Below are 144179 nucleotides of genomic sequence, written 5' to 3' on the forward strand. Positions count from 1 at the left end.
TCAATACATTAATACTAGAACACTGGGTTCCACCTTGACATCTCTGATCTGTTTACCTCAATACATTAATACTAGAACACTGGGTTCCACCTTGACATCTCTGATCTGTTTACCTCAATACATTAACACTAGAACACTGGGTTCCACCTTGACATCTCTGATCTGTTTACCTCAATACATTAATACTAGAACACTGGGTTCCACCTTGACATCTCTGATCTGTTTACCTCAATACATTAATGCTAGAACACTGGGTTCCACCTTGACATCTCTGACCTGTTTACCTCAATACATTAATACTAGAACACTGGGTTCCACCTTGACATCTCTGACCTGTTTACCTCAATACATTAATACCAGAACACTGGTATCCAGGATGAACTATTTGTATCTAGTCTCTTAATAACTGCATAATGTTGCTAGTTAGACACATGTTGGTTCTTGTCATCCTGAGAGGTGCTGTACGGTCTTGACTACATTCTTCTCAGGAACACGGCTTGCTACATTTAATCCCTTAATATTGGAATCCAGATTGATGAATGTAGTTTAATAATATATCATTTCTACAACAGTTCTTGAACACCTGTCGAACACAAACAGACGAGTGACACCCAAGACTCTGAACTCAATTATACATTGGCTTTATTGGGATTCTCAGACCAAAGAGAATGACTGAGAAATATCAGCCGAAAAGCTGAGACCCGATCCACACTGGGTGTCACGCCCTGACCTTAGAGATCCTTTTAATTCTCTATTTTGGTTAGGTCAGGGTGTGACTAGGGTGGGGAAATATATGTTTTCTGTTTCTTTGTTGGCCTGGTATGGTTCCCAGTCAGAGGCAGCTGTCTATCGTTGTCTCTGATTGGGGATCATATTTAGGCAGCCTTTTTTTCCACCTGTTGTTTGTGGGATCTTGTTTTTTTTGTGTAGCTGCCTGTGAGCAGCCCAGAACGTCACGGTTTCTTCTGTATTGTTTTTGGTGAGTTTCATATTTATGCCCCTAACATTAAAGACATTTAAATGAGGCCAAGACATTTAATGAGGCCAAGCCCAAAAAAGACCAAACGATTGTGCCATTATCCAATACATAGGCCTTATATGATATAGTCTACTGCACATTACGCACGACAGAAAAACATTGAAGCCCATAGATGTAGCTAGATATATGCTCTCTTGTGTAAGTCAATGAAACTAGCTCCAGTAGGCTAATCTGTTTGAGTGTGAACTGTATTACTCTGCTGTAGTCTATTATACTGTATTACACGGACTGGAATTACACACATCGTTTAAACCACGATAATTCCGGTGCGCAAATGTGGCCTACAAAGTTACAAATTGTCACGTTCTGACCATAGTTCTTGTGTGTTTTCTTTGTTTTAGTGTTGCTCAGGACGTGAGCTGAGTGGGCATTCTATGTTGTGTGTCTAGTTTTCCCGTTTCTGTGTTTGGCCTGATATGGTTCTCAATCAGAGGCAGGTGTTAGTCTTTGTCTCTGATTGGGAACCATATTTAGGTAGCCTGTTTTCTGTTGGGGTTTGTGGGTGGTTGTCTTCAGTCTTTGTGTGTCTGCACCAGACAGAACTGTTTCGTTTCGTTTCGTTTTATTCTCGTTTATCGTTATTTTGTTTGTTTGTTTAACATATTCTATTAAAATGGATACTTTTCACGCTGCGCCTTGGTCCTTCTCTCTTCCTCCATACGACGAACGTTACACAAATATACGCTAGTGAATTTGATTTACATTTTGTAATATAATAGGGCCTATTTGTATAATTAGTAGGCTGACACATATACATATATAAATATATATAGTATATAAACACCTTTCATAATATTTCCCCTGATGTTGTTAGCCTCATTCTCTCTCTCTAGTGTTTCTTCATTCCTTCCTTTCAACAGTTAAATTATGTACGTTCATCAATCAATCAAATGTATTTATAAAGCCCTTTTTACATCAGCAGATTGTCCTTATCTTCCTCATTCTAATGACATTCTTGAATAACTAGAAGTAGATGCAAAAGGCTTTCACTTCTCTTCACCAAGACCGAATGGTTATGGGTCTAACTGCTATAGTCTACCACCATCTGAATGGTTATGGGTCTAACTGCTATAGTCTACCACCATCTGAATGGGTCTGGGTCTAACTGTTATAGTCTACCACCATCTGAATGGTTATGGGTCTAACTGCTATAGTCTACCACCATCTGAATGGTTATGGGTCTAACTGCTATAGTCTACCACCATCTGAATGGTTATGGGTCTAACTGCTATAGTCTACCACCATCTGAATGGTTATGGGTCTAACTGCTATAGTCTACCACCATCTGAATGGTTATGGGTCTAACTGCTATAGTCTACCACCATCTGAATGGTTATGGGTCTAACTGCTATAGTCTACCACCATCTGTATGGTTATGGGTCTAACTGCTATAGTCTACCACCATCTGAATGGTTATGGGTCTAACTGCTATAGTCTACCACCATCTGAATGGTTATGGGTCTAACTGCTATAGTCTACCACCATCTGAATGGTTATGGGTCTAACTGCTATAGTCTACCACCATCTGAATGGTTATGGGTCTAACTGCTATAGTCTACCACCATCTGAATGGTTATGGGTCTAACTGCTATAGTCTACCACCATCTGAATGGTTATGGGTCTAACTGCTATAGTCTACCACCATCTGAATGGTTATGGGTCTAACTGCTATAGTCTACCACCATCTGAATGGTTATGGGTCTAACTGCTATAGTCTACCACCATCTGAATGGTTATGGGTCTAACTGCTATAGTCTACCACCATCTGAATGGTTATGGGTCTAACTGCTATAGTCTACCACCATCTGAATGGTTATGGGTCTAACTGCTATAGTCTACCACCATCTGAATGGTTATGGGTCTAACTGCTATAGTCTACCACCATCTGAATGGTTATGGGTCTAACTGCTATAGTCTACCACCATCTGAATGGTTATGGGTCTAACTGCTATAGTCTACCACCATCTGAATGGTTATGGGTCTAACTGCTATAGTCTACCACCATCTGAATGGTTATGGGTCTAACTGCTATAGTCTACCACCATCTGAATGGTTATGGGTCTAACTGCTATAGTCTACCACCATCTGAATGGTTATGGGTCTAACTGCTATAGTCTACCACCATCTGAATGGTTATGGGTCTAACTGCTATAGTCTACCACCATCTGAATGGTTATGGGTCTAACTGCTATAGTCTACCACCATCTGTATGGTTATGGGTCTGAATTAATAACTGCTATAGTCTACCACCATCTGTATGGTTATGGGTCTGAATTAATAACTGCTATAGTCTACCACCATCTGAATGGTTATGGGTCTGAATTAATAACTGTTATAGTCTACCACCATCTGAATGGTTATGGGTCTGAATTAATAACTGCTATAGTCTACCACCATCTGAATGGTTATGGGTCTGAATTAATAACTGCTATAGTCTACCACCATCTGAATGGTTATGGGTCTGAATTAATAACTGTTATAGTCTACCACCATCTGAATGGTTATGGGTCTGAATTAATAACTGCTATAGTCTACCACCATCTGAATGGTTATGGGTCTAACTGCTATAGTCTACCACCATCTGTATGGTTATGGGTCTGAATTAATAACTGCTATAGTCTACCACCATCTGTATGGTTATGGGTCTGAATTAATAACTGCTATAGTCTACCACCATCTGAATGGTTATGGGTCTGAATTAATAACTGTTATAGTCTACCACCATCTGAATGGTTATGGGTCTGAATTAATAACTGCTATAGTCTACCACCATCTGAATGGTTATGGGTCTGAATTAATAACTGCTATAGTCTACCACCATCTGAATGGGTCTGAATTAATAACTGCTATAGTCTACCACCATCTGAATGGTTATGGGTCTGAATTAATAACTGCTATAGTCTACCACCATCTGAATGGGTCTGAATTAATAACTGCTATAGTCTACCACCATCTGAATGGTTATGGGTCTGAATTAATAACTGCTATAGTCTACCACCATCTGAATGGTTATGGGTCTGAATTAATAACTGCTATAGTCTACCACCATCTGAATGGGTCTGAATTAATAACTGCTATAGTCTACCACCATCTGAATGGTTATGGGTCTAACTGCTATAGTCTACCACCATCTGAATGGGTCTGAATTAATAACTGCTATAGTCTACCACCATCTGAATGGTTATGGGTCTAACTGCTATAGTCTACCACCATCTGAATGGGTCTGAATTAATAACTGCTATAGTCTACCACCATCTGAATGGTTATGGGTCTAACTGCTATAGTCTACCACCATCTGAATGGGTCTGAATTAATAACTGCTATAGTCTACCACCATCTGAATGGGTCTGAATTAATAACTGTTATAGTCTACCACCATCTGAATGGGTCTGAATAAATAACTGCTATAGTCTACCACCATCTGAATGGGTCTGAATTAATAACTGCTATAGTCTACCACCATCTGAATGGTTATGGGTCTGAATTAATAACTGCTATAGTCTACCACCATCTGAATGGGTCTGAATTAATAACTGCTATAGTCTACCACCATCTGAATGGGTCTGACTTAATAACTGTTATAGTCTACCACCATCTGAATGGTTATGGGTCTGAATTAATAACTGCTATAGTCTACCACCATCTGAATGGTTATGGGTCTGAATTAATAACTGCTATAGTCTACCACCATCTGAATGGGTCTGAATTAATAACTGCTATAGTCTACCACCATCTGAATGGGTCTGACTTAATAACTGCTATAGCCTACCACCATCTGAATGGTTATGGGTCTGAATTAATAACTGCTATAGTCTACCACCATCTGAATGGTTATGGGTCTGAATTAATAACTGCTATAGTCTACCACCATCTGAATGGGTCTGAATTAATAACTGCTATAGTCTACCACCATCTGAATGGGTCTGACTTAATAACTGCTATAGCCTACCACCATCTGAATGGTTATGGGTCTGAATTAATAACTGCTATAGTCTACCACCATCTGAATGGTTATGGGTCTGATTTAATAACTGCTATAGTCTACCACCATCTGAATGGGTCTGAATTAATAACTGTTATAGTCTACCACCATCTGAATGGTTATGGGTCTGAATTAATAACTGCTATAGTCTACCACCATCTGAATGGTTATGGGTCTGAATTAATAACTGCTATAGTCTACCACCATCTGAATGGTTATGGGTCTGAATTAATAACTGCTATAGTCTACCACCATCTGAATGGTTATGGGTCTAACTGCTATAGTCTACCACCATCTGTATGGTTATGGGTCTAACTGCTATAGTCTACCACCATCTGTATGGTTATGGGTCTGAATTAATAACTGCTATAGTCTACCACCATCTGAATGGTTATGGGTCTGAATTAATAACTGCTATAGTCTACCACCATCTGAATAGGTCTGAATTAATAACTGCTATAGTCTACCACCATCTGAATGGTTATGGGTCTGAATTAATAACTGCTATAGTCTACCACCATCTGAATGGTTATGGGTCTGAATTAATAACTGCTATAGTCTACCACCATCTGAATGGTTATGGGTCTGAATTAATAACTGCTATAGTCTACCACCATCTGAATGGTTATGGGTCTGAATTAATAACTGCTATAGTCTACCACCATCTGAATGGGTCTGAATTAATAACTGCTATAGTCTACCACCATCTGAATGGTTATGGGTCTAACTGCTATAGTCTACCACCATCTGAATGGTTATGGGTCTAACTGCTATAGTCTACCACCATCTGAATGGTTATGGGTCTAACTGCTATAGTCTACCACCATCTGAATGGTTATGGGTCTAACTGCTATAGTCTACCACCATCTGAATGGTTATGGGTCTAACTGCTATAGTCTACCACCATCTGTATGGTTATGGGTCTAACTGCTATAGTCTACCACCATCTGAATGGTTATGGGTCTAACTGCTATAGTCTACCACCATCTGAATGGTTATGGGTCTAACTGCTATAGTCTACCACCATCTGAATGGTTATGGGTCTAACTGCTATAGTCTACCACCATCTGAATGGTTATGGGTCTAACTGCTATAGTCTACCACCATCTGTATGGTTATGGGTCTAACTGCTATAGTCTACCACCATCTGAATGGTTATGGGTCTAACTGCTATAGTCTACCACCATCTGAATGGTTATGGGTCTGAATTAATAACTGCTATAGTCTACCACCATCTGAATGGTTATGGGTCTGAATTAATAACTGCTATAGTCTACCACCATCTGAATGGTTATGGGTCTAACTGCTATAGTCTACCACCATCTGAATGGTTATGGGTCTAACTGCTATAGTCTACCACCATCTGAATGGTTATGGGTCTAACTGCTATAGTCTACCACCATCTGAATGGTTATGGGTCTAACTGCTATAGTCTACCACCATCTGAATGGTTATGGGTCTAACTGCTATAGTCTACCACCATCTGTATGGTTATGGGTCTAACTGCTATAGTCTACCACCATCTGAATGGTTATGGGTCTAACTGCTATAGTCTACCACCATCTGAATGGTTATGGGTCTAACTGCTATAGTCTACCACCATCTGAATGGTTATGGGTCTAACTGCTATAGTCTACCACCATCTGAATGGTTATGGGTCTAACTGCTATAGTCTACCACCATCTGAATGGTTATGGGTCTAACTGCTATAGTCTACCTCCATCTGAATGGTTATGGGTCTAACTGCTATAGTCTACCACCATCTGAATGGTTATGGGTCTAACTGCTATAGTCTACCACCATCTGAATGGTTATGGGTCTAACTGCTATAGTCTACCACCATCTGAATGGTTATGGGTCTAACTGCTATAGTCTACCACCATCTGAATGGTTATGGGTCTAACTGCTATAGTCTACCACCATCTGAATGGTTATGGGTCTAACTGCTATAGTCTACCACCATCTGAATGGTTATGGGTCTAACTGCTATAGTCTACCACCATCTGAATGGTTATGGGTCTAACTGCTATAGTCTACCACCATCTGAATGGTTATGGGTCTAACTGCTATAGTCTACCACCATCTGAATGGTTATGGGTCTAACTGCTATAGTCTACCACCATCTGTATGGTTATTGGTCTAACTGCTATAGTCTACCACCATCTGAATGGTTATGGGTCTAACTGCTATAGTCTACCACCATCTGTATGGTTATGGGTCTAACTGCTATAGTCTACCACCATCTGAATGGTTATGGGTCTAACTGCTATAGTCTACCACCATCTGAATGGTTATGGGTCTAACTGCTATAGTCTACCACCATCTGAATGGTTATGGGTCTAACTGCTATAGTCTACCACCATCTGAATGGTTATGGGTCTAACTGTTATAGTCTACCACCATCTGAATGGTTATGGGTCTAACTGCTATAGTCTACCACCATCTGAATGGTTATGGGTCTAACTGCTATAGTCTACCACCATCTGAATGGTTATGGGTCTAACTGCTATAGTCTACCACCATCTGAATGGTTATGGGTCTAACTGCTATAGTCTACCACCATCTGAATGGTTATGGGTCTAACTGCTATAGTCTACCACCATCTGAATGGTTATGGGTCTAACTGCTATAGTCTACCACCATCTGAATGGTTATGGGTCTAACTGCTATAGTCTACCACCATCTGAATGGTTATGGGTCTAACTGCTATAGTCTACCACCATCTGAATGGTTATGGGTCTAACTGCTATAGTCTACCACCATCTGAATGGTTATGGGTCTAACTGCTATAGTATACCACCATCTGAATGGTTATGGGTCTAACTGCTATAGTCTACCACCATCTGAATGGTTATGGGTCTGAATTAATAACTGCTATAGTCTACCACCATCTGTATGGTTATGGGTCTGAATTAATAACTGCTATAGTCTACCACCATCTGAATGGTTATGGGTCTAACTGCTATAGTCTACCACCATCTGAATGGTTATGGGTCTAACTGCTATAGTCTACCACCATCTGAATGGTTATGGGTCTAACTGCTATAGTCTACCACCATCTGAATGGTTATGGGTCTAACTGCTATAGTCTACCACCATCTGAATGGTTATGGGTCTAACTGCTATAGTCTACCACCATCTGAATGGTTATGGGTCTAACTGCTATAGTCTACCACCATCTGAATGGTTATGGGTCTGAATTAATAACTGCTATAGTCTACCACCATCTGTATGGTTATGGGTCTGAATTAATAACTGCTATAGTCTACCACCATCTGTATGGTTATGGGTCTGAATTAATAACTGCTATAGTCTACCACCATCTGAATGGTTATGGGTCTGAATTAATAACTGTTATAGTCTACCACCATCTGAATGGTTATGGGTCTGAATTAATAACTGCTATAGTCTACCACCATCTGAATGGGTCTGAATTAATAACTGCTATAGTCTACCACCATCTGAATGGTTATGGGTCTGAATTAATAACTGCTATAGTCTACCACCATCTGAATGGTTATGGGTCTGAATTAATAACTGCTATAGTCTACCACCATCTGAATGGGTCTGAATTAATAACTGCTATAGTCTACCACCATCTGAATGGTTATGGGTCTAACTGCTATAGTCTACCACCATCTGAATGGGTCTGAATTAATAACTGCTATAGTCTACCACCATCTGAATGGTTATGGGTCTAACTGCTATAGTCTACCACCATCTGAATGGGTCTGAATTAATAACTGCTATAGTCTACCACCATCTGTATGGTTATGGGTCTGAATTAATAACTGCTATAGTCTACCACCATCTGAATGGTTATGGGTCTAACTGCTATAGTCTACCACCATCTGAATGGTTATGGGTCTAACTGCTATAGTCTACCACCATCTGAATGGTTATGGGTCTAACTGCTATAGTCTACCACCATCTGAATGGTTATGGGTCTAACTGCTATAGTCTACCACCATCTGAATGGTTATGGGTCTAACTGCTATAGTCTACCACCATCTGAATGGTTATGGGTCTAACTGCTATAGTCTACCACCATCTGAATGGTTATGGGTCTGAATTAATAACTGCTATAGTCTACCACCATCTGTATGGTTATGGGTCTGAATTAATAACTGCTATAGTCTACCACCATCTGAATGGTTATGGGTCTAACTGCTATAGTCTACCACCATCTGAATGGTTATGGGTCTAACTGCTATAGTCTACCACCATCTGAATGGTTATGGGTCTAACTGCTATAGTCTACCACCATCTGAATGGTTATGGGTCTAACTGCTATAGTCTACCACCATCTGAATGGTTATGGGTCTAACTGCTATAGTCTACCACCATCTGAATGGTTATGGGTCTAACTGCTATAGTCTACCACCATCTGAATGGTTATGGGTCTGAATTAATAACTGCTATAGTCTACCACCATCTGTATGGTTATGGGTCTGAATTAATAACTGCTATAGTCTACCACCATCTGTATGGTTATGGGTCTGAATTAATAACTGCTATAGTCTACCACCATCTGAATGGTTATGGGTCTGAATTAATAACTGTTATAGTCTACCACCATCTGAATGGTTATGGGTCTGAATTAATAACTGCTATAGTCTACCACCATCTGAATGGGTCTGAATTAATAACTGCTATAGTCTACCACCATCTGAATGGTTATGGGTCTGAATTAATAACTGCTATAGTCTACCACCATCTGAATGGTTATGGGTCTGAATTAATAACTGCTATAGTCTACCACCATCTGAATGGGTCTGAATTAATAACTGCTATAGTCTACCACCATCTGAATGGTTATGGGTCTAACTGCTATAGTCTACCACCATCTGAATGGGTCTGAATTAATAACTGCTATAGTCTACCACCATCTGAATGGTTATGGGTCTAACTGCTATAGTCTACCACCATCTGAATGGGTCTGAATTAATAACTGCTATAGTCTACCACCATCTGAATGGTTATGGGTCTAACTGCTATAGTCTACCACCATCTGAATGGGTCTGAATTAATAACTGCTATAGTCTACCACCATCTGAATGGGTCTGAATAAATAACTGCTATAGTCTACCACCATCTGAATGGGTCTGAATTAATAACTGCTATAGTCTACCACCATCTGAATGGTTATGGGTCTGAATTAATAACTGCTATAGTCTACCACCATCTGAATGGGTCTGAATTAATAACTGCTATAGTCTACCACCATCTGAATGGGTCTGACTTAATAACTGTTATAGTCTACCACCATCTGAATGGTTATGGGTCTAACTGCTATAGTCTACCACCATCTGAATGGGTCTGAATTAATAACTGCTATAGTCTACCACCATCTGAATGGTTATGGGTCTGAATTAATAACTGCTATAGTCTACCACCATCTGAATGGGTCTGAATTAATAACTGCTATAGTCTACCACCATCTGAATGGTTATGGGTCTGAATTAATAACTGCTATAGTCTACCACCATCTGAATGGTTATGGGTCTGAATTAATAACTGCTATAGTCTACCACCATCTGAATGGTTATGGGTCTGAATTAATAACTGCTATAGTCTACCACCATCTGAATGGTTATGGGTCTGAATTAATAACTGCTATAGCCTACCACCATCTGAATAGGTCTGAATTAATAACTGCTATAGTCTACCACCATCTGAATGGTTATGGGTCTAACTGCTATAGTCTACCACCATCTGAATGGTTATGGGTCTAACTGCTATAGTCTACCACCATCTGAATGGTTATGGGTCTAACTGCTATAGTCTACCACCATCTGAATGGTTATGGGTCTAACTGCTATAGTCTACCACCATCTGAATGGGTCTGGGTCTAACTGCTATAGTCTACCACCATCTGAATGGTTATGGGTCTAACTGCTATAGTCTACCACCATCTGAATGGTTATGGGTCTAACTGCTATAGTCTACCACCATCTGAATGGTTATGGGTCTAACTGCTATAGTCTACCACCATCTGAATGGTTATGGGTCTAACTGCTATAGTCTACCACCATCTGAATGGTTATGGGTCTAACTGCTATAGTCTACCACCATCTGAATGGTTATGGGTCTAACTGCTATAGTCTACCACCATCTGAATGGTTATGGGTCTAACTGCTATAGTCTACCACCATCTGAATGGTTATGGGTCTAACTGCTATAGTCTACCACCATCTGAATGGTTATGGGTCTAACTGCTATAGTCTACCACCATCTGTATGGTTATGGGTCTAACTGCTATAGTCTACCACCATCTGAATGGTTATGGGTCTAACTGCTATAGTCTACCACCATCTGAATGGTTATGGGTCTAACTGCTATAGTCTACCACCATCTGTATGGTTATGGGTCTAACTGCTAAAGTCTACCACCATCTGAATGGTTATGGGTCTAACTGCTATAGTCTACCACCATCTGAATGGTTATGGGTCTAACTGCTATAGTCTACCACCATCTGAATGGTTATGGGTCTAACTGCTATAGTCTACCGCCATCTGAATGGTTATGGGTCTAACTGCTATAGTCTACCACCATCTGAATGGTTATGGGTCTAACTGCTATAGTCTACCACCATCTGAATGGTTATGGGTCTAACTGCTATAGTCTACCACCATCTGAATGGTTATGGGTCTAACTGCTATAGTCTACCACCATCTGAATGGTTATGGGTCTAACTGCTATAGTCTACCACCATCTGAATGGTTATGGGTCTAACTGCTATAGTCTACCACCATCTGAATGGTTATGGGTCTAACTGCTATAGTCTACCACCATCTGAATGGTTATGGGTCTAACTGCTATAGTCTACCACCATCTGAATGGTTATGGGTCTAACTGCTATAGTCTACCACCATCTGAATGGTTATGGGTCTAACTGCTATAGTCTACCACCATCTGAATGGTTATGGGTCTAACTGCTATAGTCTACCACCATCTGAATGGTTATGGGTCTAACTGCTATAGTCTACCACCATCTGAATGGTTATGGGTCTGAATTAATAACTGCTATAGTCTACCACCATCTGAATGGTTATGGGTCTGAATTAATAACTGCTATAGTCTACCACCATCTGAATGGTTATGGGTCTAACTGCTATAGTCTACCACCATCTGAATGGTTATGGGTCTAACTGCTATAGTCTACCACCATCTGAATGGTTATGGGTCTAACTGCTATAGTCTACCACCATCTGAATGGTTATGGGTCTAACTGCTATAGTCTACCACCATCTGAATGGTTATGGGTCTAACTGCTATAGTCTACCACCATCTGAATGGTTATGGGTCTAACTGCTATAGTCTACCACCATCTGAATGGTTATGGGTCTAACTGCTATAGTCTACCACCATCTGAATGGTTATGGGTCTAACTGCTATAGTCTACCACCATCTGAATGGTTATGGGTCTAACTGCTATAGTCTACCACCATCTGAATGGTTATGGGTCTAACTGCTATAGTCTACCACCATCTGAATGGTTATGGGTCTAACTGCTATAGTCTACCACCATCTGAATGGTTATGGGTCTGAATTAATAACTGCTATAGTCTACCACCATCTGTATGGTTATGGGTCTGAATTAAAAGCTGCTATAGTCTACCACCATCTGAATGGTTATGGGTCTGAATTAATAACTGTTATAGTCTACCACCATCTGAATGGTTATGGGTCTGAATAAATAACTGCTATAGTCTACCACCATCTGAATGGTTATGGGTCTGAATTAATAACTGCTATAGTCTACCACCATCTGAATGGTTATGGGTCTGAATTAATAACTGCTATAGTCTACCACCATCTGAATGGTTATGGGTCTGAATTAATAACTGCTATAGTCTACCACCATCTGAATGGTTATGGGTCTGAATTAATAACTGCTATAGTCTACCACCATCTGAATGGTTATGGGTCTAACTGCTATAGTCTACCACCATCTGAATGGTTATGGGTCTGAATTAATAACTGCTATAGTCTACCACCATCTGAATGGGTCTGAATTAATAACTGCTATAGTCTACCACCATCTGAATGGTTATGGGTCTGAATTAATAACTGCTATAGTCTACCACCATCTGAATGGTTATGGGTCTGAATTAATAACTGCTATAGTCTACCACCATCTGAATGGTTATGGGTCTGAATTAATAACTGCTATAGTCTACCACCATCTGAATGGTTATGGGTCTGAATTAATAACTGCTATAGTCTACCACCATCTGAATGGGTCTGAATTAATAACTGCTATAGTCTACCACCATCTGAATGGTTATGGGTCTAACTGCTATAGTCTACCACCATCTGAATGGGTCTGAATTAATAACTGCTATAGTCTACCACCATCTGAATGGTTATGGGTCTAACTGCTATAGTCTACCACCATCTGAATGGGTCTGAATTAATAACTGCTATAGTCTACCACCATCTGAATGGTTATGGGTCTAACTGCTATAGTCTACCACCATCTGAATGGGTCTGAATTAATAACTGCTAACTCCTCCTCTCCACCCTCTCCGAGCTGGGCATCTCCGGCGCGGCCCACGCTTGGATTGCGTCCTACCTGACAGGTCGCTCCTACCAGGTGGCGTGGCGAGAATCTGTCTCCGCACCACGTGCTCTCACCACTGGTGTCCCCCAGGGCTCTGTTCTAGGCCCTCTCCTATTCTCGCTATACACCAAGTCACTTGGCTCTGTCATATCCTCACATGGTCTCTCCTATCATTGCTATGCAGACGACACACAATTAATCTTCTCCTTTCCCCCCTCTGATAACCAGGTGGTGAATCGCATCTCTGCATGTCTGGCAGACATATCAGTGTGGATGACGGATCACCACCTCAAGCTGAACCTCGGCAAGACGGAGCTGCTCTTCCTCCCGGGGAAGGACTGCCCGTTCCATGATCTCGCCATCACGGTTGACAACTCCATTGTGTCCTCCTCCCAGAGTGCTAAGAACCTTGGCGTGATCCTGGACAACACCCTGTCGTTCTCAACTAACATCAAGGCGGTGACCCGTTCCTGTAGGTTCATGCTCTACAACATTCGCAGAGTACGACCCTGCCTCACGCAGGAAGCGGCGCAGGTCCTAATCCAGGCACTTGTCATCTCCCGTCTGGATTACTGCAACTCGCTGTTGGCTGGGCTCCCTGCCTGTGCCATTAAACCCCTACAACTCATCCAGAACGCCGCAGCCCGTCTGGTGTTCAACTTTCCCAAGTTCTCTCACGTCACCCCGCTCCTCCGCTCTCTCCACTGGCTTCCAGTTGAAGCTCGCATCCGCTACAAGACCATGGTGCTTGCCTACGGAGCTGTGAGGGGAACGGCACCTCCGTACCTTCAGGCTCTGATCAGGCCCTACACCCAAACAAGGGCACTGCGTTCATCCACCTCTGGCCTGCTCGCCTCCCTACCTCTGAGGAAGTACAGTTCCCGCTCAGCCCAGTCAAAACTGTTCGCTGCTCTGGCACCCCAATGGTGGAACAAACTCCCTCACGACGCCAGGTCAGCGGAGTCAATCACCACCTTCCGGAGACACCTGAAACCCCACCTCTTTAAGGAATACCTAGGATAGGATAAAGTAATCCTTCTAACCCCCCCCCTTAAAAGAGTTAGATGCACTATTGTAAAGTGGTTGTTCCACTGGATATCATAAGGTGAATGCACCAATTTGTAAGTCGCTCTGGATAAGAGCGTCTGCTAAATGACTTAAATGTAAATGTAAATGTCTACCACCATCTGAATGGGTCTGAATTAATAACTGTTATAGTCTACCACCATCTGAATGGGTCTGAATAAATAACTGTTATAGTCTACCACCATCTGAATGGGTCTGAATAAATAACTGCTATAGTCTACCACCATCTGAATGGGTCTGAATTAATAACTGCTATAGTCTACCATCATCTGAATGGTTATGGGTCTGAATTAATAACTGCTATAGTCTACCACCATCTGAATGGGTCTGAATTAATAACTGCTATAGTCTACCACCATCTGAATGGGTCTGACTTAATAACTGTTATAGTCTACCACCATCTGAATGGTTATGGGTCTGAATTAATAACTGCTATAGTCTACCACCATCTGAATGGTTATGGGTCTAACTGCTATAGTCTACCACCATCTGAATGGGTCTGAATTAATAACTGCTATAGTCTACCACCATCTGAATGGTTATGGGTCTAACTGCTATAGTCTACCACCATCTGAATGGGTCTGAATTAATAACTGCTATAGTCTACCACCATCTGAATGGTTATGGGTCTAACTGCTATAGTCTACCACCATCTGAATGGGTCTGAATTAATAACTGCTATAGTCTACCACCATCTGAATGGGTCTGAATAAATAACTGCTATAGTCTACCACCATCTGAATGGGTCTGAATTAATAACTGCTATAGTCTACCACCATCTGAATGGTTATGGGTCTGAATTAATAACTGCTATAGTCTACCACCATCTGAATGGGTCTGAATTAATAACTGCTATAGTCTACCACCATCTGAATGGGTCTGACTTAATAACTGTTATAGTCTACCACCATCTGAATGGTTATGGGTCTAACTGCTATAGTCTACCACCATCTGAATGGGTCTGAATTAATAACTGCTAACTCCTCCTCTCCACCCTCTCCGAGCTGGGCATCTCCGGCGCGGCCCACGCTTGGATTGCGTCCTACCTGACAGGTCGCTCCTACCAGGTGGCGTGGCGAGAATCTGTCTCCGCACCACGTGCTCTCACCACTGGTGTCCCCCAGGGCTCTGTTCTAGGCCCTCTCCTATTCTCGCTATACACCAAGTCACTTGGCTCTGTCATATCCTCACATGGTCTCTCCTATCATTGCTATGCAGACGACACACAATTAATCTTCTCCTTTCCCCCCTCTGATAACCAGGTGGTGAATCGCATCTCTGCATGTCTGGCAGACATATCAGTGTGGATGACGGATCACCACCTCAAGCTGAACCTCGGCAAGACGGAGCTGCTCTTCCTCCCGGGGAAGGACTGCCCGTTCCATGATCTCGCCATCACGGTTGACAACTCCATTGTGTCCTCCTCCCAGAGTGCTAAGAACCTTGGCGTGATCCTGGACAACACCCTGTCGTTCTCAACTAACATCAAGGCGGTGACCCGTTCCTGTAGGTTCATGCTCTACAACATTCGCAGAGTACGACCCTGCCTCACGCAGGAAGCGGCGCAGGTCCTAATCCAGGCACTTGTCATCTCCCGTCTGGATTACTGCAACTCGCTGTTGGCTGGGCTCCCTGCCTGTGCCATTAAACCCCTACAACTCATCCAGAACGCCGCAGCCCGTCTGGTGTTCAACTTTCCCAAGTTCTCTCACGTCACCCCGCTCCTCCGCTCTCTCCACTGGCTTCCAGTTGAAGCTCGCATCCGCTACAAGACCATGGTGCTTGCCTACGGAGCTGTGAGGGGAACGGCACCTCCGTACCTTCAGGCTCTGATCAGGCCCTACACCCAAACAAGGGCACTGCGTTCATCCACCTCTGGCCTGCTCGCCTCCCTACCTCTGAGGAAGTACAGTTCCCGCTCAGCCCAGTCAAAACTGTTCGCTGCTCTGGCACCCCAATGGTGGAACAAACTCCCTCACGACGCCAGGTCAGCGGAGTCAATCACCACCTTCCGGAGACACCTGAAACCCCACCTCTTTAAGGAATACCTAGGATAGGATAAAGTAATCCTTCTAACCCCCCCCCTTAAAAGAGTTAGATGCACTATTGTAAAGTGGTTGTTCCACTGGATATCATAAGGTGAATGCACCAATTTGTAAGTCGCTCTGGATAAGAGCGTCTGCTAAATGACTTAAATGTAAATGTAAATGTCTACCACCATCTGAATGGGTCTGAATTAATAACTGTTATAGTCTACCACCATCTGAATGGGTCTGAATAAATAACTGTTATAGTCTACCACCATCTGAATGGGTCTGAATAAATAACTGCTATAGTCTACCACCATCTGAATGGGTCTGAATTAATAACTGCTATAGTCTACCATCATCTGAATGGTTATGGGTCTGAATTAATAACTGCTATAGTCTACCACCATCTGAATGGGTCTGAATTAATAACTGCTATAGTCTACCACCATCTGAATGGGTCTGACTTAATAACTGTTATAGTCTACCACCATCTGAATGGTTATGGGTCTGAATTAATAACTGCTATAGTCTACCACCATCTGAATGGTTATGGGTCTAACTGCTATAGTCTACCACCATCTGAATGGGTCTGAATTAATAACTGCTATAGTCTACCACCATCTGAATGGTTATGGGTCTAACTGCTATAGTCTACCACCATCTGAATGGGTCTGAATTAATAACTGCTATAGTCTACCACCATCTGAATGGTTATGGGTCTAACTGCTATAGTCTACCACCATCTGAATGGGTCTGAATTAATAACTGCTATAGTCTACCACCATCTGAATGGGTCTGAATAAATAACTGCTATAGTCTACCACCATCTGAATGGGTCTGAATTAATAACTGCTATAGTCTACCACCATCTGAATGGTTATGGGTCTGAATTAATAACTGCTATAGTCTACCACCATCTGAATGGGTCTGAATTAATAACTGCTATAGTCTACCACCATCTGAATGGGTCTGACTTAATAACTGTTATAGTCTACCACCATCTGAATGGTTATGGGTCTAACTGCTATAGTCTACCACCATCTGAATGGGTCTGAATTAATAACTGCTATAGTCTACCACCATCTGAATGGTTATGGGTCTGAATTAATAACTGCTATAGTCTACCACCATCTGAATGGGTCTGAATTAATAACTGCTATAGTCTACCACCATCTGAATGGTTATGGGTCTGAATTAATAACTGCTATAGTCTACCACCATCTGAATGGTTATGGGTCTGAATTAATAACTGCTATAGTCTACCACCATCTGAATGGTTATGGGTCTGAATTAATAACTGCTATAGTCTACCACCATCTGAATGGTTATGGGTCTGAATTAATAACTGCTATAGCCTACCACCATCTGAATAGGTCTGAATTAATAACTGCTATAGTCTACCACCATCTGAATGGTTATGGGTCTAACTGCTATAGTCTACCACCATCTGAATGGTTATGGGTCTAACTGCTATAGTCTACCACCATCTGAATGGTTATGGGTCTAACTGCTATAGTCTACCACCATCTGTATGGTTATGGGTCTAACTGCTAAAGTCTACCACCATCTGAATGGTTATGGGTCTAACTGCTATAGTCTACCACCATCTGAATGGTTATGGGTCTAACTGCTATAGTCTACCACCATCTGAATGGTTATGGGTCTAACTGCTATAGTCTACCACCATCTGAATGGTTATGGGTCTAACTGCTATAGTCTACCACCATCTGAATGGTTATGGGTCTAACTGCTATAGTCTACCACCATCTGAATGGTTATGGGTCTAACTGCTATAGTCTACCACCATCTGAATGGTTATGGGTCTAACTGCTATAGTCTACCACCATCTGTATGGTTATGGGTCTAACTGCTATAGTCTACCACCATCTGAATGGTTATGGGTCTAACTGCTATAGTCTACCACCATCTGAATGGTTATGGGTCTAACTGCTATAGTCTACCACCATCTGAATGGTTATGGGTCTAACTGCTATAGTCTACCACCATCTGAATGGTTATGGGTCTAACTGCTATAGTCTACCACCATCTGAATGGTTATGGGTCTAACTGCTATAGTCTACCACCATCTGAATGGTTATGGGTCTAACTGCTATAGTCTACCACCATCTGTATGGTTATGGGTCTAACTGCTATAGTCTACCACCATCTGAATGGTTATGGGTCTAACTGCTATAGTCTACCACCATCTGTATGGTTATGGGTCTAACTGCTATAGTCTACCACCATCTGAATGGTTATGGGTCTAACTGCTATAGTCTACCACCATCTGAATGGTTATGGGTCTAACTGCTATAGTCTACCACCATCTGAATGGTTATGGGTCTAACTGCTATAGTCTACCACCATCTGAATGGTTATGGGTCTAACTGCTATAGTCTACCACCATCTGAATGGTTATGGGTCTAACTGCTATAGTCTACCGCCATCTGAATGGTTATGGGTCTAACTGCTATAGTCTACCACCATCTGAATGGTTATGGGTCTAACTGCTATAGTCTACCACCATCTGAATGGTTATGGGTCTGAATTAATAACTGCTATAGTCTACCACCATCTGAATGGTTATGGGTCTGAATTAATAACTGCTATAGTCTACCACCATCTGAATGGTTATGGGTCTAACTGCTATAGTCTACCACCATCTGAATGGTTATGGGTCTAACTGCTATAGTCTACCACCATCTGAATGGTTATGGGTCTAACTGCTATAGTCTACCACCATCTGAATGGTTATGGGTCTAACTGCTATAGTCTACCACCATCTGAATGGTTATGGGTCTAACTGCTATAGTCTACCACCATCTGAATGGTTATGGGTCTAACTGCTATAGTCTACCACCATCTGAATGGTTATGGGTCTAACTGCTATAGTCTACCACCATCTGAATGGTTATGGGTCTAACTGCTATAGTCTACCACCATCTGAATGGTTATGGGTCTAACTGCTATAGTCTACCACCATCTGAATGGTTATGGGTCTAACTGCTATAGTCTACCACCATCTGAATGGTTATGGGTCTAACTGCTATAGTCTACCACCATCTGAATGGTTATGGGTCTAACTGCTATAGTCTACCACCATCTGAATGGTTATGGGTCTAACTGCTATAGTCTACCACCATCTGAATGGTTATGGGTCTGAATTAATAACTGCTATAGTCTACCACCATCTGTATGGTTATGGGTCTGAATTAATAACTGCTATAGTCTACCACCATCTGAATGGTTATGGGTCTGAATTAATAACTGTTATAGTCTACCACCATCTGAATGGTTATGGGTCTGAATAAATAACTGCTATAGTCTACCACCATCTGAATGGTTATGGGTCTGAATTAATAACTGCTATAGTCTACCACCATCTGAATGGTTATGGGTCTGAATTAATAACTGCTATAGTCTACCACCATCTGAATGGTTATGGGTCTGAATTAATTACTGCTATAGTCTACCACCATCTGAATGGTTATGGGTCTGAATTAATAACTGCTATAGTCTACCACCATCTGAATGGTTATGGGTCTAACTGCTATAGTCTACCACCATCTGAATGGTTATGGGTCTGAATTAATAACTGCTATAGTCTACCACCATCTGAATGGGTCTGAATTAATAACTGCTATAGTCTACCACCATCTGAATGGTTATGGGTCTGAATTAATAACTGCTATAGTCTACCACCATCTGAATGGTTATGGGTCTGAATTAATAACTGCTATAGTCTACCACCATCTGAATGGTTATGGGTCTGAATTAATAACTGCTATAGTCTACCACCATCTGAATGGTTATGGGTCTGAATTAATAACTGCTATAGTCTACCACCATCTGAATGGTTATGGGTCTGAATTAATAACTGCTATAGTCTACCACCATCTGAATGGGTCTGAATTAATAACTGCTATAGTCTACCACCATCTGAATGGTTATGGGTCTAACTGCTATAGTCTACCACCATCTGAATGGGTCTGAATTAATAACTGCTATAGTCTACCACCATCTGAATGGTTATGGGTCTAACTGCTATAGTCTACCACCATCTGAATGGGTCTGAATTAATAACTGCTATAGTCTACCACCATCTGAATGGTTATGGGTCTAACTGCTATAGTCTACCACCATCTGAATGGGTCTGAATTAATAACTGCTAACTCCTCCTCTCCACCCTCTCCGAGCTGGGCATCTCCGGCGCGGCCCACGCTTGGATTGCGTCCTACCTGACAGGTCGCTCCTACCAGGTGGCGTGGCGAGAATCTGTCTCCGCACCACGTGCTCTCACCACTGGTGTCCCCCAGGGCTCTGTTCTAGGCCCTCTCCTATTCTCGCTATACACCAAGTCACTTGGCTCTGTCATATCCTCACATGGTCTCTCCTATCATTGCTATGCAGACGACACACAATTAATCTTCTCCTTTCCCCCCTCTGATAACCAGGTGGTGAATCGCATCTCTGCATGTCTGGCAGACATATCAGTGTGGATGACGGATCACCACCTCAAGCTGAACCTCGGCAAGACGGAGCTGCTCTTCCTCCCGGGGAAGGACTGCCCGTTCCATGATCTCGCCATCACGGTTGACAACTCCATTGTGTCCTCCTCCCAGAGTGCTAAGAACCTTGGCGTGATCCTGGACAACACCCTGTCGTTCTCAACTAACATCAAGGCGGTGACCCGTTCCTGTAGGTTCATGCTCTACAACATTCGCAGAGTACGACCCTGCCTCACGCAGGAAGCGGCGCAGGTCCTAATCCAGGCACTTGTCATCTCCCGTCTGGATTACTGCAACTCGCTGTTGGCTGGGCTCCCTGCCTGTGCCATTAAACCCCTACAACTCATCCAGAACGCCGCAGCCCGTCTGGTGTTCAACTTTCCCAAGTTCTCTCACGTCACCCCGCTCCTCCGCTCTCTCCACTGGCTTCCAGTTGAAGCTCGCATCCGCTACAAGACCATGGTGCTTGCCTACGGAGCTGTGAGGGGAACGGCACCTCCGTACCTTCAGGCTCTGATCAGGCCCTACACCCAAACAAGGGCACTGCGTTCATCCACCTCTGGCCTGCTCGCCTCCCTACCTCTGAGGAAGTACAGTTCCCGCTCAGCCCAGTCAAAACTGTTCGCTGCTCTGGCACCCCAATGGTGGAACAAACTCCCTCACGACGCCAGGTCAGCGGAGTCAATCACCACCTTCCGGAGACACCTGAAACCCCACCTCTTTAAGGAATACCTAGGATAGGATAAAGTAATCCTTCTAACCCCCCCCCTTAAAAGAGTTAGATGCACTATTGTAAAGTGGTTGTTCCACTGGATATCATAAGGTGAATGCACCAATTTGTAAGTCGCTCTGGATAAGAGCGTCTGCTAAATGACTTAAATGTAAATGTAAATGTCTACCACCATCTGAATGGGTCTGAATTAATAACTGTTATAGTCTACCACCATCTGAATGGGTCTGAATAAATAACTGTTATAGTCTACCACCATCTGAATGGGTCTGAATAAATAACTGCTATAGTCTACCACCATCTGAATGGGTCTGAATTAATAACTGCTATAGTCTACCATCATCTGAATGGTTATGGGTCTGAATTAATAACTGCTATAGTCTACCACCATCTGAATGGGTCTGAATTAATAACTGCTATAGTCTACCACCATCTGAATGGGTCTGACTTAATAACTGTTATAGTCTACCACCATCTGAATGGTTATGGGTCTGAATTAATAACTGCTATAGTCTACCACCATCTGAATGGTTATGGGTCTAACTGCTATAGTCTACCACCATCTGAATGGGTCTGAATTAATAACTGCTATAGTCTACCACCATCTGAATGGTTATGGGTCTAACTGCTATAGTCTACCACCATCTGAATGGGTCTGAATTAATAACTGCTATAGTCTACCACCATCTGAATGGTTATGGGTCTAACTGCTATAGTCTACCACCATCTGAATGGGTCTGAATTAATAACTGCTATAGTCTACCACCATCTGAATGGGTCTGAATAAATAACTGCTATAGTCTACCACCATCTGAATGGGTCTGAATTAATAACTGCTATAGTCTACCACCATCTGAATGGTTATGGGTCTGAATTAATAACTGCTATAGTCTACCACCATCTGAATGGGTCTGAATTAATAACTGCTATAGTCTACCACCATCTGAATGGGTCTGACTTAATAACTGTTATAGTCTACCACCATCTGAATGGTTATGGGTCTAACTGCTATAGTCTACCACCATCTGAATGGGTCTGAATTAATAACTGCTATAGTCTACCACCATCTGAATGGTTATGGGTCTGAATTAATAACTGCTATAGTCTACCACCATCTGAATGGGTCTGAATTAATAACTGCTATAGTCTACCACCATCTGAATGGTTATGGGTCTGAATTAATAACTGCTATAGTCTACCACCATCTGAATGGTTATGGGTCTGAATTAATAACTGCTATAGTCTACCACCATCTGAATGGTTATGGGTCTGAATTAATAACTGCTATAGTCTACCACCATCTGAATGGTTATGGGTCTGAATTAATAACTGCTATAGCCTACCACCATCTGAATAGGTCTGAATTAATAACTGCTATAGTCTACCACCATCTGAATGGTTATGGGTCTAACTGCTATAGTCTACCACCATCTGAATGGTTATGGGTCTAACTGCTATAGTCTACCACCATCTGAATGGTTATGGGTCTAACTGCTATAGTCTACCACCATCTGTATGGTTATGGGTCTAACTGCTAAAGTCTACCACCATCTGAATGGTTATGGGTCTAACTGCTATAGTCTACCACCATCTGAATGGTTATGGGTCTAACTGCTATAGTCTACCACCATCTGAATGGTTATGGGTCTAACTGCTATAGTCTACCACCATCTGAATGGTTATGGGTCTAACTGCTATAGTCTACCACCATCTGAATGGTTATGGGTCTAACTGCTATAGTCTACCACCATCTGAATGGTTATGGGTCTAACTGCTATAGTCTACCACCATCTGAATGGTTATGGGTCTAACTGCTATAGTCTACCACCATCTGTATGGTTATGGGTCTAACTGCTATAGTCTACCACCATCTGAATGGTTATGGGTCTAACTGCTATAGTCTACCACCATCTGAATGGTTATGGGTCTAACTGCTATAGTCTACCACCATCTGAATGGTTATGGGTCTAACTGCTATAGTCTACCACCATCTGAATGGTTATGGGTCTAACTGCTATAGTCTACCACCATCTGAATGGTTATGGGTCTAACTGCTATAGTCTACCACCATCTGAATGGTTATGGGTCTAACTGCTATAGTCTACCACCATCTGTATGGTTATGGGTCTAACTGCTATAGTCTACCACCATCTGAATGGTTATGGGTCTAACTGCTATAGTCTACCACCATCTGTATGGTTATGGGTCTAACTGCTATAGTCTACCACCATCTGAATGGTTATGGGTCTAACTGCTATAGTCTACCACCATCTGAATGGTTATGGGTCTAACTGCTATAGTCTACCACCATCTGAATGGTTATGGGTCTAACTGCTATAGTCTACCACCATCTGAATGGTTATGGGTCTAACTGCTATAGTCTACCACCATCTGAATGGTTATGGGTCTAACTGCTATAGTCTACCGCCATCTGAATGGTTATGGGTCTAACTGCTATAGTCTACCACCATCTGAATGGTTATGGGTCTAACTGCTATAGTCTACCACCATCTGAATGGTTATGGGTCTGAATTAATAACTGCTATAGTCTACCACCATCTGAATGGTTATGGGTCTGAATTAATAACTGCTATAGTCTACCACCATCTGAATGGTTATGGGTCTAACTGCTATAGTCTACCACCATCTGAATGGTTATGGGTCTAACTGCTATAGTCTACCACCATCTGAATGGTTATGGGTCTAACTGCTATAGTCTACCACCATCTGAATGGTTATGGGTCTAACTGCTATAGTCTACCACCATCTGAATGGTTATGGGTCTAACTGCTATAGTCTACCACCATCTGAATGGTTATGGGTCTAACTGCTATAGTCTACCACCATCTGAATGGTTATGGGTCTAACTGCTATAGTCTACCACCATCTGAATGGTTATGGGTCTAACTGCTATAGTCTACCACCATCTGAATGGTTATGGGTCTAACTGCTATAGTCTACCACCATCTGAATGGTTATGGGTCTAACTGCTATAGTCTACCACCATCTGAATGGTTATGGGTCTAACTGCTATAGTCTACCACCATCTGAATGGTTATGGGTCTAACTGCTATAGTCTACCACCATCTGAATGGTTATGGGTCTAACTGCTATAGTCTACCACCATCTGAATGGTTATGGGTCTGAATTAATAACTGCTATAGTCTACCACCATCTGTATGGTTATGGGTCTGAATTAATAACTGCTATAGTCTACCACCATCTGAATGGTTATGGGTCTGAATTAATAACTGTTATAGTCTACCACCATCTGAATGGTTATGGGTCTGAATAAATAACTGCTATAGTCTACCACCATCTGAATGGTTATGGGTCTGAATTAATAACTGCTATAGTCTACCACCATCTGAATGGTTATGGGTCTGAATTAATAACTGCTATAGTCTACCACCATCTGAATGGTTATGGGTCTGAATTAATTACTGCTATAGTCTACCACCATCTGAATGGTTATGGGTCTGAATTAATAACTGCTATAGTCTACCACCATCTGAATGGTTATGGGTCTAACTGCTATAGTCTACCACCATCTGAATGGTTATGGGTCTGAATTAATAACTGCTATAGTCTACCACCATCTGAATGGGTCTGAATTAATAACTGCTATAGTCTACCACCATCTGAATGGTTATGGGTCTGAATTAATAACTGCTATAGTCTACCACCATCTGAATGGTTATGGGTCTGAATTAATAACTGCTATAGTCTACCACCATCTGAATGGTTATGGGTCTGAATTAATAACTGCTATAGTCTACCACCATCTGAATGGTTATGGGTCTGAATTAATAACTGCTATAGTCTACCACCATCTGAATGGTTATGGGTCTGAATTAATAACTGCTATAGTCTACCACCATCTGAATGGGTCTGAATTAATAACTGCTATAGTCTACCACCATCTGAATGGTTATGGGTCTAACTGCTATAGTCTACCACCATCTGAATGGGTCTGAATTAATAACTGCTATAGTCTACCACCATCTGAATGGTTATGGGTCTAACTGCTATAGTCTACCACCATCTGAATGGGTCTGAATTAATAACTGCTATAGTCTACCACCATCTGAATGGTTATGGGTCTAACTGCTATAGTCTACCACCATCTGAATGGGTCTGAATTAATAACTGCTAACTCCTCCTCTCCACCCTCTCCGAGCTGGGCATCTCCGGCGCGGCCCACGCTTGGATTGCGTCCTACCTGACAGGTCGCTCCTACCAGGTGGCGTGGCGAGAATCTGTCTCCGCACCACGTGCTCTCACCACTGGTGTCCCCCAGGGCTCTGTTCTAGGCCCTCTCCTATTCTCGCTATACACCAAGTCACTTGGCTCTGTCATATCCTCACATGGTCTCTCCTATCATTGCTATGCAGACGACACACAATTAATCTTCTCCTTTCCCCCCTCTGATAACCAGGTGGTGAATCGCATCTCTGCATGTCTGGCAGACATATCAGTGTGGATGACGGATCACCACCTCAAGCTGAACCTCGGCAAGACGGAGCTGCTCTTCCTCCCGGGGAAGGACTGCCCGTTCCATGATCTCGCCATCACGGTTGACAACTCCATTGTGTCCTCCTCCCAGAGTGCTAAGAACCTTGGCGTGATCCTGGACAACACCCTGTCGTTCTCAACTAACATCAAGGCGGTGACCCGTTCCTGTAGGTTCATGCTCTACAACATTCGCAGAGTACGACCCTGCCTCACGCAGGAAGCGGCGCAGGTCCTAATCCAGGCACTTGTCATCTCCCGTCTGGATTACTGCAACTCGCTGTTGGCTGGGCTCCCTGCCTGTGCCATTAAACCCCTACAACTCATCCAGAACGCCGCAGCCCGTCTGGTGTTCAACTTTCCCAAGTTCTCTCACGTCACCCCGCTCCTCCGCTCTCTCCACTGGCTTCCAGTTGAAGCTCGCATCCGCTACAAGACCATGGTGCTTGCCTACGGAGCTGTGAGGGGAACGGCACCTCCGTACCTTCAGGCTCTGATCAGGCCCTACACCCAAACAAGGGCACTGCGTTCATCCACCTCTGGCCTGCTCGCCTCCCTACCTCTGAGGAAGTACAGTTCCCGCTCAGCCCAGTCAAAACTGTTCGCTGCTCTGGCACCCCAATGGTGGAACAAACTCCCTCACGACGCCAGGTCAGCGGAGTCAATCACCACCTTCCGGAGACACCTGAAACCCCACCTCTTTAAGGAATACCTAGGATAGGATAAAGTAATCCTTCTAACCCCCCCCCCTTAAAAGAGTTAGATGCACTATTGTAAAGTGGTTGTTCCACTGGATATCATAAGGTGAATGCACCAATTTGTAAGTCGCTCTGGATAAGAGCGTCTGCTAAATGACTTAAATGTAAATGTAAATGTCTACCACCATCTGAATGGGTCTGAATTAATAACTGTTATAGTCTACCACCATCTGAATGGGTCTGAATAAATAATTGCTATAGTCTACCACCATCTGAATGGGTCTGAATTAATAACTGCTATAGTCTACCATCATCTGAATGGTTATGGGTCTGAATTAATAACTGCTATAGTCTACCACCATCTGAATGGGTCTGAATTAATAACTGCTATAGTCTACCACCATCTGAATGGGTCTGACTTAATAACTGTTATAGTCTACCACCATCTGAATGGTTATGGGTCTAACTGCTATAGTCTACCACCATCTGAATGGTTATGGGTCTAACTGCTATAGTCTACCACCATCTGAATGGTTATGGGTCTAACTGCTATAGTCTACCACCATCTGAATGGTTATGGGTCTAACTGCTATAGTCTACCACCATCTGAATGGTTATGGGTCTAACTGCTATAGTCTACCACCATCTGAATGGTTATGGGTCTAACTGCTATAGTCTACCACCATCTGAATGGTTATGGGTCTAACTGCTATAGTCTACCACCATCTGAATGGTTATGGGTCTAACTGCTATAGTCTACCACCATCTGAATGGTTATGGGTCTAACTGCTATAGTCTACCACCATCTGAATGGTTATGGGTCTAACTGCTATAGTCTACCACCATCTGAATGGTTATGGGTCTAACTGCTATAGTCTACCACCATCTGAATGGTTATGGGTCTAACTGCTATAGTCTACCACCATCTGAATGGTTATGGGTCTAACTGCTATAGTCTACCACCATCTGAATGGTTATGGGTCTAACTGCTATAGTCTACCACCATCTGAATGGTTATGGGTCTAACTGCTATAGTCTACCACCATCTGAATGGGTCTGAATTAATAACTGCTATAGCCTACCACCATCTGAATGGTTATGGGTCTAACTGCTATAGTCTACCGCCATCTGAATGGTTATGGGTCTAACTGCTATAGTCTACCACCATCTGAATGGGTCTGAATTAATAACTGCTAACTCCTCCTCTCCACCCTCTCCGAGCTGGGCATCTCCGGCGCGGCCCACGCTTGGATTGCGTCCTACCTGACAGGTCGCTCCTACCAGGTGGCGTGGCGAGAATCTGTCTCCGCACCACGTGCTCTCACCACTGGTGTCCCCCAGGGCTCTGTTCTAGGCCCTCTCCTATTCTCGCTATACACCAAGTCACTTGGCTCTGTCATATCCTCACATGGTCTCTCCTATCATTGCTATGCAGACGACACACAATTAATCTTCTCCTTTCCCCCCTCTGATAACCAGGTGGTGAATCGCATCTCTGCATGTCTGGCAGACATATCAGTGTGGATGACGGATCACCACCTCAAGCTGAACCTCGGCAAGACGGAGCTGCTCTTCCTCCCGGGGAAGGACTGCCCGTTCCATGATCTCGCCATCACGGTTGACAACTCCATTGTGTCCTCCTCCCAGAGTGCTAAGAACCTTGGCGTGATCCTGAACAACACCCTGTCGTTCTCAACTAACATCAAGGCGGTGACCCGTTCCTGTAGGTTCATGCTCTACAACATTCGCAGAGTACGACCCTGCCTCACGCAGGAAGCGGCGCAGGTCCTAATACAGGCACTTGTCATCTCCCGTCTGGATTACTGCAACTCGCTGTTGGCTGGGCTCCCTGCCTGTGCCATTAAACCCCTACAACTCATCCAGAACGCCGCAGCCCGTCTGGTGTTCAACTTTCCCAAGTTCTCTCACGTCACCCCGCTCCTCCGCTCTCTCCACTGGCTTCCAGTTGAAGCTCGCATCCGCTACAAGACCATGGTGCTTGCCTACGGAGCTGTGAGGGGAACGGCACCTCCGTACCTTCAGGCTCTGATCAGGCCCTACACCCAAACAAGGGCACTGCGTTCATCCACCTCTGGCCTGCTCGCCTCCCTACCTCTGAGGAAGTACAGTTCCCGCTCAGCCCAGTCAAAACTGTTCGCTGCTCTGGCACCCCAATGGTGGAACAAACTCCCTCACGACGCCAGGTCAGCGGAGTCAATCACCACCTTCCGGAGACACCTGAAACCCCACCTCTTTAAGGAATACCTAGGATAGGATAAAGTAATCCTTCTAACCCCCCCCCCTTAAAAGAGTTAGATGCACTATTGTAAAGTGGTTGTTCCACTGGATATCATAAGGTGAATGCACCAATTTGTAAGTCGCTCTGGATAAGAGCGTCTGCTAAATGACTTAAATGTAAATGTAAATGTCTACCACCATCTGAATGGGTCTGAATTAATAACTGTTATAGTCTACCACCATCTGAATGGGTCTGAATAAATAACTGCTATAGTCTACCACCATCTGAATGGGTCTGAATTAATAACTGCTATAGTCTACCATCATCTGAATGGTTATGGGTCTGAATTAATAACTGCTATAGTCTACCACCATCTGAATGGGTCTGAATTAATAACTGCTATAGTCTACCACCATCTGAATGGGTCTGAATTAATAACTGCTATAGTCTACCATCATCTGAATGGTTATGGGTCTGAATTAATAACTGCTATAGTCTACCACCATCTGAATGGGTCTGAATTAATAACTGCTATAGTCTACCACCATCTGAATGGTTATGGGTCTGAATTAATAACTGCTATAGTCTACCACCATCTGAATGGTTATGGGTCTGAATTAATAACTGCTATAGTCTACCACCATCTGAATGGGTCTGAATTAATAACTGTTATAGTCTACCACCATCTGAATGGTTATGGGTCTAACTGCTATAGTCTACCACCATCTGAATGGGTCTGAATTAATAACTGCTATAGTCTACCACCATCTGAATGGGTCTGACTTAATAACTGCTATAGCCTACCACCATCTGAATGGTTATGGGTCTGAATTAATAACTGCTATAGTCTACCACCATCTGAATGGGTCTGAATTAATAACTGCTATAGTCTACCACCATCTGAATGGTTATGGGTCTGAATTAATAACTGCTATAGTCTACCACCATCTGAATGGTTATGGGTCTGAATTAATAACTGCTATAGTCTACCACCATCTGAATGGTTATGGGTCTGAACTAATAACTGCTATAGTCTACCACCATCTGAATGGTTATGGGTCTGAATTAATAACTGCTATAGTCTACCACCATCTGAATGGGTCTGAATTAATAACTGCTATAGTCTACCACCATCTGAATGGTTATGGGTCTGAATTAATAACTGCTATAGTCTACCACCATCTGAATGGGTCTGAATTAATAACTGCTATAGTCTACCACCATCTGAATGGGTCTGACTTAATAACTGCTATAGTCTACCACCATCTGAATGGGTCTGAATTAATAACTGTTATAGTCTACCACCATCTGAATGGGTCTGAATTAATAACTGTTATAGTCTACCACCATCTGAATGGGTCTGAATTAATAACTGTTATAGTCTACCACCATCTGAATGGGTCTGAATTAATAACTGTTATAGTCTACCACCATCTGAATGGGTCTGAATTAATAACTGCTATAGTCTACCACCATCTGAATGGGTCTGAATTAATAACTGCTATAGTCTACCACCATCTGAATGGGTCTGACTTAATAACTGCTATAGTCTACCACCATCTGAATGGGTCTGAATTAATAACTGTTATAGTCTACCACCATCTGAATGGTTATGGGTCTAACTGCTATAGTCTACCACCATCTGAATGGTTATGGGTCTGAATTAATAACTGTTATAGTCTACCACCATCTGAATGGTTATGGGTCTAACTGCTATAGTCTACCACCATCTGAATGGTTATGGGTCTAACTGCTATAGTCTACCACCATCTGAATGGTTATGGGTCTAACTGCTATAGTCTACCACCATCTGAATGGTTATGGGTCTAACTGCTATAGTCTACCACCATCTGAATGGTTATGGGTCTAACTGCTATAGTCTACCACCATCTGAATGGTTATGGGTCTAACTGTTATAGTCTACCACCATCTGAATGGTTATGGGTCTAACTGCTATAGTCTACCACCATCTGAATGGTTATGGGTCTAACTGCTATAGTCTACCACCATCTGAATGGTTATGGGTCTAACTGCTATAGTCTACCACCATCTGAATGGGTCTGAATTAATAACTGCTATAGCCTACCACCATCTGAATGGTTATGGGTCTGAATTAATAACTGCTATAGTCTACCACCATCTGAATGGGTCTGAATTAATAACTGCTATAGTCTACCACCATCTGAATGGTTATGGGTCTGAATTAATAACTGCTATAGTCTACCACCATCTGAATGGTTATGGGTCTGAATTAATAACTGCTATAGTCTACCACCATCTGAATGGTTATGGGTCTGAACTAATAACTGCTATAGTCTACCACCATCTGAATGGTTATGGGTCTGAATTAATAACTGCTATAGTCTACCACCATCTGAATGGGTCTGAATTAATAACTGCTATAGTCTACCACCATCTGAATGGTTATGGGTCTGAATTAATAACTGCTATAGTCTACCACCATCTGAATGGGTCTGAATTAATAACTGCTATAGTCTACCACCATCTGAATGGGTCTGACTTAATAACTGCTATAGTCTACCACCATCTGAATGGGTCTGAATTAATAACTGTTATAGTCTACCACCATCTGAATGGGTCTGAATTAATAACTGTTATAGTCTACCACCATCTGAATGGGTCTGAATTAATAACTGTTATAGTCTACCACCATCTGAATGGGTCTGAATTAATAACTGTTATAGTCTACCACCATCTGAATGGGTCTGAATTAATAACTGCTATAGTCTACCACCATCTGAATGGGTCTGAATTAATAACTGCTATAGTCTACCACCATCTGAATGGGTCTGACTTAATAACTGCTATAGTCTACCACCATCTGAATGGGTCTGAATTAATAACTGTTATAGTCTACCACCATCTGAATGGTTATGGGTCTAACTGCTATAGTCTACCACCATCTGAATGGTTATGGGTCTGAATTAATAACTGTTATAGTCTACCACCATCTGAATGGTTATGGGTCTAACTGCTATAGTCTACCACCATCTGAATGGTTATGGGTCTAACTGCTATAGTCTACCACCATCTGAATGGTTATGGGTCTAACTGCTATAGTCTACCACCATCTGAATGGTTATGGGTCTAACTGCTATAGTCTACCACCATCTGAATGGTTATGGGTCTAACTGCTATAGTCTACCACCATCTGAATGGTTATGGGTCTAACTGTTATAGTCTACCACCATCTGAATGGTTATGGGTCTAACTGCTATAGTCTACCACCATCTGAATGGTTATGGGTCTAACTGCTATAGTCTACCACCATCTGAATGGTTATGGGTCTAACTGCTATAGTCTACCACCATCTGAATGGGTCTGAATTAATAACTGCTATAGCCTACCACCATCTGAATGGTTATGGGTCTAACTGCTATAGTCTACCACCATCTGAATGGGTCTGAATTAATAACTGCTATAGTCTACCACCATCTGAATGGTTATGGGTCTAACTGCTATAGTCTACCACCATCTGAATGGTTATGGGTCTAACTGCTATAGTCTACCACCATCTGAATGGTTATGGGTCTAACTGCTATAGTCTACCACCATCTGAATGGTTATGGGTCTAACTGCTATAGTCTACCACCATCTGAATGGTTATGGGTCTAACTGCTATAGTCTACCACCATCTGAATGGTTATGGGTCTAACTGCTATAGTCTACCGCCATCTGAATGGTTATGGGTCTAACTGCTATAGTCTACCACCATCTGAATGGTTATGGGTCTAACTGCTATAGTCTACCACCATCTGAATGGGTCTGAATTAATGACTGCTATAGTCTACCACCATCTGTATGGGTCTGAATTAATAACTGCTATAGTCTACCACCATCTGAATGGTTATGGGTCTGAATTAATAACTGCTATAGTCTACCACCATCTGAATGGGTCTGAATTAATAACTGCTATAGTCTACCACCATTGGTCTGTTATGACTGTCTGTCTTTGACTGGGTGGGACCTAAGGTACTATAACTGACCCTATTGGTCTGTTATGACTGTCTGTCTTTGACAGGGTGGGACCTAAGGTACTATACCTGACCCTATTGGTCTGTTATGACTGTCTGTCTTTGACTGGGTGGGACCTAAGGTACTATAACTGACCCTATTGGTCTGTTATGACTGTCTGTCTATGACAGGGTGGGACCTAAGATACTATAACTGACCCTATTGGTCTGTAATGACTGTCTGTCTTTGACAGGGTGGTACCTAAGGTACTATACTATCTATCTATCATATCACTATAACAATTAAAATTCTGTTCTGAATGTACCATGTTGTATCATAATAATAATTTCATAATTCAACTATTTACAGGCCCTTTAATCAATATATTGTACAGTACGAGTAAGTTATTATACCACAGTATTGTTGAATTCAACTATTTACAGGCACTTTAATCAATATATTGTACAGTACGGTATTATTTCATCCCTGGGTGTTTTGATCATTGTCTATTAGTTTCATTGGACAGTTCAGATGTTTCTGTTATGTGTTTTTATTGGCTAACAGCGAGAAAGGGGCGTGGTCACCACGCCTGTCTGTACACTGATTGGTTTATAGGTTTCGCGGACTTTGCCTTCTCTAGTAAACTCAATTTGCATGTTTGTCTTTCACCAAACGTCAGATTTCCGACGGTGACAGCTGCACAGCCTAGCGACCGGGTGGGTACCCAGTTAAATAACTCTTTAGTTGTTATATTTATGCTTTTTGCACACTATTCACAAATAAAATTGCTTGATTAGCGTGTGGTTTTCGGGGTGAAGTTTGCCACTTTTGCTAGCTAGAAACTCATAGCTAAGTTTCCTAATAGATACAACGTGAACTTGTAACTTTTTCTTGAATATGTGAAAGTCCATTTTTTAAAATGTATTATGCATTAATTCAACATGTTCTATTTAGTCAAATCAGCTCGTAATATCGTCAATGTAGTGAAACAGCAGGACCGCGTGTCACAAGACAGCAGAACCTGCTAGCGGACTTTAGGGTCAGTGCTACGCGGGATCCTTGGGACGGTCGTACCGCTAACTGACCCGTATCTTACCTACAGATAGACACGATGACGTTTAGTTATACAAATCTTTTCCGGTAGGAACGTCCCAGTGACCCTGGATAACACGGACCCCAACCCTTTACAGTCCAGCCTTTCTTAAAGGATGGGTCGCGGACCTGTAAATGGTGTGTCGTAGTAACGTGTTATAATTATTTCATTATTTACTGGAATTGATTTGGTCAAGTACATCTGCGGTCTCTGATTTTAAGCAGCGGTCTCTGTTCAGTTTGGCAGCTGCTCAAGTGGGAGTTGCCGGTGAACTTCACGGTTTTACCGGATCATTTTCCTGCAGTTTTGTTGAAGCTCATTCCGCAACACACGACGCAGCGCTGTCCGGTACCGACTTGTTATTCTCACTCGCCATCACTCACCGCTGTCATCAAATGGACTCGTGTTAACCACAAGTTCTGATCAAATGGACTCGTGTTAACCGCAAGTTCTGATCAAATGGACTCGTGTTAACCACAAGTTCTCATCAAATGGACTCGTGTTAACCACAAGTTCTGATCAAATGGACTCGTGTTAACCACAAGTTCTGATCAAATGGACTCGCGTTAACCACAAGTTCTCATCAAATGGACTCGTGTTAACCACAAGTTCTGATCAAATGGACTCGCGTTAACCACAAGTTCTGATCAAATGGACTCGTGTTAACCACAAGTTCTCATCAAATGGACTCGTGTTAACCACAAGTTCTCATCAAATGGACTCGTGTTAACCACAAGTTCTGATCAAATGGACTCGTGTTAACCACAAGTTCTGATCAAATGGACTCGTGTTAACCACAAGTTCTCATCAAATGGACTCGTGTTAACCACAAGTTCTCATCAAATGGACTCGTGTTAACCACAAGTTCTGATCAAATGGACTCGTGTTAACCACAAGTTCTGATCAAATGGACTCGTGTTAACCACAAGTTCTGATCAAATGGACTCGTGTTAACCACCCTTAGTAATGAGTCTCTCATAACGAACACATTTAATACAACGACACGTCCTGACCAAACATCCACAGCATGATGGGAAACCCAGAGAGTTATTTCAGAACAGGATGCTTCAGGAAACTGGGCTTCGACTGAGGACCAGTCAGTCAACTAGCAAAGACGTTGTTGTCATTTTATAACAGGTGATGATCAGAGAGTAACTAACTAACTCTCTCAGTAGCAGATGTGAGTTCCTCTTTCTAACAATCCCCTGGTCTTGGACGCAAATAATAGTTAACATTCACCAAAGCCAGCTGGCTACTGATAGTTCAGCCCTTAGTAACAGTACAGATGAAAACTGATCAGGTTTACTGTACATCTTACTGTAGAAATTACTGTTGAAAACGTGTCTAGGTTGGACCTGTTGCTGTTAAAATACAATAATACGTTTTATTCTGAACTGGAATCAACTAATATGTAAGAGTGTTTTTAATGGGGGAAAATAAACATGAATATATATTTTAATGTCATTGTTATTTGTTTTAGGCATAAGGGCAATGAAATGTACCGATATTTATGTATAGTTGCATATTTTCCTAAGCTTGGGTCCCAAGAAAACACAGAATTTCTAATTTGGTTCCCAGGCTGAGAAAGTCCCAGAACCCCTTGCTTTACACGCTACAACACAGAATGGGTGACTCTATCCTCACCTGGTTAGTTAGCTGACGGTGGCTGGCCTCTGTGAGTTGGACAAACAAGATAACAGAAGTCATGAGTCCAGCTGATGTTGCATCAGACACAGAGTGGCAGTGACAGGGGTTGCACCCTATTCCCTACATAGTGCACTACTTCTACCAGGGCCATAGCAACTGGGCACCCTATTCCCTACATAGTGCACTACTTCTACCAGGGCTATAGCAACTGGGCACCCTATTCCCTACATAGTGCACTACTTCCACCAGGGCTATAGCAACTGGCACCCTATTCCCTACATAGTGCACTACCTCTACCAATGTCTAGACAGCCGTTCAACCAATCGGCCGTCTAGATAGATAACCGTCTAGACAGCAGTTCAACCAATCGGCCACCTAGATAGATAACTGTCTAGTTAATGAATAATTGCTGTCCTGAATCCTGGGTAGTTATGTTGTTGTAACTGCATCGTTTTAGTCTAACAGTGTGTTGGGTAGTTTCCTGAGCTCTTGACCCTGTGGTCAAACGTTAACCACTGGACCGGACCGGAGCTCTATATTGACCAGAGCCTGGACAGGACCAGAGCTCTATATTGACCAGAGCCTGGACAGGACCAGAGCTCTATATTGACCAGAGCCTGGACAGGACCGGACCAGAGCTCTATATTGACCAGAGCTCTATATTGACCAGAGCTCTATATTGACCAGAGCTCTATATTGACCAGAGCTCTATATTGACCAGAGCTCTATATTGACCAGAGCCTGGACAGGACCAGAGCTCTATATTGACCAGAGCTCTATATTGACCAGAGCTCTATATTGACCAGAGCTCTATATTGACCAGAGCTCTATATTGACCAGAGCTCTATATTGACCAGAGCTCTATATTGACCAGAGCCTGGACAGGACCAGACCAGAGCTCTATATTGACCAGAGCTCTATATTGACCAGAGCCTGGACAGGACCAGACCAGAGCTCTATATTGACCAGAGCTCTATATTGACCAGAGCTCTATATTGACCAGAGCTCTATATTGACCAGAGCCTGGACAGGACCAGACCAGAGCTCTATATTGACCAGAGCTCTATATTGACCAGAGCCTGGACAGGACCAGACCAGAGCTCTATATTGACCAGAGCTCTATATTGACCAGAGCTCTATATTGACCAGAGCTCTATATTGACCAGAGCTCTATATTGACCAGAGCTCTATATTGACCAGAGCTCTATATTGACCAGAGCTCTATATTGACCAGAGCTCTATATTGACCAGAGCTCTATATTGACCAGAGCTCTATATTGACCAGAGCTCTATATTGACCAGAGCCTGGACAGGACCAGAGCTCTATATTGACCAGAGCTCTATATTGACCAGAGCTCTATATTGACCAGAGCTCTATATTGACCAGAGCTCTATATTGACCAGAGCTCTATATTGACCAGAGCTCTATATTGACCAGAGCCTGGACAGGACCAGACCAGAGCTCTATATTGACCAGAGCTCTATATTGACCAGAGCCTGGACAGGACCAGACCAGAGCTCTATATTGACCAGAGCTCTATATTGACCAGAGCTCTATATTGACCAGAGCTCTATATTGACAAGAGCTCTATATTGACCAGAGCTCTATATTGACCAGAGCCTGGACAGGACCAGACCAGAGCTCTATATTGACCAGAGCTCTATATTGACCAGAGCTCTATATTGACCAGAGCTCTATATTGACCAGAGCTCTATATTGACCAGAGCTCTATATTGACCAGAGCTCTATATTGACCAGAGCTCTATATTGACCAGAGCCTGGACAGGACCAGAGCTCTATATTGACCAGAGCCTGGACAGGACCAGAGCTCGATATTGACCAGAGCTCTATATTGACCAGAGCTCTATATTGACCAGAGCTCTATATTGACCAGAGCCTGGACAGGACCAGACCAGAGCTCTTTATTGACCAGAGCCTGGACAGGACCAGACCAGAGCTCTATATTGACCAGAGCTCTATATTGACCAGAGCTCTATATTGACCAGAGCTCTATATTGACCAGAGCCTGGACAGGACCAGACCAGAGCTCTATATTGACCAGAGCTCTATATTGACCAGAGCCTGGACAGGACCAGACCAGAGCTCTATATTGACCAGAGCTCTATATTGACCAGAGCTCTATATTGACCAGAGCTCTATATTGACCAGAGCTCTATATTGACCAGAGCTCTATATTGACCAGAGCCTGGACAGGACCAGACCAGAGCTCTATATTGACCAGAGCTCTATATTGACCAGAGCCTGGACAGGACCAGACCAGAGCTCTATATTGACCAGAGCTCTATATTGACCAGAGCTCTATATTGACCAGAGCTCTATATTGACCAGAGCCTGAACAGGACCGGACCAGAGCTCTATATTGACCAGAGCTCTATATTGACCAGAGCTCTATATTGACTAGAGCTCTATATTGACTAGAGCTCTATATTGACCAGAGCTCTATATTGACCAGAGCTCTATATTGACCAGAGCTCTATATTGACCAGAGCTCTATATTGACCAGAGCCTGGACAGGACCAGAGCTCTATATTGACCAGAGTTCTATATTGACCAGAGCTCTATATTGACCAGAGCTCTATATTGACCAGAGCCTGGACAGGACCAGAGCTCTATATTGACCAGAGCTCTATATTGACCAGAGCTCTATATTGACCAGAGCTCTATATTGACCAGAGCTCTATATTGACCAGAGCTCTATATTGACCAGAGCCTGGACAGGACCAGAGCTCTATATTGACCAGAGCTCTATATTGACCAGAGCTCTATATTGACCAGAGCTCTATATTGACCAGAGCCTGGACAGGACCAGAGCTCTATATTGACCAGAGCTCTATATTGACCAGAGCTCTATATTGACCAGAGTTCTATATTGACCAGAGCTCTATATTGACCAGAGCTCTATATTGACCAGAGCCTGGACAGGACCAGAGCTCTATATTGACCAGAGCTCTATATTGACCAGAGCTCTATATTGACCAGAGCTCTATATTGACTAGAGCTCTATATTGACTAGAGCTCTATATTGACCAGAGCTCTATATTGACCAGAGCTCTATATTGACCAGAGCTCTATATTGACCAGAGCTCTATATTGACCAGAGCTCTATATTGACCCATATTCAGTAGATACTGGAAACACCTACCCATGGCTGGTCTACATAATGAGATTATTACCTACCTAAATATAGTCCCGTTGGTTTAAACATGGCTGTTCCAGTGATAACCTGACTAAATATAGTCCCGTTGGTTTAAACATGGCTGTTCCAGTGATAACCTGACTAAATATAGTCCCGTTGGTTTAAACATGGCTGTTCCAGTGATAACCTGACTAAATATAGTCCCGTTGGTTTAAACATGGCTGTTCCAGTGATAACCTGACTAAATATAGTCCCGTTGGTTTAAACATGGCTGTTCCAGTGATAACCTGACTAAATATAGTCCCGTTGGTTTAAACATGGCTGTTCCGGTGATAACCTGACTAAATATAGTCCTGTTGGTTTAAACATGGCTGTTCCAGGGATAACCTGACTAAATATAGTCCCGTTGGTTTAAACATGGCTGTTCCAGTGATAACCTGACTAAATATAGTCCCGTTGGTTTAAACATGGCTGTTCCGGTGATAACCTGACTAAATATAGTCCCGTTGGTTTAAACATGGCTGTTCCGGTGATAACCTGACTAAATATAGTCCCGTTGGTTTAAACATGGCTGTTCCTGTGATAACCTGACTAAATATAGTCCCGTTGGTTTAAACATGGCTGTTCCGGTGATAACCTGACTAAATATAGTCCCGTTGGTTTAAACATGGCTGTTCCGGTGATAACCTGACTAAATATAGTCCCGTTGGTTTAAACATGGCTGTTCCGGTGATAACCTGACTAAATATAGTCCCGTTGGTTTAAACATGGCTGTTCCGGTGATAACCTGACTAAATATAGTCCCGTTGGTTTAAACATGGCTGTTCCGGTGATAACCTGACTAAATATAGTCCCGTTGGTTTAAACATGGCTGTTCCGGTGATAACCTGACTAAATATAGTCCCGTTGGTTTAAACATGGCTGTTCCGGTGATAACCTGACTAAATATAGTCCCGTTGGTTTAAACATGGCTGTTCCGGTGATAACCTGACTAAATATAGTCCCGTTGGTTTAAACATGGCTGTTCCGGTGATAACCTGACTAAATATAGTCCCGTTGGTTTAAACATGGCTGTTCCAGGGATAACGTGACTAAATATAGTCCCGTTGGTTTAAACATGGCTGTTCCAGGGATAACCTGACTAAATATAGTCCCGTTGGTTTAAACATGGCTGTTCCAGGGATAACCTGACTAAATATAGTCCCGTTGGTTTAAACATGGCTGTTCCGGTGATAACCTGACTAAATATAGTCCCGTTGGTTTAAACATGGCTGTTCCGGTGATAACCTGACTAAATATAGTCCCGTTGGTTTAAACATGGCTGTTCCGGTGATAACCTGACTAAATATAGTCCCGTTGGTTTAAACATGGCTGTTCCGGTGATAACCTGACTAAATATAGTCCCGTTGGTTTAAACATGGCTGTTCCGGTGATAACCTGACTAAATATAGTCCCGTTGGTTTAAACATGGCTGTTCCGGTGATAACCTGATTAAATATAGTCCCGTTGGTTTAAACATGGCTGTTCCGGTGATAACCTGACTAAATATAGTCCCGTTGCTTTAAACATGGCTGTTCCGGTGATAACCTGACTAAATATAGTCCCGTTGGTTTAAACATGGCTGTTCCGGTGATAACCTGACTAAATATAGTCCCGTTGGTTTAAACATGGCTGTTCCGGTGATAACCTGACTAAATATAGTCCCGTTGGTTTAAACATGGCTGTTCCGGTGATAACCTGACTAAATATAGTCCCGTTGGTTTAAACATGGCTGTTCCGGTGATAACCTGACTAAATATAGTCCCGTTGGTTTAAACATGGCTGTTCCGGTGATAACCTGATTAAATATAGTCCCGTTGGTTTAAACATGGCTGTTCCGGTGATAACCTGACTAAATATAGTCCCGTTGCTTTAAACATGGCTGTTCCGGTGATAACCTGACTAAATATAGTCCCGTTGGTTTAAACATGGCTGTTCCGGTGATAACCTGACTAAATATAGTCCCGTTGGTTTAAACATGGCTGTTCCGGTGATAACCTGACTAAATATAGTCCCGTTGGTTTAAACATGGCTGTTCCGGTGATAACCTGACTAAATATAGTCCCGTTGGTTTAAACATGGCTGTTCCGGTGATAACCTGACTAAATATAGTCCCGTTGGTTTAAACATGGCTGTTCCGGTGATAACCTGACTAAATATAGTCCCGTTGGTTTAAACATGGCTGTTCCGGTGATAACCTGACTAAATATAGTCCCGTTGGTTTAAACATGGCTGTTCCGGTGATAACCTGACTAAATATAGTCCCGTTGGTTTAAACATGGCTGTTCCGGTGATAACCTGACTAAATATAGTCCCGTTGGTTTAAACATGGCTGTTCCGGTGATAACCTGACTAAATATAGTCCCGTTGGTTTAAACATGGCTGTTCCGGTGATAACCTGACTAAATATAGTCCCGTTGGTTTAAACATGGCTGTTCCGGTGATAACCTGACTAAATATAGTCCCGTTGGTTTAAACATGGCTGTTCCGGTGATAACCTGACTAAATATAGTCCCGTTGGTTTAAACATGGCTGTTCCAGGGATAACCTGACTAAATATAGTCCCGTTGGTTTAAACATGGCTGTTCCGGTGATAACCTGACTAAATATAGTCCCGTTGGTTTAAACATGGCTGTTCCGGTGATAACCTGACTAAATATAGTCCCGTTGGTTTAAACATGGCTGTTCCGGTGATAACCTGACTAAATATAGTCCCGTTGGTTTAAACATGGCTGTTCCGGTGATAACCTGACTAAATATAGTCCCGTTGGTTTAAACATGGCTGTTCCGGTGATAACCTGATTAAATATAGTCCCGTTGGTTTAAACATGGCTGTTCCGGTGATAACCTGACTAAATATAGTCCCGTTGGTTTAAACATGGCTGTTCCGGTGATAACCTGACTAAATATAGTCCCGTTGGTTTAAACATGGCTGTTCCGGTGATAACCTGACTAAATATAGTCCCGTTGGTTTAAACATGGCTGTTCCGGTGATAACCTGACTAAATATAGTCCCGTTGGTTTAAACATGGCTGTTCCGGTGATAACCTGACTAAATATAGTCCCGTTGGTTTAAACATGGCTGTTCCGGTGATAACCTGACTAAATATAGTCCCGTTGGTTTAAACATGGCTGTTCCGGTGATAACCTGACTAAATATAGTCCCGTTGGTTTAAACATGGCTGTTCCGGTGATAACCTGACTAAATATAGTCCCGTTGGTTTAAACATGGCTGTTCCGGTGATAACCTGACTAAATATAGTCCCGTTGGTTTAAACATGGCTGTTCCGGTGATAACCTGACTAAATATAGTCCCGTTGGTTTAAACATGGCTGTTCCGGTGATAACCTGACTAAATATAGTCCCGTTGGTTTAAACATGGCTGTTCCGGTGATAACCTGACTAAATATAGTCCCGTTGGTTTAAACATGGCTGTTCCGGTGATAACCTGACTAAATATAGTCCCGTTGGTTTAAACATGGCTGTTCCAGGAATAACCTGACTAAATATAGTCCCGTTGGTTTAAACATGGCTGTTCCAGTGATAACCTGACTAAATATAGTCCCGTTGGTTTAAACATGGCTGTTCCAGTGATAACCTGACTAAATATAGTCCCGTTGGTTTAAACATGGCTGTTCCAGTGATGTGGTATGAATACCAGATAACCTGACTAAATATAGAATCTTATTTGTCATAGTCTGACTGGCTGGCATAGTCTGACTGGCTGGCATAGTCTGACTGGCTGGCATAGTCTGACTGGCTGGCATAGTCTGACTGGCTGGCATAGTCTGACTGGCTGGCATAGTCTGACTGGCTGGCATCGTCTGACTGTCTAACTGTCTGTCTAACTGTCTGTCTGGCATCGTCTGACTGTCTGGCATCGTCTAACTGACTGTCTGTGTGTCTGTGTGTAGATCAGTAGCAGTCATCATGTCTCATAGCAACGGTACCAGTCACCATGTCAGTAAGGACGTGTGGGCGTCTCACAACAAGATGATGCAGGAACCACTCAGCTCCAACGACTCTGAGGTATGTCACACGGGGGGGGGGGGGGGGTGGGGGGGGGGGGGGTGGGGGGGGGGGGGGGGTGTGAGAGGCCGGGACTGAAACCGATCGCCCTTTGCCGACAATGTGTTTACCCGGGTTAAGACCAGGTACTACAGGCTGGGTTAAGACCAGGTACTACAGGCTGGGTTAAGACCAGGTACTACAGGCTGGGTTAAGACCAGGTACTACAGGCTGGGTTAAGACCAGGTACCACAGGCTGGGTTAAGACCAGGTACTACAGGCTGGGTTAAGACCAGGTACTACAGGCTGGGTTAAGACCAGGTACTACAGGCTGGGTTAAGACCAGGTACTACAGGCTGGGTTAAGACCAGGTACCACAGGCTGTAGTGTTAGGTGTGTATTATAATGGAACAGTGTATTGTAATGGAACGGTGTATTGTGTTAGGTGTGTTATAATGAAACGGTGTATTGTGTTAGGTGTGTTATAATGAAACGGTGTATTGTGTTAGGTGTGTATTATAATGAAACGGTGTGTTATAATGAAACGGTGTATTATAATGAAACAGTGTATTGTGTTAGGTGTATTATAATGGAACGGTGTATTGTGTTAGGTGTGTATTATAATGGAACGGTGTATTGCGTTAGGTGTGTATTATAATGGAACGGTGTATTGCGTTAGGTGTGTATTATAATGGAACGGTGTATTGCGTTAGGTGTGTATTGTAATGGAACGGTGTATTGTGTTAGGTGTGTATTGTAATGAAACGGTGTATTGTGTTAGGTGTATTATAATGAAACGGTGTATTGTGTTAGGTGTGTTATAATGAAACGGTGTATTGTGTTAGGTGTATTATAATGAAACGGTGTATTGTGTTAGGTGTGTTATAATGAAACGGTGTATTGTAATGGAACGGTGTATTGTGTTAGGTGTATTATAATGAAACGGTGTATTGTGTTAGGTGTGTATTGTAATGAAACGGTGTATTGTGTTAGGTGTGTATTGTAATGAAACGGTGTATTGTGTTAGGTGTATTATAATGAAACGGTGTATTGTGTTGGGTGTATTATAATGAAACGGTGTATTGTGTTAGGTGTATTATAATGGAACAGTGTATTGTGTTAGGTGTATTGTAATGAAACGGTGTATTGGGTTAGGTGTATTATAATGAAACGGTGTATTATAATGAAACGGTGTATTGTGTTAGGTGTATTATAATGAAACGGTGTATTGTGTTAGGTGTGTATTATAATGAAACGGTGTATTGTGTTAGGTGTATTATAATGGAACGGTGTATTGTGTTAGGTGTATTATAATGAAACGGTGTATTATAATGAAACAGTGTATTGTGTTAGGTGTATTATAATGAAACGGTGTATTGTGGTGTATTATAATGAAACGGTGTATTGTGTTAGGTGTGTTATAATGAAACGGTGTATTGTGTTAGGTGTATTATAATGAAACGGTGTATTGTGTTAGGTGTGTTATAATGAAACGGTGTATTGTGTTAGGTGTATTATAATGAAACGGTGTATTATAATGAAACGGTGTATTGTGTTAGGTGTATTATAATGAAACGGTGTATTGTGTTAGGTGTGTATTATAATGAAACGGTGTATTGTGTTAGGTGTATTATAATGAAACGGTGTATTGTGTTAGGTGTATTGTAATGAAACGGTGTATTGGGTTAGGTGTGTATTATAATGAAACGGTGTATTATAATGAAACGGTGTATTGTGTTAGGTGTATTATAATGAAACGGTGTATTGTGTTAGGTGTGTTATAATGAAACGGTGTATTGTGTTAGGTGTATTATAATGAAACGGTGTATTATAATGAAACGGTGTATTGTGTTAGGTGTATTATAATGAAACGGTGTATTGTGTTAGGTGTGTATTATAATGAAACTGTGTATTGTGTTAGGTGTATTATAATGGAACGGTGTATTGTGTTAGGTGTATTATAATGGAACGGTGTATTGTGTTAGGTGTATTATAATAAAACAGTGTATTGTGTTAGGTGTATTATAATGAAACGGTGTATTGTGTTAGGTGTATTATAATGAAACGGTGTATTGTGTTAGGTGTATTATAATGGAACTGTGTTATAATGAAACGGTGTATTGTGTTAGGTGTATTATAATGAAACGGTGTATTGTGTTAGGTGTATTATAATGAAACGGTGTATTGTGTTAGGTGTATTGTAATGAAACGGTGTATTGTGTTAGGTGTATTGTAATGAAACGGTGTATTGTGTTGGGTGTATTATAATGAAACGGTGTGTTATAATGAAACGGTGTATTGTGTTAGGTGTGTATTATAATGGAACGGTGTATTATGTTAGGTGTATTATAATGAAACGGTGTATTGGGTTAGGTGTGTATTATAATGAAACGGTGTATTGTGTTAGGTGTATTGTAATGAAACGGTGTATTGTGTTAGGTGTATTATAATGAAACGGGGTATTGTGTTAGGTGTATTGTAATGAAACGGTGTATTGTGTTAGGTGTATTGTAATGAAACGGTGTATTGTGTTAGGTGTATTATAATGGAACGGTGTATTGTGTTAGGTGTATTATAATGACACGGTGTATTGTGGTGTATTATAATGAAACGGTGTATTGTGTTAGGTGTATTGTAATGAAACGGTGTATTGTGTTAGGTGTATTATAATGAAACGGTGTATTGTGTTAGGTGTATTATAATGAAACGGTGTATTGTGTTAGGTGTGTATTATAATGGAACGGTGTATTGTGTTAGGTGTGTATTATAATGGAACGGTGTGTTATAATGAAACGGTGTATTGTGTTAGGTGTATTATAATGAAACAGTGTATTATAATGAAACGGTGTATTGTGTTAGGTGTATTATAATGAAACGGTGTATTGTGTTAGGTGTATTGTAATGAAACGGTGTATTGTGTTAGGTGTATTATAATGAAACAGTGTATTGTGTTAGGTGTATTATAATGAAACGGTGTATTGTGTTAGGTGTATTATAATGGAACGGTGTATTGTGTTAGGTGTGTTATAATGAAACGGTGTATTGTGTTGGGTGTATTGTAATGGAACGGTGTATTGTGTTAGGTGTATTATAATGAAACGGTGTATTGTAATGAAACGGTGTATTATAATGAAACGGTGTATTGTAATGAAACGGTGTATTATAATGAAACGGTGTATTGTGTTAGGTGTATTATAATGAAACGGTGTATTGTGGTGTATTATAATGAAACGGTGTATTGTGTTGGGTGTATTATAATGGAACGGTGTATTGTGTTGGGTGTATTATAATGGAATGGTGTATTGTGTTAGGTGTATTATAATGAAACGGTGTATTGTGTTAGGTGTATTATAATGAAACGGTGTATTGTGTTAGGTGTATTATAATGAAACGGTGTATTGTGTTAGGTGTATTATAATGGAACGGTGTATTGTGTTAGGTGTGTATTATAATGAAACGGTGTATTGTGGTGTATTATAATGGAACGGTGTATTGTGTTAGGTGTATTATAATGGAACGGTGTATTGTGTTAGGTGTGTATTATAATGAAACGGTGTATTGTGGTGTATTATAATGGAACGGTGTATTGTGTTAGGTGTGTATTATAATGGAACGGTGTATTGTGTTAGGTGTGTATTATAATGAAACGGTGTGTTATAATGAAACGGTGTATTGTTAGGTGTGTATTATAATGAAACGGTGTATTGTGTTAGGTGTATTATAATGGAACGGTGTATTGTGTTGGTGTATTATAATGAAACGGTGTATTGTGTTAGGTGTATTATAATGAAACGGTGTATTGTGTTAGGTGTATTATAATGAAATGGTGTATTGTGTTAGGTGTATTATAATGAAACGGTGTATTGTGTTAGGTGTGTATTATAATGGAACGGTGTATTGTGTTAGGTGTGTATTATAATGAAACGGTGTGTTATAATGAAACGGTGTATTGTTAGGTGTGTATTATAATGAAACGGTGTATTGTGTTAGGTGTATTATAATGGAACGGTGTATTGTGTTAGGTGTATTATAATGAAACGGTGTATTGTGTTAGGTGTATTATAATGAAACGGTGTATTGTGTTAGGTGTATTATAATGAAACGGTGTATTGTGTTAGGTGTATTATAATGGAACGGTTTATTGTGTTAGGTGTGTATTATAATGAAACGGTGTGTTATAATGAAACGGTGTATTGTTAGGTGTGTATTATAATGAAACGGTGTATTGTGTTAGGTGTATTATAATGAAACGGTGTATTGTGTTAGGTGTTCTCCATCATCAAGCGAGAGAAACACCGCCAGACCTTTGGCCTGGAGCTGATCGCATCAGAGAACTTCACCTCCAGAGCTGTTCTAGAGGCCCTGGGGTCCTGTATGAACAACAAGTACTCAGAGGGGTATCCTGGACAGAGGTAGGCACTATGAACCTTTATGAACCTTTATGAACCTTTATTTAACCAGGGAGTCACTCAGAGGGGTGTCCTGGACAGAGGTAGGTGCTATGAACCTTTATGAACCTTTATTTAACCAGGGAGTCACTCAGAGGGGTATCCTGGACAGAGGTAGGCGCTATGAACCTTTATGAACCTTTATGAACCTTCATTTAAACAGGGAGTCACTCAGAGGGGTATCCTGGACAGAGGTAGGCACTATGAACCTTTATGAACCTTTATGAACCTTCATTTAAACAGGGAGTCACTCAGAGGGGTATCCTGGACAGAGGTAGGCGCTATGAACCTTTATGAACCTTTATTTAACCAGGGAGTCACTCAGAGGGGTATCCTGGACAGAGGTAGGCGCTATGAACCTTTATGAACCTTTATGAACCTTTATTTAACCAGGGAGTCACTCAGAAGGGTATCCTGGACAGAGGTAGGCACTATAAACCTTTATGAACCTTAATTTAAACAGGGAGTCACTCAGAGGGGTATCCTGGACAGAGGTAGGCGCTATGAACCTTTATGAAGCTTTTATTTAAACAGGGAGTCACTCAGAGTGGTATCCTGGACAGAGGAAAGAAAAGCAATCGCATTCTGTAACAAAAGTCTTCAATTAATAATTAAAAAATACCCGGAAAGCACCAGAATATCTAACTGGAAGGAATTCTGAATAATGTTTTACACATAAGGGACAAAAAATACTAAACGCAGATTTTCCCCAATTTATGTGGAGACCAGAGAGATCTCTGGGGTTTATCTATCTCTGAGAGAATGGGTTTGGTTGTAGAGACCAGAGAGATCTCTGGGGGTTATCTATCGCTGAGAGAATGGGTTTGGTTGTAGAGACCAGAGAGATCTCTGGGGGTTATCTATCGCTGAGAGAATGGGTTTGGTTGTGGAGACCAGAGAGATCTCTGGGGTTATCTATCGCTGAGAGAATGGGATTGGTTGTGGAGACCAGAGAGATCTCTGGGGGTTATCTATCGCTGAGAGAATGGGTTTGGTTGTGGAGACCAGAGAGATCTCTGGGGGTTATCTCTGAGAGAATGGGTTTGGTTGTGGAGACCAGAGAGATCTCTGGGGGTTATCTATTCCTGAGAGAATGGGTTTGGTTGTGGAGACCAGAGAGATCTCTGGGGTTATCTCTGAGAGAATGGGTTTGGTTGTGGAGACCAGAGAGATCTCTGGGGTTATCACTGAGAGAATGGGTTTGGTTGTGGAGACCAGAGAGATCTCTGGGGGTTATCTATCTCTGAGAGAATGGGTTTGGTTGTGGAGACCAGAGAGATCTCTGGGGTTATCTATCGCTGAGAGAATGGGTTTGGTTGTGGAGACCAGAGAGATCTCTGGGGTTATCTCTGAGAGAATGGGTTTGGTTGTGGAGACCAGAGAGATCTCTGGGGTTATCACTGAGAGAATGGGTTTGGTTGTGGAGACCAGAGAGATCTCTGGGGGTTATCTATCGCTGAGAGAATGGGTTTGCTTGTGGAGACCAGAGAGATCTCTGGGGGTTATCTATTCCTGAGAGAATGGGTTTGGTTGTGGAGACCAGAGAGATCTCTGGGGTTATCTCTGAGAGAATGGGTTTGGTTGTGGAGACCAGAGAGATCTCTGGGGTTATCTCTGAGAGAATGGGTTTGGTTGTGGAGACCAGAGAGATCTCTGGGGGTTATCTATCACTGAGAGAATGGGTTTGCTTGTGGAGACCAGAGAGATCTCTGGGGTTATCTCTGAGAGAATGGGTTTGGTTGTGGAGACCAGAGAGATCTCTGGGGGTTATCTATCACTGAGAGAATGGGTTTGGTTGTAGAGACCAGAGAGATCTCTGGGGGTTATCTATCGCTGAGAGAATGGGTTTGGTAATTTGTACGTCTAAAATAAATCAATGATGAACAGAGGAAGTTTCTGACTGCTTTGTTAATATAATAGAGGAGAGACCATCTCTCTTCTTACAGAGCCGTCCAGGAGACTACCAACCTGTCGTCAAGGATACTTTTGAAGAATATCCAATATTAAATATATTCTGATTTGTTTAACACTGTTTTTTGGTTACTACATGATTCCATATGTGTTATTTCATAGTTTTGACTTCTTCACTATTATTCTACAATGTAGAAAATAAAGAAAAACCCTGGAATGAGTAGGTGTGTCCAAACTTTTGACCGGTACTGTGTATATACACACACACACACACACACACACACCCCAGACAGAGACACAACATGCAGACACACACACCGAGACACATCACACAGAGAAACACACACCACCCAAACAGCTGAGGGAGATATCCACCTCCTGTGTGTGTGTGTGTGTGTGTGTGTGTGTGTGTGTGTGTGTGTGTGTGTGTGTGTGTGTGTGTGTGTGTGTGTGTGTGTGTGTGTGTGTGTGTGTGTGTGTGTGTGTGTGTGTGTGTGTGTGTGTGTGTGTGTGTGTGTGTGTGTGTGTGTGTGTGTGTGTTTAGGTACTACGGTGGTACAGAACATGTCGATGAGTTGGAGCGTCTCTGTCAGAGGAGAGCTCTGGAGGCCTACGGACTGGACGCTGACAAGTGGGGGGTGAACGTACAGCCGTACTCAGGTAGTACCCCCCCACACCACACACACACACACACACACACACACACACACACACACACACACACACACACTACGCAGAGACACACACACACACACACACACACACACACAACGCAGAGACACACACACACACACACACAGAGACACACACACACACACACGACGCAGAGACACACATACACTAACCTGGTGGAGGTGGAACCAGACCATCTCAGTACAGCTCTGTAGGGTCTAACTTGGTGGAGGTGGAACCAGGCCATCTCAGTACAGCTGTGTAGGGTCTAACTTGGTGGAACCAGACCATCTCAGTACAGCTCTGTAGGGTCTAACTTGGTGGAGGTGGAACCAGGCCATCTCAGTACAGCTCTGTAGGGTCTAACTTGGTGGAGGTGGAACCAGGCCATCTCAGTACAGCTCTGTAGGGTCTAACTTGGTGGAACCAGACCATCTCAGTACAGCTCTGTAGGGTCTAACTTGGTGGAGGTGGAACCAGGCCATCTCAGTACAGCTCTGTAGGGTCTAACTTGGTGGAGGTGGAACCAGACCATCTCAGTACAGCTCTGTAGGGTCTAACTTGGTGGAACCAGGCCATCTCAGTACAGCTCTGTAGGGTCTAACTTGGTGGAGGTGGAACCAGACCATCTCAGTACAGCTCTGTAGGGTCTAACTTGGTGGAGGTGGAACCAGGCCATCTCAGTACAGCTCTGTAGGGTCTAACTTGGTGGAGGTGGAACCAGGCCATCTCAGTACAGCTCTGTAGGGTCTAACTTGGTGGAACCAGACCATCTCAGTACAGCTCTGTAGGGTCTAACTTGGTGGAACCAGGCCATCTCAGTACAGCTCTGTAGGGTCTAACTTGGTGGAGGTGGAACCAGGCCATCTCAGTACAGCTCTGTAGGGTCTAACTTGGTGGAACCAGACCATCTCAGTACAGCTCTGTAGGGTCTAACTTGGTGGAGGTGGAACCAGGCCATCTCAGTACAGCTCTGTAGGGTCTAACTTGGTGGAACCAGGCCATCTCAGTACAGCTCTGTAGGGTCTAACTTGGTGGAGGTGGAACCAGACCATCTCAGTACAGCTCTGTAGGGTCTAACTTGGTGGAACCAGACCATCTCAGTACAGCTCTGTAGGGTCTAACTTGGTGGAGGTGGAACCAGGCCATCTCAGTACAGCTCTGTAGGGTCTAACTTGGTGGAACCAGACCATCTCAGTACAGCTCTGTAGGGTCTAACTTGGTGGAGGTGGAACCAGGCCATCTCAGTACAGCTCTGTAGGGTCTAACTTGGTGGAGGTGGAACCAGGCCATCTCAGTACAGCTCTGTAGGGTCTAACTTGGTGGAACCAGGCCATCTCAGTACAGCTCTGTAGGGTCTAACTTGGTGGAGGTGGAACCAGACCATCTCAGTACAGCTCTGTAGGGTCTAACTTGGTGGAGGTGGAACCAGACCATCTCCATACAGCTCTGTAGGGTCTAACTTGGTGGAGGTGGAACCACACCATCTCAGTACAGCTCTGTAGGGTCTAACTTGGTGGAGGTGGAACCAGGCCATCTCAGTACAGCTCTGTAGGGTCTAACTTGGTGGAACCAGGCCATCTCAGTACAGCTCTGTAGGGTCTAACTTGGTGGAGGTGGAACCAGGCCATCTCAGTACAGCTCTGTAGGGTCTAACTTGGTGGAGGTGGAACCAGGCCATCTCAATACAGCTCTGTAGGGTCTAACTTGGTGGAACCAGACCATCTCAGTACAGCTCTGTAGGGTCTAACTTGGTGGAACCAGGCCATCTCAGTACAGCTCTGTAGGGTCTAACTTGGTGGAGGTGGAACCAGGCCATCTCAGTACTGCTCTGTAGGGTCTAACTTGGTGGAACCAGACCATCTCAGTACAGCTCTGTAGGGTCTAACTTGGTGGAGGTGGAACCAGGCCATCTCAGTACAGCTCTGTAGGGTCTAACTTGGTGGAACCAGGCCATCTCAGTACAGCTCTGTAGGGTCTAACTTGGTGGAGGTGGAACCAGACCATCTCAGTACAGCTCTGTAGGGTCTAACTTGGTGGAGGTGGAACCAGGCCATCTCAGTACAGCTCTGTAGGGTCTAACTTGGTGGAGGTGGAACCAGGCCATCTCAGTACAGCTCTGTAGGGTCTAACTTGGTGGAACCAGACCATCTCAGTACAGCTCTGTAGGGTCTAACTTGGTGGAACCAGGCCATCTCAGTACAGCTCTGTAGGGTCTAACTTGGTGGAGGTGGAACCAGACCATCTCAGTACAGCTCTGTAGGGTCTAACTTGGTGGAACCAGGCCATCTCAGTACAGCTCTGTAGGGTCTAACTTGGTGGAACCAGACCATCTCAGTACAGCTCTGTAGGGTCTAACTTGGTGGAACCAGGCCATCTCAGTACAGCTCTGTAGGGTCTAACTTGGTGGAGGTGGAACCAGGCCATCTCAGTACAGCTCTGTAGGGTCTAACTTGGTGGAACCAGACCATCTCAGTACAGCTCTGTAGGGTCTAACTTGGTGGAGGTGGAACCAGGCCATCTCAGTACAGCTCTGTAGGGTCTAACTTGGTGGAACCAGGCCATCTCAGTACAGCTCTGTAGGGTCTAACTTGGTGGAGGTGGAACCAGACCATCTCAGTACAGCTGTGTAGGGTCTAACTTGGTGGAACCAGACCATCTCAGTACAGCTCTGTAGGGTCTAACTTGGTGGAGGTGGAACCAGACCATCTCAGTACAGCTCTGTAGGGTCTAACTTGGTGGAGGTGGAACCAGGCCATCTCAGTACAGCTCTGTAGGGTCTAACTTGGTGGAGGTGGAACCAGGCCATCTCAGTACAGCTCTGTAGGGTCTAACTTGGTGGAACCAGACCATCTCAGTACAGCTCTGTAGGGTCTAACTTGGTGGAGGTGGAACCAGGCCATCTCAGTACAGCTCTGTAGGGTCTAACTTGGTGGAACCAGGCCATCTCAGTACAGCTTTGTAGGGTCTAACTTGGTGGAGGTGGAACCAGGCCATCTCAGTACAGCTCTGTAGGGTCTAACTTGGTGGAACCAGACCATCTCAGTACAGCTCTGTAGGGTCTAACTTGGTGGAACCAGGCCATCTCAGTACAGCTCTGTAGGGTCTAACTTGGTGGAGGTGGAACCAGGCCATCTCAGTACAGCTCTGTAGGGTCTAACTTGGTGGAACCAGACCATCTCAGTACAGCTCTGTAGGGTCTAACTTGGTGGAGGTGGAACCAGGCCATCTCAGTACAGCTCTGTAGGGTCTAACTTGGTGGAACCAGACCATCTCAGTACAGCTCTGTAGGGTCTAACTTGGTGGAGGTGGAACCAGGCCATCTCAGTACAGCTCTGTAGGGTCTAACTTGGTGGAGGTGGAACCAGGCCATCTCAGTACAGCTCTGTAGGGTCTAACTTGGTGGAACCAGGCCATCTCAGTACAGCTCTGTAGGGTCTAACTTGGTGGAGGTGGAACCAGACCATCTCAGTACAGCTCTGTAGGGTCTAACTTGGTGGAGGTGGAACCAGACCATCTCCATACAGCTCTGTAGGGTCTAACTTGGTGGAGGTGGAACCACACCATCTCAGTACAGCTCTGTAGGGTCTAACTTGGTGGAGGTGGAACCAGGCCATCTCAGTACAGCTCTGTAGGGTCTAACTTGGTGGAGGTGGAACCACACCATCTCAGTACAGCTCTGTAGGGTCTAACTTGGTGGAGGTGGAACCAGGCCATCTCAGTACAGCTCTCGAGGGTCTAACTTGGTGGAACCAGGCCATCTCAGTACAGCTCTGTAGGGTCTAACTTGGTGGAGGTGGAACCAGGCCATCTCAGTACAGCTCTGTAGGGTCTAACTTGGTGGAGGTGGAACCAGGCCATCTCAGTACAGCTCTGTAGGGTCTAACTTGGTGGAACCAGACCATCTCAGTACAGCTCTGTAGGGTCTAACTTGGTGGAACCAGGCCATCTCAGTACAGCTCTGTAGGGTCTAACTTGGTGGAGGTGGAACCAGGCCATCTCAGTACAGCTCTGTAGGGTCTAACTTGGTGGAACCAGACCATCTCAGTACAGCTCTGTAGGGTCTAACTTGGTGGAGGTGGAACCAGGCCATCTCAGTACAGCTCTGTAGGGTCTAACTTGGTGGAACCAGGCCATCTCAGTACAGCTCTGTAGGGTCTAACTTGGTGGAGGTGGAACCAGGCCATCTCAGTACAGCTCTGTAGGGTCTAACTTGGTGGAACCAGACCATCCCAGTACAACTCTGTAGGGTCTAACTTGGTGGAGGTGGAACCAGGCCATCTCAGTACAGCTCTGTAGGGTCTAACTTGGTGGAACCAGGCCATCTCAGTACAGCTCTGTAGGGTCTAACTTGGTGGAGGTGGAACCAGACCATCTCAGTACAGCTCTGTAGGGTCTAACTTGGTGGAGGTGGAACCAGACCATCTCAGTACAGCTCTGTAGGGTCTACCTTGGTGGAACCAGACCATGTCAGTACAGCTCTGTAGGGTCTAACTTGGTGGAGGTGGAACCAGGCCACCTCAGTACAGTTTTGTAGGGTCTAACTTGGTGGAGGTGGAACCAGGCCATCTCAGTACAGCTCTGTAGGGTCTAACTTGGTGGAGGTGGAACCAGGCCATCTCAGTACAGCTCTGTAGGGTCTAACTTGGTGGAACCAGGCCATCTCAGTACAGCTCTGTAGGGTCTAACTTGGTGGAGGTGGAACCAGACCATCTCAGTACAGCTCTGTAGGGTCTAACTTGGTGGAGGTGGAACCAGACCATCTCCATACAGCTCTGTAGGGTCTAACTTGGTGGAGGTGGAACCACACCATCTCAGTACAGCTCTGTAGGGTCTAACTTGGTGGAGGTGGAACCAGGCCATCTCAGTACAGCTCTGTAGGGTCTAACTTGGTGGAACCAGGCCATCTCAGTACAGCTCTGTAGGGTCTAACTTGGTGGAGGTGGAACCAGGCCATCTCAGTACAGCTCTGTAGGGTCTAACTTGGTGGAGGTGGAACCAGGCCATCTCAATACAGCTCTGTAGGGTCTAACTTGGTGGAACCAGACCATCTCAGGACAGCTCTGTAGGGTCTAACTTGGTGGAACCAGGCCATCTCAGTACAGCTCTGTAGGGTCTAACTTGGTGGAGGTGGAACCAGGCCATCTCAGTACTGCTCTGTAGGGTCTAACTTGGTGGAACCAGACCATCTCAGTACAGCTCTGTAGGGTCTAACTTGGTGGAGGTGGAACCAGGCCATCTCAGTACAGCTCTGTAGGGTCTAACTTGGTGGAACCAGGCCATCTCAGTACAGCTCTGTAGGGTCTAACTTGGTGGAGGTGGAACCAGACCATCTCAGTACAGCTCTGTAGGGTCTAACTTGGTGGAGGTGGAACCAGGCCATCTCAGTACAGCTCTGTAGGGTCTAACTTGGTGGAGGTGGAACCAGGCCATCTCAGTACAGCTCTGTAGGGTCTAACTTGGTGGAACCAGACCATCTCAGTACAGCTCTGTAGGGTCTAACTTGGTGGAACCAGGCCATCTCAGTACAGCTCTGTAGGGTCTAACTTGGTGGAGGTGGAACCAGACCATCTCAGTACAGCTCTGTAGGGTCTAACTTGGTGGAACCAGGCCATCTCAGTACAGCTCTGTAGGGTCTAACTTGGTGGAACCAGACCATCTCAGTACAGCTCTGTAGGGTCTAACTTGGTGGAACCAGGCCATCTCAGTACAGCTCTGTAGGGTCTAACTTGGTGGAGGTGGAACCAGGCCATCTCAGTACAGCTCTGTAGGGTCTAACTTGGTGGAACCAGACCATCTCAGTACAGCTCTGTAGGGTCTAACTTGGTGGAGGTGGAACCAGGCCATCTCAGTACAGCTCTGTAGGGTCTAACTTGGTGGAACCAGGCCATCTCAGTACAGCTCTGTAGGGTCTAACTTGGTGGAGGTGGAACCAGACCATCTCAGTACAGCTGTGTAGGGTCTAACTTGGTGGAACCAGACCATCTCAGTACAGCTCTGTAGGGTCTAACTTGGTGGAGGTGGAACCAGACCATCTCAGTACAGCTCTGTAGGGTCTAACTTGGTGGAGGTGGAACCAGGCCATCTCAGTACAGCTCTGTAGGGTCTAACTTGGTGGAGGTGGAACCAGGCCATCTCAGTACAGCTCTGTAGGGTCTAACTTGGTGGAACCAGACCATCTCAGTACAGCTCTGTAGGGTCTAACTTGGTGGAGGTGGAACCAGGCCATCTCAGTACAGCTCTGTAGGGTCTAACTTGGTGGAACCAGGCCATCTCAGTACAGCTTTGTAGGGTCTAACTTGGTGGAGGTGGAACCAGGCCATCTCAGTACAGCTCTGTAGGGTCTAACTTGGTGGAACCAGACCATCTCAGTACAGCTCTGTAGGGTCTAACTTGGTGGAACCAGGCCATCTCAGTACAGCTCTGTAGGGTCTAACTTGGTGGAGGTGGAACCAGGCCATCTCAGTACAGCTCTGTAGGGTCTAACTTGGTGGAACCAGACCATCTCAGTACAGCTCTGTAGGGTCTAACTTGGTGGAGGTGGAACCAGGCCATCTCAGTACAGCTCTGTAGGGTCTAACTTGGTGGAACCAGACCATCTCAGTACAGCTCTGTAGGGTCTAACTTGGTGGAGGTGGAACCAGGCCATCTCAGTACAGCTCTGTAGGGTCTAACTTGGTGGAACCAGGCCATCTCAGTACAGCTCTGTAGGGTCTAACTTGGTGGAGGTGGAACCAGACCATCTCAGTACAGCTCTGTAGGGTCTAACTTGGTGGAGGTGGAACCAGACCATCTCCATACAGCTCTGTAGGGTCTAACTTGGTGGAGGTGGAACCACACCATCTCAGTACAGCTCTGTAGGGTCTAACTTGGTGGAGGTGGAACCAGGCCATCTCAGTACAGCTCTGTAGGGTCTAACTTGGTGGAACCAGGCCATCTCAGTACAGCTCTGTAGGGTCTAACTTGGTGGAGGTGGAACCAGGCCATCTCAGTACAGCTCTGTAGGGTCTAACTTGGTGGAGGTGGAACCAGGCCATCTCAGTACAGCTCTGTAGGGTCTAACTTGGTGGAACCAGACCATCTCAGTACAGCTCTGTAGGGTCTAACTTGGTGGAACCAGGCCATCTCAGTACAGCTCTGTAGGGTCTAACTTGGTGGAGGTGGAACCAGGCCATCTCAGTACAGCTCTGTAGGGTCTAACTTGGTGGAACCAGACCATCTCAGTACAGCTCTGTAGGGTCTAACTTGGTGGAGGTGGAACCAGGCCATCTCAGTACAGCTCTGTAGGGTCTAACTTGGTGGAACCAGGCCATCTCAGTACAGCTCTGTAGGGTCTAACTTGGTGGAGGTGGAACCAGGCCATCTCAGTACAGCTCTGTAGGGTCTAACTTGGTGGAACCAGACCATCCCAGTACAACTCTGTAGGGTCTAACTTGGTGGAGGTGGAACCAGGCCATCTCAGTACAGCTCTGTAGGGTCTAACTTGGTGGAACCAGGCCATCTCAGTACAGCTCTGTAGGGTCTAACTTGGTGGAGGTGGAACCAGACCATCTCAGTACAGCTCTGTAGGGTCTAACTTGGTGGAGGTGGAACCAGACCATCTCAGTACAGCTCTGTAGGGTCTACCTTGGTGGAACCAGACCATGTCAGTACAGCTCTGTAGGGTCTAACTTGGTGGAGGTGGAACCAGGCCACCTCAGTACAGTTCTGTAGGGTCTAACTTGGTGGAGGTGGAACCAGGCCATCTCAGTACAGCTCTGTAGGGTCTAACTTGGTGGAACCAGGCCAACTCAGTACAGTTCTGTAGGGTCTAACTTGGTGGAGGTGGAACCAGACCATCTCAGTACAGCTCTGTAGGGTCTAACTTGGTGGAGGTGGAACCAGACCATCTCCATACAGCTCTGTAGGGTCTAACTTGGTGGAACCAGGCCATCTCAGTACAGCTGTGTAGGGTCTAACTTGGTGGAGGTGGAACCAGACCATCTCAGTACAGCTCTGTAGGGTTTAACTTGGTGGAACCAGACCATCTCAGTACAGCTCTGTAGGGTCTAACTTGGTGGAGGTGGAACCAGGCCATCTCAGTACAGCTCTGTAGGGTCTAACTTGGTGGAACCAGGCCATCTCAGTATAGCTCTGTAGGGTCTAACTTGGTGGAGGTGGAACCAGACCATCTCAGTACAGCTCTGTAGGGTCTAACTTGGTGGAGGTGGAACCAGACCATCTCAGTACAGCTGTGTAGGGTCTAACTTGGTGGAACCAGACCATTTCAGTACAGCTCTGTAGGGTCTAACTTGGTGGAGGTGGAACCAGACCATCTCAGTACAGCTCTGTAGGGTCTAACTTGGTGGAGGTGGAACCAGGTCATCTCAGTACAGCTCTGTAGGGTCTAACTTGGTGGAGGTGGAACCAGGCCATCTCAGTACAGCTCTGTAGGGTCTAACTTGGTGGAACCAGACCATCTCAGTACAGCTCTGTAGGGTCTAACTTGGTGGAGGTGGAACCAGGCCATCTCAGTACAGCTCTGTAGGGTCTAACTTGGTGGAACCAGGCCATCTCAGTACAGCTCTTTCGGGTCTAAGTTGGTGGAGGTGGAACCAGGCCATCTCAGTACAGCTCTGTAGGGTCTAACTTGGTGGAACCAGACCATCTCAGTACAGCTCTGTAGGGTCTAACTTGGTGGAACCAGGCCATCTCAGTACAGCTCTGTAGGGTCTAACTTGGTGGAGGTGGAACCAGGCCATCTCAGTACAGCTCTGTAGGGTCTAACTTGGTGGAACCAGACCATCTCAGTACAGCTCTGTAGGGTCTAACTTGGTGGAACCAGGCCATCTCAGTACAGCTCTGTAGGGTCTAACTTGGTGGAGGTGGAACCAGGCCATCTCAGTACAGCTCTGTAGGGTCTAACTTGGTGGAACCAGGCCATCTCAGTACAGCTCTGTAGGGTCTAACTTGGTGGAGGTGGAACCAGACCATCTCAGTACAGCTCTGTAGGGTCTAACTTGGTGGAACCAGACCATCTCAGTACAGCTCTGTAGGGTCTAACTTGGTGGAGGTGGAACCAGGCCATCTCAGTACAGCTCTGTAGGGTCTAACTTGGTGGAGGTGGAACCAGGCCATCTCAGTACAGCTCTGTAGGGTCTAACTTGGTGGAACCAGGCCATCTCAGTACAGCTCTGTAGGGTCTAACTTGGTGGAGGTGGAACCAGACCATCTCAGTACAGCTCTGTAGGGTCTAACTTGGTGGAGGTGGTACCAGACCATCTCCATACAGCTCTGTAGGGTCTAACTTGGTGGAGGTGGAACCACACCATCTCAGTACAGCTCTGTAGGGTCTAACTTGGTGGAGGTGGAACCAGGCCATCTCAGTACAGCTCTGTAGGGTCTAACTTGGTGGAACCAGGCCATCTCAGTACAGCTCTGTAGGGTCTAACTTGGTGGAGGTGGAACCAGGCCATCTCAGTACAGCTCTGTAGGGTCTAACTTGGTGGAGGTGGAACCAGGCCATCTCAGTACAGCTCTGTAGGGTCTAACTTGGTGGAACCAGACCATCTCAGTACAGCTCTGTAGGGTCTAACTTGGTGGAACCAGGCCATCTCAGTACAGCTCTGTAGGGTCTAACTTGGTGGAGGTGGAACCAGGCCATCTCAGTACAGCTCTGTAGGGTCTAACTTGGTGGAACCAGACCATCTCAGTACAGCTCTGTAGGGTCTAACTTGGTGGAACCAGGCCATCTCAGTACAGCTCTGTAGGGTCTAACTTGGTGGAACCAGGCCATCTCAGTACAGCTCTGTAGGGTCTAACTTGGTGGAGGTGGAACCAGGCCATCTCAGTACAGCTCTGTAGGGTCTAACTTGGTGGAACCAGACCATCCCAGTACAACTCTTTAGGGTCTAACTTGGTGGAGGTGGAACCAGGCCATCTCAGTACAGCTCTGTAGGGTCTAACTTGGTGGAACCAGGCCATCTCAGTACAGCTCTGTAGGGTCTAACTTGGTGGAGGTGGAACCAGACCATCTCAGTACAGCTCTGTAGGGTCTAACTTGGTGGAGGTGGAACCAGACCATCTCAGTACAGCTCTGTAGGGTCTAACTTGGTGGAACCAGACCATGTCAGTACAGCTCTGTAGGGTCTAACTTGGTGGAGGTGGAACCAGGCCACCTCAGTACAGTTCTGTAGGGTCTAACTTGGTGGAGGTGGAACCAGGCCATCTCAGTACAGCTCTGTAGGGTCTAACTTGGTGGAACCAGGCCAACTCAGTACAGTCCTGTAGGGTCTAACTTGGTGGAGGTGGAACCAGACCATCTCAGTACAGCTCTGTAGGGTCTAACTTGGTGGAGGTGGAACCAGACCATATCCATACAGCTCTTTAGGGTCTAACTTGGTGGAACCAGACCATCTCAGTACAGCTCTGTAGGGTCTAACTTGGTGGAGGTGGAATCAGGCCATCTCAGTACAGCTCTGTAGGGTCTAACTTGGTGGAGGTGGAACCAGGCCATCTCAGTACAGCTCTGTAGGGTCTAACTTGGTGGAATCAGGCCATCTCAGTACAGCTCTGTAGGGTCTAACTTGGTGGAACCAGGCCATCTCAGTACAGCTCTGTAGGGTCTAACTTGGTGGAGGTGGAACCAGACCATCTCAGTACAGCTCTGTAGGGTCTAACTTGGTGGAACCAGGCCATCTCAGTACAGCTCTGTAGGGTCTAACTTGGTGGAACCAGACCATCTCAGTACAGCTCTGTAGGGTCTAACTTGGTGGAACCAGACCATCTCAGTACAGCTCTGTAGGGTCTAACTTGGTGGAACCAGGCCATCTCAGTACAGCTCTGTAGGGTCTAACTTGGTGGAGGTGGAACCAGGCCATCTCAGTACAGCTCTGTAGGGTCTAACTTGGTGGAACCAGACCATCTCAGTACAGCTCTGTAGGGTCTAACTTGGTGGAGGTGGAACCAGACCATCTCAGTACAGCTCTGTAGGGTCTACCTTGGTGGAACCAGGCCATCTCAGTACAGCTCTGTAGGGCCTAACTTGGTGGAGGTGGAACCAGACCATCTCAGTACAGCTCTGTAGGGTCTAACTTGGTGGAACCAGACCATCTCAGTACAGCTCTGTAGGGTCTAACTTGGTGGAACCAGACCATCTCAGTACAGCTCTGTAGGGTCTAACTTGGTGGAACCAGGCCATCTCAGTACAGCTCTCTAAGGTCTAACTTGGTGGAACCAGGCCATCTCAGTACAGCTCTGTAGGGTCTAACTTGGTGGAGGTGGAACCAGACCATCTCAGTACAGCTCTGTAGGGTCTAACTTGGTGGAACCAGGCCATCTCAGTACAGCTCTGTAGGGTCTAACTTGGTGGAACCAGGCCATCTCAGTACAGCTCTGTAGGGTCTAACTTGGTGGAACCAGGCCATCTCAGTACAGCTCTGTAGGGTCTAACTTGGTGGAGGTGGAACCAGGCCATCTCAGTACAGCTCTGTAGGGTCTAACTTGGTGGAGGTGGAACCAGACCATCTCAGTACAGCTCTGTAGGGTCTAACTTGGTGGAGGTGGAACCAGACCATCTCAGTACAGCTCTGTAGGGTCTAACTTGGTGGAAGGAGGCCATCTCAGTACAGCTTTGTAGGGTCTAACTTGGTGGAGGTGGAACCAGGCCATCTCAGTACAGCTCTGTAGGGTCTAACTTGGTGGAACCAGGCCATCTCAGTACAGCTCTGTAGGGTCTAACTTGGCGGAACCAGACCATCTCAGTACAGCTCTGTAAGTTCTAACTTGGTGGAACCAGACCATCTCAGTACAGCTCTGTAGGGTCTAACTTGGTGGAGGTGGAACCAGCCCATCTCAGTACAGCTCTGTAGGGTCTAACTTGGTGGAGGTGGAACCAGACCATCTCAGTACAGCTCTGTAAGGTCTAACTTGGTGGAGGTGGAACCAGACCATCTCAGTACAGCTCTGTAGGGTCTAACTTGGTGGAGGTGGAACCAGACCATCTCAGTACAGCTCTGTAGGGTCTAACTTGGTGGAACCAGGCCATCTCAGTACAGCTCTGTAGGGTCTAACTTGGTGGAGGTGGAACCAGACCATCTCAGTACAGCTCTGTAGGGTCTAAGTTGGTGAAACCAGGCCATCTCAGTACAGCTCTGTAGGGTCTAACTTGGTGGAGGTGGAACCAGACCATCTCAGTACAGCTCTGTAGGGTCTAACTTGGTGGAACCAGGCCATCTCAGTACAGCTCTGTAGGGTCTAACTTGGTGGAGGTGGAACCAGACCATCTCAGTACAGCTCTGTAGGGTCTAACTTGGTGGAACCAGGCCATCTCAGTACAGCTCTGTAGGGTCTAACTTGGTGGAACCAGACCATCTCAGTACAGCTCTGTAGGGTCTAACTTGGTGGAACCAGACCATCTCAGTACAGCTCTGTAGGGTCTAACTTGGTGGAACCAGACCATCTCAGTACAGCTCTGTAGGGTCTAACTTGGTGGAGGTGGAACCAGGCCATCTCAGTACAGCTCTGTAGGGTCTAACTTGGTGGAGGTGGAACCAGGCCATCTCAGTACAGCTCTGTAGGGTCTAACTTGGTGGAGGTGGAACCAGACCATCTCAGTACAGCTCTGTAGGGTCTAACTTGGTGGAGGTGGAACCAGACCATCTCAGTACAGCTCTGTAGGGTCTAACTTGGTGGAGGTGGAACCAGACCATCTCAGTACAGCTCTGTAGGGTCTAACTTGGTGGAAGGAGGCCATCTCAGTACAGCTTTGTAGGGTCTAACTTGGTGGAGGTGGAACCAGGCCATCTCAGTACAGCTCTGTAGGGTCTAACTTGGTGGAACCAGGCCATCTCAGTACAGCTCTGTAGGGTCTAACTTGGCGGAACCAGACCATCTCAGTACAGCTCTGTAGGGTCTAACTTGGTGGAGGTGGAACCAGACCATCTCAGTACAGCTCTGTAAGTTCTAACTTGGTGGAACCAGACCATCTCAGTACAGCTCTGTAGGGTCTAACTTGGTGGAGGTGGAACCAGCCCATCTCAGTACAGCTCTGTAGGGTCTAACTTGGTGGAGGTGGAACCAGACCATCTCAGTACAGCTCTGTAAGGTCTAACTTGGTGGAGGTGGAACCAGACCATCTCAGTACAGCTCTGTAGGGTCTAACTTGGTGGAGGTGGAACCAGACCATCTCAGTACAGCTCTGTAGGGTCTAACTTGGTGGAACCAGGCCATCTCAGTACAGCTCTGTAGGGTCTAACTTGGTGGAGGTGGAACCAGACCATCTCAGTACAGCTCTGTAGGGTCTAAGTTGGTGAAACCAGGCCATCTCAGTACAGCTCTGTAGGGTCTAACTTGGTGGAGGTGGAACCAGACCATCTCAGTACAGCTCTGTAGGGTCTAACTTGGTGGAACCAGGCCATCTCAGTACAGCTCTGTAGGGTCTAACTTGGTGGAGGTGGAACCAGACCATCTCAGTACAGCTCTGTAGGGTCTAACTTGGTGGAACCAGGCCATCTCAGTACAGCTCTGTAGGGTCTAACTTGGTGGAACCAGACCATCTCAGTACAGCTCTGTAGGGTCTAACTTGGTGGAACCAGACCATCTCAGTACAGCTCTGTAGGGTCTAACTTGGTGGAACCAGACCATCTCAGTACAGCTCTGTAGGGTCTAACTTGGTGGAGGTGGAACCAGGCCATCTCAGTACAGCTCTGTAGGGTCTAACTTGGTGGAGGTGGAACCAGGCCATCTCAGTACAGCTCTGTAGGGTCTAACTTGGTGGAGGTGGAACCAGACCATCTCAGTACAGCTCTGTAGGGTCTAACTTAGTGGAACCAGGCCATCTCAGTACAGCTCTGTAGGGCCTAACTTGGTGGAGGTGGAACCAGACCATCTCAGTACAGCTCTGTAGGGTCTAACTTGGTGGAACCAGACCATCTCAGTACAGCTCTGTAGGGTCTAACTTGGTGGAACCAGACCATCTCAGTACAGCTCTTTAGGGTCTAACTTGGTGGAACCAGGCCATCTCAGTACAGCTCTCTAAGGTCTAACTTGGTGGAACCAGGCCATCTCAGTACAGCTCTGTAGGGTCTAACTTGGTGGAGGTGGAACCAGACCATCTCAGTACAGCTCTGTAGGGTCTAACTTGGTGGAACCAGGCCATCTCAGTACAGCTCTGTAGGGTCTAACTTGGTGGAGGTGGAACCAGACCATCTCAGTACAGCTCTGTAGGGTCTAACTTGGTGGAACCAGGCCATCTCAGTACAGCTCTGTAGGGTCTAACTTGGTGGAACCAGACCATCTCAGTACAGCTCTGTAGGGTCTAACTTGGTGGAACCAGACCATCTCAGTACAGCTCTGTAGGGTCTAACTTGGTGGAACCAGACCATCTCAGTACAGCTCTGTAGGGTCTAACTTGGTGGAGGTGGAACCAGGCCATCTCAGTACAGCTCTGTAGGGTCTAACTTGGTGGAGGTGGAACCAGGCCATCTCAGTACAGCTCTGTAGGGTCTAACTTGGTGGAGGTGGAACCAGACCATCTCAGTACAGCTCTGTAGGGTCTAACTTAGTGGAACCAGGCCATCTCAGTACAGCTCTGTAGGGCCTAACTTGGTGGAGGTGGAACCAGACCATCTCAGTACAGCTCTGTAGGGTCTAACTTGGTGGAACCAGACCATCTCAGTACAGCTCTGTAGGGTCTAACTTGGTGGAACCAGACCATCTCAGTACAGCTCTTTAGGGTCTAACTTGGTGGAACCAGGCCATCTCAGTACAGCTCTCTAAGGTCTAACTTGGTGGAACCAGGCCATCTCAGTACAGCTCTGTAGGGTCTAACTTGGTGGAGGTGGAACCAGACCATCTCAGTACAGCTCTGTAGGGTCTAACTTGGTGGAACCAGGCCATCTCAGTACAGCTCTGTAGGGTCTAACTTGGTGGAACCAGGCCATCTCAGTACAGCTCTGTAGGGTCTAACTTGGTGGAACCAGGCCATCTCAGTACAGCTCTGTAGGGTCTAACTTGGTGGAGGTGGAACCAGGCCATCTCAGTACAGCTCTGTAGGGTCTAACTTGGTGGAGGTGGAACCAGACCATCTCAGTACAGCTCTGTAGGGTCTAACTTGGTGGAGGTGGAACCAGACCATCTCAGTACAGCTCTGTAGGGTCTAACTTGGTGGAAGGAGGCCATCTCAGTACAGCTTTGTAGGGTCTAACTTGATGGAGGTGGAACCAGGCCATCTCAGTACAGCTCTGTAGGGTCTAACTTGGTGGAACCAGGCCATCTCAGTACAGCTCTGTAGGGTCTAACTTGGCGGAACCAGACCATCTCAGTACAGCTCTGTAGGGTCTAACTTGGTGGAGATGGAACCAGACCATCTCAGTACAGCTCTGTAGGGTCTAACTTGGTGGAGGTGGAACCAGGCCATCTCAGTACAGCTCTGTAGGGTCTAACTTGGTGGAACCAGACCATCTCAGTACAGCTCTGTAGGGTCTAACTTGGTGGAGGTGGAACCAGACCATCTCAGTACAGCTCTGTAGGGTCTACCTTGGTGGAACCAGGCCATCTCAGTACAGCTCTGTAGGGCCTAACTTGGTGGAGGTGGAACCAGACCATCTCAGTACAGCTCTGTAGGGTCTAACTTGGTGGAACCAGACCATCTCAGTACAGCTCTGTAGGGTCTAACTTGGTGGAACCAGACCATCTCAGTACAGCTCTGTAGGGTCTAACTTGGTGGAACCAGGCCATCTCAGTACAGCTCTCTAAGGTCTAACTTGGTGGAACCAGGCCATCTCAGTACAGCTCTGTAGGGTCTAACTTGGTGGAGGTGGAACCAGACCATCTCAGTACAGCTCTGTAGGGTCTAACTTGGTGGAACCAGGCCATCTCAGTACAGCTCTGTAGGGTCTAACTTGGTGGAACCAGGCCATCTCAGTACAGCTCTGTAGGGTCTAACTTGGTGGAACCAGGCCATCTCAGTACAGCTCTGTAGGGTCTAACTTGGTGGAGGTGGAACCAGGCCATCTCAGTACAGCTCTGTAGGGTCTAACTTGGTGGAGGTGGAACCAGACCATCTCAGTACAGCTCTGTAGGGTCTAACTTGGTGGAGGTGGAACCAGACCATCTCAGTACAGCTCTGTAGGGTCTAACTTGGTGGAAGGAGGCCATCTCAGTACAGCTTTGTAGGGTCTAACTTGGTGGAGGTGGAACCAGGCCATCTCAGTACAGCTCTGTAGGGTCTAACTTGGTGGAACCAGGCCATCTCAGTACAGCTCTGTAGGGTCTAACTTGGCGGAACCAGACCATCTCAGTACAGCTCTGTAGGGTCTAACTTGGTGGAGGTGGAACCAGACCATCTCAGTACAGCTCTGTAAGTTCTAACTTGGTGGAACCAGACCATCTCAGTACAGCTCTGTAGGGTCTAACTTGGTGGAGGTGGAACCTGCCCATCTCAGTACAGCTCTGTAGGGTCTAACTTGGTGGAGGTGGAACCAGACCATCTCAGTACAGCTCTGTAGGGTCTAACTTGGTGGAACCAGGCCATCTCAGTACAGCTCTGTAGGGTCTAACTTGGTGGAGGTGGAACCAGACCATCTCAGTACAGCTCTGTAGGGTCTAACTTGGTGGAACCAGGCCATCTCAGTACAGCTCTGTAGGGTCTAACTTGGTGGAGGTGGAACCAGACCATCTCAGTACAGCTCTGTAGGGTCTAACTTGGTGGAACCAGGCCATCTCAGTACAGCTCTGTAGGGTCTAACTTGGTGGAACCAGACCATCTCAGTACAGCTCTGTAGGGTCTAACTTGGTGGAACCAGACCATCTCAGTACAGCTCTGTAGGGTCTAACTTGGTGGAACCAGACCATCTCAGTACAGCTCTGTAGGGTCTAACTTGGTGGAGGTGGAACCAGGCCATCTCAGTACAGCTCTGTAGGGTCTAACTTGGTGGAGGTGGAACCAGGCCATCTCAGTACAGCTCTGTAGGGTCTAACTTGGTGGAGGTGGAACCAGACCATCTCAGTACAGCTCTGTAGGGTCTAACTTGGTGGAACCAGGCCATCTCAGTACAGCTCTGTAGGGCCTAACTTGGTGGAGGTGGAACCAGACCATCTCAGTACAGCTCTGTAGGGTCTAACTTGGTGGAACCAGACCATCTCAGTACAGCTCTGTAGGGTCTAACTTGGTGGAACCAGACCATCTCAGTACAGCTCTTTAGGGTCTAACTTGGTGGAACCAGGCCATCTCAGTACAGCTCTCTAAGGTCTAACTTGGTGGAACCAGGCCATCTCAGTACAGCTCTGTAGGGTCTAACTTGGTGGAGGTGGAACCAGACCATCTCAGTACAGCTCTGTAGGGTCTAACTTGGTGGAACCAGGCCATCTCAGTACAGCTCTGTAGGGTCTAACTTGGTGGAACCAGGCCATCTCAGTACAGCTCTGTAGGGTCTAACTTGGTGGAACCAGGCCATCTCAGTACAGCTCTGTAGGGTCTAACTTGGTGGAGGTGGAACCAGACCATCTCAGTACAGCTCTGTAGGGTCTAACTTGGTGAAACCAGGCCATCTCAGTACAGCTCTGTAGGGTCTAACTTGGTGGAGGTGGAACCAGACCATCTCAGTACAGCTCTGTAGGGTCTAACTTGGTGGAACCAGGCCATCTCAGTACAGCTCTGTAGGGTCTAACTTGGTGGAGGTGGAACCAGACCATCTCAGTACAGCTCTGTAGGGTCTAACTTGGTGGAGGTGGAACCAGACCATCTCAGTACAGCTCTGTAGGGTCTAACTTGGTGGAGGTGGAACCAGGCCATCTCAGTACAGCTCTGTAGGGTCTAACTTGGTGGAACCAGACCATCTCAGTACAGCTCTGTAGGGTCTAACTTGGTGGAACCAGGCCATCTCAGTACAGCTCTGTAGGGTCTAACTTGGTGGAGGTGGAACCAGGCCATCTCAGTACAGCTCTGTAGGGTCTAACTTGGTGGAACCAGGCCATCTCAGTACAGCTCTGTAGGGTCTAACTTGGTGGAGGTGGAACCAGACCATCTCAGTACAGCTCTGTAGGGTCTAACTTGGTGGAACCAGACCATCCCAGTACAGCTCTGTAGGGTCTAACTTGGTGGAGGTGGAACCAGGCCATCTCAGTACAGCTCTGTAGGGTCTAACTTGGTGGAACCAGGCCATCTCAGTACAGCTCTGTAGGGTCTAACTTGGTGGAGGTGGAACCAGACCATCTCAGTACAGCTCTGTAGGGTCTAACTTGGTGGAGGTGGAACCAGACCATCTCAGTACAGCTCTGTAGGGTCTAACTTGGTGGAGGTGGAACCAGACCATCTCAGTACAGCTCTGTAGGGTCTAACTTGGTGGAACCAGACCATGTCAGTACAGCTCTGTAGGGTCTAACTTGGTGGAGGTGGAACCAGGCCACCTCAGTACAGTTCTGTAGGGTCTAACTTGGTGGAGGTGGAACCAGGCCATCTCAGTACAGCTCTGTAGGGTCTAACTTGGTGGAATCAGGCCATCTCAGTACAGCTCTGTAGGGTCTAACTTGGTGGAGGTGGAACCAGGCCATCTCAGTACAGCTCTGTAGGGTCTAACTTGGTGGAACCAGGCCATCTCAGTATAGCTCTGTAGGGTCTAACTTGGTGGAGGTGGAACCAGACCATCTCAGTACAGCTCTGTAGGGTCTAACTTGGTGGAGGTGGAACCAGACCATCTCCATACAGCTCTGTAGGGTCTAACTTGGTGGAGGTGGAACCACACCATCTCAGTACAGCTCTGTAGGGTCTAACTTGGTGGAGGTGGAACCAGGCCATCTCAGTACAGCTCTGTAGGGTCTAACTTGGTGGAGGTGGAACCAGGCCATCTCAGTACAGCTCTGTAGGGTCTAACTTGGTGGAACCAGGCCATCTCAGTACAGCTCTGTAGGGTCTAACTTGGTGGAGGTGGAACCAGACCATCTCAGTACAGCTCTGTAGGGTCTAACTTGGTGGAGGTGGAACCAGACCATCTCAGTACAGCTCTGTTGGGTCTAACTTGGTGGAACCAGACCATCCCAGTACAGCTCTGTAGGGTCTAACTTGGTGGAGGTGGAACCAGGCCATCTCAGTACAGCTCTGTAGGGTCTAACTTGGTGGAACCAGGCCATCTCAGTACAGCACTGTAGGGTCTAACTTGGTGGAGGTGGAACCAGACCATCTCAGTACAGCTCTGTAGGGTCTAACTTGGTGGAGGTGGAACCAGACCATCTCAGTACAGCTCTGTAGGGTCTAACTTGGTGGAAGTGGAACCAGACCATCTCAGTACAGCTCTGTAGGGTCTAACTTGGTGGAACCAGACCATGTCAGTACAGCTCTGTAGGGTCTAACTTGGTGGAGGTGGAACCAGGCCACCTCAGTACAGTTCTGTAGGGTCTAACTTGGTGGAGGTGGAACCAGGCCATCTCAGTACAGCTCTGTAGGGTCTAACTTGGTGGAACCAGGCCAACTCAGTACAGTTCTGTAGGGTCTAACTTGGTGGAGGTGGAACCAGACCATCTCAGTACAGCTCTGTAGGGTCTAACTTGGTGGAGGTGGAACCAGACCATCTCCATACAGCTCTGTAGGGTCTAACTTGGTGGAACCAGGCCATCTCAGTACAGCTGTGTAGGGTCTAACTTGGTGGAGGTGGAACCAGACCATCTCAGTACAGCTCTGTAGGGTCTAACTTGGTGGAACCAGACCATCTCAGTACAGCTCTGTAGGGTCTAACTTGGTGGAGATGGAACCAGACCATCTCCATACAGCTCTGTAGGGTCTAACTTGGTGGAGGTGGAACCAGGCCATCTCAGTACAGCTCTGTAGGGTCTAACTTGGTGGAACCAGGCCATCTCAGTACAGCTCTGTAGGGTCTAACTTGGTGGAGGTGGAACCAGACCATCTCCATACAGCTCTGTAGGGTCTAACTTGGTGGAACCAGGCCATCTCAGTACAGCTCTGTAGGGTCTAACTTGGTGGAACCAGACCATCTCAGTACAGCTCTGTAGGGTCTAACTTGGTGGAGGTGGAACCAGGCCATCTCAGTACAGCTCTGTAGGGTCTAACTTGGTGGAGGTGGAACCAGGCCATCTCAGTACAGCTCTGTAGGGTCTAACTTGGTGGAACCAGACCATCTCAGTACAGCTCTGTAGGGTCTAACTTGGTGGAACCAGGCCATCTCAGTACAGCTCTGTAGGGTCTAACTTGGTGGAGGTAAAACCACACCATCTCAGTACAGCTCTGTAGGGTCTAACTTGGTGGAGGTGGAACCAGGCCATCTCAGTACAGCTCTGTAGGGTCTAACTTGGTGGAACCAGGCCATCTCAGTACAGCTCTGTAGGGTCTAACTTGGTGGAGGTGGAACCAGGCCATCTCAGTACAGCTCTGTAGGGTCTAACTTGGTGGAGGTGGAACCAGGCCATCTCAGTACAGCTCTGTAGGGTCTAACTTGGTGGAACCAGACCATCTCAGTACAGCTCTGTAGGGTCTAACTTGGTGGAACCAGGCCATCTCAGTACAGCTCTGTAGGGTCTAACTTGGTGGAGGTGGAACCAGGCCATCTCAGTACACCTCTGTAGGGTCTAACTTGGTGGAACCAGGCCATCTCAGTACAGCTCTGTAGGGTCTAACTTGGTGGAGGTGGAACCAGGCCATCTCATTACAGCTCTGTAGGGTCTAACTTGGTGGAACCAGACCATCTCAGTACAGCTCTGTAGGGTCTAACTTGGTGGAGGTGGAACCAGGCCATCTCAGTACAGCTCTGTAGGGTCTAACTTGGTGGAACCAGGCCATCTCAGTACAGCTCTGTAGGGTCTAACTTGGTGGAGGTGGAACCAGACCATCTCAGTACAGCTCTGTAGGGTCTAACTTGGTGGAGGTGGAACCAGACCATCTCAGTACAGCTCTGTAGGGTCTAACTTGGTGGAACCAGACCATGTCAGTACAGCTCTGTAGGGTCTAACTTGGTGGAGGTGGAACCAGGCCATCTCAGTACAGTTCTGTAGGGTCTAACTTGGTGGAGGTGGAACCAGGCCATCTCAGTACAGCTCTTTAGGGTCTAACTTGGTGGGACCAGGCCATCTCAGTACAGCTCTGTAGGGTCTAACTTGGTGGAGGTGGAACCAGACCATCTCAGTACAGCTCTGTAGGGTCTAACTTGGTGGAGGTGGAACCAGACCATCTCCATACAGCTCTGTAGGGTCTAACTTGGTGGAACCAGGCCATCTCAGTACAGCTATGTAGGGTCTAACTTGGTGGAGGTGGAACCAGACCATCTCAGTACAGCTCTGTAGGGTCTAACTTGGTGGAGGTGGAACCAGGCCATCTCAGTACAGCTCTGTAGGGTCTAACTTGGTGGAACCAGGCCATCTCAGTACAGCTCTGTAGGGTCTAACTTGGTGGAGGTGGAACCAGGCCATCTCAGTACAGCTCTGTAGGGTCTAACTTGGTGGAGGTGGAACCAGGCCATCTCAGTACAGCTCTGTAGGGTCTAACTTGGTGGAACCAGACCATCTCAGTACAGCTCTGTAGGGTCTAACTTGGTGGAACCAGGCCATCTCAGTACAGCTCTGTAGGGTCTAACTTGGTGGAGGTGGAACCAGGCCATCTCAGTACAGCTCTGTAGGGTCTAACTTGGTGGAACCAGACCATCTCAGTACAGCTCTGTAGGGTCTAACTTGGTGGAGGTGGAACCAGGCCATCTCAGTACAGCTCTGTAGGGTCTAACTTGGTGGAACCAGGCCATCTCAGTACAGCTCTGTAGGGTCTAACTTGGTGGAGGTGGAACCAGGCCATCTCATTACAGCTCTGTAGGGTCTAACTTGGTGGAACCAGACCATCTCAGTACAGCTCTGTAGGGTCTAACTTGGTGGAGGTGGAACCAGGCCATCTCAGTACAGCTCTGTAGGGTCTAACTTGGTGGAACCAGGCCATCTCAGTACAGCTCTGTAGGGTCTAACTTGGTGGAGGTGGAACCAGACCATCTCAGTACAGCTCTGTAGGGTCTAACTTGGTGGAACCAGGCCATCTCAGTACAGCTCTGTAGGGTCTAACTTGGTGGAGGTGGAACCAGACCATCTCAGTACAGCTCTGTAGGGTCTAACTTGGTGGAGGTGGAACCAGACCATCTCAGTACAGCTCTGTAGGGTCTAACTTGGTGGAACCAGACCATGTCAGTACAGCTCTGTAGGGTCTAACTTGGTGGAGGTGGAACCAGGCCATCTCAGTACAGCTCTGTAGGGTCTAACTTGGTGGAACCAGACCATCTCAGTACAGCTCTGTAGGGTCTAACTTGGTGGAGGTGGAACCAGGCCATCTCAGTACAGCTCTGTAGGGTCTAACTTGGTGGAACCAGGCCATCTCAGTACAGCTCTGTAGGGTCTAACTTGGTGGAGGTGGAACCAGGCCATCTCATTACAGCTCTGTAGGGTCTAACTTGGTGGAACCAGACCATCTCAGTACAGCTCTGTAGGGTCTAACTTGGTGGAGGTGGAACCAGGCCATCTCAGTACAGCTCTGTAGGGTCTAACTTGGTGGAACCAGGCCATCTCAGTACAGCTCTGTAGGGTCTAACTTGGTGGAGGTGGAACCAGACCATCTCAGTACAGCTCTGTAGGGTCTAACTTGGTGGAGGTGGAACCAGACCATCTCAGTACAGCTCTGTAGGGTCTAACTTGGTGGAACCAGACCATGTCAGTACAGCTCTGTAGGGTCTAACTTGGTGGAGGTGGAACCAGGCCATCTCAGTACAGTTCTGTAGGGTCTAACTTGGTGGAGGTGGAACCAGGCCATCTCAGTACAGCTCTTTAGGGTCTAACTTGGTGGGACCAGGCCATCTCAGTACAGCTCTGTAGGGTCTAACTTGGTGGAGGTGGAACCAGACCATCTCAGTACAGCTCTGTAGGGTCTAACTTGGTGGAGGTGGAACCAGACCATCTCCATACAGCTCTGTAGGGTCTAACTTGGTGGAACCAGGCCATCTCAGTACAGCTATGTAGGGTCTAACTTGGTGGAGGTGGAACCAGACCATCTCAGTACAGCTCTGTAGGGTCTAACTTGGTGGAGGTGGAACCAGGCCATCTCAGTACAGCTCTGTAGGGTCTAACTTGGTGGAGGTGGAACCAGACCATCTCAGTACAGCTCTGTAGGGTCTAACTTGGTGGAGGTGGAACCAGACCATCTCCATACAGCTCTGTAGGGTCTAACTTGGTGGAGGTGGAACCACACCATCTCAGTACAGCTCTGTAGGGTCTAACTTGATGGAGGTGGAACCAGGCCATCTCAGTACAGCTCTGTAGGGTCTAACATGGTGGAACCAGGCCATCTCAGTACAGCTCTGTAGGGTCTAACTTGGTGGAGGTGGAACCAGGCCATCTCAGTACAGCTCTGTAGGGTCTAACTTGGTGTAACCAGGCCATCTCAGTACAGCTCTATAGGGTCTAACTTGGTGGAACCAGACCATCTCAGTACAGCTCTGTAGGGTCTAACTTGGTGGAGGTGGAATCAGGCCATCTCAGTACAGCTCTGTAGGGTCTAACTTGGTGGAGGTGGAACCAGGCCATCTCAGTACAGCTCTGTAGGGTCTAACTTGGTGGAATCAGGCCATCTCAGTACAGCTCTGTAGGGTCTAACTTGGTGGAACCAGGCCATCTCAGTACAGCTCTGTAGGGTCTAACTTGGTGGAGGTGGAACCAGACCATCTCAGTAAAGCTCTGTAGGGTCTAACTTGGTGGAACCAGGCCATCTCAGTACAGCTCTGTAGGGTCTAACTTGGTGGAACCAGACCATCTCAGTACAGCTCTGTAGGGTCTAACTTGGTGGAACCAGACCATCTCAGTACAGCTCTGTAGGGTCTAACTTGGTGGAACCAGGCCATCTCAGTACAGCTCTGTAGGGTCTAACTTGGTGGAGGTGGAACCAGGCCATCTCAGTACAGCTCTGTAGGGTCTAACTTGGTGGAACCAGACCATCTCAGTACAGCTCTGTAGGGTCTAACTTGGTGGAGGTGGAACCAGACCATCTCAGTACAGCTCTGTAGGGTCTACCTTGGTGGAACCAGGCCATCTCAGTACAGCTCTGTAGGGCCTAACTTGGTGGAGGTGGAACCAGACCATCTCAGTACAGCTCTGTAGGGTCTAACTTGGTGGAACCAGACCATCTCAGTACAGCTCTGTAGGGTCTAACTTGGTGGAACCAGACCATCTCAGTACAGCTCTGTAGGGTCTAACTTGGTGGAACCAGGCCATCTCAGTACAGCTCTCTAAGGTCTAACTTGGTGGAACCAGGCCATCTCAGTACAGCTCTGTAGGGTCTAACTTGGTGGAGGTGGAACCAGACCATCTCAGTACAGCTCTGTAGGGTCTAACTTGGTGGAACCAGGCCATCTCAGTACAGCTCTGTAGGGTCTAACTTGGTGGAACCAGGCCATCTCAGTACAGCTCTGTAGGGTCTAACTTGGTGGAACCAGGCCATCTCAGTACAGCTCTGTAGGGTCTAACTTGGTGGAGGTGGAACCAGGCCATCTCAGTACAGCTCTGTAGGGTCTAACTTGGTGGAGGTGGAACCAGACCATCTCAGTACAGCTCTGTAGGGTCTAACTTGGTGGAGGTGGAACCAGACCATCTCAGTACAGCTCTGTAGGGTCTAACTTGGTGGAAGGAGGCCATCTCAGTACAGCTTTGTAGGGTCTAACTTGGTGGAGGTGGAACCAGGCCATCTCAGTACAGCTCTGTAGGGTCTAACTTGGTGGAACCAGGCCATCTCAGTACAGCTCTGTAGGGTCTAACTTGGCGGAACCAGACCATCTCAGTACAGCTCTGTAGGGTCTAACTTGGTGGAGGTGGAACCAGACCATCTCAGTACAGCTCTGTAAGTTCTAACTTGGTGGAACCAGACCATCTCAGTACAGCTCTGTAGGGTCTAACTTGGTGGAGGTGGAACCAGCCCATCTCAGTACAGCTCTGTAGGGTCTAACTTGGTGGAGGTGGAACCAGACCATCTCAGTACAGCTCTGTAAGGTCTAACTTGGTGGAGGTGGAACCAGACCATCTCAGTACAGCTCTGTAGGGTCTAACTTGGTGGAGGTGGAACCAGACCATCTCAGTACAGCTCTGTAGGGTCTAACTTGGTGGAACCAGGCCATCTCAGTACAGCTCTGTAGGGTCTAACTTGGTGGAGGTGGAACCAGACCATCTCAGTACAGCTCTGTAGGGTCTAAGTTGGTGAAACCAGGCCATCTCAGTACAGCTCTGTAGGGTCTAACTTGGTGGAGGTGGAACCAGACCATCTCAGTACAGCTCTGTAGGGTCTAACTTGGTGGAACCAGGCCATCTCAGTACAGCTCTGTAGGGTCTAACTTGGTGGAGGTGGAACCAGACCATCTCAGTACAGCTCTGTAGGGTCTAACTTGGTGGAACCAGGCCATCTCAGTACAGCTCTGTAGGGTCTAACTTGGTGGAACCAGACCATCTCAGTACAGCTCTGTAGGGTCTAACTTGGTGGAACCAGACCATCTCAGTACAGCTCTGTAGGGTCTAACTTGGTGGAACCAGACCATCTCAGTACAGCTCTGTAGGGTCTAACTTGGTGGAGGTGGAACCAGGCCATCTCAGTACAGCTCTGTAGGGTCTAACTTGGTGGAGGTGGAACCAGGCCATCTCAGTACAGCTCTGTAGGGTCTAACTTGGTGGAGGTGGAACCAGACCATCTCAGTACAGCTCTGTAGGGTCTAACTTGGTGGAACCAGGCCATCTCAGTACAGCTATGTAGGGCCTAACTTGGTGGAGGTGGAACCAGACCATCTCAGTACAGCTCTGTAGGGTCTAACTTGGTGGAACCAGACCATCTCAGTACAGCTCTGTAGGGTCTAACTTGGTGGAACCAGACCATCTCAGTACAGCTCTTTAGGGTCTAACTTGGTGGAACCAGGCCATCTCAGTACAGCTCTCTAAGGTCTAACTTGGTGGAACCAGGCCATCTCAGTACAGCTCTGTAGGGTCTAACTTGGTGGAGGTGGAACCAGACCATCTCAGTACAGCTCTGTAGGGTCTAACTTGGTGGAACCAGGCCATCTCAGTACAGCTCTGTAGGGTCTAACTTGGTGGAACCAGGCCATCTCAGTACAGCTCTGTAGGGTCTAACTTGGTGGAACCAGGCCATCTCAGTACAGCTCTGTAGGGTCTAACTTGGTGGAGGTGGAACCAGACCATCTCAGTACAGCTCTGTAGGGTCTAACTTGGTGGAGGTGGAACCAGACCATCTCCATACAGCTCTGTAGGGTCTAACTTGGTGGAACCAGGCCATCTCAGTACAGCTATGTAGGGTCTAACTTGGTGGAGGTGGAACCAGACCATCTCAGTACAGCTCTGTAGGGTCTAACTTGGTGGAGGTGGAACCAGGCCATCTCAGTACAGCTCTGTAGGGTCTAACTTGGTGGAACCAGGCCATCTCAGTACAGCTCTGTAGGGTCTAACTTGGTGGAGGTGGAACCAGGCCATCTCAGTACAGCTCTGTAGGGTCTAACTTGGTGGAGGTGGAACCAGGCCATCTCAGTACAGCTCTGTAGGGTCTAACTTGGTGGAACCAGACCATCTCAGTACAGCTCTGTAGGGTCTAACTTGGTGGAACCAGGCCATCTCAGTACAGCTCTGTAGGGTCTAACTTGGTGGAGGTGGAACCAGGCCATCTCAGTACAGCTCTGTAGGGTCTAACTTGGTGGAACCAGACCATCTCAGTACAGCTCTGTAGGGTCTAACTTGGTGGAGGTGGAACCAGGCCATCTCAGTACAGCTCTGTAGGGTCTAACTTGGTGGAACCAGGCCATCTCAGTACAGCTCTGTAGGGTCTAACTTGGTGGAGGTGGAACCAGGCCATCTCATTACAGCTCTGTAGGGTCTAACTTGGTGGAACCAGACCATCTCAGTACAGCTCTGTAGGGTCTAACTTGGTGGAGGTGGAACCAGGCCATCTCAGTACAGCTCTGTAGGGTCTAACTTGGTGGAACCAGGCCATCTCAGTACAGCTCTGTAGGGTCTAACTTGGTGGAGGTGGAACCAGACCATCTCAGTACAGCTCTGTAGGGTCTAACTTGGTGGAACCAGGCCATCTCAGTACAGCTCTGTAGGGTCTAACTTGGTGGAGGTGGAACCAGACCATCTCAGTACAGCTCTGTAGGGTCTAACTTGGTGGAGGTGGAACCAGACCATCTCAGTACAGCTCTGTAGGGTCTAACTTGGTGGAACCAGACCATGTCAGTACAGCTCTGTAGGGTCTAACTTGGTGGAGGTGGAACCAGGCCATCTCAGTACAGCTCTGTAGGGTCTAACTTGGTGGAACCAGACCATCTCAGTACAGCTCTGTAGGGTCTAACTTGGTGGAGGTGGAACCAGGCCATCTCAGTACAGCTCTGTAGGGTCTAACTTGGTGGAACCAGGCCATCTCAGTACAGCTCTGTAGGGTCTAACTTGGTGGAGGTGGAACCAGGCCATCTCATTACAGCTCTGTAGGGTCTAACTTGGTGGAACCAGACCATCTCAGTACAGCTCTGTAGGGTCTAACTTGGTGGAGGTGGAACCAGGCCATCTCAGTACAGCTCTGTAGGGTCTAACTTGGTGGAACCAGGCCATCTCAGTACAGCTCTGTAGGGTCTAACTTGGTGGAGGTGGAACCAGACCATCTCAGTACAGCTCTGTAGGGTCTAACTTGGTGGAGGTGGAACCAGACCATCTCAGTACAGCTCTGTAGGGTCTAACTTGGTGGAACCAGACCATGTCAGTACAGCTCTGTAGGGTCTAACTTGGTGGAGGTGGAACCAGGCCATCTCAGTACAGTTCTGTAGGGTCTAACTTGGTGGAGGTGGAACCAGGCCATCTCAGTACAGCTCTTTAGGGTCTAACTTGGTGGGACCAGGCCATCTCAGTACAGCTCTGTAGGGTCTAACTTGGTGGAGGTGGAACCAGACCATCTCAGTACAGCTCTGTAGGGTCTAACTTGGTGGAGGTGGAACCAGACCATCTCCATACAGCTCTGTAGGGTCTAACTTGGTGGAACCAGGCCATCTCAGTACAGCTATGTAGGGTCTAACTTGGTGGAGGTGGAACCAGACCATCTCAGTACAGCTCTGTAGGGTCTAACTTGGTGGAGGTGGAACCAGGCCATCTCAGTACAGCTCTGTAGGGTCTAACTTGGTGGAGGTGGAACCAGACCATCTCAGTACAGCTCTGTAGGGTCTAACTTGGTGGAGGTGGAACCAGACCATCTCCATACAGCTCTGTAGGGTCTAACTTGGTGGAGGTGGAACCACACCATCTCAGTACAGCTCTGTAGGGTCTAACTTGATGGAGGTGGAACCAGGCCATCTCAGTACAGCTCTGTAGGGTCTAACATGGTGGAACCAGGCCATCTCAGTACAGCTCTGTAGGGTCTAACTTGGTGGAGGTGGAACCAGGCCATCTCAGTACAGCTCTGTAGGGTCTAACTTGGTGTAACCAGGCCATCTCAGTACAGCTCTATAGGGTCTAACTTGGTGGAACCAGACCATCTCAGTACAGCTCTGTAGGGTCTAACTTGGTGGAGGTGGAATCAGGCCATCTCAGTACAGCTCTGTAGGGTCTAACTTGGTGGAGGTGGAACCAGGCCATCTCAGTACAGCTCTGTAGGGTCTAACTTGGTGGAATCAGGCCATCTCAGTACAGCTCTGTAGGGTCTAACTTGGTGGAACCAGGCCATCTCAGTACAGCTCTGTAGGGTCTAACTTGGTGGAGGTGGAACCAGACCATCTCAGTACAGCTCTGTAGGGTCTAACTTGGTGGAACCAGGCCATCTCAGTACAGCTCTGTAGGGTCTAACTTGGTGGAACCAGACCATCTCAGTACAGCTCTGTAGGGTCTAACTTGGTGGAACCAGACCATCTCAGTACAGCTCTGTAGGGTCTAACTTGGTGGAACCAGGCCATCTCAGTACAGCTCTGTAGGGTCTAACTTGGTGGAGGTGGAACCAGGCCATCTCAGTACAGCTCTGTAGGGTCTAACTTGGTGGAACCAGACCATCTCAGTACAGCTCTGTAGGGTCTAACTTGGTGGAGGTGGAACCAGACCATCTCAGTACAGCTCTGTAGGGTCTACCTTGGTGGAACCAGGCCATCTCAGTACAGCTCTGTAGGGCCTAACTTGGTGGAGGTGGAACCAGACCATCTCAGTACAGCTCTGTAGGGTCTAACTTGGTGGAACCAGACCATCTCAGTACAGCTCTGTAGGGTCTAACTTGGTGGAACCAGACCATCTCAGTACAGCTCTGTAGGGTCTAACTTGGTGGAACCAGGCCATCTCAGTACAGCTCTCTAAGGTCTAACTTGGTGGAACCAGGCCATCTCAGTACAGCTCTGTAGGGTCTAACTTGGTGGAGGTGGAACCAGACCATCTCAGTACAGCTCTGTAGGGTCTAACTTGGTGGAACCAGGCCATCTCAGTACAGCTCTGTAGGGTCTAACTTGGTGGAACCAGGCCATCTCAGTACAGCTCTGTAGGGTCTAACTTGGTGGAACCAGGCCATCTCAGTACAGCTCTGTAGGGTCTAACTTGGTGGAGGTGGAACCAGGCCATCTCAGTACAGCTCTGTAGGGTCTAACTTGGTGGAGGTGGAACCAGACCATCTCAGTACAGCTCTGTAGGGTCTAACTTGGTGGAGGTGGAACCAGACCATCTCAGTACAGCTCTGTAGGGTCTAACTTGGTGGAAGGAGGCCATCTCAGTACAGCTTTGTAGGGTCTAACTTGGTGGAGGTGGAACCAGGCCATCTCAGTACAGCTCTGTAGGGTCTAACTTGGTGGAACCAGGCCATCTCAGTACAGCTCTGTAGGGTCTAACTTGGCGGAACCAGACCATCTCAGTACAGCTCTGTAGGGTCTAACTTGGTGGAGGTGGAACCAGACCATCTCAGTACAGCTCTGTAAGTTCTAACTTGGTGGAACCAGACCATCTCAGTACAGCTCTGTAGGGTCTAACTTGGTGGAGGTGGAACCAGCCCATCTCAGTACAGCTCTGTAGGGTCTAACTTGGTGGAGGTGGAACCAGACCATCTCAGTACAGCTCTGTAAGGTCTAACTTGGTGGAGGTGGAACCAGACCATCTCAGTACAGCTCTGTAGGGTCTAACTTGGTGGAGGTGGAACCAGACCATCTCAGTACAGCTCTGTAGGGTCTAACTTGGTGGAACCAGGCCATCTCAGTACAGCTCTGTAGGGTCTAACTTGGTGGAGGTGGAACCAGACCATCTCAGTACAGCTCTGTAGGGTCTAAGTTGGTGAAACCAGGCCATCTCAGTACAGCTCTGTAGGGTCTAACTTGGTGGAGGTGGAACCAGACCATCTCAGTACAGCTCTGTAGGGTCTAACTTGGTGGAACCAGGCCATCTCAGTACAGCTCTGTAGGGTCTAACTTGGTGGAGGTGGAACCAGACCATCTCAGTACAGCTCTGTAGGGTCTAACTTGGTGGAACCAGGCCATCTCAGTACAGCTCTGTAGGGTCTAACTTGGTGGAACCAGACCATCTCAGTACAGCTCTGTAGGGTCTAACTTGGTGGAACCAGACCATCTCAGTACAGCTCTGTAGGGTCTAACTTGGTGGAACCAGACCATCTCAGTACAGCTCTGTAGGGTCTAACTTGGTGGAGGTGGAACCAGGCCATCTCAGTACAGCTCTGTAGGGTCTAACTTGGTGGAGGTGGAACCAGGCCATCTCAGTACAGCTCTGTAGGGTCTAACTTGGTGGAGGTGGAACCAGACCATCTCAGTACAGCTCTGTAGGGTCTAACTTGGTGGAACCAGGCCATCTCAGTACAGCTCTGTAGGGCCTAACTTGGTGGAGGTGGAACCAGACCATCTCAGTACAGCTCTGTAGGGTTTAACTTGGTGGAACCAGACCATCTCAGTACAGCTCTGTAGGGTCTAACTTGGTGGAACCAGACCATCTCAGTACAGCTCTTTAGGGTCTAACTTGGTGGAACCAGGCCATCTCAGTACAGCTCTCTAAGGTCTAACTTGGTGGAACCAGGCCATCTCAGTACAGCTCTGTAGGGTCTAACTTGGTGGAGGTGGAACCAGACCATCTCAGTACAGCTCTGTAGGGTCTAACTTGGTGGAACCAGGCCATCTCAGTACAGCTCTGTAGGGTCTAACTTGGTGGAACCAGGCCATCTCAGTACAGCTCTGTAGGGTCTAACTTGGTGGAACCAGGCCATCTCAGTACAGCTCTGTAGGGTCTAACTTGGTGGAGGTGGAACCAGGCCATCTCAGTACAGCTCTGTAGGGTCTAACTTGGTGGAGGTGGAACCAGACCATCTCAGTACAGCTCTGTAGGGTCTAACTTGGTGGAGGTGGAACCAGACCATCTCAGTACAGCTCTGTAGGGTCTAACTTGGTGGAAGGAGGCCATCTCAGTACAGCTTTGTAGGGTCTAACTTGATGGAGGTGGAACCAGGCCATCTCAGTACAGCTCTGTAGGGTCTAACTTGGTGGAACCAGGCCATCTCAGTACAGCTCTGTAGGGTCTAACTTGGCGGAACCAGACCATCTCAGTACAGCTCTGTAGGGTCTAACTTGGTGGAGATGGAACCAGACCATCTCAGTACAGCTCTATAGGGTCTAACTTGGTGGAGGTGGAACCAGGCCATCTCAGTACAGCTCTGTAGGGTCTAACTTGGTGGAACCAGACCATCTCAGTACAGCTCTGTCGGGTCTAACTTGGTGGAGGTGGAACCAGACCATCTCAGTACAGCTCTGTAGGGTCTACCTTGGTGGAACCAGGCCATCTCAGTACAGCTCTGTAGGGCCTAACTTGGTGGAGGTGGAACCAGACCATCTCAGTACAGCTCTGTAGGGTCTAATTTGGTGGAACCAGACCATCTCAGTACAGCTCTGTAGGGTCTAACTTGGTGGAACCAGACCATCTCAGTACAGCTCTGTAGGGTCTCACTTGGTGGAACCAGGCCATCTCAGTACAGCTCTCTAAGGTCTAACTTGGTGGAACCAGGCCATCTCAGTACAGCTCTGTAGGGTCTAACTTGGTGGAGGTGGAACCAGACCATCTCAGTACAGCTCTGTAGGGTCTAACTTGGTGGAACCAGGCCATCTCAGTACAGCTCTGTAGGGTCTAACTTGGTGGAACCAGGCCATCTCAGTACAGCTCTGTAGGGTCTAACTTGGTGGAACCAGGCCATCTCAGTACAGCTCTGTAGGGTCTAACTTGGTGGAGGTGGAACCAGGCCATCTCAGTACAGCTCTGTAGGGTCTAACTTGGTGGAGGTGGAACCAGACCATCTCAGTACAGCTCTGTAGGGTCTAACTTGGTGGAGGTGGAACCAGACCATCTCAGTACAGCTCTGTAGGGTCTAACTTGGTGGAAGGAGGCCATCTCAGTACAGCTTTGTAGGGTCTAACTTGGTGGAGGTGGTACCAGGCCATCTCAGTACAGCTCTGTAGGGTCTAACTTGGTGGAACCAGGCCATCTCAGTACAGCTCTGTAGGGTCTAACTTGGCGGAACCAGACCATCTCAGTACAGCTCTGTAGGGTCTAACTTGGTGGAGGTGGAACCAGACCATCTCAGTACAGCTCTGTAAGTTCTAACTTGGTGGAACCAGACCATCTCAGTACAGCTCTGTAGGGTCTAACTTGGTGGAGGTGGAACCAGCCCATCTCAGTACAGCTCTGTAGGGTCTAACTTGGTGGAGGTGGAACCAGACCATCTCAGTACAGCTCTGTAAGGTCTAACTTGGTGGAGGTGGAACCAGACCATCTCAGTACAGCTCTGTAGGGTCTAACTTGGTGGAGGTGGAACCAGACCATCTCAGTACAGCTCTGTAGGGTCTAACTTGGTGGAACCAGGCCATCTCAGTACAGCTCTGTAGGGCCTAACTTGGTGGAGGTGGAACCAGACCATCTCAGTACAGCTCTGTAGGGTCTAACTTGGTGGAACCAGACCATCTCAGTACAGCTCTGTAGGGTCTAACTTGGTGGAACCAGACCATCTCAGTACAGCTCTTTAGGGTCTAACTTAGTGGAACCAGGCCATCTCAGTACAGCTCTGTAGGGTCTAACTTGGTGGAGGTGGAACCAGACCATCTCAGTACAGCTCTGTAGGGTCTAACTTGGTGGAACCAGGCCATCTCAGTACAGCTCTGTAGGGTCTAACTTGGTGGAACCAGGCCATCTCAGTACAGCTCTGTAGGGTCTAACTTGGTGGAACCAGGCCATCTCAGTACAGCTCTGTAGGGTCTAACTTGGTGGAGGTGGAACCAGGCCATCTCAGTACAGCTCTGTAGGGTCTAACTTGGTGGAGGTGGAACCAGACCATCTCAGTACAGCTCTGTAGGGTCTAACTTGGTGGAGGTGGAACCAGACCATCTCAGTACAGCTCTGTAGGGTCTAACTTGGTGGAAGGAGGCCATCTCAGTACAGCTTTGTAGGGTCTAACTTGATGAAGGTGGAACCAGGCCATCTCAGTACAGCTCTGTAGGGTCTAACTTGGTGGAACCAGGCCATCTCAGTACAGCTCTGTAGGGTCTAACTTGGCGGAACCAGACCATCTCAGTACAGCTCTGTAGGGTCTAACTTGGTGGAGATGGAACCAGACCATCTCAGTACAGCTCTGTAGGGTCTAACTTGGTGGAGGTGGAACCAGGCCATCTCAGTACAGCTCTGTAGGGTCTAACTTGGTGGAACCAGACCATCTCAGTACAGCTCTGTAGGGTCTAACTTGGTGGAGGTGGAACCAGACCATCTCAGTACAGCTCTGTAGGGTCTACCTTGGTGGAACCAGGCCATCTCAGTACAGCTCTGTAGGGCCTAACTTGGTGGAGGTGGAACCAGACCATCTCAGTACAGCTCTGTAGGGTCTAACTTGGTGGAACCAGACCATCTCAGTACAGCTCTGTAGGGTCTAACTTGGTGGAACCAGACCATCTCAGTACAGCTCTGTAGGGTCTCACTTGGTGGAACCAGGCCATCTCAGTACAGCTCTCTAAGGTCTAACTTGGTGGAACCAGGCCATCTCTGTACAGCTCTGTAGGGTCTAACTTGGTGGAGGTGGAACCAGACCATCTCAGTACAGCTCTGTAGGGTGAACTTGGTGGAACCAGGCCATCTCAGTACAGCTCTGTAGGGTCTAACTTGGTGGAACCAGGCCATCTCAGTACAGCTCTGTAGGGTCTAACTTGGTGGAACCAGGCCATCTCAGTACAGCTCTGTAGGGTCTAACTTGGTGGAGGTGGAACCAGGCCATCTCAGTACAGCTCTGTAGGGTCTAACTTGGTGGAGGTGGAACCAGACCATCTCAGTACAGCTCTGTAGGGTCTAACTTGGTGGAGGTGGAACCAGACCATCTCAGTACAGCTCTGTAGGGTCTAACTTGGTGGAAGGAGGCCATCTCAGTACAGCTTTGTAGGGTCTAACTTGGTGGAGGTGGTACCAGGCCATCTCAGTACAGCTCTGTAGGGTCTAACTTGGTGGAACCAGGCCATCTCAGTACAGCTCTGTAGGGTCTAACTTGGCGGAACCAGACCATCTCAGTACAGCTCTGTAGGGTCTAACTTGGTGGAGGTGGAACCAGACCATCTCAGTACAGCTCTGTAAGATCTAACTTGGTGGAACCAGACCATCTCAGTACAGCTCTGTAGGGTCTAACTTGGTGGAGGTGGAACCAGCCCATCTCAGTACAGCTCTGTAGGGTCTAACTTGGTGGAGGTGGAACCAGACCATCTCAGTACAGCTCTGTAAGGTCTAACTTGGTGGAGGTGGAACCAGACCATCTCAGTACAGCTCTGTAGGGTCTAACTTGGTGGAGGTGGAACCAGACCATCTCAGTACAGCTCTGTAGGGTCTAACTTGGTGGAACCAGGCCATCTCAGTACAGCTCTGTAGGGTCTAACTTGGTGGAGGTGGAACCAGACCATCTCAGTACAGCTCTGTAGGGTCTAACTTGGTGAAACCAGGCCATCTCAGTACAGCTCTGTAGGGTCTAACTTGGTGGAGGTGGAACCAGACCATCTCAGTACAGCTCTGTAGGGTCTAACTTGGTGGAACCAGGCCATCTCAGTACAGCTCTGTAGGGTCTAACTTGGTGGAGGTGGAACCAGACCATCTCAGTACAGCTCTGTAGGGTCTAACTTGGTGGAACCAGGCCATCTCAGTACAGCTCTGTAGGGTCTAACTTGGTGGAACCAGACCATCTCAGTACAGCTCTGTAGGGTCTAACTTGGTGGAACCAGACCATCTCAGTACAGCTCTGTAGGGTCTAACTTGGTGGAACCAGACCATCTCAGTACAGCTCTGTAGGGTCTAACTTGGTGGAGGTGGAACCAGGCCATCTCAGTACAGCTCTGTAGGGTCTAACTTGGTGGAGGTGGAACCAGGCCATCTCAGTACAGCTCTGTAGGGTCTAACTTGGTGGAACCAGGCCATCTCAGTACAGCTCTGTAGGGCCTAACTTGGTGGAGGTGGAACCAGACCATCTCAGTACAGCTCTGTAGGGTCTAACTTGGTGGAGGTGGAACCAGACCATCTCAGTACAGCTCTGTAGGGTCTAACTTGGTGGAACCAGGCCATCTCAGTACAGCTCTGTAGGGTCTAACTTGGTGGAACCAGGCCATCTCAGTACAGCTCTGTAGGGTCTAACTTGGTGGAGGTGGAACCAGACCATCTCAGTACAGCTCTGTAGGGTCTAACTTGGTGGAACCAGGCCATCTCAGTACAGCTCTGTAGGGTCTAACTTGGTGGAACCAGGCCATCTCAGTACAGCTCTGTAGGGTCTAACTTGGTGGAACCAGGCCATCTCAGTACAGCTCTGTAGGGTCTAACTTGGTGGAGGTGGAACCAGGCCATCTCAGTACAGCTCTGTAGGGTCTAACTTGGTGGAGGTGGAACCAGACCATCTCAGTACAGCTCTGTAGGGTCTAACTTGGTGGAGGTGGAACCAGACCATCTCAGTACAGCTCTGTAGGGTCTAACTTGGTGGAAGGAGGCCATCTCAGTACAGCTTTGTAGGGTCTAACTTGATGGAGGTGGAACCAGGCCATCTCAGTACAGCTCTGTAGGGTCTAACTTGGTGGAACCAGGCCATCTCAGTACAGCTCTGTAGGGTCTAACTTGGCGGAACCAGACCATCTCAGTACAGCTCTGTAGGGTCTAACTTGGTGGAGATGGAACCAGACCATCTCAGTACAGCTCTGTAAGGTCTAACTTGGTGGAACCAGACCATCTCAGTACAGCTCTGTAGGGTCTAACTTGGTGGAGGTGGAACCAGCCCATCTCAGTACAGCTCTGTAGGGTCTAACTTGGTGGAGGTGGAACCAGACCATCTCAGTACAGCTCTGTAAGGTCTAACTTGGTGGAGGTGGAACCAGACCATCTCAGTACAGCTCTGTAGGGTCTAACTTGGTGGAGGTGGAACCAGACCATCTCAGTACAGCTCTGTAGGGTCTAACTTGGTGGAGGTGGAACCAGACCATCTCAGTACAGCTCTGTAGGGTCTAACTTGGTGAAACCAGGCCATCTCAGTACAGCTCTGTAGGGTCTAACTTGGTGGAGGTGGAACCAGACCATCTCAGTACAGCTCTGTAGGGTCTAACTTGGTGGAACCAGGCCATCTCAGTACAGCTCTGTAGGGTCTAACTTGGTGGAGGTGGAACCAGACCATCTCAGTACAGCTCTGTAGGGTCTAACTTGGTGGAACCAGGCCATCTCAGTACAGCTCTGTAGGGTCTAACTTGGTGGAACCAGACCATCTCAGTACAGCTCTGTAGGGTCTAACTTGGTGGAACCAGACCATCTCAGTACAGCTCTGTAGGGTCTAACTTGGTGGAGGTGGAACCAGGCCATCTCAGTACAGCTCTGTAGGGTCTAACTTGGTGGAGGTGGAACCAGGCCATCTCAGTACAGCTCTGTAGGGTCTAACTTGGTGGAGGTGGAACCAGACCATCTCAGTACAGCTCTGTAGGGTCTAACTTGGTGGAGGTGGAACCAGACCATCTCAGTACAGCTCTGTAGGGTCTAACTTGGTGGAGGTGGAACCAGACCATCTCAGTACAGCTCTGTAGGGTCTAACTCTGCGATGTGTTTGTAGGCTCCCCTGCTAACTTTGCTGTGTACACGGCCATCGTGGAGCCTCATGGGAGGATCATGGGTCTGGACCTCCCTGATGGAGGTCACCTGACGCACGGCTTCATGACGGACAAGAAGAAGATCTCTGCCACGTCTATCTTCTTTGAGTCCATGCCCTACAAGGTAAACAACTACAACATGTCCATGCCCTACAAGGTAAACAACAACAACACGTCCATGCCCTACAAGGTAAACAACAACAACAACAACATGTCCATGCCCTACAAGGTAAACAACAATAACAACATGTCCAATGCCCTACAAGGTAAACAACAACAACAACATGTCCATGCCCTACAAGGTAAACAACAACAACAACATGTCCATGCCCTACAAGGTAAACAACAATAACAACATGTCCATGCCCTACAAGGTAAACAACAACAACAACATGTCCATGCCCTACAAGGTAAACAACAATAACAACATGTCCAATGCCCTACAAGGTAAACAACAACAACAACATGTCCAATGCCCTACAAGGTAAACAACAACAACAACATGTCCATGCCTTACAAGGTAAACAACAACAACAACATGTCCATGCCCTACAAGGTAAACAACAACAACAACATGTCCATGCCCTACAAGGTAAACAACAACATGTCCATGCCCTACAAGGTAAACAACAACAACAACATGTCCATGCCCTACAAGGTAAACAACAACAACATGTCCATGCCCTACAATGTAAACAACAACAACATGTCCATGCCCTACAAGGTAAACAACAACAACATGTCCATGCCCTACAAGGTAAACAACAACAACATGTCCATGCCCTACAAGGTAAACAACAACAACATGTCCATGCCCTACAAGGTAAACAACAACAACATGTCCATGCCCTACAAGGTAAACAAAAACAACATGTCCATGCCCTACAAGGTAAACAACAACAACATGTCCATGCCCTACAAGGTAAACAACAACAACATGTCCATGCCCTACAAGGTAAACAACAACAACATGTCCATGCCCTACAAGGTAAACAAAAACAACATGTCCATGCCCTACAAGGTAAACAACAACAACATGTCCATGCCCTACAAGGTAAACAACAACAACATGTCCATGCCCTACAAGGTAAACAACAACAACATGTCCATGCCCTACAAGGTAAACAACAACACCACGTAGAGAGACGCGCGGAGCCAACACCCCTCAACACCTGATTGGCTGATTTAAATGATGTGGTGAAGGGCTGGATAGGACGGAGGTACTGTGCTGTCCTCTTTATTGACCTATCGAAGGCTTTCCGTGTTGTAGACCGAAGGTCTAAGATCGTCTGCAGTCGGTCTGGATCAGGACTCATTTTATTGGTTAGAACAGGTACGTCGGGTTTCTGGGTCGAGAGCTTCAAGTTCCTTGGTGTCCAAATCACTAAGGACTTAAAGTTCCCGATGTATTCCTTTTAAATCCCCAGAGTATTTCCTTTAGAATCCCCAGAGTATTTCCTTTAGAATCCCCAGAGTATTTCCTTTAGAATCCCACCGAGTATTTCCTTTAGAATCCCCCCGAGTATTTCCTTTAGAATCCCCCCGAGTATTTCCTTTAGAATCCCCCCGAGTATTTCCTTTAGAATCCCCCCGAGTATTTCCTTTAGAATCCCCCATAGAATCCCCCATAGAATCCCCCAAGTATTCCTTTAGAATCCCCCAAGTATTCCTTTAGAATCCCCCAAGTCTTACTTTAGAATCCCCCATAGAATCCCCCATAGAATCCCCCATAGAATCCCCCATAGAATCCCCCATAGAATCCCCCAAGTATTTCCTTTAGAATCCCCCAAGTATTCCTTTAGAATCCCCCATAGAATCCCCCAAGTATTTCCTTTAGAATCCCCCATAGAATCCCCCATAGAATCCCCCATAGAATCCCCCAAGTATTTCCTTTAGAATCCCCCAAGTCTTCCTTTAGAATCCCCCATAGAATCCCCCATAGAATCCCCCAAGTATTTCCTTTAGAATCCCCCAAGTCTTCCTTTAGAATCCCACATAGAATCCCCCATAGAATCCCCCATAGAATCCCCCATAGAATCCCCCAAGTATTCCTTTAGAATCCCCCAAGTCTTCCTTTAGAATCCCACATAGAATCCCCCATAGAATCCCCCATAGAATCCCCCAAGTATTTCCTTTAGAATCCCCCAAGTCTTCCTTTAGAATCCCCCATAGAATCCCCCATAGAATCCCCCAAGTATTTCCTTTAGAATCCCCCAAGTCTTCCTTTAGAATCCCCCATAGAATCCCCCATAGAATCCCCCAAGTATTTCCTTTAGAATCCCCCAAGTCTTCCTTTAGAATCCCACATAGAATCCCCCATAGAATCCCCCATAGAATCCCCCAAGTATTCCTTTAGAATCCCCCAAGTATTTCCTTTAGAATCCCCCAAGTATTCCTTTAGAATCCCCAAGTCTTCCTTTAGAATCCCACATAGAATCCCCCATAGAATCCCCCATAGAATCCCCCAAGTATTTCCTTTAGAATCCCCCAAGTCTTCCTTTAGAATCCCACATAGAATCCCCCATAGAATCCCCCATAGAATCCCCCAAGTCTTCCTTTAGAATCCCACATAGAATCCCCCATAGAATCCCCCATAGAATCCCCCAAGTATTCCTTTAGAATCCCCCATAGAATCCCCAATAGAATCCCCCATAGAATCCCCCAAGTATTTCCTTTAGAATCCCCCAAGTCTTCCTTTAGAATCCCCCATAGAATCCCCCAAGTATTTCCTTTAGAATCCCCCATAGAATCCCCCATAGAATCCCCCAAGTATTTCCTTTAGAATCCCCCAAGTCTTCCTTTAGAATCCCCCATAGAATCCCCCAAGTATTTCCTTTAGAATCCCCCAAGTCTTCCTTTAGAATCCCCCATAGAATCCCCCAAGTATTTCCTTTAGAATCCCCCAAGTATTCCTTTAGAATCCCCCATAGAATCCCCCAAGTATTTCCTTTAGAATCCCCCAAGTATTTCCTTTAGAATCCCCCAAGTATTCCTTTAGAATCCCCCATAGAATCCCCCAAGTATTTCCTTTAGAATCCCCCAAGTATTTCCTTTAGAATCCCCCAAGTCTTCCTTTAGAATCCCCCATAGAATCCCCCATAGAATCCCCCAAGTATTTCCTTTAGAATCCCCCAAGTCTTCCTTTAGAATCCCACATAGAATCCCCCATAGAATCCCCCATAGAATCCCCCAAGTATTTCCTTTAGAATCCCCCAAGTATTCCTTTAGAATCCCCCAAGTCTTCCTTTAGAATCCCCCATAGAATCCCCCAAGTATTCCTTTAGAATCCCCCAAGTATTTCCTTTAGAATCCCCCATAGAATCCCCCAAGTATTTCCTTTAGAATCCCCCAAGTCTTCCTTTAGAATCCCCCATAGAATCCCCCAAGTATTTCCTTTAGAATCCCCCATAGAATCCCCCAAGTATTTCCTTTAGAATCCCCCAAGTATTCCTTTAGAATCCCCCATAGAATCCCCCAAGTATTTCCTTTAGAATCCCCCATAGAATCCCCCATAGAATCCCCCAAGTATTTCCTTTAGAATCCCCCAAGTCTTCCTTTAGAATCCCCCATAGAATCCCCCAAGTATTTCCTTTAGAATCCCCCAAGTATTCCTTTAGAATCCCCCATAGAATCCCCCAAGTATTTCCTTTAGAATCCCCCAAGTATTTCCTTTAGAATCCCCCAAGTATTCCTTTAGAATCCCCCATAGAATCCCCCAAGTATTTCCTTTAGAATCCCCCATAGAATCCCCCATAGAATCCCCCAAGTATTTCCTTTAGAATCCCCCAAGTCTTCCTTTAGAATCCCCCATAGAATCCCCCAAGTATTCCTTTAGAATCCCCCAAGTATTTCCTTTAGAATCCCCCAAGTCTTCCTTTAGAATCCCCCATAGAATCCCCCATAGAATCCCCCAAGTATTTCCTTTAGAATCCCCCAAGTCTTCCTTTAGAATCCCACATAGAATCCCCCATAGAATCCCCCATAGAATCCCCCAAGTATTTCCTTTAGAATCCCCCAAGTATTTCCTTTAGAATCCCCCAAGTATTTCCTTTAGAATCCCCCAAGTATTCCTTTAGAATCCCCCAAGTCTTCCTTTAGAATCCCCCATAGAATCCCCCAAGTATTCCTTTAGAATCCCCCAAGTCTTCCTTTAGAATCCCCCATAGAATCCCCCATAGAATCCCCCAAGTATTTCCTTTAGAATCCCCCAAGTATTCCTTTAGAATCCCCCATAGAATCCCCCAAGTATTTCCTTTAGAATCCCCCATAGAATCCCCCAAGTATTTCCTTTAGAATCCCCCAAGTATTCCTTTAGAATCCCCCAAGTCTTCCTTTAGAATCCCCCATAGAATCCCCCATAGAATCCCCCAGGTCTTCCTTTAGAATCCCCCATAGAATCCCCCAAGTATTTCCTTTAGAATCCCCCAAGTCTTCCTTTAGAATCCCCCATAGAATCCCCCAAGTATTTCCTTTAGAATCCCCCAAGTCTTCCTTTAGAATCCCCCATAGAATCCCCCATAGAATCCCCCATAGAATCCCCCAAGTATTTCCTTTAGAATCCCCCAAGTCTTCCTTTAGAATCCCCCATAGAATCCCCCATAGAATCCCCCAAGTATTAATTTAGAATCCCCCAAGTATTCCTTTAGAATCCCCCAAGTATTTCCTTTAGAATCCCCCATAGAATCCCCCATAGAATCCCCCATAGAATCCCCCAAGTATTTCCTTTAGAATCCCCCAAGTCTTCCTTTAGAATCCCCCATAGAATCCCCCATAGAATCCCCCAAGTATTAATTTAGAATCCCCCAAGTCTTCCTTTAGAATCCCCCATAGAATCCCCCATAGAATCCCCCAAGTATTTCCTTTAGAATCCCACAAGTATTTCCTTTAGAATCCCCAGAGTATTTCCTTTAGAATCCCCCATAGAATCCCCCATAGAATCCCCCATAGAATCCCCCAGGTATTTCCTTTAGAATCCCCAGAGTATTTCCTTTAGAATCCCCCATAGAATCCCCCATAGAATCCCCCATAGAATCCCCCAAGTATTTCCTTTAGAATCCCCAGAGTATTTCCTTTAGAATCCCCAGAGTATTTCCTTTAGAATCCCCAGAGTATTTCCTTTAAAGACATTGATGTCTCAATGCCAGAAACACATATAACAGTAACTTAGAGCCAAGAAAACATTCCCAAATGTACAAACTCTTAAACCAATTCTTATAAACCTGTTCTAAAAGTTGATGTTTTTTTTACTCCAAATCTGTTTGAGTTTCAGAGATCATGTGATCAAAGCTCACCAGATGTAAACACGTCTACCATGTTGGTATTTAACTGCTGATGATGTCGTAGATAGTACCAGCCTATGGGAAAGAGTCGTTGTCAAGGTGTTTGGTTGCGCTAATTCAGGCGTTCTGTGGCTCTCGGGGGGGGGGGTTCTATAGAGCCTTCCTGGGTGCTGCCTAACACTGAAATGTCAAGGTGTTTGGTTGCGCTAATTCAGGCGTTCTGTGGCTCTCGGGGGGGGGGTTCTATAGAGCTTCCTGGGTGCTGCCTAACACTGAAATGTCAAGGTGTTTGGTTGCGCTAATTCGGTCGTTCTGTGGCTCTCGGGGGGGGGGGTTCTATAGAGCTTCCTGGGTGCTGCCTAACACTGAAATGTCAAGGTGTTTGGTTGCGCTAATTCAGGCGTTCTGTGGCTCTCGGGGGGGGGGGTTCTATAGAGCCTTCCTGGGTGCTGCCTAACACTGAAATGCTTAGGCCACGGGGATCGGGTGGCATTCCGGAGAAGCGACCGGAGCCTAGCTTGTTTTGGAGGGGTTTGGTCCGTGGGAAGTGTATTTCTGGATCGTAGGATCAATGTGGTCACAGTGGCTTCTTGTTGAAGAGGCAGCAGATAACGGTTAGCTTCCTAGAGCTTCCTAGAGCTTCCTAGAGCTTCCCAGAGCTTCATAAAGCTTCATATAGCTTTCTAGAGCTTCATATAGCTTCCTAGAGCTTCCTAGAGCTTCCTAGAGCTTCCTAGAGCTTCATATAGCTTCCTAGAGCTTCATATAGCTTTCTAGAGCTTTCTATAGCTTTCTCTCCTCTTCCTCCATTTCTGAATTGGGGGCCATTTTCTTTCTAGCTGACACTATGTAGACAAAAGTATGTGGACAACCCTTTTCAAATTAGTGGATTATATTTCAGCCACATCCGTTGCTGACAGGTGTATAAAATCATGGACTCTACAAGGTGCCGAAAGCGTTCCCCCCAGGGACGCGGGCCCACTATATATAACAATAATAACTTACGACAGTTTTATCCAAAGGTGATTTAGTCATGCGTTCATACGGATGGGTGGTCCCAGCGGGAATCAAACCCACTATCCTGGCGTTGCAAGCACCTCGCACTACAAACTGAACCGCAACTAGTGACGTTAATCTGTGTTGTATCAGGTGGATCCAGACACTGGCCTCATCAACTAGTGACGTTAATCTGTGTTGTATCAGGTGGATCCAGACACTGGCCTCATCAACTAGTGATGTTAATCTGTGTTGTATCAGGTGGATCCAGACACTGGCCTCATCAACTAGTGATGTTAATCTGTGTTGTATCAGGTGGATCCAGACACTGGCCTCATCAACTAGTGACGTTAATCTGTGTTGTATCAGGTGGATCCAGACACTGGCCTCATCAACTAGTGATGTTAATCTGTGTTGTATCAGGTGGATCCAGACACTGGCCTCATCAACTAGTGATGTTAATCTGTGTTGTATCAGGTGGATCCAGACACTGGCCTCATCAACTAGTGATGTTAATCTGTGTTGTATCAGGTGGATCCAGACACTGGCCTCATCAACTAGTGATGTTAATCTGTGTTGTATCAGGTGGATCCAGACACTGGCCTCATCAACTAGTGATGTTAATCTGTGTTGTATCAGGTGGATCCAGACACTGGCCTCATCAACTAGTGATGTTAATCTGTGTTGTATCAGGTGGATCCAGACACTGGCCTCATCAACTAGTGATGTTAATCTGTGTTGTATCAGGTGGATCCAGACACTGGCCTCATCAACTAGTGATGTTAATCTGTGTTGTATCAGGTGGATCCAGACACTGGCCCCATCAACTAGTGATGTTAATCTGTGTTGTATCAGGTGGATCCAGACACTGGCCTCATCAACTAGTGATGTTAATCTGTGTTGTATCAGGTGGATCCAGACACTGGCCTCATCAACTAGTGATGTTAATCTGTGTTGTATCAGGTGGATCCAGACACTGGCCTCATCAACTAGTGATGTTAATCTGTGTTGTATCAGGTGGATCCAGACACTGGCCTCATCAACTAGTGACGTTAATCTGTGTTGTATCAGGTGGATCCAGACACTGGCCTCATCAACTAGTGATGTTAATCTGTGTTGTATCAGGTGGATCCAGACACTGGCCTCATCAACTAGTGACGTTAATCTGTGTTGTATCAGGTGGATCCAGACACTGACCTCATCAACTAGTGATGTTAATCTGTGTTGTATCAGGTGGATCCAGACACTGGCCTCATCAACTAGTGATGTTAATCTGTGTTGTATCAGGTGGATCCAGACACTGGCCTCATCAACTAGTGATGTTAATCTGTGTTGTATCAGGTGGATCCAGACACTGACCTCATCAACTAGTGATGTTAATCTGTGTTGTATCAGGTGGATCCAGACACTGGCCTCATCAACTAGTGATGTTAATCTGTGTTGTATCAGGGGGATCCAGACACTGGCCTCATCAACTAGTGATGTTAATCTGTGTTGTATCAGGTGGATCCAGACACTGGCCTCATCAACTAGTGATGTTAATCTGTGTTGTATCAGGTGGATTCAGACACTGGCCTCATCAACTACAACTAGTGATGTTAATCTGTGTTGTATCAAGTGGATCCAGACACTGGCCTCATCAACTAGTGATGTTAATCTGTGTTGTATCAGGTGGATCCAGACACTGGCCTCATCAACGAGTGACGTTAATCTGTGTTGTATCAGGTGGATCCAGACACTGGCCTCATCAACTAGTGATGTTAATCTGTGTTGTATCAGGTGGATCCAGACACTGGCCTCATCAACTAGTGATGTTAATCTGTGTTGTATCAGGTGGATCCAGACACTGGCCTCATCAACTAGTGATGTTAACCTGTGTTGTATCAGGTGGATCCAGACACTGGCCTCATCAACTAGTGATGTTAACCTGTGTTGTATCAGGTGGATCCAGACACTGGCCTCATCAACTAGTGACGTTAATCTGTGTTGTATCAGGTGGATCCAGACACTGGCCTCATCAACTAGTGATGTTAATCTGTGTTGTATCAGGTGGATCCAGACACTGGCCTCATCAACTAGTGACGTTAATCTGTGTTGTATCAGGTGGATCCAGACACTGGCCTCATCAACTAGTGATGTTAATCTGTGTTGTATCAGATGGATCCAGACACTGGCCTCATCAACTAGTGATGTTAATCTGTGTTGTATCAGGTGGATCCAGACACTGGCCTCATCAACTAGTGATGTTAATCTGTGTTGTATCAGGTGGATCCAGACACTGGCCTCATCAACTAGTGATGTTAATCTGTGTTGTATCAGGTGGATCCAGACACTGGCCTCATCAACTAGTGATGTTAATCTGTGTTGTATCAGGTGGATCCAGACACTGGCCTCATCAACTAGTGATGTTAATCTGTGTTGTATCAGGTGGATCCAGACACTGGCCTCATCAACTAGTGATGTTAATCTGTGTTGTATCAGGTGGATCCAGACACTGGCCTCATCAACTAGTGATGTTAATCTGTGTTGTATCAGGTGGATCCAGACACTGGCCCCATCAACTAGTGATGTTAATCTGTGTTGTATCAGGTGGATCCAGACACTGGCCTCATCAACTAGTGATGTTAATCTGTGTTGTATCAGGTGGATCCAGACACTGGCCTCATCAACTAGTGATGTTAATCTGTGTTGTATCAGGTGGATCCAGACACTGGCCTCATCAACTAGTGATGTTAATCTGTGTTGTATCAGGTGGATTCAGACACTGGCCTCATCAACTAGTGACGTTAATCTGTGTTGTATCAGGTGGATCCAGACACTGGCCTCATCAACTAGTGATGTTAATCTGTGTTGTATCAGGTGGATCCAGACACTGGCCTCATCAACTAGTGATGTTAATCTGTGTTGTATCAGGTGGATCCAGACACTGGCCTCATCAACTAGTGATGTTAATCTGTGTTGTATCAGGTGGATCCAGACACTGGCCTCATCAACTAGTGATGTTAATCTGTGTTGTATCAGGTGGATCCAGACACTGGCCTCATCAACTAGTGATGTTAATCTGTGTTGTATCAGGTGGATCCAGACACTGGCCTCATCAACTAGTGATGTTAATCTGTGTTGTATCAGGTGGATCCAGACACTGGCCTCATCAACTAGTGATGTTAATCTGTGTTGTATCAGGTGGATCCAGACACTGGCCCCATCAACTAGTGATGTTAATCTGTGTTGTATCAGGTGGATCCAGACACTGGCCTCATCAACTAGTGATGTTAATCTGTGTTGTATCAGGTGGATCCAGACACTGGCCTCATCAACTAGTGATGTTAATCTGTGTTGTATCAGGTGGATCCAGACACTGGCCTCATCAACTAGTGATGTTAATCTGTGTTGTATCAGGTGGATTCAGACACTGGCCTCATCAACTACAACTAGTGATGTTAATCTGTGTTGTATCAGGTGGATCCAGACACTGGCCTCATCAACTAGTGACGTTAATCTGTGTTGTATCAGGTGGATCCAGACACTGGCCTCATCAACTAGTGATGTTAATCTGTGTTGTATCAGGTGGATCCAGACACTGGCCTCATCAACTAGTGACGTTAATCTGTGTTGTATCAGGTGGATCCAGACACTGACCTCATCAACTAGTGATGTTAATCTGTGTTGTATCAGGTGGATCCAGACACTGGCCTCATCAACTAGTGATGTTAATCTGTGTTGTATCAGGTGGATCCAGACACTGGCCTCATCAACTAGTGATGTTAATCTGTGTTGTATCAGGTGGATCCAGACACTGGCCTCATCAACTAGTGATGTTAATCTGTGTTGTATCAGGGGGATCCAGACACTGGCCTCATCAACTAGTGATGTTAATCTGTGTTGTATCAGGTGGATCCAGACACTGGCCTCATCAACTAGTGATGTTAATCTGTGTTGTATCAGGTGGATCCAGACACTGACCTCATCAACTAGTGATGTTAATCTGTGTTGTATCAGGTGGATTCAGACACTGGCCTCATCAACTACAACTAGTGATGTTAATCTGTGTTGTATCAAGTGGATCCAGACACTGGCCTCATCAACTAGTGATGTTAATCTGTGTTGTATCAGGTGGATCCAGACACTGGCCTCATCAACGAGTGACGTTAATCTGTGTTGTATCAGGTGGATCCAGACACTGGCCTCATCAACTAGTGATGTTAATCTGTGTTGTATCAGGTGGATCCAGACACTGGCCTCATCAACTAGTGACGTTAATCTGTGTTGTATCAGGTGGATCCAGACACTGGCCTCATCAACTAGTGATGTTAATCTGTGTTGTATCAGGTGGATTCAGACACTGGCCTCATCAACTACAACTAGTGATGTTAATCTGTGTTGTATCAAGTGCATCCAGACACTGGCCTCATCAACTAGTGATGTTAAGCTGTGTTGTATCAGGTGGATCCAGACACTGGCCTCATCAACTAGTGATGTTAATCTGTGTTGTATCAGGTGGATCCAGACACTGGCCTCATCAACTAGTGATGTTAATCTGTGTTGTATCAGGTGGATCCAGACACTGGCCTCATCAACTAGTGATGTTAACCTGTGTTGTATCAGGTGGATCCAGACACTGGCCTCATCAACTAGTGATGTTAACCTGTGTTGTATCAGGTGGATCCAGACACTGGCCTCATCAACTAGTGACGTTAATCTGTGTTGTATCAGGTGGATCCAGACACTGGCCTCATCAACTAGTGACGTTAATCTGTGTTGTATCAGGTGGATCCAGACACTGGCCTCATCAACTAGTGACGTTAATCTGTGTTGTATCAGGTGGATCCAGACACTGGCCTCATCAACTAGTGATGTTAATCTGTGTTGTATCAGGTGGATCCAGACACTGGCCTCATCAACTAGTGATGTTAATCTGTGTTGTATCAGGTGGATCCAGACACTGGCCTCATCAACTAGTGATGTTAATCTGTGTTGTATCAGGTGGATCCAGACACTGGCCTCATCAACTAGTGATGTTAATCTGTGTTGTATCAGGTGGATCCAGACACTGGCCTCATCAACTAGTGATGTTAATCTGTGTTGTATCAGGTGGATCCAGACACTGGCCTCATCAACTAGTGATGTTAATCTGTGTTGTATCAGGTGGATCCAGACACTGGCCTCATCAACTAGTGATGTTAATCTGTGTTGTATCAGGTGGATCCAGACACTGGCCTCATCAACTAGTGATGTTAATCTGTGTTGTATCAGGTGGATCCAGACACTGGCCTCATCAACTAGTGATGTTAATCTGTGTTGTATCAGGTGGATCCAGACACTGGCCTCATCAACTAGTGATGTTAATCTGTGTTGTATCAGGTGGATCCAGACACTGGCCTCATCAACTAGTGATGTTAATCTGTGTTGTATCAGGTGGATCCAGACACTGTCCTCATCAACTAGTGATGTTAATCTGTGTTGTATCAGGGGGATCCAGACACTGGCCTCATCAACTAGTGATGTTAATCTGTGTTGTATCAGGTGGATCCAGACACTGGCCTCATCAACTAGTGATGTTAATCTGTGTTGTATCAGGTGGATCCAGACACTGACCTCATCAACTAGTGATGTTAATCTGTGTTGTATCAGGTGGATTCAGACACTGGCCTCATCAACTACAACTAGTGATGTTAATCTGTGTTGTATCAAGTGGATCCAGACACTGGCCTCATCAACTAGTGATGTTAATCTGTGTTGTATCAGGTGGATCCAGACACTGGCCTCATCAACGAGTGACGTTAATCTGTGTTGTATCAGGTGCATCCAGACACTGGCCTCATCAACTAGTGATGTTAATCTGTGTTGTATCAGGTGGATCCAGACACTGGCCTCATCAACTAGTGACGTTAATCTGTGTTGTATCAGGTGGATCCAGACACTGGCCTCATCAACTAGTGATGTTAATCTGTGTTGTATCAGGTGGATTCAGACACTGGCCTCATCAACTACAACTAGTGATGTTAATCTGTGTTGTATCAAGTGGATCCAGACACTGGCCTCATCAACTAGTGATGTTAATCTGTGTTGTATCAGGTGGATCCAGACACTTGCCTCATCAACGAGTGACGTTAATCTGTGTTGTATCAGGTGGATCCAGACACTGGCCTCATCAACTAGTGATGTTAATCTGTGTTGTATCAGGTGGATCCAGACACTGGCCTCATCAACTAGTGATGTTAATCTGTGTTGTATCAGGTGGATCCAGACACTGGCCTCATCAACTAGTGATGTTAACCTGTGTTGTATCAGGTGGATCCAGACACTGGCCTCATCAACTAGTGATGTTAACCTGTGTTGTATCAGGTGGATCCAGACACTGGCCTCATCAACTAGTGACGTTAATCTGTGTTGTATCAGGTGGATCCAGACACTGGCCTCATCAACTAGTGACGTTAATCTGTGTTGTATCAGGTGGATCCAGACACTGGCCTCATCAACTAGTGACGTTAATCTGTGTTGTATCAGGTGGATCCAGACACTGGCCTCATCAACTAGTGATGTTAATCTGTGTTGTATCAGGTGGATCCAGACACTGGCCTCATCAACTAGTGATGTTAATCTGTGTTGTATCAGGTGGATCCAGACACTGGCCTCATCAACTAGTGATGTTAATCTGTGTTGTATCAGGTGGATCCAGACACTGGCCTCATCAACTAGTGATGTTAATCTGTGTTGTATCAGGTGGATCCAGACACTGGCCTCATCAACTAGTGATGTTAATCTGTGTTGTATCAGGTGGATCCAGACACTGGCCTCATCAACTAGTGATGTTAATCTGTGTTGTATCAGGTGGATCCAGACACTGGCCTCATCAACTAGTGATGTTAATCTGTGTTGTATCAGGTGGATCCAGACACTGGCCTCATCAACTAGTGATGTTAATCTGTGTTGTATCAGGTGGATCCAGACACTGGCCTCATCAACTAGTGATGTTAATCTGTGTTGTATCAGGTGGATCCAGACACTGGCCCCATCAACTAGTGATGTTAATCTGTGTTGTATCAGGTGGATCCAGACACTGGCCTCATCAACTAGTGATGTTAATCTGTGTTGTATCAGGTGGATCCAGACACTGGCCTCATCAACTAGTGATGTTAATCTGTGTTGTATCAGGTGGATCCAGACACTGGCCTCATCAACTAGTGATGTTAATCTGTGTTGTATCAGGTGGATCCAGACACTGGCCTCATCAACTAGTGATGTTAATCTGTGTTGTATCAGGTGGATCCAGACACTGGCCCCATCAACTAGTGATGTTAATCTGTGTTGTATCAGGTGGATCCAGACACTGGCCTCATCAACTAGTGATGTTAATCTGTGTTGTATCAGGTGGATCCAGACACTGGCCTCATCAACTAGTGATGTTAATCTGTGTTGTATCAGGTGGATCCAGACACTGGCCTCATCAACTAGTGATGTTAATCTGTGTTGTATCAGGTGGATCCAGACACTGGCCTCATCAACTAGTGATGTTAATCTGTGTTGTATCAGGTGGATCCAGACACTGGCCTCATCAACTACGACCGACTGGAGGAGAACGCCCGGCTGTTCCACCCTAGACTGATCATCGCAGGTAACACACACACACACACACACACACACACACACACACACACACACACACACACACACACACACACACACACACACACACACACACACACACACACACCACCAGCAGGTTCAGTCGCCAGCTGTATCACATTGTGTCCAGTCAGACTATGACTGTCCCTGAGCAGAGAGGATCTAGACTATGACTGTCCCTGAGCAGAGAGGATCTAGACTATGACTGTCCCTGAGCAGAGAGGATCTAGACTATAGATCCTCTCTGTTCAGGGACAGAATCTCCTGTTGACAGTTTCATTGTATCTTTGAGGCCTGGTTTCCCAGACACAGAATCTCCTGTTGACCGTTTCATTGTATCTTTGGGGCCTGGTTTCCCAGACACAGAATCTCCTGTTGACAGTTTCATTGTATCTTTGGGGCCTGGTTTCCCAGACACAGAATCTCCTGTCGTAATCCGTCATTTTCACAGTTGTTGTTTGGGATGGTGCTGAAGATGAGGTTGAAAAATGAGACCGTTTCCTGTCAATCGTTCCGTCTCCTCTCCCAGGTACCAGCTGTTATTCCCGTAACCTCGACTACGCTCGGCTGCGTCGTATCGCTGATGAGAACGGCGCTTTCCTATTGGCCGACATGGCACACATCAGCGGACTGGTGGCGGCCGGGGTCGTCCCGTCTCCGTTCGAGTACTGTGACGTGGTCTCCACGACGACCCACAAGACGCTGCGGGGCTGTCGTTCTGGGGTCATCTTCTACAGAAAGGGTACGGGGAGGGAGGGGAGTCATCTTCTACAGAAAGGGTACGGAGAGGGAGGGGAGTCATCTTCTACAGAAAGGGTACGGAGAGGGAGGGGAGTCATCTTCTACAGAAAGGGTACGGGGAGGGAGGGGAGTCATCTTCTACAGAAAGGGTACGGAGAGGGAGGGGAGTCATCTTCTACAGAAAGGGTACGGGGAGGGAGGGGAGTCATCTTCTACAGAAAGGGTACGGAGAGGGAGGGGAGTCATCTTCTACAGAAAGGGTACGGAGAGGGAGGGGAGTCATCTTCTACAGAAAGGGTACGGAGAGGGAGGGGAGTCATCTTCTACAGAAAGGGTACGGAGGGGGGGGTGGGGGGTCATCTTCTACAGAAAGGGTACGGGGAGGGGGGGAGTCATCTTCTACAGAAAGGGTATGGAGAAGAGAGTGAGGGAGGGTGTGAGGGAGGGTGTGAGGGTGGGAGGGAGTGTGTGAGGGAGGGAGGGAGGGAGTGTGTGTATCATGCTGGTCTATCTCTCTCTCTGTGGGGTTTAGTGTGTGTATCATGCTGGTCTCTCTCTCTCTGTGGGGTTTAGTGTGTGTATCATGCTGGTCTCTCTCTCTGTGGGGTTTAGTGTGTGTTTCATGCTGGTCTCTCTCTGTGGGGTTTAGTGTGTGTATCATGCTGGTCTCTCTCTCTCTGTGGGGTTTAGTGTGTGTATCATGCTGGTCTCTCTCTCTGTGGGGTTTAGTGTGTGTATCATGCTGGTCTCTCTCTGTGGGGTTTAGTGTGTGTATCATGCTGGTCTCTCTCTCTGGGGTTTAGTGTGTGTATCATGCTGGTCTCTCTCTCTCTCTGTGTGGGGTTTAGTGTCTATCATGCTGGTCTCCCTCTCTCTGTGGTGTTTAGTGTGTGTATCATGCTGGTCTCTCTGTGGGGTTTAGTGTGTGTATCATGCTGGTCTCTCTCTCTGTGTGGGGTTTAGTGTGTGTTTCATGCTGGTCTCTCTCTCTGTGAGGTTTAGTGTGTGTTTCATGCTGGTCTCTCTCTCTGTGTGGGGTTTAGTGTGTGTATCATGCTGGTCTCTCTCTCTCTCTGTGGGGTTTAGTGTGTGTATCATGCTGGTCTCTCTCTCTGTGTGGGGTTTAGTGTGTGTTTCATGCTGGTCTCTCTCTCTGTGAGGTTTAGTGTGTGTTTCATGCTGGTCTCTCTCTCTGTGTGGGGTTTAGTGTGTGTATCATGCTGGTCTCTCTCTCTCTCTGTGGGGTTTAGTGTGTGTATCATGCTGGTCTCTCTCTCTGTGGGGTTTAGTGTGTGTATCATGCTGGTCTCTCTCTCTGTGGGGTTTAGTGTGTGTTTCATGCTGGTGTCTCTCTCTCTGTGGGGTTTAGTGTGTGTATCATGCTGGTCCCTCTCTCTCTGTGGGGTTTAGTGTGTGTATCATGCTGGTCTCTCTCTCTGTGGGGTTTAGTGTGTGTTTCATGCTGGTCTCTCTCTCTGTGTGGGGTTTAGTGTGTGTGTGTGTATCATGCTGGTCTCTCTCTCTCTGTGGGGTTTAGTGTGTGTATCATGCTGGTCTCTCTCTCTGTGGGGTTTAGTGTGTGTTTCATGCTGGTCTCTCTCTCTCTGTGGGGTTTAGTGTGTGTTTCATGCTGGTCTCTCTCTCTGTGGGGTTTAGTGTGTGTATCATGCTGGTCTCTCTCTCTCTGTGGGGTTTAGTGTGTGTATCATGCTGGTCTCTCTCTGTGGGGTTTAGTGTGTGTATGATGCTGGTCTCTCTCTGTGGGGTTTAGTGTGTGTGTCATGCTGGTTTCTCTCTCTCTGTGGGGTTTAGTGTGTGTATCATGCTGGTCTCTCTCTCTCTGTGGGGTTTAGTGTGTGTATCATGCTGGTCTCTCTCTCTCTGTGGGGTTTAGTGTGTGTATCATGCTGGTCTCTCTCTCTCTGGGGTTTAGTGTGTGTATCATGCTGGTCTCTCTCTCTCTGTGGGGTTTAGTGTGTGTATCATGCTGGTCTCTCTCTCTCTCTGTGTGGGGTTTAGTGTCTGTATCATGCTGGTCTCCCTCTCTCTGTGGTGTTTAGTGTGTGTATCATGCTGGTCTCTCTCTGTGGGGTTTAGTGTGTGTATCATGCTGGTCTCTCTGTGGGGTTTAGTGTGTGTATCATGCTGGTCTCTCTGTGGGGTTTAGTGTGTGTATCATGCTGGTCTCTCTGTGGGGTTTAGTGTGTGTATCATGCTGGTCTCTCTGTGGGGTTTAGTGTGTGTATCATGCTGGTCTCTCTCTCTGTGGGGTTTAGTGTGTGTATCATGCTGGTCTCTCTCTCTGTGGGGTTTAGTGTGTGTATCATGCTGGTCTCTCTCTGTGGGGTTTAGTGTGTGTGTCATGCTGGTCTCTCTCTGTGTCCCTGTCCTCCAGGAATACGTAGTGTGGACGCTAAGGGAAAGGAGACTCTGTATAATCTAGAGTCTCTCATCAACCAGGCCGTGTTCCCAGGACTACAGGGAGGACCCCACAACCACGCCATCGCAGGTACAGGCACTTCTCTGGACACTATTGGCTTTATATACAGGCACCTACACAGACATCTCCAAGCTGGATATTAACTAGGACACCTCACTACCACACTATGACAGGTAAAGTAGCTAGGACACCTCACTATGACAGGTAAAGTAGCCAGGACACCTCACTACCACACTATGACAGGTAAAGTAGCCAGGACACCTCACTACCACACTATGACAGGTAAAGTAGCCAGGACACCTCACTACCACACTATGACAGGTAAAGTAGCCAGGACACCTCACTACCACACTATGACAGGTAAAGTAGCCAGGACACCTCACTATGACAGGTAAAGTAGTTAGGACACCTCACTACCTCACTATGACAGGTAAAGTAGCTAGGACACCTCACTACCACACTATGACAGGTAAAGTAGCCAGGACACCTCACTACCTCACTATGACAGGTAAAGTAGCCAGGACACCTCACTACCACACTATGACAGGTAAAGTAGCCAGGACACCACACTACCACACTATGACAGGTAAAGTAGCCAGGACACCTCACTACCACACTATGACAGGTAAAGTAGCCAGGACACCTCACTACCACACTATGACAGGTAAAGTAGTTAGGACACCTCACTACCACACTATGACAGGTAAAGTAGCCAGGACACCTCACTATGACAGGTAAAGTAGTTAGGACACCTCACTACCACACTATGACAGGTAAAGTAGTTAGGACACCTCACTACCACACTATGACAGGTAAAGTAGCCAGGACACCTCACTACCACACTATGACAGGTAAAGTAGCCAGGACACCTCACTACCACACTATGACAGGTAAAGTAGCCAGGACACCTCACTACCACACTATGACAGGTAAAGTAGTTAGGACACCTCACTACCACACTATGACAGGTAAAGTAGCCAGGACACCTCACTACCACACTATGACAGGTAAAGTAGCTAGGACACCTCACTACCACACTATGACAGGTAAAGTAGCTAGGACACCTCACTACCACACTATGACAGGTAAAGTAGTTAGGACACCACACTACCACACTATGACAGGTAAAGTAGCTAGGACACCTCACTACCACACTATGACAGGTAAAGTAGCTAGGACACCTCACTACCACACTATGACAGGTAAAGTAGCTAGGACACCTCACTACCACACTATGACAGGTAAAGTAGCCAGGACACCTCACTACCACACTATGACAGGTAAAGTAGCCAGGACACCTCACTACCACACTATGACAGGTAAAGTAGTTAGGACACCACACTACCACACTATGACAGGTAAAGTAGCTAGGACACCTCACTACCACACTATGACAGGTAAAGTAGCTAGGACACCACACTATGACAGGTAAAGTAGTTAGGACACCTCACTACCACACTATGACAGGTAAAGTAGCTAGGACACCTCACTACCACACTATGACAGGTAAAGTAGCTAGGACACCACACTATGACAGGTAAAGTACTTAGGACACCTCACTACCACACTATGACAGGTAAAGTAACCAGGACACCTCACTATGAGGCTCTGACCCCAGAGTTTAAGGGTGAAGCAGGCTCTGACCCCAGAGTTTAAGGGTGAAGCAGGCTCTGACCCCAGAGTTTAAGGGTGAAGCAGGCTCTGACCCCAGAGTTTAAGGGTGAAGCAGGCTCTGACCCCAGAGTTTAAGGGTGAAGCAGGCTCTGACCCCAGAGTTTAAGGGTGAAGCAGGCTCTGACCCCAGAGTTTAAGGGTGAAGCAGGCTCTAACCCCAGAGTTTAAGGGTGAAGCAGGCTCTGACCCCAGAGTTTAAGGGATAGTGTGTGTTAATGTGTTTCTCCAGGTGTGGCGGTGGCCCTGAAGCAGGCTCTGACCCCAGAGTTTAAGGGTGAAGCAGGCTCTGACCCCAGAGTTTAAGGGTTAATGTGTTTCTCCAGGTGTGGCCGTGGCCCTGAAGCAGGCTCTAACCCCAGAGTTTAAGGGTGAAGCAGGCTCTAACCCCAGAGTTTAAGGGTTAGTGTGTGTGTTAATGTGTTTCTCCAGGTGTGGCCGTGGCCCTGAAGCAGGCTCTAACCCCAGAGTTTAAGGGTGAAGCAGGCTCTGACCCCAGAGTTTAAGGGTGAAGCAGGCTCTGACCCCAGAGTTTAAGGGTGAAGCAGGCTCTGACCCCAGAGTTTAAGGGTGAAGCAGGCTCTAACCCCAGAGTTTAAGGGATAGTGTGTGTTAATGTGTTTCTCCAGGTGTGGCCGTGGCCCTGAAGCAGGCTCTGACCCCAGAGTTTAAGGGTGAAGCAGGCTCTGACCCCAGAGTTTAAGGGTGAAGCAGGCTCTGACCCCAGAGTTTAAGGGTGAAGCAGGCTCTGACCCCAGAGTTTAAGGGTGAAGCAGGCTCTAACCCCAGAGTTTAAGGGATAGTGTGTGTTAATGTGTTTCACCAGGTGTGGCGGTGGCCCTGAAGCAGGCTCTAACCCCAGAGTTTAAGGGTGAAGCAGGCTCTAACCCCAGAGTTTAAGGGTGAAGCAGGCTCTGACCACAGAGTTTAAGGGATAGTGTGTGTTAATGTGTTTCACCAGGTGTGGCGGTGGCCCTGAAGCAGGCTCTGACCCCAGAGTTTAAGGGTGAAGCAGGCTCTGACCCCAGAGTTTAAGGGATAGTGTGTGTTAATGTGTTTCACCAGGTGTGGCGGTGGCCCTGAAGCAGGCTCTGACCCCAGAGTTTAAGGGTGAAGCAGGCTCTGACCACAGAGTTTAAGGGATAGTGTGTGTTAATGTGTTTCACCAGGTGTGGCGGTGGCCCTGAAGCAGGCTCTGACCCCAGAGTTTAAGGGTGAAGCAGGCTCTGACCACAGAGTTTAAGGGATAGTGTGTGTTAATGTGTTTCACCAGGTGTGGCGGTGGCCCTGAAGCAGGCTCTGACCCCAGAGTTTAAGGCGTATCAGTACCAGGTGCTCTCTAACTGCAGAGCTATGGCCAACGCCCTCATCAACCACGGGTACAAGATCGTCACCGGTGAGACAATAATGTCATGGTTGTGGTTGACAGACTAATACCTGGACACGCTGTAACCCAGGGTTTCCCAAACTGGGTTCTGGTGACCCCAAGGGGTGAATATTTTGGGGTTTTGCCATGGTACCTGTGTAGTGCTACTTTGGGGTTTTAAACCTTCCTAAATCTGAGGGGAGGGGGGGGGGGGGGTTTAAGCTTCCTAAATCTGAGGGGAGGGGGGGGGTTTAAGCTTCCTAAATCTGAGGGGAGGGGGGGGGTTTAAGCTTCCTAAATCTGAGGGGAGGGGGGGGTTTAAGCTTCCTAAATCTGAGGGGAGGGGGGGGTTTAAGCTTCCTAAATCTGAGGGGAGGGGGGGTTTTAAGCTTCCTAAATCTGAGGGGGGGTTTTAAGCTTCCTAAATCTGAGGGGAGGGGGGGGGGTTAAGCTTCCTAAATCTGAGGGGGGGTTTTAAGCTTCCTAAATCTGAGGGGAGGGGGGGTTTAAGCTTCCTAAATCTGAGGGGAGGGGGGGGTTTAAGCTTCCTAAATCTGAGGGGAGGGGGGGGTTTAAGCTTCCTAAATCTGAGGGGAGGGGGGGGGGGTTAAGCTTCCTAAATCTGAGGGGGGTTTTTAAGCTTCCTAAATCTGAGGGGAGGGGTTTAAGCTTCCTAAATCTGAGGGGAGGGGGGGGTTTAAGCTTCCTAAATCTGAGGGGGGGTTTTAAGCTTCCTAAATCTGAGGGGAGGGGGGGGGGTTTAAGCTTCCTAAATCTGAGGTGAGGGGGGGGGTTTAAGCTTCCTAAATCTGAGGGGAGGGGGGGGGTTTAAGCTTCCTAAATCTGAGGGGAGGGGGGGGGGGTTTAAGCTTCCTAAATCTGAGGTGAGGAACGGGGGGGTTTAAGCTTCCTAAATCTGAGGGGAGGGGGGGGGGTTTAAGCTTCCTAAATCTGAGGGGAGGGGGGGGTTTAAGCTTCCTAGATGAGACCCAACCCGTTGCAGGCAGCAGCACAGCTGCATTTGTGAAATTTTATTTGTTTTAATGGAGAAACAATATATTATGGTTGCTGTTTTTAAACGTTAAGAATTGTTTTCAATTTGTCACATCCCTAGTTGCTGTATGGTTGTGTTAATGTTGCTGTATGGTTGTGTTAATGTTGCTGTATGGTTGTGTTTATGTCGCTGTATGGTTGTGTTTATGTCGCTGTATGGTTGTGTTAATGTTGCTGTATGGTTGTGTTAATGTCGCTGTATGGTTGTGTTTATGTCGCTGTATGGTTGTGTTTATGTCGCTGTATGGTTGTGTTAATGTCGCTGTATGGTTGTGTTAATGTTGCTGTATGGTTGTGTTAATGTCGCTGTATGGTTGTGTTAATGTCGCTGTATGGTTGTGTTAATGTCGCTGTATGGTTGTGTTTATGTCGCTGTATGGTTGTGTTTATGTTGCTGTATGGTTGTGTTAATGTTGCTGTATGGTTGTGTTAATGTTGCTGTATGGTTGTGTTTATGTCGCTGTATGGTTGTGTTAATGTTGTGTTTATGTCGCTGTATGGTTGTGTTTATGTCGCTGTATGGTTGTGTTTATGTTGCTGTATGGTTGTGTTAATGTTGCTGTATGGTTGTGTTAATGTTGCTGTATGGTTGTGTTTATGTCGCTGTATGGTTGTGTTTATGTTGCTGTATGGTTGTGTTAATGTTGCTGTATGGTTGTGTTAATGTTGCTGTATGGTTGTGTTAATGTCGCTGTATGGTTGTGTTTATGTTGCTGTATGGTTGTGTTTATGTTGCTGTATGGTTGTGTTAATGTCGCTGTATGGTTGTGTTTATGTCGCTGTATGGTTGTGTTTATGTTGCTGTATGGTTGTGTTAATGTTGCCGTATGGTTGTGTTTATGTTGCTGTATGGTTATGTTAATGTTGCTGTATGGTTGTGTTTATGTCGCTGTATGGTTGTGTTTATGTCGCTGTATGGTTGTGTTTATGTCGCTGTATGGTTGTGTTAATGTTGCTGTATGGTTGTGTTAATGTTGCTGTATGGTTGTGTTTATGTCGCTGTATGGTTGTGTTAATGTCGCTGTATGGTTGTGTTTATGTTGCTGTATGGTTGTGTTAATGTTCTCCAGGGGGTTCTGATAACCATCTGATCTTACTGGACCTGAGGCCCAACGGGACGGACGGAGGACGAGCTGAGAAGGTTCTAGAAGCTGCTGCCATCGCCTGCAACAAGAACACCTGTCCAGGTAAGTAACAGACACTGTCCTCTGTAGGTGGTGAGAGTGCTCTGTGTCCCAGTGGTCTATATGTGTGTATATACGTAATGTGTGTGTGTGTGTGTGTGTGTGTGTGTGTGTGTGTGTGTGTGTGTGTGTGTGTGTGTGTGTGTGTGTGTAGGTGATAAGAGTGCGTTGCGTCCCAGCGGTCTGCGGTTCGGCTCTCCTGCTCTGACCTCCAGAGGAATGGTTGAGGACGACTTCAAGAAGGTCGCAGAGTTCATCCACAGAGGTGACCTCTAACCCCTGACCTCTGTCTGTAGACATAGTACTGACCCTAGATATCCAGCTAGCAGACCAAGGTGACCTCTAACCCCTGACCTCTGTGTCTATAGACATAGTGCTGACCCTAGATGTCCAGCTAGCAGACCAAGGTGACCTCTAACCCCTGACCTCTAACCCCTGACCTCTGTGTCTATAGACATAGTGCTGACCCTAGATGTCCAGCTAGCAGACCAAGGTGACCTCTAACCCCTGACCTCTGTGTCTATAGTCATAGTGCTGACCCTAGATGTTCAGCTAGCAGACCAAGGTGACCTCTAACCCCTGACCTCTGTGTCTATAGACATAGTGCTGACCCTAGATGTCCAGCTAGCAGACCAAGGTGACCTCTAACCCCCTGACCTCTCACCCCTCGTTCTCCCTACAGGTATCCAGATTACCCTGGACATCCAGGCCTCTCTGCAGTCCAAGGCCACCTCTAACCCCCTGACCTCTCACCCCTCGTTCTCCCTACAGGTATCCAGATTACCCTGGACATCCAGGCCTCTCTGCAGTCCAAGGCCACCTCTAACCCCCTGACCTCTCACCCCTCGTTCTCCCTACAGGTATCCAGATTACCCTGGACATCCAGGCCTCTCTGCAGCCCAAGGCCACCTCTAACCCCCTGACCTCTCACCCCTCGTTCTCCCTACAGGTATCCAGATTACCCTGGACATCCAGGCCTCTCTGCAGCCCAAGGCCACCCTGAAGGAGTTTAAGGAGGCCCTTGCAGGGGAGGTGAAGCACCAGGAGCGGGTAGCAGAGCTGAGGGGGGAGGTGGAGGCTTTCGCTGGGGGGTTCCCCATGCCTGGTCTGGAGGAACTTTAGAAGACCCGGGGGGTCCGATGGCTCTTACGGCTGCCGGTGTGTGTGTGTGTGTGAGAGGGAGTGTTTATGTGTGTGTGTGCTTGGGGGCCTCTGCTGTTGCACCCTGTTGAATAAACCTCCCATCTCCTTTCTCAACGTCTTGTAGGGAAAAACCCCAAACTATTCTGCTCTTTGTTTCATTAGTCCCCTGTTGTTACAATCCCAGAATGTGTTGCAGGTCAGCAGTTTTCAAGATGAAGGATTTTCAAGAAGCGACGTCACCTGCCGCATCATCATCACTTCTTGAAAATCCTTTATCTTGAAAACTTGATTGCTGACCTGCAAAACTGACTGTTTCCTTCTCTGCTGTCCTCTGTCTTAACGGTTTGACTGACTGGTTTGTCCTCTGTCTTAACGGTTTGACTGACTGGTTCCTTCTCTGCTGTCCTCTGTTAACGTTTTGACTGACTGGTTTGTCCTCTGTCTTAACGGTTTGACTGACTGTTTCCTTCTCTGCTGTCCTCTGTTAACGGTTTGACTGACTGGTTTGTCCTCTGTCTTAATGGTTTGACTGACTGGTTCCTTCTCCGCTGTCCTCTGTCTTAATGGTTTGACTGACTGGTTCCTTCTCTGCTGTCCTCTGTTAACGGTTTGACTGACTGGTTTGTCCTCTGTCTTAACGGTTTGACTGACTGGTTCCTTCTCCGCTGTCCTCTGTCTTAATGGTTTGACTGACTGGTTCCTTCTCTGCTGTCCTCTGTTAACGGTTTGACTGACTGGTTTGTCCTCTGCCTTAACGGTTTGACGGACTGGTTTATTGTAATGAAACCCAAGACAAATAAAACTCAGATGTGAAACACGCCTCGGTCTCTCCCGTCTCTTTTTCTTCAGAAGATGAACGATACTGTAGGCAGCATGTGTGAGTCAATGGATGTGATTTAGAGCGTGCATTGTGGGTAGATATAGTTCCAGACATACACACATTTATCACGTTTCCATTGACAGAGAAAGATACCTGGACAGTTACACAACAGACTGTAGAGGAACCGGCTGTGTTTTACCTGACTGTAGAGGAACCGGCTGTGTTTTACCTGACTGGAGAGGAACCGGCTGTGTTTTATCTGACTGGAGAGGAACCGGCTGTGTTTTATCTGACTGGAGAGGAACCGGCTGTGTTTTATCTGACTGTAGAGGAACCGGCTGTGTTTTAACTGACTGTAGAGGAACCGGCTGTGTTTTATCTGACTGGAGAGGAACCGGCTGTGTTTTATCTGACTGGAGAGGAACCGGCTGTGTTTTATCTGACTGGAGAGGAACCGGCTGTGTTTTAACTGACTGGAGAGGAACCGGCTGTGTTTTATCTGACTGTAGAGGAACCGGCTGTGTTTTATCTGACTGGAGAGGAACCGGCTGTGTTTTATCTGACTGTAGAGGAACCGGCTGTGTTTTATCTGACTGGAGAGGAACCGGCTGTGTTTTATCTGACTGGAGAGGAACCGGCTGTGTTTTATCTGACTGGAGAGGAACCGGCTGTGTTTTATCTGACTGGAGAGGAACCGGCTGTTTTATCTGACTGGAGAGGAACCGGCTGTGTTTTATCTGGCTGTAGAGGAACCGGCTGTGTTTTATCTGACTGTAGAGGAACCGGCTGTGTTTTATCTGGCTGGAGAGGAACCGGCTGTGTTTTATCTGACTGTAGAGGAACCGGCTGTGTTTTATCTGACTGGAGAGGAACCGGCTGTGTTTTATCTGACTGGAGAGGAACCGGCTGTGTTTTATCTGACTGGAGAGGAACCGGCTGTGTTTTATCTGGCTGGAGAGGAACCGGCTGTGTTTTATCTGGCTGGAGAGGAACCGGCTGTGTTTTATCTGACTGGAGAGGAACCGGCTGTGTTTTATCTGACTGTAGAGGAACCGGCTGTGTTTTATCTGACTGTAGAGGAACAGGCTGTGTTTTAACAGACTGTAGAGGAACCGGCTGTGTTTTAACAGACTGTAGAGGAACCGGCTGTGTTTTATCTGACTGGAGAGGAACCGGCTGTGTTTTAACTGACTGGAGAGGAACCGGCTGTGTTTTATCTGACTGGAGAGGAACCGGCTGTGTTTTATCTGACTGGAGAGGAACCGGCTGTGTTTTATCTGACTGGAGAGGAACCGGCTGTGTTTTAACTGACTGGAGAGGAACCGGCTGTGTTTTATCTGACTGGAGAGGAACCGGCTGTGTTTTATCTGACTGGAGAGGAACCGGCTGTGTTTTAACTGACTGGAGAGGAACCGGCTGTGTTTTATCTGACTGGAGAGGAACCGGCTGTGTTTTATCTGACTGGAGAGGAACCGGCTGTGTTTTATCTGACTGGAGAGGAACCGGCTGTGTTTTAACTGACTGGAGAGGAACCGGCTGTGTTTTATCTGACTGTAGAGGAACCGGCTGTGTTTTATCTGACTGGAGAGGAACCGGCTGTGTTTTATCTGACTGTAGAGGAACCGGCTGTGTTTTATCTGACTGGAGAGGAACCGGCTGTGTTTTAACTGACTGTAGAGGAACCGGCTGTGTTTTATCTGACTGGAGAGGAACCGGCTGTGTTTTATCTGACTGGAGAGGAACCGGCTGTGTTTTATCTGACTGGAGAGGAACCGGCTGTGTTTTATCTGACTGGAGAGGAACCGGCTGTGTTTTATCTGACTGGAGAGGAACCGGCTGTTTTATCTGACTGGAGAGGAACCGGCTGTGTTTTATCTGGCTGTAGAGGAACCGGCTGTGTTTTATCTGACTGTAGAGGAACCGGCTGTGTTTTATCTGGCTGGAGAGGAACCGGCTGTGTTTTATCTGACTGTAGAGGAACCGGCTGTGTTTTATCTGACTGGAGAGGAACCGGCTGTGTTTTATCTGACTGTAGAGGAACCGGCTGTGTTTTATCTGGCTGGAGAGGAACCGGCTGTGTTTTATCTGACTGTAGAGGAACCGGCTGTGTTTTATCTGACTGGAGAGGAACCGGCTGTGTTTTATCTGACTGGAGAGGAACCGGCTGTGTTTTATCTGACTGGAGAGGAACCGGCTGTGTTTTATCTGGCTGGAGAGGAACCGGCTGTGTTTTATCTGGCTGGAGAGGAACCGGCTGTGTTTTATCTGACTGGAGAGGAACCGGCTGTGTTTTATCTGACCTTAGAGGAACCGGCTGTGTTTTATCTGACTGTAGAGGAACAGGCTGTGTTTTAACAGACTGTAGAGGAACCGGCTGTGTTTTAACAGACTGTAGAGGAACCGGCTGTGTTTTATCTGACTGGAGAGGAACCGGCTGTGTTTTAACTGACTGGAGAGGAACCGGCTGTGTTTTATCTGACTGGAGAGGAACCGGCTGTGTTTTATCTGACTGGAGAGGAACCGGCTGTGTTTTATCTGACTGGAGAGGAACCGGCTGTGTTTTAACTGACTGGAGAGGAACCGGCTGTGTTTTATCTGACTGGAGAGGAACCGGCTGTGTTTTATCTGACTGGAGAGGAACCGGCTGTGTTTTAACTGACTGGAGAGGAACCGGCTGTGTTTTATCTGACTGGAGAGGAACCGGCTGTGTTTTATCTGACTGTAGAGGAACCGGCTGTGTAAAACCAGACCTGATGAAACTCACACACACATTAAGCACACTGGAACCCAAAACAGCCTTACCACAATCTTTAACGACCAGTAGAATAAAACACACATCCAAACACCTTGACTTTTCAAACAAACAGCAAGATGGAATGACCTTTGTAAAGGAAACGCCAACATGAAGTGTTTTAATAGGGCGTTGGGTCTCCACCAATCAGAACAGCTTCAATACACCTTGGGCATCGATTCTACACGTTTTCTGGAAGTCTATTGGAGGGATGAGACACCGTTCTTCCACGAGGGAATTCCATCATTTGGTGTTTTGTTGATGGAGGTGGAAAACGCTGCCTCAGAATCCCCCGTAAGCGTTCGGTTGGGTTGAGATCTGGTGACTGAGACGGCCGTGGCATACGGTTCACATCGTTGTCATGCTCATCAAACCATTCAGTGACCTCTCGTTTCCTGTGGATAAGGGCATAACCATGGTAGCCAAAATAATGGCCTGCCCAGTACATTTTCATACATGACCCTAAGCATGATGGGATGTTAATTGCTTAATTAAGTCAGGAACCACACCTGTGTGGATGTACCTGCTGTCAATATACTTTGTGTCCCTCATTTTACACAAGGGTTTTTGGCAGTTACCTGTAGATGGTAGAACAGTAGTTAGGATATTGAGGGACCACTAGCTGGTTAGGATATTGGGGGACCACTAGCTGGTTAGGATATTGGGGGACCACTAGCTGGTTAGGATATTGGGGGACCAGTAGCTGGGTTAGGATATTGGGGGACCAGTAGCTGGTTAGGATATTGGGGGACCAGTAGCTGGGGTAGGATATTGGGGGACCAGTAGCTGGGTCAGGATATTGGGGGACCAGTAGCTGGTTAGGATATTGGGGGACCACTAGCTGGTCAGGATATTGGGGGACCACTAGCTGATCAGGATATTGGGGGACCACTAGCTGGGTCAGGATATTGGGGGACCAGTAGCTGGTCAGGATATTGGGGGACCACTAGCTGGGTCAGGATATTGGGGGACCAGTAGCTGGGTGGAATGGGCCAGGTAACAGGTTATCATAGATGTCATTCCCCAAACAGTTGGTCAATATCTCAGTAAAACGGTGGTCGCCACGTCAACGTTTATAAACAAACTTTGTTACATCCTCATGCTGACATCACAACACTCCCACAACGTCACAGTGACAACCTTCAAAAAACAGTTTCAATACGTCACATTTAGTGTTAGTTTTACAAAGTGTCCAGGAAGATGCTGGATGGTTACTATGGGGAAAGTGGTTGCCGCCGCCCGGTGTAGTAGCACCGTAACTAGGAACATACAGAGAAGGAACTGTCGGACGCTTCATAACGTCCCCCCCCCCCCGGAGACGAGCCACACCCCCCCCCCGGAGACGAGCCACACCCCCCCCCCCGGAGACGAGCCACACCACCCCCCCGGAGACGAGCCACACCTCCCCCCCCGGAGACGAGCCGCACCCCCCCCCGGAGACGAGCCGCACCCCCCCCGGAGACGAGCCGCACCCCCCCCCGGAGACGAGCCGCACCCCCCCCCCCGGAGACGAGCCGCACCCCCCCCCGGAGACGAGCTACACCCCCCCCCCCCGGGGACGAGCCGCACCGGGCGACACATTTGAAATGTACTTCTGATTTATTAAGATCCACATTAGCCAACTGCAATACATTGAATACACGGAGCAGGGTGGGGGGGGGAAAGAAATGGCATAAACAAAAAACAATTTAAATGTATTTTGGGAAGAGCTGTGGTCACCATTTATTTAATACGTTAAAAGCAGCGTTACCCAAACTCGGTCCCGGGGACCCCGATGGGGACACGTTTTGGTGTTTTACCCCCCTAGCACTACACAACTTATGGTTCCCAGGACCGAGTTTGGGAAACGTTGCATTAAATAAACCCAAACATCAGACGGTATTAAGGACATATTTCCTGGTTGTTGGTTTGTTGCTACATAGCACCGGTCACCTGACATGTTACTTCCAGGTTGAAATATCACAATACTTAAGCATCAGGTTGAAAAGGGGAAAATAATGTACCCGTGAAAATACCGTCTGATGTGTATATTTTATGTATTACATGAACGGTGCCCTTCTGAAAATACATTTAAAACCGGTTTTAAATTAGATTTTTTCCCCCCCACTCTGCTCCATGTATGCCACAGTACAGTCATACTACCCATAAACAGGGAAACGGTTCACATTGTTTTTCCCAGAATACATTTCAGAATCGTAAAATAAGGCCTGTGTAAATCTCTCTAAGACAAAATGATTTTTTAATCAAATATAGGTCGCCTTTATTTACCCCCCCCCCCCCCCCCAAAAAAAAATGATACGCTAATTAGCTGCTAATGTGGCTATCATAAAGAACTACAAATACCATGATGATCTGGGCGAGACTGCCGAATCGAGGCAAAGGTAAGAATCTCTGTATGAACTATCTAATGTTAGCTAAATGTAGTCATTAATAAATTGGCTACATTTCATTTAAATTGACAATTCTGTGAACTGTCTTGTGTAAGTTTTTAATTGACACTACCTGTTAGCAAAGGTGTCAGCTAGAGAGCATGCTGGGATTTGTAGTCTTGCATGATGTCTACTTTGATGCTAATTAGCATTTTCAAATCTTGAGAGTAAACAGAGCCGAATATATTGATAAAAGTCACCTTGTCCGAGAGAGATTAACATGGTGGAATAACGATTGGAACCATTTCCTTGTTTGACCGCTAGGTTTTATGGGAATTATGACACCTCCACTATGGGGCTCTATAAATCAATGATGTGTATAAACCCTGGATGGCTGACAGGGGGGTGCTGTATTGCAGCCATCTTGGCTCTCCTTAATGATGTGTATAAACCCTGGATGGCTGACAGAGGGGTGCTGTATTGAAGCCACCAGGCAGCCATCTTGGCTCTCCTTAATGATGTGTATAAACCCTGGATGGCTGACAGAGGGGTGCTGTATTGAAGCCACCAGGCAGCCATCTTGGCTCTCCTTAATGATGTGTATAAACCCTGGATGGCTGACAGAGGGGTGCTGTATTGAAGCCACCAGGCAGCCATCTTGGCTCTCCTTAATGATGTGTATAAACCCTGGATGGCTGACAGGGGGGTGCTGTATTGAAGCCACCAGGCAGCCATCTTGGCTCTCCTTAATGATGTGTATAAACCCTGGATGGCTGACAGAGGGGTGCATAATTTTACATATGTGAGCTAAACTAAAATATCCCCCCCCCCCCCCCCCCTTAAAAGTACTAATGTCACTGTCCCCCACTACAACAACAACAAATACTTAAATACATGTAATTTTGTCCTTGACACCTTTAATTAAAATGCTGAATTCCATCCATTCCTATGGAGGACTGTCAATATGGCCGACCGGTGGCTTAAAGCCTCTAATTGGCCAATACATAGCATCAGTAGTCCAGAGTTTATATACACGTCGTTGGAATAGATGCGGAACTCGACCAAAACAATGGAACGACATTGCCATGGAAACGCGTCGGGGTAAAGATCCCAAGCTAAATTAGCCTACATTTTAAGTTATTGTCTTATATGTGTATTTCACACTATGTTGAGGTAAAAAATCTGAGTATAATGTTTGTATGGATGTTTCACATTAACTCACGTCATCGTCACCAATCAACTGCATTCGTGTTTTTTTTTTAAACGACGTGACTACCGTCAACGATTTCTGTATGCTAGCTATGCTACCAGCTTATACGAATGGGAGTTAGCATTTAGCAGTCACCTCTTCTAAACCTGAAAAACTTCTACATGTTATGCAGGGAAAACAGTCCAATATTTCCAAATAGGACTCAAGTAAATACATCGTGGGCTTGTTACAATACAGAAATCATGACTGATTATCCTCTTTTGTTAGATTAGATGTGTTGAATGGGCACCAATCTGGTCCTTTTACAACGTCAACGTTCCTAAGCAACTGTAGTAGTACTGTGGTTCTGTGGACAACATGCAACATCACGTGACACAGACCCGGCACGAACACACACAGAACATGCATCATATTAACGTTACACACACACACTTCTCGCTCAGATCAGAAGGACGGCTCATAGTGACTTGTCAATCAATCAAAATCAGTGTCCAGGTTCCCGCCCCCCCCCGGTTACATTCATCAGAAGGACGGATGGACAGCATGATTGCGACGTCACTGACGTGAACACTTGTGACATTACATTCACTAAACACCCTCAGTCTCTCCTGGTTACCTAGGAGACAGAGACAGGCCCCCCGTCTCTCCTGGTTACCTAGGAGACAGAGACAGGCCCTCCGTCTCCAACCTAGAGTGAATCTCCGCAGATCTTCTCCTCCAGTGTTGTTTTGAGGGAGGTGAGTAGAGAGGACTTGAAGGCTCTCAGGCTCTAGGAGATTCTCCCTCAGTCAATGTTTCAGATCAGATCTTGTATAAGAGACTAGAGGTGTAGTTAAAGGTGAAGCTGGGTGGGGCTCTGCTCCTAGTAGCAGACTGAAGGCTGGTGGGGTCTACGCCCGTCTCTGGGGTTATAGCGCCCCCAGTGGTAGGGTCTACGCCCGTCTCTGGGGTTATAGCGCCCCCAGTGGTAGGGTCTACACCCGTCTCTGGGGTTATAGCACCCCCAGTGGTAGGGTCTACACCCGTCTCTGGGGTTATAGCACCCCCAGTGGCTGGGTCTAGGTTCTGCTCTGGGGTTATAGCGCCCCCTGTGGCTGGGTCTAGGTTCTGCTCTGGGGTTATAGCACCCCCAGTGGCAGGGTCTACGCCCGTCTCTGGGGTTATAGCACCCCCTGTGGCTGGGTCTAGGTACTGCTCTGGGGTTATAGCACCCCCAGTGGTGGGGTCTACGCCCGTCTCTGGGGTTATAGCGCCCCCAGTGGTAGGGTCTAGGTACTGCTCTGGGGTTATAGCGCCCCCTGTGGCAGGGTCTAGTATGTTGTTAGCTTCCAGGTCCTGCTGTGTGGTTCCAGGCGTGTTGTCCATCTCCAGGTAGTGCTGTGTGATCAGCTGACTCAGGTACATCAGGACGGCACAGTCGTCTTCCCCAAGCCTGAGCTGATCCCTCAGGAAGCCCCGCGTCCTCTCTTCTACTTCCTGTCTCTGCTCCAGGTGGCTGATGGGAAGGTGGAGGTGATGTGTAAAGCTAAGGAGGAAGGCCCGCGCAGCCAGTCTACCGAGCGTGTTCTGGAGATGTAGGAAGTAGGTGGAGCCTCGGCGGAGGTGGGTACGGTGGTCCGCCACGTTGGCCAGGAGGGTTCCGCGGTAACCGGGGCAACGGAGGGTCTTCCGGTCGGCGTCCAGGACGGAGATGTAACGGCTGTAGCGAGACAGAGAGCAGAGCATGCTGGTCCCCGCGGGAGACGCCATCCTGGAGGAAAAGAGGGAGGACAACTTTAGTCTGAATGAGATGTATAGCGCCTGGGGAAAGTCTAGACAGATTTTATATTGATCAAATGGGGGAAAACAATCCCAATTTAATGCACTTTTTATATTTTAATTTAAGGCAGCAAAATGAGGTAGCAGGAAGTTGCACTGACTGACCCGAGGACTGTATGGGACTGATCCCCACTCACACCAGGCCCCTCCTCTGCAGTCCTATGATGCACTGACTGACCCCAGGACTGATGACAGCATCATGTCATGTGACAGCCTGACTGTATGGGACTGATCCCCCCTCACACCGGGGCCCTTCCTCCTCACCTCTGTAGTCCAATGAGTTTCCATCTCTGTAGGTCTGCGAGGCTGAAGGGGCAGGAGAGCCAGGGCTGGACCCTCTCCCCACAGCGCCCGGGTCCAGGCACGTAGAGGGCTAGAGCGGACACCAGCCTCCTGACCCTCCCCTCCTCAGATCCCAGGACCACCAGGGTTCGACCGCTCAGTAGGGACCACAGGGCATGCAGGGCAAACGGATACTGACGCACAAACCTGGAGGTAGAGAGACCGAGAGAGAGATAATCACGTGTTATTGGTCACGTACACGTGTTTAGCAGAGGTTATTGTGGGTGTAGCGAAATGCTTGTGTTCCTATCTCCAACAGTGCAGTAATATCTAACTAAATGCTTGTGTTCCTAGCTCCAACAGTGCAGTAATATCTAACTAAATGCTTGTGTTCCTAGCTCCAACAGTGCAGTAGTATCTAACTAAATGCTGGTGTTTCTAGCTCCAACAGTGCAGTAGTATCTAACTAAATGCTTGTGTTTCTAGCTCCAACAGTGCAGTAATATCTAACTAAATGCTTGTGTTCCTAGCTCCAACAGTGCAGTAGTATCTAACTAAATGCTGGTGTTCCTAGCTCCAACAGTGCAGTAATATCTAACTAAATGCTTGTGTTCCTAGCTCCAACAGTGCAGTAATATCTAACTAAATGCTTGTGTTTCTAGCTCCAACAGTGCAGTAGTATCTAACTAAATGCTGGTGTTTCTAGCTCCAACAGTGCAGTAATATCTAACTAAATGCTTGTGTTTCTAGCTCCAACAGTGCAGTAGTATCTAACTAAATGCTTGTGTTCCTAGCTCCAACAGTGCAATAGTATCTAACTAAATGCTTGTGTTCCTAGCTCCAACAGTAATATCTAACTAAATGCTTGTGTTTCTAGCTCCAACAGTGCAGTAATATCTAACTAAATGCTTGTGTTCCTAGCTCCAACAGTGCAGTAGTATCTAACTAAATGCTTGTTTTCCTAGCTCCAACAGTAATATCTAACTAAATGCTTGTGTTTCTAGCTCCAACAGTGCAGTAGTATCTAACTAAATGCTGGTGTTTCTAGCTCCAACAGTGCAGTAATATCTAACTAAATGCTTGTGTTTCTAGCTCCAACAGTGCAGTAATATCTAACTAAATGCTTGTGTTTCTAGCTCCAACAGTGCAGTAGTATCTAACTAAATGCTTGTGTTTCTAGCTCCAACAGTGCAGTAATATCTAACTAAATGCTTGTGTTTCTAGCTCCAACAGTGCAGTAGTATCTAACTAAATGCTTGTGTTTCTAGCTCCAACAGTGCAGTAGTATCTAACTAAATGCTTGTGTTCCTAGCTCCAACAGTGCAGTAGTATCTAACTAAATGCTTGTGTTCCTAGCTCCAACAGTAATATCTAACTAAATGCTTGTGTTTCTAGCTCCAACAGTGCAGTAGTATCTAACTAAATGCTTGTGTTCCTAGCTCCAACAGTGCAGTAGTATCTAACTAAATGCTTGTGTTTCTAGCTCCAACAGTAATATCTAACTAAATGCTTGTGTTTCTAGCTCCAACAGTAATATCTAACTAAATGCTTGTGTTTCTAGCTCCAACAGTAATATCTAACTAAATGCTTGTGTTCCTAGCTCCAACAGTGCAGTAGTATCTAACTAAATGCTTGTGTTCCTAGCTCCAACAGTACAGTAGTATCTAACTAAATGCTTGTGTTCCTAGCTCCAACAGTGCAGTAGTATCTAACTAAATGCTTGTGTTTCTAGCTCAAACAGTAATATCCAACTAATTGCTGGTGTTTCTAGCTCCAACAGTGCAGTAGTATCTAACTAAATGATGGTGTTCCTAGCTCCAACAGTGCAGTAATATCTAACTAAATGCTTGTGTTCCTAGCTCCAACAGTACAGTAGTATCTAACTAAAGGCTTGTGTTTCTAGCTCCAACAGTGCAGTAATATCTAACTAAATGCTTGTGTTCCTAGCTCCAACAGAGCAGTAGTATCTAACTAAATGCTTGTGTTCCTAGCTCCAACAGTGCAGTAATATCTAACTAAATGCTAGTGTTCCTAGCTCCAACAGTGCAGTAATATCTAACTAAATGCTTGTGTTTCTAGCTCCAACAGTGCAGTAATATCTAACTAAATGCTAGTGTTCCTAGCTCCAACAGTGCAGTAGTATCTAACTAAATGCTTGTGTTTCTAGCTCCAACAGTGCAGTAGTATCTAACTAAATGCTTGTGTTCCCAGCTCCAACAGTGCAGTAGTATCTAACTAAATGCTGGGGTTCCTAGCTCCAACAGTGCAGTAGTATCTAACTAAATGCTTGTGTTCCTAGCTCCAACAGTGCAGTAGTATCTAACTAAATGCTTGTGTTTCTAGCTCCAACAGTGCAGTAGTATCTAACTAAATGCTTGTGTTTCTAGCTCCAACAGTGCAGTAGTATCTAACTAAATGCTTGTGTTTCTAGCTCCAACAGTGCAGTAGTATCTAACTAAATGCTTGTGTTTCTAGCTCCAACAGTGCAGTAATATCTAACTAAATGCTTGTGTTTCTAGCTCCAACAGTGCAGTAGTATCTACCTAAATACTTGTGTTCCTAGCTCCAACAGTGCAGTAGTATCTAACTAAATGCTTGTGTTCCTAGCTCCAACAGTGCAGTAGTATCTAACTAAATGCTTGTGTTCTGTAGTAGTAACATAAGACACATGGATAACATATAAAGACATAAGACAGCTGAACATTAAAGTAACGAACCACATGTTCACGTTGATCATGAGACTGGTAATGGAGATATACTAAGAGACATTCTGGCCCTCTTATTTTCTCCATTGTGCTGACAGACTGACCAGACACATGGGCACCTAAAACAATTGGACACACTAGACTTATAGTCTACACATTCCACTAAAAGCACACATACCAGAGAAATATGCCTAAGGCAACTGGACACTAATGATAAGAAGAGACATAGAGTCTGCCAATTCCAATAAGGACATACCAGAGAACATGCTGGGGCATTGAATTAAATACAGGGTTGAGTCATAGGCCTAGAGTATAGAGGGACATATATTATTTTTAAGACAAGCATGGGTCTGGCCACTATTATAATTTAACTGAAAGCAGATAATGGGCGTTAGTAGGCGTGAACAAGCAGGAAGCCTGAACTAAAAAGATAAGGATGGCAGGAAGAATTAGGGGAAGTATGCTTATTTGCATATGGGGTGGACCCATATGCTATTTATGTATAAATGTTAGAACCGGGGTGGGGAAGCGGTGTGTGTTCCGCGGGGTGTGTTCCGCGGGGACATGCCAGTGGGCTGTACAGTTGTAATAAAGAGCATGTTTGATTTTAAAAGTTCTGGTAAGCGTTGCATTTGAAAATGATTTTCCACGACATAATTGGCGAGCTAGCCAGGAGCTGATAGGGACTGGGACGTTCTTGGCTGATGATGGGTTCTTTGGACAATCTAACAAACAAACAGAGGTGGCCGCCCAACTAGACGGTAAGCAAGTTCTTACAATAGTTGAAATGTTTGTGTAAGATTGCTTCAGAGATACTGTCTCAGCGAGAGGAGCGCCACGTAAGTCTCTCTTTCAAATTTCCTAAAATGAAACCAGTAAATACAAAAGAACTTTTAAATTCAATGAATTTGCATGTATGTGTAATTTGGGGAATGGTATTAAATATAAATGTATGCGCATGTATAGAGACTGAGTGAATAAGGTGCTGTGAACTTTGCTTGTGTTAGATGTAGAGTGAGCATGCATGCGCTCGTTCAGATCAGACCGTTCGAATGTGTAGCTTAAATGATGCGGTTGTTTGCGCATCTGGCTGAGATGGCTGGTTAACATTTTTGAAAAGGTCTGCTTGGGTGGGATATTCACGGCGCGGCAGAAGGGTCTGTTGGTGAATATTTAGTAGTTAAATTAATATTTCATGGTTACCGCTTTGAAAGAAGGACTGAACGGATGAAATATTTAGAAGGCAGGAAAACGTTAGCCCGATTGTGCGGCGTTCAACTGCAAAAGTAGCTTATACAGTCAAAGCATAAATCAGTAGGTTGTAGGAAAACGTTAGCCCGATTGTGCGGCGTTCAACTGCAAAAGTAACTTATACGGTCAAAGCATAAATCAGTAGGTTGTAGGAAAACGTTGGCCCGATTGTGCGGCGTTCAACTGCAAAAGTAACTTATACGGTCAAAACATAAATCAGTAGTTAAATAAATATTCATAGTTTCCGCTCTGAAAGGAGGACTGTATGAGTGAAGTAGTAGGTGCAGGAAAAACGTTGGCCCGATTGTGCGGCGTTCAAATGCAAAAGAAATCCTGCGAATAAAAAAACGCTCTGTCTAGCTACCAGGGTTTGGTAATTCAGTAGGTCACGCCACAATACTACTCTAATAATAGAAGAAAAGATAAGTATTGGGGGTTGAATAGAATATGAAGACAAGCTGATCCGATTAGACAGTAGTCTCGTCATATTGTAGAAGTCTAGGCTTATGTAGGTGGAAGTGAATTAAGTCAATAAGGAAAGACAAGTTGTGTGTGTATGTAGGCAGAACGTCCAGGAGAGGGAGCGCGCAGCTCTCCTGTGACAGAGTAGAGTTGATGAAGGGTGTCGTTAACTGCTATTAGGCAGAGGGAAAGAAGTTAAGAAACATCGAAGTAAAATAAGTTATAAGCAAGGATAAAAACACTGATGTGATAAAGTAGTAAGCGACCATAGTAAAATTACTAAAAAGGTATTAAAATAAATAATGAATAAAAATAATTAAAGAGGAGTTAACCGAATAGTATAATATGAATAGAACAGTGTGGTAACAAAACAGAAAGTAGAATCGTTGATAAAATGAAATTGTACTATAAAGTTAAAAACGAATCTAGGTTAGTTAAGATAAATAGTGATAAATAGTGAAATTCAGGACAGATTAAGGATTCACGAACGGTGTAACAAAGGAAGAGGAAAAAACAGGCCGTCGATCACTCTGTGTCTACAGAAGCTACGGTCTAAAAATAGCCTGAAGGACAGAGACCAGAATATGAGAGGTTGGTTTCACTAAAACCGTGAATCAGGAATTAAACAGTAAAATGGGATAAAAGACAATGAAACAATAAGAATATAGAGAAGAGGTAAGAAAGTAGAGACAAAATAAATAACTAAAGGTAAAAGTAAGACGTTAGATAGAGATCTTAACGGAGCGGGCAGTGGACTGGTGTGACTCAGTTGGTAGAGCATGGTGCTTACAAACGCCTGGGTTGAGGGTTCAATTCCCACGGGGGGACCAGGATGAATATGTATGAACTTTCCAATTTGTAAGTCGCTCTGGATAAGAGAGTCTGCTAAATGACTTAAATGTAATGTAAATGTAATCATAAAATTGATTAGAGCTATAAGAATAGAATAAACCAAACGGATAAAATGAATTAATAATGATATCCGTAAAGGGAAAAACACAGTGATATTTGAAGTACTGTACTAGAATAAGACATTAAGTCTTCTGTAGTATTCAGAAATAATGTCTGTACTATAAAGAGTAGGCTTTGATAAGAGAAATTAAGTGATGTGACAAATGAATTATTAATTGGAAAGGAGATTAGCTCTACCTCGGAAAAATAATAAATAAAAGGTGTATGGGAGTATTTAGGAAAAATAAATGAATAAATAGTGGCATGAAAACAAAAATGATTGTTTCTCCCTAGCATAGAGGGTTTTTAAAAAAGCCATGGAGTCACTGAAAGACGCGCACATTAGTTCTACCGACTTCGGATTGAATATGAAAAAACTGGATAATGGGGGACGCCATTACCCGGTAACATTCTATCTTCAGAAAATACATTACTATAAAAGGCAAATGTGGTTCCACTCGTCCTCGCAGACGTGCGGGTGATTAGTAGAACTATTGACAATATCTAAAAACAAATAAGAAAATAGCTCCCTGTTTTGAATATGGATATAGCGGGTTATGGGGAAAATTAGTTTAAGGTGACACTAGAACTTAGTGTGGTAGCAGGAAATGCCGATATACGAGAGTTTATTTCCTTGTCAAAATAACAAACAACTAATCGGTTTGAGGTTAGTGTGAATGGAATTTTTACTTGGCGGTGTATTGTCTCTGAGCGAACAATGAGTGGTTCATAGAGATTACAGTTTATATGTGGTCAAGACGAAGTATTAGATCACGTTTGACTTGACATATAGTAGAGTACAGATGGAATTTTAATTGTTAGACATTCTATACCGTCATTCTCTGAAAAATGTTAAGATGTTTATGGAATAAAAACTATTTGCAGATTAAAAGCTGACGTTGTGAAATTAACGATATGTATACTTTCTTTTCCAGAAAAAAAGGGTTTAATCTTCTCTGGTCAAAATATCATTGGAGTCTGCATTACTGTGGAAAGCAGTTAATTAAAGTCAGACGCTTTAAAAATAAAAATATCTGGATAAGGCTAATAAATGGAGTTCTGGATAAGTGAGTCCAGTCCCTGTGTGCTATTGGCTATGGTTTACTAGTAAGTGCACCGTGTACTGGGAATGAATATACATTAGTAGATTTATTGGAAGGGCTTTTTCCACTTCAGTTTCAATTTGGGTATGCAGAATGATGGAATTATTTTTTGAAAAATGTATTTAAGTTGTTCCTAAAGAAAGGGGAGTGGAAACATTTTAATGGTGTCAAAATGCCCTGATTCCTAAGAATTTCCTGTGAAAGACTGATCACCTTTTACTAGAAATTGTTGGAACAGGTGGGATTTAATTTTTAAATGATTAAAAGACACAAGACTCTATTCAAAATGTATAATTATTTTGAAAATCTATTATGTCCCTGGGAAAATTATGAAGAGTTGTACCCTTAAATTGAATAAGTTATTCGGAATAGGTTTATTTATTTTTTTATTTTTTTTATATAACATGTGTTCATAGGTAAAATTATCAGTTCCTTGGGGTTATGGTCTTTGGGTAAATACACAAATGTGCTTTGTTCATTCTGCATATAAAAAGTGATGTAGGTTACTCCGGGGGGTTTATTGGAGTGTGGGTTTCTGTGTGGGTTTTGTTGATGGATAGGAATTGGGGTATTGAACTTTTATTACCAGGCCACTCATGAGAGAAAAACTGAGACAAAAGGGCTATTGGGAAATTAGATAATACTGGTAATAAAAGTGTTTAGTATAAATGTTAATTATTAAAGGGATGATGTGTATTGAATTGATAAGGTCAAATTTGAGTTAAAGTAAACACTGAGGATTGTTATCCTGAATATTGGGTTGGAAACTGTCTAAAATAAAAAATATAACTGTTTAGTTATTTGGATATAGAACTGTTTAACGTTAATAGGCTTAGGGAAGCTCTGGAAACTAATCCTGAGACAAAGAGGTTGACAGAACTTACAGAATTTTAGATTAAAGGTTTTTTGTTTCTTTCGTTTTATAATGTCATTGGAATTGGGATGATAAAATGTAATGTTCAATTGAATAAATAGGTAGTCTGTTGTGCGAAGATACCCATGAATGAAGAAGAAAGAGACCAACAATAACATTGGCATAGAATGAAACGGATGGACGTTTTCCATTACATTACAAATAGTGGTAATATTGCAAATGTGCAATTATTATTATTATTATTTTTTTTATTTTTTATTTTTATTTTAATTTCTCTTTTTCTCATTTGGTCAATTTATTTTTGTTTTGAGGAACATAAGGTTGTGTATATGTTCCTGAGGAGGGACTGATATAAATGATATATAAATTGACTTAAGGATGTTTTAAGTATGTATCAAACAATGGCAGTTATGGGTTAGGGGACTTATAAATGAAGGTAATGGTAGTAAAGGGGTGTTATTTCTAGAAATATGTATAAAAATAGAGATAATTCACAGAAAAGGAAAGATAGCTGGCTGTGTAAAATATAGGGACAATTCTAAAAGTAAATAGAACAATTCACATATCTAAAGATATGGTAAAAAGAATAAGTGGTGGCATTTTGAACATTAGAGCAAAAGTTTAAGAAACTTATGACATAGTTTTGTTAGGATTGGATATTAATCCAACTGGAAAACGCTTGAATGATTACATGTTATTTTACAGCAGTTGCTGTGGGGACAATCATTTGACTATCATTATGAATATTTCTGTGGCAGGAGGCCAGGTATTTGAGGCAGAATGGTTACATAGGGCTGTTATTAAAAATTAAGATTTAGTGATCTTGCTAATGTTGTCAGGAAATAACCCATGTGTTAGTGTGTATGTCCTCAGGAAAAAACAGCCAGAAATGGAAGGGCTTGGGCTGCATTCTGGAGACTGAGTGTACATCAAGATACACCAGGCTGGTGGTATACTTCTTACAACACTGCAGTGGTAAAGTTCTTCATGTTTCTCTTTGGTGGGTACATAAGTCTCACGAGAAGTGAGGTCCAGCTGAATAAAGGGTGAGCTTGAAAACACCATGACAGAGGACGTGGAATCAGAGAGAGAGAGAGAGAGACTAGATTCCACTATAGACATACTGGGTTGAGTTTGAGGCTACTTGTTTTATTTTTAATACATCATGTGAAAGAGAATGGATAATAGGATATTATACTCTAAACAAACATGTTAAAGGGATTGATATGAAAGCATATACAGTGTTGAATTAATTCAAGAAGAGAGAATGTTAATTGTAGGTTATGCACATGATTATCAGTTGAAATGGAGTAGATGGGAAACTAAGTAAAAATGACATGATTTGGGAACACCTCTCAGAACCTGTGGCCGAAAGGGGAAGACTGGGTGGAAGCATGAGGAAGCTTTTTAGGGCTTTTATTTTTGTGGAGTCCAGCAGAAAAGTATCCTGGAGGCATAGAGTCAGGTAAAGAGAGAGTGGGAATTGTCATGGTCTCAGATTTCAGTTTGCATGAATATATTTATGCATAACACATAACATTGTCAATGCTGTTATGTTTTGTCTGTTGTTTTCCAAGTCTTATGTCTAGGAAAACAGAAGGAGAGGGGTTCGCCAGCTTCAGCTGGAATGTCTGTTTGTTGTGTGATGAGTGATGGAAGTAAGAGGATGTATGGTGCAATCATAGAACAGAGGCCATAAGTCTCTAAGTATGAATGCTTCACAGAAAGTAGGCAGAAACCTGAACCAGGATGAGAGGTTCTGTGTTTGATGATCCAAGGGGACCAGAAGGACCTCTCCCAGTGATACCAGGAGATCTAGTCCACGTTCGAGTGTTCCGGAGGAAGTGGGATCAACCGAGGAGAGATGGACCCTATGAGGTGGCCAAAGCAACAAGAACGGCCGTCCAAGTGAAAAAGAAGCCAGACGTGGTACCATCTGAACCACTGCAGCTGAGTCCCAACAGAGAGAAGGACACAACCACATAGAGATGAGGACACAGAGGATGCTGATTCACCAGGAGGGAGCCTGGAGGGAGCAGGAGCAGCGGAAACGATTGAGATGCCGGGGAGGAGCCAAGAAAACAGCAAATCAAGTGAAAACCAAAATATGACACGTGCACCGACTAATGCACCCAAAAAAGGAGGAGAGGCCTCACAAGGAACAGAATAAGAACGTTTCTTTCCTAAAATTGAAACCCTTCCAGATGGAAGCTAAGTCCGGCCTGAGGAGGGAGCTTCAGGTGAAGAAAGAGGAGGAAAAGTCCCGCAAGCTGAAGAAAATGGGGATTACCCCACAATTGACTTTTAAACTTTTGAATGGCCTCCTTTACAGACAATTGATGTTAGAACAACAAAAGAATAATGACATTGACATAATAGAAGCAACAGTGAATGCTAGTATAGAAACAACAGACTAATGCACAATCAAGATGTATGGTGGGAGCAGGAAGAGAAGAATGGAATCAGCCGAACAATCCAAAAAGACTGACAAGGTTAGAATCTATGTTCCACCTCAATGTATAACAGAAGCAGGAGAACTGAAGTCTATCTCAATCATAAGGATCAAACCCTTATCGGAGATTGCACTCTGTGGATGGACACATCACCAAACAAAGGGAGAAGTCGTTTGGGACCCGAAAGGATGTGACCTGACATGAATCAAAGAAAAAGACGAGTAGGTGCTCATCATGAACAAGATTGAACCAGTGGAAGGTGAAGACCTACCCCTGCACCTGAACAGGAAGAACCTGTGACAACAACAAGGGTGGCGGCTGCTGTGACGACCACAGTAGCTACCACTAGATGACATCGACTGCCCTTACCAAGCAGACCACCGTGCCAACAAAGCAACCTGAGACATCAGTCAGGAGAGTTTTTTACTGACATTTGGAACTTTCTGATAAACTCTAATGATCTACCTCAAGATAAGAACATTGAAAAAGCGACAGAATTAGATATATCAGAACCACTCAAGGACAGCACACGAGAAGAAGTAGTGAAGAACGAGTGGTACAAATGGGTTAAGTCTATGGCAAACAAACACAGAATGGACAATTGTATTTTGTGTAGAAAATCACCTTTGTCTGATCTTTTAATAGTCTCTGAACCAGCATCATTTAAAAACTGTGTAAGTTGGAAAAATGACCATTGTACCAATAGAAAGTATTCTATTTCCTTGTGTGACATTGAATGTAGGATTGCTCAAGGGAGCACTAGAGGCAGAGCCATGTTAAACGAGACTAAGTTGGGAGACAATGATTGTGCTGCCTATGAAATTAGAACTGAATTAAATGGACCCTAGTTAGACAGAAGTACTGTGGTTAAAGGAAAATATGAATGTTTTTACAGACACCACACTGAAGGAATTGATGTAGGAAACACCACTGTAGAATGTGATACTATTTGGGTGCTAGAGAATGCGGGAGTTCGTAAAAGTAATGATAAAGGATTGATTATGAATAGAAAAGGGTTGTGTAGTTACATAACTCAGGTTGCGCCATCTCTTACTATGTTGAAAAATCAAGACAGAGGTATTGCTGATAGTTTCTGGATGTGTGGAAAAAAACTAACTGTTGAATGTATTGCCTGATGGATGGATTGGTCCTTGTGCCTTAGTTAGAGCAATTAAATAGGTTACTATTATTGAATCACTCCATGATGACTATGTTAAACCTAGAGTTAAAATGGCTTATGATAAGGATCCTGAGGTATACCTTAATGCAATTGGACTGCTTAGAGGTCTACCTAGGGATTTCAAGGCCAGAGATGAGGTTAAATCAGGATTTGAATCTATATTTTTGTGGATAACACCAAATATGAACTTAGAATGGATTAATTATATTTTTATACCAAATTTGATCTTTTACTCTTATGAATATTGGAGATGTTTGGTCTAGTTGGTTTTCTTTAATGTTTCTGATTGGATCTTTTACTCCTATTTCACATTGGAGATGTTTGGTCTAGTTGGTTTATATGCTTCACTTTGTTTTAATTTTTTGTATTTTCTTGTTTATCATAGGTATTTTCATTTACTATCCCAAAGTCTTATTTGTATCATTTATGTGGCTAAATAGCCCCAGAGGGGGGATTGTAGTAGTAACATAAGACACATGGATAACATATAAAGACATAAGACAGCTGAACATTAAAGTAACGAACCACATGTTCACGTTGATCATGAGACTGTGGTAATGGAGATATACTAAGGGACGTTCTGGCCCTCTTATTTTCTCCATTGTGCTGACAGACTGACCAGACACATGGGCACCTAAAACAATTGGACACACTAGACTTATAGTCTACACATTCCACTAAAAGCACACATACCAGAGAAATATGCCTAAGGCAACTGGACACTAATGATAAGAAGAGACATAGAGTCTGCCAATTCCAATAAGGACATACCAGAGAACATGCTGGGGCATTGAATTAAATACAGGGTTGAGTCATAGGCCTAGAGTATAGAGGGACATATATTATTTTTAAGACAAGCATGGGTCTGGCCACTATTATAATTTAACTGAAAGCAGATAATGGGCGTTAGTAGGCGTGAACAAGCAGGAAGCCTGAACTAAAAAGATAAGGATGGCAGGAAGAATTAGGGGAAGTATGCTTATTTGCATATGGGGTGGACCCATATGCTATTTATGTATAAATGTTAGAACCGGGGTGGGGAAGCGGTGTGTGTTCCGCGGGGTGTGTTCCGCGGGGACATGCCAGTGGGCTGTACAGTTGTAATAAAGAGCATGTTTGATTTTAAAAGTTCTGGTAAGCGTTGTATTTGAAAATGATTTTCCACGACATAATTGGCGAGCTAGCCAGGAGCTGATAGGGACTGGGACGTTCTTGGCTGATGATGGGTTCTTTGGACAATCTAACAAACAAACAGAGGTGGCCGCCCAACTAGACGGTAAGCAAGTTCTTACAATAGTTGAAATGTTTGTGTAAGATTGCTTCAGAGATACTGTCTCAGCGAGAGGAGCGCCACGTAAGTCTCTCTTTCAAATTTCCTAAAATGAAACCAGTAAATACAAAAGAACTTTTAAATTCAATGAATTTGCATGTATGTGTAATTTGGGGAATGGTATTAAATATAAATGTATGCGCATGTATAGAGACTGAGTGAATAAGGTGCTGTGAACTTTGCTTGTGTTAGATGTAGAGTGAGCATGCATGCGCTCGTTCAGATCAGACCGTTCGAATGTGTAGCTTAAATGATGCGGTTGTTTGCGCATCTGGCTGAGATGGCTGGTTAACATTTTTGAAAAGGTCTGCTTGGGTGGGATATTCACGGCGCGGCAGAAGGGTCTGTTGGTGAATATTTAGTAGTTAAATTAATATTTCATGGTTACCGCTTTGAAAGAAGGACTGAACGGATGAAATATTTAGAAGGCAGGAAAACGTTAGCCCGATTGTGCGGCGTTCAACTGCAAAAGTAGCTTATACAGTCAAAGCATAAATCAGTAGGTTGTAGGAAAACGTTAGCCCGATTGTGCGGCGTTCAACTGCAAAAGTAACTTATACGGTCAAAGCATAAATCAGTAGGTTGTAGGAAAACGTTGGCCCGATTGTGCGGCGTTCAACTGCAAAAGTAACTTATACGGTCAAAACATAAATCAGTAGTTAAATAAATATTCATAGTTTCCGCTCTGAAAGGAGGACTGTATGAGTGAAGTAGTAGGTGCAGGAAAAACGTTGGCCCGATTGTGCGGCGTTCAAATGCAAAAGAAATCCTGCGAATAAAAAACCGCTCTGTCTAGCTACCAGGGTTTGGTAATTCAGTAGGTCACGCCACAATACTACTCTAATAATAGAAGAAAAGATAAGTATTGGGGGTTGAATAGAATATGAAGACAAGCTGATCCGATTAGACAGTAGTCTCGTCATATTGTAGAAGTCTAGGCTTATGTAGGTGGAAGTGAATTAAGTCAATAAGGAAAGACAAGTTGTGTGTGTATGTAGGCAGAACGTCCAGGAGAGGGAGCGCGCAGCTCTCCTGTGACAGAGTAGAGTTGATGAAGGGTGTCGTTAACTGCTATTAGGCAGAGGGAAAGAAGTTAAGAAACATCGAAGTAAAATAAGTTATAAGCAAGGATAAAAACACTGATGTGATAAAGTAGTAAGCGACCATAGTAAAATTACTAAAAAGGTATTAAAATAAATAATGAATAAAAATAATTAAAGAGGAGTTAACCGAATAGTATAATATGAATAGAACAGTGTGGTAACAAAACAGAAAGTAGAATCGTTGATAAAATGAAATTGTACTATAAAGTTAAAAACGAATCTAGGTTAGTTAAGATAAATAGTGATAAATAGTGAAATTCAGGACAGATTAAGGATTCACGAACGGTGTAACAAAGGAAGAGGAAAAAACAGGCCGTCGATCACTCTGTGTCTACAGAAGCTACGGTCTAAAAATAGCCTGAAGGACAGAGACCAGAATATGAGAGGTTGGTTTCACTAAAACCGTGAATCAGGAATTAAACAGTAAAATGGGATAAAAGACAATGAAACAATAAGAATATAGAGAAGAGGTAAGAAAGTATAGACAAAATAAATAACTAAAGGTAAAAGTAAGACGTTAGATAGAGATCTTAACGGAGCGGGCAGTGGACCTGTGTGGCTCAGTTGGTAGAGCATGGTGCTTACAAACGCCTGGGTTGAGGGTTCAATTCCCACGGGGGGACCAGGATGAATATGTATGAACTTTCCAATTTGTAAGTCGCTCTGGATAAGAGAGTCTGCTAAATGACTTAAATGTAATGTAAATGTAATCATAAAATTGATTAGAGCTATAAGAATAGAATAAACCAAACGGATAAAATGAATTAATAATGATATCCGTAAAGGGAAAAACACAGTGATATTTGAAGTACTGTACTAGAATAAGACATTAAGTCTTCTGTAGTATTCAGAAATAATGTCTGTACTATAAAGAGTAGGCTTTGATAAGAGAAATTAAGTGATGTGACAAATGAATTATTAATTGGAAAGGAGATTAGCTCTACCTCGGAAAAATAATAAATAAAAGGTGTATGGGAGTATTTAGGAAAAATAAATGAATAAATAGTGGCATGAAAACAAAAATGATTGTTTCTCCCTAGCATAGAGGGTTTTTAAAAAAGCCATGGAGTCACTGAAAGACGCGCACATTAGTTCTACCGACTTCGGATTGAATATGAAAAAACTGGATAATGGGGGACGCCATTACCCGGTAACATTCTATCTTCAGAAAATACATTACTATAAAAGGCAAATGTGGTTCCACTCGTCCTCGCAGACGTGCGGGTGATTAGTAGAACTATTGACAATATCTAAAAACAAATAAGAAAATAGCTCCCTGTTTTGAATATGGATATAGCGGGTTATGGGGAAAATTAGTGTAAGGTGACACTAGAACTTAGTGTGGTAGCAGGAAATGCCGATATACGAGAGTTTATTTCCTTGTCAAAATAACAAACAACTAATCGGTTTGAGGTTAGTGTGAATGGAATTTTTACTTGGCGGTGTATTGTCTCTGAGCGAACAATGAGTGGTTCATAGAGATTACAGTTTATATGTGGTCAAGACGAAGTATTAGATCACGTTTGACTTGACATATAGTAGAGTACAGATGGAATTTTAATTGTTAGACATTCTATACCGTCATTCTCTGAAAAATGTTAAGATGTTTATGGAATAAAAACTATTTGCAGATTAAAAGCTGACGTTGTGAAATTAACGATATGTATACTTTCTTTTCCAGAAAAAAAGGGTTTAATCTTCTCTGGTCAAAATATCATTGGAGTCTGCATTACTGTGGAAAGCAGTTAATTAAAGTCAGACGCTTTAAAAATAAAAATATCTGGATAAGGCTAATAAATGGAGTTCTGGATAAGTGAGTCCAGTCCCTGTGTGCTATTGGCTATGGTTTACTAGTAAGTGCACCGTGTACTGGGAATGAATATACATTAGTAGATTTATTGGAAGGGCTTTTTCCACTTCAGTTTCAATTTGGGTATGCAGAATGATGGAATTATTTTTTGAAAAATGTATTTAAGTTGTTCCTAAAGAAAGGGGAGTGGAAACATTTTAATGGTGTCAAAATGCCCTGATTCCTAAGAATTTCCTGTGAAAGACTGATCACCTTTTACTAGAAATTGTTGGAACAGGTGGGATTTAATTTTTAAATGATTAAAAGACACAAGACTCTATTCAAAATGTATAATTATTTTGAAAATCTATTATGTCCCTGGGAAAATTATGAAGAGTTGTACCCTTAAATTGAATAAGTTATTCGGAATAGGTTTATTTATTTTTTTATTTTTTTTATATAACATGTGTTCATAGGTAAAATTATCAGTTCCTTGGGGTTATGGTCTTTGGGTAAATACACAAATGTGCTTTGTTCATTCTGCATATAAAAAGTGATGTAGGTTACTCCGGGGGGTTTATTGGAGTGTGGGTTTCTGTGTGGGTTTTGTTGATGGATAGGAATTGGGGTATTGAACTTTTATTACCAGGCCACTCATGAGAGAAAAACTGAGACAAAAGGGCTATTGGGAAATTAGATAATACTGGTAATAAAAGTGTTTAGTATAAATGTTAATTATTAAAGGGATGATGTGTATTGAATTGATAAGGTCAAATTTGAGTTAAAGTAAACACTGAGGATTGTTATCCTGAATATTGGGTTGGAAACTGTCTAAAATAAAAAATATAACTGTTTAGTTATTTGGATATAGAACTGTTTAACGTTAATAGGCTTAGGGAAGCTCTGGAAACTAATCCTGAGACAAGGAGGTTGACAGAACTTACAGAATTTTAGATTAAAGGTTTTTTGTTTCTTTCGTTTTATAATGTCATTGGAATTGGGATGATAAAATGTAATGTTCAATTGAATAAATAGGTAGTCTGTTGTGCGAAGATACCCATGAATGAAGAAGAAAGAGACCAACAATAACATTGGCATAGAATGAAACGGATGGACGTTTTCCATTACATTACAAATAGTGGTAATATTGCAAATGTGCAATTATTATTATTATTATTTTTTTTATTTTTTATTTTTATTTTAATTTCTCTTTTTCTCATTTGGTCAATTTATTTTTGTTTTGAGGAACATAAGGTTGTGTATATGTTCCTGAGGAGGGACTGATATAAATGATATATAAATTGACTTAAGGATGTTTTAAGTATGTATCAAACAATGGCAGTTATGGGTTAGGGGACTTATAAATTAAGGTAATGGTAGTAAAGGGGTGTTATTTCTAGAAATATGTATAAAAATAGAGATAATTCACAGAAAAGGAAAGATAGCTGGCTGTGTAAAATATAGGGACAATTCTAAAAGTAAATAGAACAATTCACATATCTAAAGATATGGTAAAAAGAATAAGTGGTGGCATTTTGAACATTAGAGCAAAAGTTTAAGAAACTTATGACATAGTTTTGTTAGGATTGGATATTAATCCAACTGGAAAACGCTTGAATGATTACATGTTATTTTACAGCAGTTGCTGTGGGGACAATCATTTGACTATCATTATGAATATTTCTGTGGCAGGAGGCCAGGTATTTGAGGCAGAATGGTTACATAGGGCTGTTATTAAAAATTAAGATTTAGTGATCTTGCTAATGTTGTCAGGAAATAACCCATGTGTTAGTGTGTATGTCCTCAGGAAAAAACAGCCAGAAATGGAAGGGCTTGGGCTGCATTCTGGAGACTGAGTGTACATCAAGATACACCAGGCTGGTGGTATACTTCTTACAACACTGCAGTGGTAAAGTTCTTCATGTTTCTCTTTGGTGGGTACATAAGTCTCACGAGAAGTGAGGTCCAGCTGAATAAAGGGTGAGCTTGAAAACACCATGACAGAGGACGTGGAATCAGAGAGAGAGAGAGAGAGACTAGATTCCACTATAGACATACTGGGTTGAGTTTGAGGCTACTTGTTTTATTTTTAATACATCATGTGAAAGAGAATGGATAATAGGATATTATACTCTAAACAAACATGTTAAAGGGATTGATATGAAAGCATATACAGTGTTGAATTAATTCAAGAAGAGAGAATGTTAATTGTAGGTTATGCACATGATTATCAGTTGAAATGGAGTAGATGGGAAACTAAGTAAAAATGACATGATTTGGGAACACCTCTCAGAACCTGTGGCCGAAAGGGGAAGACTGGGTGGAAGCATGAGGAAGCTTTTTAGGGCTTTTATTTTTGTGGAGTCCAGCAGAAAAGTATCCTGGAGGCATAGAGTCAGGTAAAGAGAGAGTGGGAATTGTCATGGTCTCAGATTTCAGTTTGCATGAATATATTTATGCATAACACATAACATTGTCAATGCTGTTATGTTTTGTCTGTTGTTTTCCAAGTCTTATGTCTAGGAAAACAGAAGGAGAGGGGTTCGCCAGCTTCAGCTGGAATGTCTGTTTGTTGTGTGATGAGTGATGGAAGTAAGAGGATGTATGGTGCAATCATAGAACAGAGGCCATAAGTCTCTAAGTATGAATGCTTCACAGAAAGTAGGCAGAAACCTGAACCAGGATGAGAGGTTCTGTGTTTGATGATCCAAGGGGACCAGAAGGACCTCTCCCAGTGATACCAGGAGATCTAGTCCACGTTCGAGTGTTCCGGAGGAAGTGGGATCAACCGAGGAGAGATGGACCCTATGAGGTGGCCAAAGCAACAAGAACGGCCGTCCAAGTGAAAAAGAAGCCAGACGTGGTACCATCTGAACCACTGCAGCTGAGTCCCAACAGAGAGAAGGACACAACCACATAGAGATGAGGACACAGAGGATGCTGATTCACCAGGAGGGAGCCTGGAGGGAGCAGGAGCAGCGGAAACGATTGAGATGCCGGGGAGGAGCCAAGAAAACAGCAAATCAAGTGAAAACCAAAATATGACACGTGCACCGACTAATGCACCCAAAAAAGGAGGAGAGGCCTCACAAGGAACAGAATAAGAACGTTTCTTTCCTAAAATTGAAACCCTTCCAGATGGAAGCTAAGTCCGGCCTGAGGAGGGAGCTTCAGGTGAAGAAAGAGGAGGAAAAGTCCCGCAAGCTGAAGAAAATGGGGATTACCCCACAATTGACTTTTAAACTTTTGAATGGCCTCCTTTACAGACAATTGATGTTAGAACAACAAAAGAATAATGACATTGACATAATAGAAGCAACAGTGAATGCTAGTATAGAAACAACAGACTAATGCACAATCAAGATGTATGGTGGGAGCAGGAAGAGAAGAATGGAATCAGCCGAACAATCCAAAAAGACTGACAAGGTTAGAATCTATGTTCCACCTCAATGTATAACAGAAGCAGGAGAACTGAAGTCTATCTCAATCATAAGGATCAAACCCTTATCGGAGATTGCACTCTGTGGATGGACACATCACCAAACAAAGGGAGAAGTCGTTTGGGACCCGAAAGGATGTGACCTGACATGAATCAAAGAAAAAGACGAGTAGGTGCTCATCATGAACAAGATTGAACCAGTGGAAGGTGAAGACCTACCCCTGCACCTGAACAGGAAGAACCTGTGACAACAACAAGGGTGGCGGCTGCTGTGACGACCACAGTAGCTACCACTAGATGACATCGACTGCCCTTACCAAGCAGACCACCGTGCCAACAAAGCAACCTGAGACATCAGTCAGGAGAGTTTTTTACTGACATTTGGAACTTTCTGATAAACTCTAATGATCTACCTCAAGATAAGAACATTGAAAAAGCGACAGAATTAGATATATCAGAACCACTCAAGGACAGCACACGAGAAGAAGTAGTGAAGAACGAGTGGTACAAATGGGTTAAGTCTATGGCAAACAAACACAGAATGGACAATTGTATTTTGTGTAGAAAATCACCTTTGTCTGATCTTTTAATAGTCTCTGAACCAGCATCATTTAAAAACTGTGTAAGTTGGAAAAATGACCATTGTACCAATAGAAAGTATTCTATTTCCTTGTGTGACATTGAATGTAGGATTGCTCAAGGGAGCACTAGAGGCAGAGCCATGTTAAACGAGACTAAGTTGGGAGACAATGATTGTGCTGCCTATGAAATTAGAACTGAATTAAATGGACCCTAGTTAGACAGAAGTACTGTGGTTAAAGGAAAATATGAATGTTTTTACAGACACCACACTGAAGGAATTGATGTAGGAAACACCACTGTAGAATGTGATACTATTTGGGTGCTAGAGAATGCGGGAGTTCGTAAAAGTAATGATAAAGGATTGATTATGAATAGAAAAGGGTTGTGTAGTTACATAACTCAGGTTGCGCCATCTCTTACTATGTTGAAAAATCAAGACAGAGGTATTGCTGATAGTTTCTGGATGTGTGGAAAAAAACTAACTGTTGAATGTATTGCCTGATGGATGGATTGGTCCTTGTGCCTTAGTTAGAGCAATTAAATAGGTTACTATTATTGAATCACTCCATGATGACTATGTTAAACCTAGAGTTAAAATGGCTTATGATAAGGATCCTGAGGTATACCTTAATGCAATTGGACTGCTTAGAGGTCTACCTAGGGATTTCAAGGCCAGAGATGAGGTTAAATCAGGATTTGAATCTATATTTTTGTGGATAACACCAAATATGAACTTAGAATGGATTAATTATATTTTTATACCAAATTTGATCTTTTACTCTTATGAATATTGGAGATGTTTGGTCTAGTTGGTTTTCTTTAATGTTTCTGATTGGATCTTTTACTCCTATTTCACATTGGAGATGTTTGGTCTAGTTGGTTTATATGCTTCACTTTGTTTTAATTTTTTGTATTTTCTTGTTTATCATAGGTATTTTCATTTACTATCCCAAAGTCTTATTTGTATCATTTATGTGGCTAAATAGCCCCAGAGGGGGGATTGTAGTAGTAACATAAGACACATGGATAACATATAAAGACATAAGACAGCTGAACATTAAAGTAACGAACCACATGTTCACGTTGATCATGAGACTGTGGTAATGGAGATATACTAAGGGACGTTCTGGCCCTCTTATTTTCTCCATTGTGCTGACAGACTGACCAGACACATGGGCACCTAAAACAATTGGACACACTAGACTTATAGTCTACACATTCCACTAAAAGCACACATACCAGAGAAATATGCCTAAGGCAACTGGACACTAATGATAAGAAGAGACATAGAGTCTGCCAATTCCAATAAGGACATACCAGAGAACATGCTGGGGCATTGAATTAAATACAGGGTTGAGTCATAGGCCTAGAGTATAGAGGGACATATATTATTTTTAAGACAAGCATGGGTCTGGCCACTATTATAATTTAACTGAAAGCAGATAATGGGCGTTAGTAGGCGTGAACAAGCAGGAAGCCTGAACTAAAAAGATAAGGATGGCAGGAAGAATTAGGGGAAGTATGCTTATTTGCATATGGGGTGGACCCATATGCTATTTATGTATAAATGTTAGAACCGGGGTGGGGAAGCGGTGTGTGTTCCGCGGGGTGTGTTCCGCGGGGACATGCCAGTGGGCTGTACAGTTGTAATAAAGAGCATGTTTGATTTTAAAAGTTCTGGTAAGCGTTGTATTTGAAAATGATTTTCCACGACATAATTGGCGAGCTAGCCAGGAGCTGATAGGGACTGGGACGTTCTTGGCTGATGATGGGTTCTTTGGACAATCTAACAAACAAACAGAGGTGGCCGCCCAACTAGACGGTAAGCAAGTTCTTACAATAGTTGAAATGTTTGTGTAAGATTGCTTCAGAGATACTGTCTCAGCGAGAGGAGCGCCACGTAAGTCTCTCTTTCAAATTTCCTAAAATGAAACCAGTAAATACAAAAGAACTTTTAAATTCAATGAATTTGCATGTATGTGTAATTTGGGGAATGGTATTAAATATAAATGTATGCGCATGTATAGAGACTGAGTGAATAAGGTGCTGTGAACTTTGCTTGTGTTAGATGTAGAGTGAGCATGCATGCGCTCGTTCAGATCAGACCGTTCGAATGTGTAGCTTAAATGATGCGGTTGTTTGCGCATCTGGCTGAGATGGCTGGTTAACATTTTTGAAAAGGTCTGCTTGGGTGGGATATTCACGGCGCGGCAGAAGGGTCTGTTGGTGAATATTTAGTAGTTAAATTAATATTTCATGGTTACCGCTTTGAAAGAAGGACTGAACGGATGAAATATTTAGAAGGCAGGAAAACGTTAGCCCGATTGTGCGGCGTTCAACTGCAAAAGTAGCTTATACAGTCAAAGCATAAATCAGTAGGTTGTAGGAAAACGTTAGCCCGATTGTGCGGCGTTCAACTGCAAAAGTAACTTATACGGTCAAAGCATAAATCAGTAGGTTGTAGGAAAACGTTGGCCCGATTGTGCGGCGTTCAACTGCAAAAGTAACTTATACGGTCAAAACATAAATCAGTAGTTAAATAAATATTCATAGTTTCCGCTCTGAAAGGAGGACTGTATGAGTGAAGTAGTAGGTGCAGGAAAAACGTTGGCCCGATTGTGCGGCGTTCAAATGCAAAAGAAATCCTGCGAATAAAAAAACGCTCTGTCTAGCTACCAGGGTTTGGTAATTCAGTAGGTCACGCCACAATACTACTCTAATAATAGAAGAAAAGATAAGTATTGGGGGTTGAATAGAATATGAAGACAAGCTGATCCGATTAGACAGTAGTCTCGTCATATTGTAGAAGTCTAGGCTTATGTAGGTGGAAGTGAATTAAGTCAATAAGGAAAGACAAGTTGTGTGTGTATGTAGGCAGAACGTCCAGGAGAGGGAGCGCGCAGCTCTCCTGTGACAGAGTAGAGTTGATGAAGGGTGTCGTTAACTGCTATTAGGCAGAGGGAAAGAAGTTAAGAAACATCGAAGTAAAATAAGTTATAAGCAAGGATAAAAACACTGATGTGATAAAGTAGTAAGCGACCATAGTAAAATTACTAAAAAGGTATTAAAATAAATAATGAATAAAAATAATTAAAGAGGAGTTAACCGAATAGTATAATATGAATAGAACAGTGTGGTAACAAAACAGAAAGTAGAATCGTTGATAAAATGAAATTGTACTATAAAGTTAAAAACGAATCTAGGTTAGTTAAGATAAATAGTGATAAATAGTGAAATTCAGGACAGATTAAGGATTCACGAACGGTGTAACAAAGGAAGAGGAAAAAACAGGCCGTCGATCACTCTGTGTCTACAGAAGCTACGGTCTAAAAATAGCCTGAAGGACAGAGACCAGAATATGAGAGGTTGGTTTCACTAAAACCGTGAATCAGGAATTAAACAGTAAAATGGGATAAAAGACAATGAAACAATAAGAATATAGAGAAGAGGTAAGAAAGTAGAGACAAAATAAATAACTAAAGGTAAAAGTAAGACGTTAGATAGAGATCTTAATGGAGCGGGCAGTGGACCTGTGTGGCTCAGTTGGTAGAGCATGGTGCTTACAAACGCCTGGGTTGAGGGTTCAATTCCCACGGGGGGACCAGGATGAATATGTATGAACTTTCCAATTTGTAAGTCGCTCTGGATAAGAGAGTCTGCTAAATGACTTAAATGTAATGTAAATGTAATCATAAAATTGATTAGAGCTATAAGAATAGAATAAACCAAACGGATAAAATGAATTAATAATGATATCCGTAAAGGGAAAAACACAGTGATATTTGAAGTACTGTACTAGAATAAGACATTAAGTCTTCTGTAGTATTCAGAAATAATGTCTGTACTATAAAGAGTAGGCTTTGATAAGAGAAATTAAGTGATGTGACAAATGAATTATTAATTGGAAAGGAGATTAGCTCTACCTCGGAAAAATAATAAATAAAAGGTGTATGGGAGTATTTAGGAAAAATAAATGAATAAATAGTGGCATGAAAACAAAAATGATTGTTTCTCCCTAGCATAGAGGGTTTTTAAAAAAGCCATGGAGTCACTGAAAGACGCGCACATTAGTTCTACCGACTTCGGATTGAATATGAAAAAACTGGATAATGGGGGACGCCATTACCCGGTAACATTCTATCTTCAGAAAATACATTACTATAAAAGGCAAATGTGGTTCCACTCGTCCTCGCAGACGTGCGGGTGATTAGTAGAACTATTGACAATATCTAAAAACAAATAAGAAAATAGCTCCCTGTTTTGAATATGGATATAGCGGGTTATGGGGAAAATTAGTGTAAGGTGACACTAGAACTTAGTGTGGTAGCAGGAAATGCCGATATACGAGAGTTTATTTCCTTGTCAAAATAACAAACAACTAATCGGTTTGAGGTTAGTGTGAATGGAATTTTTACTTGGCGGTGTATTGTCTCTGAGCGAACAATGAGTGGTTCATAGAGATTACAGTTTATATGTGGTCAAGACGAAGTATTAGATCACGTTTGACTTGACATATAGTAGAGTACAGATGGAATTTTAATTGTTAGACATTCTATACCGTCATTCTCTGAAAAATGTTAAGATGTTTATGGAATAAAAACTATTTGCAGATTAAAAGCTGACGTTGTGAAATTAACGATATGTATACTTTCTTTTCCAGAAAAAAAGGGTTTAATCTTCTCTGGTCAAAATATCATTGGAGTCTG

At 45.2% G+C, this 144179-nt stretch overlaps 2 protein-coding genes across 2 annotated transcripts; one reads left to right on the forward strand and one right to left on the reverse strand.

Moving 5' to 3' along the window:
• The first annotated feature begins 43221 nt into the window (after window positions 1-43221).
• Window positions 43222-110981, forward strand: LOC129844835 (serine hydroxymethyltransferase, cytosolic-like). Its single transcript, XM_055912986.1, has 11 exons — window positions 43222-43331; window positions 47577-47722; window positions 50214-50329; window positions 87426-87586; window positions 101271-101352; window positions 101893-102105; window positions 104500-104613; window positions 107489-107611; window positions 109705-109821; window positions 109973-110083; window positions 110768-110981. The coding sequence occupies exons 1-11, from the start codon at window positions 43233-43235 to the stop codon at window positions 110938-110940; spliced, it is 1455 nt and encodes a 484-aa protein (XP_055768961.1). The 5' UTR covers window positions 43222-43232; the 3' UTR covers window positions 110941-110981.
• Window positions 110982-118672: 7691 nt separating this feature from the next.
• LOC129844836 (protein 4.1 homolog) lies at window positions 118673-119897 on the reverse strand. Its single transcript, XM_055912987.1, has 2 exons — window positions 118807-119897; window positions 118673-118767 (listed from the first exon to the last, which is right to left on the reverse strand). The coding sequence occupies exon 1, from the start codon at window positions 119874-119876 to the stop codon at window positions 118953-118955; it is 924 nt and encodes a 307-aa protein (XP_055768962.1). The 5' UTR covers window positions 119877-119897; the 3' UTR covers window positions 118673-118767; window positions 118807-118952.
• Window positions 119898-144179: the final 24282 nt, after the last annotated feature.

The sequence above is a fragment of the Salvelinus fontinalis genome, unplaced genomic scaffold (assembly GCF_029448725.1).
Source record: "Salvelinus fontinalis isolate EN_2023a unplaced genomic scaffold, ASM2944872v1 scaffold_0239, whole genome shotgun sequence".
Lineage (NCBI taxonomy): Eukaryota > Metazoa > Chordata > Actinopteri > Salmoniformes > Salmonidae > Salvelinus > Salvelinus fontinalis.

Coding starts and splice junctions, on each gene's coding strand:
- LOC129844836 (XM_055912987.1), bottom strand. CDS start 119,876: ATGCTCTGCTCTCTGTCTCGCTACAGCCGTTACATCTCCGTCCTGGAC.
- LOC129844835 (XM_055912986.1), top strand. CDS start 43,233: ATGTCTCATAGCAACGGTACCAGTCACCATGTCAGTAAGGACGTGTGG. Junction 47,723..50,213: donor GAGGGGTATCCTGGACAGAG/GTAGGCACTATG, acceptor GTGTGTGTTTAG/GTACTACGGTGGTACAGAAC. Junction 110,084..110,767: donor CGCAGAGTTCATCCACAGAG/GTGACCTCTAAC, acceptor TTCTCCCTACAG/GTATCCAGATTACCCTGGAC.